This window comes from Bubalus kerabau, chromosome 5 (assembly GCF_029407905.1).
Source record: "Bubalus kerabau isolate K-KA32 ecotype Philippines breed swamp buffalo chromosome 5, PCC_UOA_SB_1v2, whole genome shotgun sequence".
NCBI classification, from domain to species: domain Eukaryota; kingdom Metazoa; phylum Chordata; class Mammalia; order Artiodactyla; family Bovidae; genus Bubalus; species Bubalus kerabau.
In genome coordinates, this window is record NC_073628.1 from 5,900,601 (window position 1) to 6,042,028 (window position 141,428).

General features: G+C 44.7%; 2 protein-coding genes, 2 long non-coding RNA genes and 1 other non-coding gene across 11 annotated transcripts in view; 3 read left to right on the forward strand and 2 right to left on the reverse strand.

Moving 5' to 3' along the window:
• Nucleotides 1–616, reverse strand: part of GRK2 (G protein-coupled receptor kinase 2) — a 17,745-nt gene extending 17,129 nt beyond the window's left edge. The window contains exon 1 of the mRNA XM_055580679.1: nt 256–616. Within this exon, the coding sequence (XP_055436654.1) occupies nt 256–368 (113 nt within the window). The 5' untranslated portion in view covers nt 369–616. The remainder of the gene's footprint in view (nt 1–255) is intronic.
• A 9,988-nt stretch (nt 617–10,604) lies between these two features.
• Nucleotides 10,605–103,961, reverse strand: KDM2A (lysine demethylase 2A). 6 transcript variants are annotated; one of them, XM_055580682.1, is made up of 23 exons: nt 103,825–103,961; nt 102,917–103,001; nt 101,561–101,684; nt 52,713–52,851; nt 52,013–52,091; nt 51,542–51,588; nt 45,853–46,031; nt 43,148–43,216; nt 42,516–42,622; nt 42,082–42,175; nt 40,771–40,924; nt 40,555–40,670; nt 36,876–37,002; nt 34,616–35,010; nt 24,540–24,623; nt 22,848–23,117; nt 22,194–22,325; nt 20,569–20,658; nt 17,666–18,378; nt 15,661–15,824; nt 14,931–15,089; nt 14,155–14,370; nt 10,605–13,712 (listed from the first exon to the last, which is right to left on the reverse strand). In XM_055580682.1, exons 3-23 carry the CDS (start codon nt 101,600–101,602, stop codon nt 13,531–13,533), a joined length of 3,558 nt encoding a protein of 1,185 aa, XP_055436657.1. In that variant the 5' UTR covers nt 101,603–101,684; nt 102,917–103,001; nt 103,825–103,961; the 3' UTR covers nt 10,605–13,530. The 6 variants fall into 6 exon arrangements, with proteins under 6 accessions (XP_055436657.1, XP_055436656.1, XP_055436659.1 ...); XM_055580681.1 differs by having other exon boundaries at nt 102,917–103,097; XM_055580684.1 differs by lacking the exon at nt 103,825–103,961 and adding an exon at nt 96,378–96,400 and having other exon boundaries at nt 102,917–103,782.
• TRNAS-GGA (transfer RNA serine (anticodon GGA)) lies at nt 33,821–33,892 on the forward strand. The gene has a single exon. It is a non-coding gene; the product is annotated as a tRNA-Ser (tRNA).
• LOC129652273 (uncharacterized) lies at nt 78,213–81,760 on the forward strand. Its single transcript, XR_008714513.1, has 3 exons — nt 78,213–78,566; nt 79,101–79,288; nt 80,191–81,760. It is a non-coding gene; the product is annotated as an uncharacterized LOC129652273 (long non-coding RNA).
• Nucleotides 103,962–133,010: 29,049 nt separating the features above from the next.
• LOC129653576 (uncharacterized) lies at nt 133,011–141,086 on the forward strand. Of its 2 annotated transcripts, XR_008715164.1 has the most exons (5): nt 133,011–133,124; nt 133,344–133,481; nt 139,692–139,847; nt 140,406–140,648; nt 140,949–141,086. It is a non-coding gene; the product is annotated as an uncharacterized LOC129653576 (long non-coding RNA). The 2 variants fall into 2 exon arrangements; XR_008715163.1 differs by lacking the exon at nt 133,011–133,124 and having other exon boundaries at nt 133,135–133,481.
• The last annotated feature ends 342 nt before the right edge of the window (nt 141,087–141,428 follow it).

Here is a 141,428-nt window from a genome sequence, read left to right on the forward strand (position 1 = left end):
CCAGGCGGAGTGTGTGAAGCGAAAGGGAGGCAGGCAGAGCCGGCCCGGGGGCACCGGGCGGGTCGGGGAGCCCGCGCAGCCGGAAAGCCCCCGCGCTGGGGCGCCCCGGGTGTTCAGGTGCACAGGGCCGGGGGCGCCGGGGTCCGGCCAGGGCTGCCGAACGCCGGCGCTGCGCGGGGCTGAGGGGATCGCGGGACCAGCGCCCGGGCGGCCGAGGCGCGGGGCCGGCGCGCGGGGCTGCGGCGTCCGCCTCACCTGGGCTCGGGCAGCAGGATCTTCTTGCTGGCGCGCGCCGCCGGCGTGGCCTTGCTCTTCTCCATGGCCATCAGGTAGCTCACGTCGGCCAGCACCGCCTCCAGGTCCGCCATCTTGGCGGCGGCGGCGGCCTCTCCCGCCGCTCGGCTCCGCTCCGCTCCGCTCGGCGCGCTCGGCCCGGCCCGGCCGCTCCGTCGGCCTCGGGCGCCGCCGCCCGCCCGGCCCCGCTCGGCGCCCGCGGCTCCGCTCGGCGCGGCTCACAGGCGGCGCCGCCCCATGGCGCCGGCTTGGGCCCGGCCCCGGCTCGCTCGGCTCCCGCCGGGACTGCAGTCGGGCCGCCGCCGCCGCCCGCCGCCGCCCGCGCCCCGGAGCCGCCGCCGCCGCCGCCGCCTCCGGCCCCGCCTGCCGCGCACAGCGCCAGCGAGCCCGCGAGGGGCCGGCCGGGCGGGCGGCGGCGCCCCCTGGAGGCAGCGGGGCTGGACCGAGCCTGACCCCCGCGGCCACCCCGGCCTCGACTCTCCGCCTACTGCCCCCACCGGCCATGACCTGTCCCCTGACCTGGGACACGACAGGGCCCCTCGCCAGCAGAAGACCCTAGACCTAGACATTGACCACGACTCGGGGCACAATTCGGGTCCCAGACGCCACGATAGACCACTGCCGGGACCCCTGACTTGGCATTGCAGAATGTGACCCCAGGGGCCACCATAGACCATGGCCAGGACCCCAGACTTGGCATTGCAGAATGTGACCCCAGGGGCCACTATAGACCACGGCAAGGACCCCAGACTGGCATTGCAGAATGTGTTCCCAGGGACCTGGATCTCAGACTTTAGCTATAACCCCTGACCCCTGACCTTGGACACAGTCAGAAACCTGACACCAGACCCGATCACATTCCTGACCCCAGACTCCAAACAGGACCCCCAGAACTAGACCTTGGATCATCATCTCAGACTGACCATGACCTCAGGTCACCATTCTGGACCCAACCCCCTTCACACCCAGACCCTGATGCTGACCCTTGACCCCCTACAGGACCCCAGATCCAGATTTGGGGCCAGGACCTCAAACACTGATCCCAACCACAGACCATGACCTTGATCCCAGCTTGGTTGCTGAGCCCAACCTTGATTCCACCCCCGACTTAGACCACTATCATGACTTCAAACCCTGGACTTGGGGGCAGAGCCTGGGCCTGGACTTGGACCAGACCAGGGTTCTGGACCCAAAAATTTGGGACACGGACCCAGGACCAAGACACCCAACCAAGACTCAAACTGGACCTAGAGCCCTTAACAGGTTGTCATGAACCTGGGACCTGATGACTGGCATCAGACTCCAGACTTACCCTAGTCCCAATCCCCAATCCTGCTCCAGACCCAGTCCAGGCCCCAGGACTCCCACTCAGGACTGAGGACCGTGCACCAAAAACCCCCTTCCTGGGTCAGAATCATGATTCCACAAAGCAGGATCTAACTTCTCTCAGCCTTGGGGGGAGGGGAGCAGGTCATGGGGGTCACTGGACTGCCTGGCAAGGGAAATTTACTCTGATGAGACTGCATGGTGGAGGTGGAGAGGATCCATGTATCACAAAGCAGCACCCTTATCTCAGTGTGCTGCTCTTAAGAGCATCTCTGTTTTCCAAGGTGACAAGATTCCCTCCCAGTCCTGGGCCCATGGAGCCAAAGCCTCATGCCAGTTTGTGGGTCAGTAACCAGGACCTTTTTGCAAAGCCTAGGATTCTCCACCACCTTTGTCATGGGCACTTCTGAGCCTATCTTTTGAGATCAGCCTCAGCAGAGCCTGGAACCAGAACGCATCAGTCAGGATGGTGAGGTCCCCTTCTCAGTAGGTGACGCCACCATCCACCCAGACGCTCAAGCCCGAACTCCAGGCATCACCCTTGGCTCCTCTGTCTCCCCATGCCCTAATCTATCACCATACCCTCTCATCTGGCCTCCTGAGAATTTTCTTAAACCTGTCTGCTTCTGAGGATCTCTAGGGCTCCTGCCTGAATACAGGCCTTGACCAGAGATGCCTCCCTCGAATCTCGATCTGATAGATTTACTGTCTACTTAGCACTGAGAAGCAGTGCTCCAGGGCTTCTGGGGATGCTGGGAGTGGGGAATTCAGAGGGGGGGCTCCCCGCCCCGCACTCTGCCGAAAGCAAATCACGTGAGCAAGTTCCTTAACCTGCAAGTCAAACTCTTGGGTGACTGAGTCGTGCTCCCCTCTCAGGCCAGGGTTGCCATCATCCCCTAAGCCCTAGGTACCCCCCGCCATCAGCTGATCCATCAGCTTTTACCCCTGTGCCTTTGTCCCTCCCTCTGTCTCGAAGCCCTCTGCGTGTCCTCTTCCCTGGCTAACTCCAGCTCACCCTTTAAGACCCACCTCCTCCAGGCCACCCTCCCCAATCCCCTTGCTCCCAATTGTGTACATCTCCAGTTCTGCACTTGGTACCTGCTTCCTTGATTTGAAAACATCATCAATTGCAAGATGCACGTCATTCAAGTTTTTTGACGGGGAGGGGTGGGATGTGTGTGTCTGTTGTTGTTCAGTCGCTCAGTCATGTCCAATTCTTTGCGACCCCATGGACTGCAGCACGCCAGGCTTCCCTGTCCTTCAGTATCTCCCAGAGCTTGCTCAAAACTCAGGTCCATTGAATCAGTCCATGAAGCTTTATTCAATATTTGCATCCACTGGGAAATGCCTCCTGACGTTCACACCTCCTATCACTGAAACCAGTGCTCCCAGTTTACTTCTTGCCCCCCAGAGCCCACCATGAGACCTGACACAGAAAGATAAAGTCAACATTTGATGGGTGAATGAGTGACTGAGTGAACGAGCCCCACAGCCCAAGGTGGCACATGGTGTCTGGGGTAGAAGATGGCCAGAGTAATAGGAGGATGTGACGGAAGGCCTCCGACCTCCTCTCCGCCTGCCTCTCCGAAACTCTTCAGCACTCTAACTACAGTCACTCACTGGCCTGGGGTTTCTGGAACAGCGCCTATTTTAAAACTTCTGTCCAGTGAACTCATTAGGCCAGAGTCTCTGTGAATTCTGAAAAGCCCCCCATCCTGCTCCCAGAAGAGGCCCAACCTCCTCCACACCACCTGCAAACCCAGAAAGCCCTTCCCACCCACTGCCCAACCTGCAACCCAAGCAGGCCTGAATTTCAGCCAGGATTCAGAGAGAGAGAGCCGCCAGGGCCCTCTCCTCACTGATTCCTGGGACCCTGGAAAGCAGCTCCTGGAAGCCTTGGCCTGGGGAGGCTGTGTTTTGGATGGTGCTGCCCTCTGGTGGTTGAGGGGAGGTCGATTGTCAACTTGCCTTTTCAGGCTGGCTTCAGTCTTTCTCAACCAGCCTTTGTCTGGTGCCTAGACGGTGCCAGCCGGTGGCTGGGGTGCTGGGAGTGAACGAGGAGTGGAATCCCATCTCCACCCAGCTGGCAGGCCTGCAGATACAGCCATACCTGGCATCTCCCCTGGATGACTAATGTGTGTTGCAAACTTAACATGTCCCACGCTGACCTCTTGCTCCCACCACCCTGCCCAGTCCAACCTGCTCCTCTCCCGGCTCCCCTTCTCAGCCACGGCTCCTTCACTTTTCAAAAGCCCAGGAGTCATCCTCCATTCCTCTCTTCCCTCACCTGCTCCTGTGCCCCCTCTCCCGGCTGTCATCCAGCTTGTCCCATTGACTACTGATGTGTCTGTCTCCAAAGTATTGTTGTTTAGTTGCTGAGTCGTGTCCAACTCTGTGACCCCATGGACTGCAGCACGCCAGGCTCCCCTGTCCTTCTCTATCTCCCCAAGTTTTCTCAGACTCATGTCCTTTGAGTTGGTGATGCCATCCAACCATCTAGTCCTCTGTCGCCCCCTTCTCCTCCTGCCTTCAGTCTTTCCCAGCATCAGTGTCTTTTTCAGTGAGTCAGCTCTTCACATCAAGTGGCCAAAGTATTGGAGCTCCAGCTTCAGCATCAGTCCTTCCAATGAATACTCAGGGTTGATCTCCTTTAGGATTGACTGGTTGGATCTTCTTGCTGTCCAAGGGACTCTCAAGAGTCTTCTCCAGCACGAAGGTATTGATACATCCCAAATCCTTCCACTGTGCCCTGCTAAACCCAATCTGAGTCCCATCACCTCCTGCCTGGCATTGATGCCTGCACCAGCCTCCACCCTACCACTTCTCTAGCCAGAGTCTTTTACAGAGTCTTCACAGGCCTAAATGTAACCCCATCTCCAATGACCACCCCTGCACTTAGGAAACCTACCCCTTTCTGTGGCCCGTGAGACTTACAGTTTGGCCCCTGCCCATCGCTCTAACTCAATCCCCCTGCCCCTCCCTGTGCCCTTTAGTCTCCAGTCTCTCTGATCTTCCTTCTGTCACTACAACTAGCCAAGTTCATTTCTACCTCTGGGGTGCTGACTTTATAATTCCCCTTGCCTGGAATGACTTCCTTTTCACTTCCTTCCCATAAGGCAGATTCCTGCTCACCCTGCATCCCGTGGGTGGAAAGGTTCCTGTTCAGAGGGCTCTCCCTGGTGCCCCTGTTTGGTGTGGTCACTGCTGCATTCCTCACATTGGACGCCAAGTTAGGGCCACAGAAACAGAACTCAGGTCTGGAGAGGAAGAAGGCCCCCTCCAATTAACCTGGCAAGAGGATATGGGAGGAGGTGGCAGGCTCAGGAAAAAAGAGGAAGAGTTGGCGAAGGTCTTGAACTTGACATGGTCTGCACATGAGCAGGAGTGAGGTTGGGGGTGAGGACTGGCATGTGCCAAGGCCCAGGAACGCAGGTTTCCTCTTGCTGGGGCTTCACCTCTGTCTCCATCCTGGGCTTTGAAGAGCCAGGAGGATGAACTTGAGGGTGTCTCAATCCATACAGCTCACCGGGGGTGAGCAGACTTGACTGGGAGAAACTCCTGCTTAATGTGGGCAGCCACCTCTCTGATGTCCCGGGCCCACATGGTGCCAGGCTTTGGCTGGGAGGCTGGGACTTCACCTCGTTTACTCAGTCACTTGTCCAACAGTGTACCTGAGCTCCTACTACATGCCAGGCCCTGGTGCTTGGCCTTGGGCATCCAACATAGGAGAGATGGCAAATCTATGGGCAAAGCATACATAATAATAAACACTGACGCTTCCTGGGTTCTCTCCATGTGCAGGCCACTGTTCCTAGAACCCAGATGATCTCATTTAATACTCAAAACATCCTTATGAGGCAAGTGACAAGTTATCGTTAGGGCCGGGAGCCTGCTCGGGTGAAGTCGGGGAAATCTCTTGAGGACTGGCACTTCCGCCAAGGACACAGGCCTTGTGCTCCCTCCTGCACAGTCCAAGGGCCTTTGATAGCCCACAACTCTGTGCCAGGCTTCCAGGCCGCTGCTCCGCCCGACCAGTCTCCCGGGAGCAGCGCCTCTCCCTGGAACCCTCCGAAAGGTCACAAGTCCCCACGCCACCTGGGGCCGCAGTCTCCCTTTTCCGCCTTGGAGCCTCAGCGCGACATGGCCCCGCCTCTGGATCCAGCCCGCCCCGCCAAGGCTCCGCCCCGCCCCGCCCCCCCCCCCCCCCCACAGGGCCCGCTTGGAGCTGTCCCCAGTGCGCATGCGCCTCGTCTTCCGCGACTCAGGCTTAGTCGTGCTGAGCTCCTACTGCTTGTTTGCGCCTTGACCTTTGAGCGTCTCGGTCGAGGTCTCGTAGGCCCCGCCGGCCCCGCTGTATCCTCTGGTACTTGCCGTGTCAGGGAAAGGGAGGATGAGTGTGGAAAAGCCGCTCGCTGCGTGCTTTAGATAAAGTTACTTGACCTCTCTGAGCCCTGCCTTTCTCTTCTGTACCCCAGCCTGGCCTCACTGAATTGTTTTGAGGGTAAATGAAGATGTGTGTGCAGTGGTGGGTGGGCTGAGGAGATGTCTTTCTGAACGGTCACTGGTACACATCCTGAGGACCTTGGAGCCCACTTGTGTGTCTCCCTCTCAGTGTCCTCCATGGTCTTTCTCTCCTTTCATTTCTCTTCTCCCCTCCCAGCTTCTTTGCCTCTTTCTCTGCCTTCCCTTTTCTGGATCTTTCAGGGTGTTTCTCTCTGGGTCTGGATCTCTCTGACTCTCCACCTGTCTTGCCCTCCTGGCGCTGCCATGGCACAGTCTGGGAGCACAACAGCTGGGCTTTCTGGCCCCTTGTCGCTCTCTGGCGTGGGGCAGGTTTAGGGGACAGAAGGCTAGGCTGAGGGCAACTGCAGGTGCTCCCGGACCTTGGGTGTCTGCTCTATTTCCTGCCCATACATTGGTGTCAGCGCTGAGGGTTCGTTTCTGGTCTGGGCCTCTGGAAGGTGGGGAGGTAGGGTGACTCTCCCCAGCAAGTGCCAGGCCTGCTCTGCTGCTGGCCACCCGAATGGCACTTAGCACAGAACTGACCTGGGAGGGCTGGAGGAGCTGGAATTGGCCATCTCCCCAGGTCTAGCTACCTCATTTGTGGGGTCCACTGCAAATAAAATGCACAGCCCCTTTTTCAAAAATTAAGAATTTCAAGGGACTTCCTTGGTGGCCCAACGGCTAAGACTTCGTGCTCCCAATGCAGGGGGCCTGGGTTTGATCCCTGGTCCGGGAACTAGATCCCACATGCAGCAACTAAGAAAGAGTTGACATGGGACAACTAAAAAAGATCTCACATGTTGCAACAATGATCGAAGAGCCTGAGTGCAGCAACTAGGACTGGCACAGCCAAACTAAAAAAGAGAAAGAATTTCAAGATGGTGACAAGAGCACATTAAACCAAGTGTGGGATCCATCTGAGGGCAGGGCCCCATGGGACTGCATGGGTCACTCACCCATGACATCAGTCCCGCGTCCCTTTCCTATAAATCCACCTTTCATTGTGCTCAGGAGCAGATGGAGGGGAAGCCAAGCTAGCTAAGTCTAGCCCCACCCTCAAGGAGTTCAGAGTGCCATGGGAGGGGCTGTGGGCACACACCCAGCCTGGCTGCTCAGCAGGCATGAGAGACTGGGGGGCGGGGAGGGGAGGCCCAGGTTCCGGAGTCCTTGGCCCAGTGTTCATGCATGTCCCAGCTTTGCCTTCACTTCCTCTCTCTCAGCCTGGGCTGTGTTATCTGTAGAGCGAAGACACCTGCCCACTCCCTTCCTTGGGTGGAGTTTGAGTGTGAAATGCCATTGCTTGTACACAGAGGCTAGGAAGTGAGGTGGATAGGACTGACTCTGCAGCCAGTCTCCAGGTTTTACTAGCCAAGACACTTCAGGCCAATGTCCATAAACTGAAGTTTCTCATCTTTAAAATGAGGGTAGGGCTTCCCTGCTGGTTCAGTGGTAAAGAATCCACCTGCTAATGCAGGAAACAGGTTTGATCCCTGATCTGGGAGGATCCCACATGCCGTGAAGCGACTAAGCTTGAGTGCCCCAAGTATTGAGCCTGTGCTGTGGAGCCCACGTGCTCCACAAGAGAAACCCTCACAATAAGAAGCCTGCACATTGCAACTAAAGAGTAGACCCTGCTCTCTCCAACTAGAGAAAAAGTCCATGCAGCAACGAAGACCCAGCACAGCCGAAAAAAACAAAAACAAGATAATAATAGTAGAGCTGCTGTGTATTTACAGTAGCCAAGACATGGAATCAGTGTAAATGTCCATTGACAGATGAATGGGTAAAGATGTGGTGCACATACACAATGGGATATTACTCAGCCATAAAGAATGAAATAATGCCAGTTGCAGCAACATGGATGAACCTAGAGATTATCACAGTAAATGAAGTCAGAAAAAAAGACAAATACCATGTGCTATCATTTATATATGGAATCGAAAACATGACACAAGGGACTTCCCTGGTGATCCAATGGTTACAATGGGATACTTTCACTGCCATGATTCCAGGTTCAGTCCTTAGTCAAGAAACTAAGATCTCACAAGCTGCATAGCACAGCCTTAATCAATGAAATATGATACAAGTGAACTTATTTAGGAAACAGAAACAGACTCTTAAAAGACATAGGAAACAAACATGGCTGTTTTTGTTGTTCAGTTGTGGTTCTTGAAGGGGAAAGGGGGTTGTTGTTCGGTTGCTCAGTCATGCCCGACTCTTTGTGACCCCATAGACTAAGCACGCCAGGCTTCCCTGTCCTTCATCACCTCCTGGAGTTTGCTCAAACTCATGTCCGTTGAGTCACGAAAGGGTCTAGGGGAGGGATAAATTAGGAGTTTGGGGTTAGCAGGTAAAAACTACTAACTATATAGTAAATACAGCCTGTGCTACTGTATAGCACAGGGAACTATACTCAATATACTGTAATAAACCATAATGGAAAAGAATATGAAAAAGAATATGTATATATATGTGTATAACTGAATCATTTTGCTGTACACCAGAAATTAACCCAACATTCTCAATCAACTATACTTCAAAAAAAAAAAAAAAAAAAATTGGGTTGCTGTAAAGATTAGGAGTTAGCATGTGTAGATACTTAGACCAGTCTGGGTCAACACACAGGCTCAGTAGATGCCCGCTGTTTTTATTTTGTTGCCTGTGAAAGGTATACAGAATGTCCAGGTTAATCCCTTCTGATTGGAGGAGAAACAGGAAGGGCTTCTGGAGGAAGAGGTGGAGGAGGATAGGTTTTCATAGTTGTGGTGAAGTGACACCCACTGAACGCGGCAACCCTGGGGGCTACAGAGGTGCCTGTTCAAGGCCTCTTGGAAGCACCTACCGCCAACCTGGGGCTTCTCCTTTTACAGATGACGGTGGCTAGTGATGCAGAGGTCAGTGGCACATGACCCTGGAGAGTTACACATGACAGCTTAAGATTCCTGTATAAGGAAGGTGTATGGAAGGTGTACCAGCAAAGGCCCAGAGACAGTGGAGTTAGTTATAAGGGTGGAGAGGAGTTGTTAGTTGGTAAGTAATGTCCGACTCTTTTGAAACCCCATGGACTATGCTATAGCCTGCCGGGCTCCTCTGTCCATGGGATTTCTCAGGCAAGAAAACTGGAGTGGGTTGCATTTCCTTCTTCAGGGGAATCTTCTCGACCTAGGGCTCCTCTGTCCATGGGATTTCTCAGGCAAGAAAACTGGAGTGGGTTGCATTTCCTTCTTCAGGGGAATCTTCTCGACCTAGGGATTGAACCCGTGTCCCCTGCACTGGCAGGTAGATTCTTTACCACTGAGCCATCAGGGAAGCCTGGAGAGGAGGGGTAAATGATGAGGGAGCTTGAGAACTTATCCTGAGACAAACACACTGATGGGTTTTAAGTAGAGTAGTCAAATCTAAAAGAAATGTTCTGGCTGCCAACAAGGCAGATGGGGGTTGGACTGCAGGCTGAGAAGTCTCAGGGCTCCTGCTGGAGTCAAGGTTCTGGAAAATGGTAGCTTCAACTAGGGTGGCAGGCATGAAGTTATAAAGAGGTAGATGGGTTTCTGTGATGTTTAGAAGGCATAACGGACACTCTGCCTTCCTTGGCAACATCAAAAACCGCCACAATCGCAGCCATCCTCAGGAAATGGAATCGGCTGACTGTCCAGGATCCCTCTTCCAGAATGTGCAGAATTGGAGATGGTCCTTAACAGCTCAGTGAGGATGGGCAGGAGCCCCCCAGATCCCTTAAGGGAGAGATGCGAGCCTTCTTGGGACCTCCTGGGCGTCACCTCAGCTCTCCTGAGATGGCACAGTCAGGTCTGAGGTCAACAGCCAGCAGCATGCAGGACACTCGTCTAAAGGCTGGAAGCTTGTACTCAACAGGCAGGACCCAGTGGGACAAATGCCGATGGAGCCGGACACAGGCCTTTCTTGGTGGCCTCGAGCAGGCACTGTCCTTGAGAGGCCTGTTCTGTAGCTGCAGTGGGTGGAGGTTGGCCGTGGCCTTGGCTACTGGCTCTCCAGGGATGGCCAGAATAGAAATCCCCAGGCCTATGCATAGGGGAGCACCACAGTCCTTCCAGCTCTCCCCAAGGACTCCACAGCACCTCTCCAGGCACCGCCTTGTGGGGAGGAGTCGGGGTCAGGTAATCCTATGCCTCAATTTCCACAACTATTAAAAAGTTCCCTTTGATGCTGTAAAATTTAAGCAAGTGCTTCTTTCAGACATTAAAAAAAAAGAAGGCAAAGCAAGTCACAGAGGCACACAGCACTTCCGTTGCCACTCAGGGATGGGGGAGGAACTTCGGGGCTGGGGGGCGGGGGGAGAGGCTGCAGCACCTCCAGACTTCCTCTTTCTCATGCACGCACACACACACACCAAGGCAGAAAAGTTTTTGGTATTTTTGTTTTGGTTTTGAAAGCCTTTTTATTTAAAAAAAAAAACAAAAAACAAAAAAAAAAACCCAAATAAAAATATTTCCCACTGGAGGCTATTTCTTTTTTTGTCTTTTAAAAATTTTTATTACACAAATATCTCCCATTCCCATATGTCAGAGGAAAGATGTCCTTGCTCTTTGTAAAACCAATAGTGGAGAACGTTTAGAAAACAAAAGTCCGCCTAGCTTCTCTCCTTTCCCTGGCCCCGAATAACCCCAATGTGTCAACTGAGATAGCGTGACTTGTCCTCTTAATGCTTACATTTTTTTTTTTTTTTTAGCACAACATTGGAGATTGACTCTAAACCAGCAACAAAAAAATATATATTTACAATATTTCTCGGAAAACAAAAACACAACCAAACCCTTTAAACATAGTGACTTTAGGAGTTTTATTTATGGAGCAGTTATTTTTTTTTTAATCACCAAGTGATTTTATATTATATATATATATATATATATATATATATAAATTTTCTTCCTTTCCTTTGTGGTTTTTCGCCCCGGTGCTTGGAAAGATGGAGGCAGGGTGTCTGGTCCTGTGGTCTGCGGAGGGCAGGCTCTCCTGGCAAGGCTTTGTCTACGAGCAGATGGCAGGAAATTCGGTGGAACTCCCAGGTTCCTCTGTCCCCAAAGAGAGACATTTCTGTCCTCCACATGGACCAACCCTCACCTCTAAAAACCATTTTCTCCCTCACAGTCCCAGAGAAAGGGAAGCCCAGCAAGGCCCACTGGCTGCCACTCCTGGGCTCCCTTTTCCTCTGACTTACGTGCGCAGTAAAAATGCTCGTTTTTCCAAACGCAAAACAACAAAAATAAAAGCCAAAGCCCAAAACAAACCATCAGCTTGGAAATCTCTATGGGTGAGATGTCCCAAAGTCAGAGGCACTCTCCCGGAACAATCCCTGCTCTGAGGGGGTCTCTCCACCTCCCCTTTTATAAAAAGACAAGAAAGCAAAACAAAGTCATCTTTTCAGTATTTTCCACAGGAGCAACCGAAAAAAGGCAGGAAGCTTCCAATTATAGGTCATTAACAATAACATTAATAAGGTTTTTGCTCAATACCCAGGGTTCTTGACAGAGAAGTTCCCCTAACTGAGGCACTCTGGAATAAGTCACTGGCATTTCCTCAAGGTTTCAGCCCCAGGTGGCTGAGGCCTGGAGACCAATGGAAGGGGCAGAGGGTCAGGGGAGCAGACTGCTGCTTTTAAGGTGCAGCAAGAGAATCAGCAGATTGGAAGAAACCGACACAATGCCACCCCCTCCCAAGACCCAATTTTCTCTCAGGAGGCCAGTCAATGCCAGGGTCAAAGCTGGGCTAGGTGGCAAAGAGGGAGCCCCTCTGCCTCTATTGCTTTGGAAGTGGCAAGGGGGCACGTGGCGTCTCTCCTTGGGGCGGCTCACACTTCAGACCCCTGGTGCCTGGGCTCCTTCCCCTCCCCCACACGGCTTCAGGAGGAGGGGAGCCTGAGGCTGGGCTGCAGGAAAGGGGCCGGGAGGGGATGGGCTGGGTTCCAGAAGGTGGGGCAAGGTTGTGCTATCGCCTTCCTTTCAGATGGGGAGCGGAGTGCAAACCCGCATCGTTTATCAGCTCTTGCCACAGGCTGCTGCTACTGAGCATCTCCTCACACACTTAAATATTGACCCAAAAGAAATCCCGACCTTTCGTTCCATTTTTTTTTTTTTTTTTTTTTTTTAAAGTGCAAAAAGCTCTCTGCTGCCCTAGAGAGAGGATCTTTGGACAGGCCGTTCAATGCAAAGTAAGAGGGGGCAGCTGATGGGGCTCGACACAGGGCAGTGGAGTGGGAGACGCCAGGCTCCCCTCCTTCCCTCCACATACACGCTTAATACACTCAGCCACACACACAGAGGCACATGCACACCCCCTTCCATGGCTGCAGGCAGAGGGCAGGTGACTGGCTTCTAAGCAGGACTCCCCACCCCTCCGAAGGCGCCGGATCAGTGAGCCGCTGAGGCTAGACACAGGCGTGGGCCCGGATGGCTACAGGACCCAAGGCCTGGAGCCTGCCGGGGGGCAGGTGAGGACTTGGCCTAGTTCTCTGACCCCCCAGCTGGGGGAGACAGGCTGCTCCCTCTGAGGATAGACATCCTGGGAAAGCCCTATTCAGGTGGGAATAAGGAAAGTGTGAAAAAGGGCAGGGCAGGCCAAAGAGGGAAGGGATGGGGAGACGGTGCCTGTCTCAGGATCTGCCTGGGAAGCAGTAAAACTGGGTGTCCCTGGGGTAGACAGTTCCAGCTCCTCTGAAGAGCCTCAACCCCAATAAGTGCAACAAGGACTTCATAGAAACTAGCAGGAAAGTCTGGGGTGGGGGAACCTCATTCTGTGAACTACCATGAGCATCGGAGAGGATCAAGCTACAAGGAGAGGAGGGAGAGCACAGACACGGACAAGAGGTGTGGACACCTCAACAGCACCAGTGTGATCTGCATGGGTCTGGCCTTGCTGGGGCCGCTGGCCCCTCCTGCGTAAGTCGGGAGAGTGTGACGGAGAGACACGCACTGGACACCACGAGGAGAACCTGGCCACGGAGACAGGGCCTCTTTCTTCCCTGGGAGTTTGCTCAGAACCAGGCACTGTTGGGGACCATGGATGGGGAGGAGGGCCCCAGGGCCCAGTGCAGGTGATGGCTGCAGACAACCCAAAGTGAGAACCCGGCCTCCTGGCCGACGAGGGAGTGGGCGGGTGAGCAAGCGAGCAGGCACTGTGACAGCACACAGCCTGCGCTTTCCCCTTGGATCAATTTGCTACTCCCTTCTCCTTAGGAGGGAGAGGGACAGGCCGGTAAGCCTGGGGTCCACCCCTCTCTCTGCCCTGACTGTAAGGGAAGGACTCAAGGGACAGGAGAGCAGAGAGGGAGTGTGACGCTGGCCTCGGAGCCCGTGCAGGGGCGGGGAGAGAGGCTCTCCTGGCTGGGGAGTCAGGGGAAGATCGGTTTCCTGTTCAGTCTGGGCTGGGTGTGTCTTAGCTGATCTTCTGTATCAGCTTCTCGTCAGACAGGCAGTAGAGACTGTTGATGGACAAGTCTGAGATGAAGTGCTCGCAGGCTTTCCGAGTGATCTGCTTGCATCCTCGAAGGTCGATCAAGGTGACATTGGCGATGCGCCGTAGGTAGATCAGGGTCTGGTCGGTCAGTTTATTGCAACCTGTGGGGAAAGTGACCACAAGGACAATGCTGCGCACACACACTCAAAGGAGCCTGCTTCTGACGCTCAATTCCCCAGCTTTCCTCAAAAGGCTAAACAAAAGTTCCTCTTTTCCCCTTAACTACCTGGCTCAGAGACCAAATGTGCCATCAGCACGGCAGCCTCAGAAGGCCCCTGCCACCGTACTCCCTGCACTGCAAAGCTGCCCAACCTGCAGCTGGGTGCTGGCTGTATCCTTAGGCACCTGACAACTGCTCAAGGCCTTGGTCCCCACCAGTTACAAAAGAAAGAGAGTTCCATGTCTCGTCCATATGTGAGGAAACGAATTGACACGGTTTAGTCAACAGCCCATGTTCTTTCTGTTCTACTGGTCAAACTCCAAGAAGGGCTGGGCTTCCAAGGGGCAGGGCACCATCTGTCACAGAACACGGCAGTACCATACCTGCCATGTTGAGCTCTGTGAGGGAGTAACGAGTGGAAGACCCAACAGCGGTGAGCAGATTGGAGGACTGGTCTGTCAGGTGGCTGCAGTGACTGAGGTCGAGTCGAGACAGGAGGGGCATGTGGCGAATGATGAGACGAAGCGTGGCGTCCGTGATGTCAAGGCCCGCCAGCCGGAAGTCGGTCATGTTCCGGAGCTTGCTGCGATTGTCCTGGCCTGCACAGGCAAGAGAAAGGACCTAGATCCAGACTCTTAACTCTAGTTCAGCTCAAGCTGCAGGCAGCTTCAGTCATGGATACTTGCTGGCTGGGCTGTGCAGGGGTTAACCAGCAGAACTGCCCACACCCAGCCCTGCCTTCAGGGAGCGAGCAGTGTGTGGGGGCCGTTTCCAGGAAACCAGACACGTTTTCTTTCTTCCCAGCTGCTGGATTGTGCCTCACTCACACAGCAAAGGGGTATGTGTGGAATGCTCCTCTCCTTCCCACACTCCCACACTTTTCTAGACCATCAGGGAAACAGGCTTCAACGTTCCACCTCAACCATGATGCCTTCCCAGACTTCCTCAGGCTTATACTCTCTAACCCCCAAACTCCACTGACCCACAAAACGGACTCCTTTCTTTGTAGCTGTTTGTAAATAGTTAACTGTACTTGTACATAGTCCATCGTCCTGTTTTCAACTTCCGCTTTTCTACTTTTCAACAGTGTCATTTCTGGGACTACCTGAGCTTCTGGGAATGCTCAAAGGAGCACAGGGAAGTCAGGCCTAGAGCGTACCTGGTTTATCTGCCGGTGGAGTCAGCAAGTCCCGAATTTGAGGGTCCTTGATTCCTACTGCCCACCGAAGATCAAGGGTCCTGAGAAGGGGGCAGCTGGAGGTGCTGAGGGCAGAGACTGCAGACCAGGAGCAGCCTGCTAGGAGGAGGTCTTTCAGTCCTGCAAAGGAAGGAGACAGACATGCAGTAACACACTCTACCAGCTGTCCAAAGCCTCAACTACCAGCTGATCTGACCAAGGTAAACAGATCCCCAGCCGAATTGGAGGGAGGGACCATATCCTAAACTTATTCTAGTAATCCTGCTCAAAAACTTCTTTGCCCTCCTAAATTACATCTAACTCTGGTGGTAAAATGGATTGCTTGGTTTCCAGCAGAGTAACAAGTGTGTGTGACTTCTATGACCTCAAAGTGCTTAAGGGAATCCTTACAAGGGGCTAATCAAGGCGACATCTTACTCAAGAGACTACACCGAGAAGACCTGCAGAGCTGGCGGCAGCACCTGACCCCTCTCTCTCCATCGTCCTTAGCGACTGGCCTGCCGGCCCACAGTAGCACCATGGGGACTGGCAGTTAAGGTGGGACTGGCCAGGTTTCTTGCCAAGCAGAAAGGCAACAATGGCACAGACTGCTGCCCTAAATTGCCCGAAAGCAATTCTAAATAGCGCTGCCAATAATGCAGCTTTCCCTGCCGGCCCTGGGCCCCTGGAAGGACAGCGTGGGGCTGCTCACCTGGCAGCCTATTGACGAGCCATGTCAGCTGTTTTTTGGAGATGTTGGTCCAACTGAGGTCAAGGCTAACTGGCTGCCTCTTGATGATGCCACTGAGAGCCTGGGGTACAATAGCCTTACACCTACTCAAGTCAATTTTTGTCCAAAGTCTCTTGTCGCAGCACCTGTAACAGAAGGAAAGAGAACCAGCTGTCAAGACCTCACATCCCTTGTCAGAGGAACTTCACCACAGGCTGCTGGAGGCTTCTGGGAAAAGCAGAGCCTTGGAGATCTCCTCCCTAGATGCTTCTTCATGCATATAAGGATCATGCCTTGCCATTTTTTGCCTCAGAGAATAGAGATTACTTGACCAGTCCACCCCAATTTACTTTGGCCGGGTTGAGAGCACAGAGCGACTGTCAGGGACACACAGTAAAACAATATACTATAACCCCTCATTTGCATTAAAATGGTATGGCTCCCACCAAAGTGTATACAAAGGAACATTAAAAAAATTTGACTTCTTACTGCTGGAAGCTACTAGGTTTCCCTCTACTCGCCTCAAAGTCTCTCCCAGCCGCCTGAGACACAGAGTGGTGCTACTTGGCACATCCAGCTCATTGTGCCTTGAACTCCAGAAAGGGCCCATTTCATTATCAGGTCGCAAGAGGCTCTTTATTAAAATCAGGCCTGGAGAGTCCTCCACCACCCTTAGGTTTCTGCCTCAGTGCTATCTTTACTTTTTCTAGCCAGTCTACATCAGAACAGAAAGGGAGAGGCCTGCCTTTCCACGACAAATCCACAGGCCACAAATAGCACTGCAACACGCGGCTTCTCTTTAATATTTTACAGCCCAGCCTGGCTCAGCGTCTGGCTGGCAGGGCAAGAGGAGATGGCATATAATGGGAGTCTTATGTGGCTCGGCCTAGAAACTGAGGGACAGAGCCACCACTGAGCCCTACAAAGACAAATTATTAGGAGAATCTGGATGGTCACGTCAATTCAGATTTGGGAAGTAAACTCATGGTTGCAAACAATGGAGTCTTCACTTAAGAGACTGAAAAACTTCACCCAGGGCACATGAAACTTGTATGGCAAAAACAAGAGCCCTGGATCTCAAATTTTTAATGTGTATCAGAATCCTCTGGTGGAGAATTTATTAAAAACAGATTGCCCAGCCCCACCCTCAAGGTCCTGATCAGCAGGTCTGAGATATGCCCTGAAAACCTGCGTTTCTAACAAGGTCCCAGGTATGACACTGGTTTGGGCATCACACTTTGAAAACGACCATAACAGGATTTGACCCAGATATAAAGGATTTATCCTAGGGTTTAGGAAGTTAAGGAAAAACAGTGTCCAGTGGAAATCTTTGTTCATCACCTCGAGGGATGCTCCTTTAGGTCTTAATGTCTAACTTGAGAAGAAATGACAGGTTTCACTAAGAAGGACAACAAAGTCTCAGAAGATTCAAAACTGAACCTTGCTTGCTGGAGAAAGGCATTCTGGTCTAGGTTTAGAGTATGAGAATTAGAACTGTGGAAAACTGTGAGCCTGTGAGCACCTGCAAAGTTTCTGAAAAGCACGTATACCTTTCTCGGGAGACGGAGACATAATGGGGCAGGGGTGTAAGAGCAGTCGTCTGTGTCCCCAGCCCCAGGAGTGACTGGTGTAACAAATGCATGATGCATTCAACTAACTGGGGGCAGGGGGATTATGACTCAGAAGTTTTAGGACACACCGTACCCACCCCCAAGCCCCAAGGTACAAATCCATTCAAAGTCCAGTAAGGAAAGACGGGAAAGTACAGAGCAGGGAGAAGGGGCCAAGGGCCAGATTTCCCTGATGACACCTGCAGGCACGGCGGCCATATCTTTCAAGAGGACCCCCGTGTCCGGGAAACAGACTGGGTGGATTTAATCCTTTATGGCCCAACCAGCCTCCAGGAGCCAAGACACATGCTGTTCTCACATGGAAAGCTGCCACCTACGCCCATACCCCTGTGCCTGATCCCTGTAGCCCTGCTCACCATTTATACCACGTCTTGCACACTCGCATACATTCACAAAGTTCTCTGCGGCTGAGGTAGCGGAAGACAGACATCCAGACCTCCCGCTGCATCCAGCTTTCGTCTCCATCCTGAGCCCAACTGCCCCGGCCATTCAGCCTGGCCGCACCCCCCTCCTCTGCACTGTCATCTTCCTCCTCCTCCTCCTCCTCGTCCTCCTCCTCTCCCCCCAGCCCCTCCTCATCCCCGCGCTGGGGGGTTCGGGCTGGGCAGTGCTGGACCAGCACACGGGGGGAATGGCGAAGGTTGGCAGAGGAGGCCGTGATGGCCTGCAGCTTGGGCACAATGGATGTCCCGTGGAGCTCTTTGGTGGGCCTCTGCAGCGTGACAGTGAGGTACGATCCCCGGATCTTGGCTTTCTCAACTTCAGACAGCTCCTTTTTGCCGCTGGGATTGTTCTCCTTTTCCCGTACCATGGTGCGCTCTGTGGCCTGCAGCCGCAGCAACTGCCGCCGTTTGAAGCGCTCATCGCGGCTGGCACTGTGGTGGTCGCTGGGGCCGGCCCCAGGGGATGACCGAGTCACCACGCCCCGGGGGGAGGCCGGGTCGTGGATGAGCTGCAGCATGGAGGTGGGCGAGTGAGGTGGGGGCGTGAGGGGCTCGTCACAGCTCCGCAGGGGCCGGAGGACTTTGGCTTGCACAGCTTCTTCGTCACTCTCTTCCATTTTCCGCTTCTGCAAAACAGGCCGGCAAACGCCATGTCAGTGTCTCCTTTCTTCAAGACCCTCTGCACTTACCGGGTCAGCCTCTCTGCTGCTCTCGGGGACTAGCAGAGGGCAGGCCACTGCTTTTCTATGGGGGAGGGACCTCTGTGTGCTGCAGGGTGGTCATCTCCTCACTGCCTGCAAACCAGACTGTAACTGAGCTCACATCTGTGATCAAGGCAGCTGATTATAGAGCAAAACCCTCAAAATAAGTTGCTTGGGAAATCTACCTGTGACAGAAAGGCCTGTGTCCAAGTACACAGGAATGGGATCCACATTTGAGCTACATGATTCCAAAGCCTGCCTTACTCATTTCCTGTCCCAACTTTTTGGTTATAATATAATTCTCTGGGTAAAGAAATCCTTTAAAGAGGCTGCAACTCCTACCCCTGCGCAATCTGACCATTTTAAATTCTGCCTCTAATTCAGCTCTTCACCCAAGAGACGCTTCTGCTGGAAGAAAAACAGTCTAAATATACACGTTTGAACTAGGATGCAGATTCTGATAGCAGTAAACCTACTGACTTTTAGCCCTATACAGGGTCTGAGTGTGACCCTGCCAGGCTGCTTATACTCAGCACCCCATGCTGTCCCGAGAGACCAACCACAGGTGAGAGATTAAGCCTAGAATGAGAAGCCACACTGCTCCTGGAGGAATCTCCTCAGGATGAAAATGAGGAATTTGAGTTTGGTGAAGCCAGTATCCCACAATAAAAGCACACCTCACCCTCTGCCACCTGTGCTCTCTGGTCCCCTGTCCCTTCCTGGAGCCCACCTTGGCTATGATGCAATGAAGCCTGACCACCATGTTCCACTGAGTATCAAAGCAGCAGTTCAGACTCCCTTAAGGAGATGTACTATGTCCCTCTGCAACTATTCTGCTTCCTTTTCTCCTTATATTCTTAGATCACTGTGGCTGAAAGAGAACAAGCAACTTTTGGATGCTGGCTTTTATAAGGCATTAGAAGGTACACTGAATGTAGTATCTGCCAGCCTGTCTGCTACAGCAAGCACCCACCACCACCACCACCAGTGAAGACAAAAGTAAAAGTCACTACTAGAAGAACCTGCTGCTAGTTAGAAGAACTTGAAATGATAACTCTGCTGCTGCTAAATCGCTTCAGTTGTATCAGACTCTGTGTGACCGCATAGACGGCAGCCCACCAGGCTCCACCTTCCCTGGGTTTCTCCAGGCAAGAACACTGGAGTGGGTTGCTATTTCCTTCTCCAACACATGAAAGTGAAAAGTGAAAGTGAAGTCGCTCAGTCGTGTCGGACTCTTAGCGACCCCATGGACTGCAGCTACCAGGCTCCTCCGTCCATGGGATTCTTCAGTCAAGAGCACTGGAGTGGGCGCCACTGCCTTCTTCAATGAGAACTCTAGCACTCGTCAACTCCAGAAATCCGTCATCAGACCTATTTAGACTGAGAAGTTCAATGACCTCAGTGCCTGAGTGGGAAGAAATAGGAAAAAAAAAAAACAAGGAAACGTGTCCCTACTCTCCTGTACAGGGTACCTGGAGGAGACTGAGAGCGTGATGACTGGCCTGAGGCCAATGGCTGCCTCTGTGCATGCCCTTAGCAGGTCGTGTCTTCCTGGCCTGAGAGACCAGTCCTTCTGGCCCTCTGACATTACTGGTGGCTACTGACAAGCAACCATAGTAGCTTGGGGCCAAGGTCACAGCACTGGTTTTCTCCGGAAGAGGGACTGCCTCTGTAGGACACAACTGGGCACAAGGGCAGGGTTTTTTGCCACAAAGGTGAAGCAGACAAAAATGTGAACCCGCGCAACTGGAAACTCTAGTGTACGACTGTATGTACCAGCTGACTCAGGTCGCTGCCTCCGCTCAAGTTTCATTCCTCACAGACCACGCTCACCTCATTTCCCTCCTCAAACAGCCTGGCTGTGGCTCCTCTTTTCCAAGGGCCCCAGGGTGTAAAAGAACACTGGGAATTTGCAGAGTCCCGGGAGAACAATATTTAATAATGCAAAAAAAACAAAATTCACAACTCAAAAATAGCTAAACAAAGGGGAAAAAAGATAACAAACAAAACAAAAAATAATCTCCTGGGTCAGGAATAACATGCAAAGGCAAACGTTATTTCTAAACTTGACACTTGCTTCCTTCTCACAGTGCAAGACTGGAAACGTTCCCTTACCTGGGCTTTTTCTGAGCTGTCCTCTTGGTAGCACTTTGGACACTCCCAGCAATTTGGCAATTCCTCGTTAAGCAACCCCTCTCCATCCATCTACAGGCAGAGAGAGGTTATTAAAAATCTGTCTCATTTAAGAAACAGACAAAACCCAATCTGTCTCTTAAGTTTCCTTTATCAAACAGTAACACAGACATACGGTTGGAAAGAGTTACTCACTCCTAAACCCACTGGTCTACAGGGGAGGAAAAAAAAAAACAAATCAAGAGCCATTTGGCCTCACTCTCAGCCAGTGGGATACTGGCCACCCTCACTCTGATCAAATTTAGACTTTAAGAGAAGATTCCCAAGAGTCTGAGCCAATCTGGAGTCTCTTCCCCTGACACATACATTCTCCTGAGGGTCCCATGCCACTCTGTAAAAGGAAGTGAACATACAGGAATGGTGCCAGTATGATCTTGAGTGTGGGGCATAATGGTTATGATGCAGTTATGGCTTTGGTTTGGAGACTAGTAACCAGGTCTGTATGACTCAACTGTTGGGTGAGGATAAATAAAAATATCCACCTTACATGGTACTGGTGAGGATTAAATGGATTAAATATCATATAAAATGCTTAGAAAAATGTGTGGCATGTAGTAAACACTTTGTACTAACCATTGTCATCATTATGATGATAATACCCTATTTTATCAAATCCAAGATACATATTTTTTCACATTTGAATTGTCTGAAACTGGGCTGCTTCTCACAATTAACAGTGTCTTATATAATCATTGTCAGCCAGGTGGCAGTCATGACATAGTTGACACCTTCAGAAAGACCAAGAAAAGTAGCAGCACCAACCAATGTAATTTAGATTTACAGAAAATATAAGACAGACCCCACTTCACAGAGTTGTCTTCAAGATTAAATGAGGAGTCATATAAAACTGTGCTTCTCCGTTCTGGCTGCACATTAGAATCTCTTGGAGAGCTTTTGAACACACCTGAGCCTAAGGTCCATGATAGAAGAGTTGACTCAATATCTGAGGTTAAGGCTTAAACCTCATTACCTTTTTTTTTTTTTTTTGCCGAGCTGTGTTGTGTGGCTTGTGGGATGGTAGTTCCCAACCACGGATAGAACCCGGGCCTTGAGCAGTGTACGCCCATAATTCTAAACACTGGATTCCCACAGAATTCCTATTGTTACCTGGGGTAGTGCACTACCCCAGGTATGCACAGAGCCTGATACAGACTCAACACACACTAAACGTCAGCTGACAGTATTACTCTCACCATCTTTCAGGAACTAATAACCCACAGATACAATGAAGTATGTAACAGAGACGCTTTAAAAATGTGAGGCATTCCAAAACTACGCTATTCCACGATGGCTGGGGACTCCAAACATACCCACCAAGGCCAGCCTGTAAACTCCATGAGAGCAGAAACCAAGACTATTTTGTGTACTAGTTTAGCCTCAGGGTCTAGTACAGTCCCCAACACTGAATACAGACACTGAATCAAGAACAGATGTTAGAACCCTCTGTGACCCTCAGCAGCCTCTTGTGACAGATGTCCCACTCTCCTCTGCTCCGCTCCGAGTCTTGAGACACTGTTACCTCATGGGCCCCTTAGGCCTCTCCTCACCTGGAGGCAGCCAGGATGAACAATCTCATTGCAGATACAGCATTCCATGAGTTTCTTCTCAAAGTCCTGTGTCTCCTCGTTTTGATCCACCTCTCCACAGAGGGAACATGTGACGGAGTGAGGCAGTCTGGGCTATAAGAGGACAAAGACAGAAACCAAGCTTAGATCCTTATCATTCAGCTTCCCTTTAACTGAAGGTGGACAATTTGGTTCCTGCAATTCCCCAGTAAACACTTAAGAGAGCATGGAGATGAGGTGGAGAGAAGAGAGGTTTTGGCAGGAAAATGACTAAGGAAGATAGGAAGAGTCAACTAGCTGAGTAGAGACCAACAGGGATCAGTTTATTTTCAGTTGGCCTATCCTTGGCCTCCCAGGTCCTTCCTTTCTAATCCACTTAAAGAGGGAATGGACTGCAGTGATCTGTCCTTCAAACACTAGTCTCTCATTTGAAAATTAGGCAAAAATCTAATTTGATTATGTTAAATATCAGACACCTTCCTTCTAAATCCAGAGACAAAAGGGACAAAATGAAAAAAGCCACAGACAGCAAAACCTTTTCTTTCCAGCTCTGCGGGTCTATACTATATGTATATTTCAGCCCCACCCCTGGCACCACACCCCTCCCCCATATTCTTTACCCAGCAGATCACTCACTGCCAAGCACTGCCGGAGAACACAGGACTGCTTCATGCGACCAGGCCCCCCAAACTTCTTCATGTCCCTGCAGTAGTGACAAACACCACACTCTCCCTGCACGCAGGCTTTGCATTTTCGACATCGCACTCGTCTCCGTCTGGCTCCAGACACGATGGGAGAAGCAGCGGCTGGGCGCACAGGTGTTAACCGCGGCGCTGGTTTCATAGTGTGAGGCTTTGTAATGGGGATGGTAGGAACCCGCACCTTTGGCCGGGTTGGGAATTTAAGCTGGAAAGAGAAAGCAGTGAGGACTGGAGTGGGTAGATGATGATATGGCCTGGCAAACTATGGCCTGAGGGCAAATCGCCCACAGGCTGTTTTTGTAAACAAAATCTTATTGGCACAAAACCATGCTCATTTTTGTTTTGTCCATGGGTGCTTTCTAGTGAAGTGGGAGAACTGAGAAACTGCAACAGATTGAATAGCCTGCAAAATTTAAAAAATTATCATCTTTATTACATTTATTACCTACACGTTATCTTCACAAAAAAAGTTTGCCAATCCCTTCAGACTACTTCAGCCACGTCCCTCTCACTCGGTTGATCTGCCCTTCCCTGAAGCTTTCTATGTGCCAAAGGCATTGCAGGGGCCCTTCAATATTTCCTTATCCTGAATATTATTACTCAGAATACACTCCTGAAGAAGACAGGAAACTACTTGAAGGAGCAACAAGTCTTATTCTTTATTATTCTAAATTCAACCCTACAATTCTGGCACATAGCAGACACTCCAATAACAGCTGAACATTAATAAATTTCTCAGGTATATGTTTATAATTTTAGCACCTGTATTTTACCTTGCTGGTGATCTTTTTAAGAACAAGGACTGTGTCTTCCACTTCTTTAACTTCCACTGTGCCTTAAACACTTTTTGGACACAAAACACTCAACAGCCAGGGCCAAAAAGGACTAACCTGCTTTGCGGCAGCCCCATGTGGCCAAGCAGAAGCCAAGTGGGACAGAAGCAGTGAGGAAGGAGGAAGTGCTTCTTCAAAGACATATTTTAGACACACACCTTTATATTTTGCCTAAATGTTCCTGGGATGTGATGGCTCTGCAAGTTGTAGCTGGGAAACAAAGAAGGGCCTAATTTATTTGCCAGACTCACGACCAAGATCAGAATTCTATGACTGATCTTGACAAAGGACAACATGGGATAGAATTATATAGGACCTGACTGAAGGGACATGAAAATTCATAAGCGACAATCTATGGGTAGCTGTTTTCGTCCCTTCTCAATTCAATACTGAAAAGTCCAAATCAAGGGGAACCTTGAGAGTGTGGTCTCACTTCAATGAAGAAACGATCTAGCCTTTTAAATGTATATCTAATTATTTTAACTAATTTTACATCAGATCTATAAAAAGAATTGAGTCACTGGGGCAGAAGGATATGAACTGATCCACTCTGGTGAACAAATGTACACGTTGGCATCTGAACTTGGAGGCAGGTCTTCTAGTTTGACAGTCTGTTAAGAGAGTCACCTCCAAAGATAGCTTGACTGAAGAGTCAAAACAGAACTGAATAATGATTTTCTGTCAGTTCACATTAATGCACCAAAACCTGTCTGCCTCTGGTTGTTCTTTTTCTTCCTGGAATGGTAATAGTTAGCCAGCAAAATGTTTCAGCGGCTTGAAGAATGGTTTCTTACCTTATCCCTTTTCGGCCACTGTACTATAGGGACTCCAGTGAGGGCTAACTTGGGATCACTGTTGGCAAGTTCCTCCAGCAAAACCTAAGGGTGAGACATGAGAGAAGAGGGGAAGAAAAGACACAGTGAACAAAGAGTCAACCACTCCTAACAGCATCCAGACAGACTTAGCCTCAGTTCCCCTAAGCACCAAGGGGAAGAGCAGGCTGGCAACTTTCGACATTTTCCCTTCATATAGAGACCCGCTGCGAAACAAACAGAAGATGGAAGAGAACTCAAACTATCAGGACTTTACATTGACCTTTGCTTCCAACCCCGCACTTTGTGTGCTCACTGTAACCAGGCTCCCGTTGTCAAGTGTTGTCACATACTTCTATACATGACAGTAAAACTTTACATCAACTCTTCACTTTTCTATACCAGCTAACGAGTACCATCATATTTTAAAATAATGCCTTCATTCTGTCGACGTTATTACCAAATACCGACTGGCAAAAATAACAAAAAGGATTGGCTAATATGAATAACAGGGTCTTAACATCTTGATTTCAACCCAGGACTCCGTTCTTCGAAGGCTGATTAAAGAAATCTCATTCTCAAATCTCTCTCCCTCACACCCACATGCACACACACATGTACCCATATGCACACATGGTCACTTATTTGCCTTTATTCCTATAGAGGGGGCAGCAACAATCTCAGGGGCAATAGTTCTCATGCCTTTAGCCAATCTAGTTTGAAGCCTCGAGGAACAATTCTACAGTAAGAAACTGCCACTCAAGTGAGTCACACTGGTTATTATTTTGAAACAAATCTTTTATGTTTTAGACAGAAATTTCTCAGTCCCAAACCTTCTAGCACAATGAAATCTCTCCTCATCTGACCTCATGAGCCCTAAAGCAATGGCAACCGCAAAACACCCCCCCCCCCCCACAAATCCAGAAGACAAATCACACAATTCTTTCTGATTGCTTTAGATGTATACAGGATATCAACTGGTTCAAGAAAAAGTAAACTTTAATCCTAGACAGGCCAGCATGCCTGGGCCATTTTAAATAATCATTCTCAGAATCCTGTGGGCTCTATGCCTAGAGACCAGGACTCTTGAAGCATGAAGCATTTCTCTACGAAGGTTTTTCATCCTTAACCTAAGGATCACGCTCCAGATCCAGAGCTGGGACTCAGAAAGACCCTTTAACTAGTACCCACGAAGCTCCTCCAGGATGAGTCCCTCTGCCAAGTCCCCCAGATGCCTCTCTCCCTCCCCCAAACTGATTTCCTCTGCAGACGTTTTATTTACTTCGAGTTGCTATGGCATCCTATTCTGGAGCCTCCTGTTAGCACCACACTGCGTAGGGGTGAAGAGGCGGGGTGCGGTGCCACGTGGGACCAGGCTCCGTCCCACTCCCAATCTCCCTGGGGTGAGAAATTCAGGTCCATTCAAAATGTGTGCTAGGGAGTGCGAGTTCCCCTCCCCCACCTCGCACTGCTGCCGCGGAGTAGGACTCTGCCCATTTCCTCCGCCCCTAGAGCACTGAACTGTCCACAAACAGGGACTTTCCACTTTCAGCAAAACAGACTGCACAGAAAGATCCGCAATTGTTCAAGAGTAGAACAGGGACCTAACTATCACCAAAAGCAGTCTACCTGCTAGATTTCTGTGGGGGACAAGGAAGGGTAGGTGGATAAATTGTGTCTGTGTTGGGGCGGGGGTGGACGGGTGTGGGGTGTGGGGGCAGCTGTTCACAGAGGCACGACTCAGTTACTAGGGTCTGCGTGGGTGTGGAGGGAAATGCAGATTTCCTTCCAAGCCCTATTTCACTGGGGCCATACAACCAAGCACACCCTGCTTTCATCAAAAAAGGCAGACTCCAGCTGAGGCCCTTCAAGAAACCATATAAAGAAGCCACCACCCTTCACCAGAGGGGGTTTGGGACAGGGAGTGGGGGTGGAGTGCGGAAAGGCTTACGCCTATCTAGCCTCCTGGCATGAGAGACTGTTCAAGCGCAAGCCCACACCCGCCACAGCCCAGGAAGGCAACGAGAACCGCGGGCGCCTGGGCGGAGAAGGGGAAGAGACTCCCAAAGGTAAACGACCCATTTCGAAAGCACATCCCACCGGGAGAGGGAACAAGTGCAGTAACGACGGCACCACCGATACCTCAGCACTATCCCGGACTCGCCGGCAGGCAGTTCTCCTGCCTCTCCGCCGCCGAGACCGGTCCCTGCAGTTCCACACACCACACACCCCAGACCAAGAGGGCTCTGCCGCCCGCCCGCCCGTCTGACCTTGTGTTTCCCGTCCTCTGGAGCTGCCGAGGCTCTTGGATGAAGTTTCCCCAGCGTCTTTGTTTTGCTTTCTGTATTGGAAGTTGTGCTGAAGGAGTTAGGTGTTCTGCCTCTAGGAAAAATCCCAGTTTATTGAAAAAAAATCTGAAATCTCCCAGGGCACTTAAGGCAGGGCAGTCGGGCGATCACCTTTCAGGCTACCTGGAGGGAGCGGCGCGCAGCGTCCTGCGCTCCTTCTCGAGCCCCAGAGCTCAGCCGCGGCTTCCTGTGCCTGCGAACAATGCTGCTGCGTCACCCACATGCAGCTCCCAGAAATGCTTTGCAACGGAAGATGGCAGGAGGGGAGCCGAGCTCGAGTGAGCGAGCCAGCAGAGGGCCCAGCGTCCTGCGGCAGAGTCAGGAGGGGGCGTGCTGGGCAGCGCTCCCGGCGCGGCGATTGGAGGAGAGCCCGCCGGGAGGGAGCCGCCGCCCCGCCCTCTCCCTCCCACCGCCCCGTCAGCGCCGGGGCAGAACCCAGGGCCGGCCCCCAGGGCTCTCGCCGGCGACATCGGGAAGGCGCCAGCGGAGGGAAGGGAAGGGAAGGCTTTAACCCATGCAGAGTCGGGTCCCGCGTTCGAAAGTCCTTGCCGCGGTCCACACCCCGGCCCTCAGGGTCACCTCCCTGTCACGGCGGCGCTCCCCAGGGCTGCGCACAGGGCTCTCCCCGTGCCCGAGCAGACAGCGAGTCGCCTGAAGTTCAGCCTCTGCGGCAGAGCCCGGCCCGGAGTCGAGCGCCTCTGGAGTTGCCTGCTCTCCCCACCGCCGGCCAGCCTCACCTGCCCCCGCTGCCCCTCCCCTAGCCCAGAATTCAGAGCCAGCACACGTTTCCAGAAACACCTTGGGCATGACACATACCCACCAATACCGAAAGACCGGATACCATCCGTCTGTTCATCTCAGCTACTTTCACAACTGCGGCGGCCTCTGCCCCAGCCCGCACCGTGAGAGCCGCCCGCAGCTCCCTCGTGACCAAGTCAGACCAGCTGAGGTGCACCCTCAGGAGCTTCACTCCCCTGCTTCGGCATCAGGCACCGGGAACCTAGGGCCAGCACCGCCTCCGACTCCACACCTGCCGCTCTCCTGGGGCCTCAGTTAACAGCGCGGACTCTGCCTCTCACCACTCCATCCTTAGGATATCAGCACCCCCGCACTCTTCCTATTCCTGTCGTTTGACACTGCCTGATGAAGCAACCGGTCTCCCATTCGGTCACACATCTTGGTGCCACTTTTGACAGCCACTCAAGTGACACGTGCCACCTACTCTGCACTCACCGATCCACAGTCAGGGTTAAACTCAGACTGAAGGAGCACTCTTTCCTCAGGCTTCAGCATTCAGTATATTGGGGCCAGATTTATGTAACTTTTAGACTCTAATAAATGTAACTTGACTTTTTGGGAAATTACAGAAGTGGCTTTGAAATAAACACCTCAGGCCACTGAGAACCCAGCTCTTACCACTGGAAACATGCTTATTTATTCTAGCTTATTCCAGGACAGTTGTTTCGGTGAGTTTCTCCTGCAGAGTCAATGGCCGAGTAGGCTCTCTGAGGCCTGGGGCTCTGGTGCCAGGGGCAGTACGTTTACTTCTGACATTAGTTTACCAAGGGAAGGAGAGACTTTTGTACTGTTCTGTGGAGCTCTTCCTGGAAATGTGTGAATGGTCATTCTAATCCTAAACTTGTACTTTTACGATTCAAGGACTCTCTGTAATTAGCCTATTATGTTAGAAAAACCTTCCTTAACATTGTGAGAGGTCCTCTTGGAAAATGCTTATTTAGGTCTTAGTGCTATCTAATCTAGAGGGATGATACAGTATGCTCAAATACTTAAGAGAAACAAGTTACTCCAAAACTAAACACAAGTCCAAGTTGTAGCAAGCACAAATTCTAGAGGCCACCAGGAAAGAACAAAAATCAGGGCACTAGGAAACTCATTTCAAGTAAGTTCCCAAATCACACATTATAAATAAGGCCCATTCTTTTTCTCCTTTTCATTCAGAATAAAAGGTAGGCAACAATGATGAGAATTACTAAGAACATAACATTACATAATACAGGACTATATGAAAACATTTTTAAAGAATTGTCTCTATTTTAATCTAGCTTTATAGGCCTTGTACATGAGTTATTCAAAACTTTTTACTCAGTAATTATTACAAATATCAGTAAAAACTACAAATGAAGTTTTATTTATACAGGTTCTTTTTTTCCCTCCTCATCTGGCTTGATGGATTAAAATCCAATTTTACTGGGCTCTCTATCAGCTCTTCTCTTTGTTAGTGTCAGAATCACTCCCAAAGTGTCAGATGAAGGAACATTTCTGATTCGTGTTTCTGTATTTATTCACAACCATAACTCTGCTTCAGTCCCATCATCCTCCTGAGGAGCTTCATATAAATTTTTAGATCATAGTTATAAAATAAAATGCTAGATAGACTCTTAGATAAGAGCAGCAGTAGCCAACTGTACCACAAAGGAAGAATTTCAAATTTATAAATTTACAGCTTTTATCATTTAGATAATACTGTAGTCATCAGTCTGCATCATCTAACAGGCAAGGGTTTTAACCAGTTAACTAAAAAGAAGGGCGCCTCCTTCCCTCAGGACAGAATCTACCACCAGTCCTCAGGGTCAGGTCCAGCACCTGTAAACCTAGAAGTCAGTCAGTCACTCACTTTCTTAGCCCACTTAAAATGCCTGCTCCTCCACTGGACCTTAGTAGGCCCCCTGAGGTTTGGTCCACAGTATGTTTGCATATTTATACCAACACTAAGCCTGGTTCTTGGCAGAGAGCAGGCAGGGATTACTTACAGTAGTGAAATAAGTGAATTTCAAAGATTTGTAATTTTCACAACATCACCACTGAGGTAGATGTTATTTTTATAGAGGAGAAAACGGGCTCTTATTGATCTAGTATCCTGCCCAACAGTCACATTTCTGCCAAGCCTATCAAAATGTCTTAAAGAAAATAGGAAAGTAGAAAAATATTCAAAAACTCTGAAATTGTTTCATTAACTGAGTTGGGCAGCCAGATGTATTGATATATTAAGTGCCTCTTTTTATACATATATTAAGAGTTGCTTTATTACCAAAATAAACAGAAAACAATAAAGTCTGATTAAAAATTCAGCCTTCTAGCTGATTCCCACCACCTTGCTATGACCCATGGTCAGTAAGGAGTTAACATTCCCACTCCAGGCCCTCTGTAATTTTAGCACATACAAACAAAGATACTTTTTTTTAAACACTAATGGGATTAGACTATACACTATACATACTACTCCAGGTCCTGCCTCTTTACTCAACATCTCTCAAGGACATGGCCTCTCAATTTTAGATCAGGAGTCAAGGTTACTTTATAACCCCTCCCAAATAGGACTTTATATATGCTCATTACTTTCCCCCAACTGCCAATAAATCAACTTTTTTAATGCCCCATATTTCATCTAATCCCCTTGCAACTCTATGATTCTTTCTTCAATACTGTAGAACATTTTTAGAAGCTTCAAAGCCCTTTAACCACATCACTAGATCTGCTTCTCCCAGGGAATATGTAATTATGGGTATCTCATCCCACCAATGTTCCTCTAACCTCTTTTCCTAGTTATTTGTGAGAGCCACATAGGCCACAACAAGAGACCCTTCCTCTCTCTTACAGGAAGGGTGAGCTCTGGCTTGCTTAGCCCTTCGCTGCAGCGCAGCCTCCTGTGCTACCACAGCACCAAGCGCTCTGGCACTGCAGCCTCCAGCTGGGCAGGGATTCGGCACCCACACGATCCAATGCTTTTTTCTTTTTGGTGGTGTTCAGGTTTTTAAAGTATTCAAGTCTGAAACTATTATCTAAAGCTCAAATTAAATATAACAGGTCAAATGTAGGAATAAGTAATCCATTTGATCTTAACTCAAAGTACTTGCAGAGCCGGTCTCTAAATCTTTTGTCTTCTGTCATCAGCTATATTTTGATACGGTATTGGGTAAACAAGGGAGAACTCAAACACTGCCAGTCTGTGCAGTCATCCTACTGGGCCACTCATTCTCTTATGACCTGGTCTCTATGCCACCTCTATCTTACTGAGCAAAGGCACCCACGTTTTCTATGATTCCTGATAAATAGCAAGCTCTCTTAGGGCACTTGTCACAGTGTTAAGAGCTTTAGATGGCTCTTCTTAACTCATTCCCTTTCTTGCTGCCGCCTTTTACTCTGCCTAAAGTTTGACACAAATCTTTCTACATTTTCCCCTACTACTCTACCTCTATAAATATCCTTATTTAACTATATTAGTTTGGAGAAGGAAATGGCAACCCACTCCAGTGTTCTTGCCTGGAGAATCCCAGGGACGGCGGAGCCCGGTGAGCTGCCGTCTATGGGGTTGCATAGAGTCCGACACGACTGAAGCGACTTAGCAGCAACTATATTAGTTAAGAGATGTTGTTCAGTCGCTAAGTTGTGTCCAACTTTTTGTGACCCCAGGCACTCACTATCTCCCGGAGTTTGGTCAAATTAGTTAATAGTTTGTGTATTTCTATCATGACATTTGACCTGTACAACTGATTAGTGAATTATAATATGACTTCCTACAACTGGATTCAATGAAATCAAATCTATCTATAGACATCCCTTAGGATTAAAAAGATATTTCTCTTTTTCATAAATTAAAAATGCAGATCCCCAGGCTAAAAGAATATTAGTGAGAGATAAACTTATAAAACCTTCCTTCTTAGGGTTCCTAAAGGCAATTATACAAGTTAGTAAGTCACCAAAGTCACAATTTAATGTTTTCCACATCCATGGTAGAAGAGCTAGGAAAAAAGAAACTTGTGGACTTTCCTGGTGGTCCAGTGGTTAAGACTCCATGCTCTCAATGCAGGGGGCACAGGTTCGATTCCTGGTCTGGTAATTAAGATCTTGCATGCCACAAAGCACGGCCAATATAAAATTTTAAAAAAAGAAAGAAGAAACTTTGGGGAAGTTCCTTGGTGGCCTGGTGGTTACGATTTCAGACTTTCTCTGCCGTGACCTGGGGTCAGTGCCTGGTTAGGGAACTGAGATCATGCAAACCCTGTGGCCTGGCCAAAAAAAGAGACAACCTTCTGTAGAAAAAAAAAAAAAAGATGCTACACTCAAACTCTCAGGAAAATATGTGTGTCCCACTGCAATGAAAAACAAAAAATATAGTGTCCTTTGTTCACTCAGGGGTGGGAAGTGAGTTTGGGAACTGGCTTGTGAATATGGGAAAGTACGGCTAAGTTTGTTCTGGCGCACTGTACCAATCATCGACACAGGACCACACCTACCTGGAGCTTAGTTATCTCCTCACATAAACAAGGCCACAATACCACCTGCCTTGTCTACAACGTTATAAAACTAAACTGTAAAAACAACTGCCTAGGTTCTATCACTATGGAGAGGACCAACCTCACTAGGTTACCAATCCTTTCAGTCTCTTAAAAGTTTTTATCATCTCAATGATGCATAAATAATAAGATATAGTTAGAATGTCAATTGAAGAAAGAAAAAAATAAAAAAATTAGAAGTCTAGGTCTTAGCCCAGTCTTTGGAGTTCTTTCCTGAGGTATCTGGCAGAAGGTAGGGAGAACCTCGGCTGGTTGTTTAGTGGTAGCCAAGAAACACTTGTATAAGGATCAGGAATAAAAAAGTCATACTATGAGATATTTAGCCCATCTTCCTTAAGGTCACATAAAATTATTCCTTATAAATTCTTCTGTGGCTTAAAACAATATATACAAAAGGTTTTAAAAATAACATGTTACAAATGGTTAACTAGCTTCCTAATACACATACACATGCCCTGCACTGAAGACATAATTCCAAACAGTGATTTAAAGACTTTCGTGTTTGTATTAATGGTCACTTTTTTTTTTTTTGCTACATATGGTGGCATGTGGGATCTTAGTTCTCTGACCAGGGACTGAACCCTTGTCTCCTGCAGTGGAAGCTCAGTCTAAATCACTGGCCCTCTGGGGTAGCCCCCAATGGTTTCATATGAGATACATGAGGAAAGATTTACTAGAACTCTCTCCAGTTCAGACAGTTCAAATCTGGATTCCCTAAAAATAAATTCATTTCTTTGAGACCAATATATGAGGAGTGGGATGGACTTTGAAGATTACTAAGCACTAAAAAGCAGACATATTACTTTGCCAACAAAGGTCCGTCTAGTCAAAGCTATGGTTTTTCCAGTAGTCATGTACGGATGTGAGAGCTGGACTATAAAGAAAGCTGAGTGCTGAAGAACTGACGCTTTTGAACTGTGGTGTTGGAGAAGACTCTTGACAGTCCCCTGGACACCAAGGAGACCCAACCAGTCCATCCTAAAGGAAATCAGTCCTGAATATTCATTGGAAGGACTGATGCTGAAGCTGAGACTTCAATACTTTGGCCACCTGATGTGAAGAACTGACTCATTTGAAAAAGACCCTGATGCTGTAAAAGATTGAAGGTGGGAGGAGTAGGGGATGAGAGAGGATGAGATGGTTGGATGGCATCATGACTCAATGGACATGAGTTTGAGTAAGCTCAGGGAGTTGGTGATGGACAGGGAAGCCTGGTGTGCTGCAAGTCCATGGGGTTGCAAAGAGCCGGACACGACTGAGCGCCTGAACTGAACTGAATGCTGGGAGACTTACAGAGAAAGAAGAAAAATATACAACATGAAGAAACTCGATTTGGCAGTAAGATGAATTACATTTAAAATGACACTTTTCTCAGAAGTTGCCCCAATGTATTTAAGTCTTAATGTAGATAAATTTGAAGCCCAGTTCAGTTTTATGTTAAGAAATGTTACTTAGAACTTAAGTTACACTCTGATAAAGAGGCCTATTTCAGAACAAAAATGGCCAGTAAAATCTCTAGCAGTCTTATCCCAAGCACATTTGTTGTTGTCGTTCAGTTGCTAAGTCGTGTTCAACTCTTTACAACCCCATGGACTGGGCTTCCCTGGTGGCTCAGAGGTTAAAGCATCTGCCTGGAATGCAGGAGACCCGGGTTCGATCCCTGGGTCGGGAAGATCCCCTGGAGAAGGAAATGGAAACCCACTCCAGTACTCCTGCCTGGAGAATCCCATGGAGGGAGGAGGCTGGTAGGCTACAGTCCATGGAGTCGCCAAGAGTCGGACACAACTGAGTGACTTCACTTTCAGTTCAGTTGCTCAGTCGTGTCCGACTCTTGGCAACCCCATGGACTGCAGCACGGCCAGGCCTCCCTGTTGATCACCAACTCCTGGAGTTTACCCAAACTCATGTCCTGGCATGCTGCAGTCCATGGGGTTGTAAAGAGTTGAACACGACTTAGCAACTGAACAACAACAAATGTGCTTGGGATAAGACTGCTAGAGATTTTACCGGCCATTTTTGCTCTGAAATAGGCCTCTTTATCGGAGTGTAACTTAAGTTCTAAGTAACATTTCTTAACATAAACATTTTTCTCAGGTTCACCCTTTTTCTAGGGTCAGCCTGAAATCTGCATTTTTAAGATCGGGTTTAAATCCTAACTGAACATACAAATGTTTACATTTTCCTAATAGGGACCTAACCTCATTTTAGGAACTGAAACACTGTACAGCCCAAGCACGCACACGCGCGTGCGTGCACACACACACACACACACACACACTTAACTTCTTTCTGGTTGAACCAAGATCACCCCAAACTCCCGAATTTTCTCTCAGAATCCAGAAACTGACTGTCCTAGCCAGATTAGCAGCCTTTATGCAACACAACGAACCCTTACCTTCACATCAGCAATGAGAGCATCTTCGTCTTCTATCCCTGTAGGGACGCATTTCTTGTGCAGTGGCAGAGATTCCAATTTATCTACAAGGCAACGAAGGCCTTCAAGCTCAAAGTGGGTCAGATGCACCTGTCGGTCCTTTCGGGGGCTACACTGGGAATCCCACACTTGGCCATTCTGGGAACCCCGGCTAGAGTCAGAGGATGAGTCCCCAGACAAAGTTTTCTTCAGACTTGGAAGACTTCGGCAGGTTTTGCCCAGTCCATCATAATCCAGGTTGACTCCATTGGCCACAGGGCTGGTGAGGACAGAACGTCTACTGCTCAAGCGCCGGGGCTCTCGGTCTACTGCTTCCTCGTCCCCGTTTCCAGACTCCAACCCATTTAACTCCAAATCTGCCAGTATGAAGAGAAAGTGTGGTATGAATGTGCCACTTGGCCATGTGATCAACAAGAGAAATAGGTAGTATGGGAGGGACCCTGAAATTATAAACGACAAAGTCACCCCAGTTTAAAAACAGTCTTCCCTATTCCAACCCATTTGTCTACTGCTGAAAATCAGTTACAGGTAAAAACAGGATCCTGAGTTAGTAGGACAACTGAGGCAACAGTCAATTGGATTTTTAAAAGATTGGGAAGGGTGCAGTCTTTAATAGACAGTGTGCTGAAAATAAGTCACCCATGAAAATAGCTGTAAATGAGTTTCAAGTTCAAACTTAATTTAAGGATTATGATCTCATTATCTTTTAAAAGACTAGTACTAATATGAAGCACACTGGCTTCCCTGGTCGCTCAGTGGTAAAGAATGTGCCTGCCGATGCAGGAGACACGGGTTCGATCCCTGGGTCAGGGAAGATCCCCTGGAGAAGGAAGTGGCAACCCACTCCAGTATTCTTGCCTGGAAAATTCTATTGACAGAGGAGCCTGGCAGGCTACCGTCCATGGAGTTGCAAAGAGTCAGACATGATTTAGTAACGAAACAACAAAAACACGAAGCACATATATTTAAAAACCACCTTTGTTCAAAATTTTGGCCATAAAATTAAGCTTTGGAATCAAAATCTTAGCAACATGGCTAATAAAATAACATGAATATTTTTTAAAGGAAGATTTTGATAGTCAAAACAAAAGAAAGTTTGGAATGAAGAATTTTTAAATGTTAACTAGTCTTTTATTATGAAAGAAATAAATGCTGACTATTAATAATTTAGAAAATACAGGAAGGTGCAAAGAAGTAAGTCATCCTGTATTCTCCACCCTTGGAGAAACTCAAGCGTGTGATGGATTGTCTTTCCATCTTTTTCTATACATATGTGTATAACTACAACTTGACATATTTTCAAACAAAATTAGGATCATGCTGTATATACAATTCTATATCCTGCTTTCACATATTGTTGAGCATGTTTTATTTTCAAATGACAACATCAATTATCCTGAGAGGAAATGCTAAGGCAAAAAGTATTTTGCTTACGTGACCACAGGATATGGCAGTGTTGGCTCCTCTTTATTTTCAAGGCATGGACTAGCCTAAAAATGTATAACTGAAACTACCTTGACATCCAATAAAATATTTCTCCAGTGTAAGTTAGGGAGACATTAAAACTCAGAAGAATACACATTTTAGAATCTTACCAACATGATTTAAGTTGTAACATTCTCATTTATTAACTCTTAGATCATGAGCAAGTTTTTTAATTTCCTTGAACCTTGATGTCACCATTTGTAAAATATGGATGATATACACACCTCACAGGTAATAACAACTTAATGGATACAGACTGCTTAGTTTGGTGCCTGAAATACAGTTAAGAGTAACTCTGATGATGCAATCCTAGTTTTTATTGTGCCAAAGACCATTCTTTACACAATAGAACATGTTAAGACTTTTTTCTGCCCATACAGAGCTGCTTGCAGGATCTTAGTTCCCCAACCAGGAACTGAACCTGGATCACGGCAGTGAAAGCACAGAGTCCTAACCACTGGACCATCAGGGAATTTCCAACTGATTACTTTCTTGAAGAGCAAAGTACTAACACCAGATGAGATCCAGAATATTTCATTTAGCCCTTATAATTCACATCTGGGTAGGAGATCAACTGTAACCATATTAACTTCAATGAATGGATTCGGTACTTCTAAGTAGATAAGTAAAAAGATAAACCATAAAAAAACAACTGGGAAATAGCCTGTGGAATATTCCTGGCCTTACCCTCAGTCCTGTGGAGTATCTTGAAAGTTCCTGTAGGTGGAACACTTACCCATGCTAAGGGACTCTTTCTGAAATTCCTTAGTTAGGTGAGAGCGGTTGGTTATGCAGTACACATAGCGCTCCAACACGTACCAACACATCTCATAGTAGAATGGATAGCGGAACTTATTAGGAACCTAACATGGGAACAAAATAATGAGAAAGTCAAGCTAATAACTATTTTTCAGGAAAGAGAGTAACAAACAATCACTCTAATAACTAGCCCAGGAAAATCTCTCTCTAGTTGACATGTAATCCTAGGTTGCCATGTGAAGCAAGAATTTAAGTGAGTCAACTTAAAAACTATTGGTCTTGGGATATCATCAATAAAGTTAACAGATACTTGCAAAGACCATTCAGAACTATCAAGAAGCTCTCTTGTTGAGTGGGAAAGCATCAAAAAGAAGTTTTGAGGCAGAGAGTAAAATGTTAGTAAGGCACAATATACTTTCTGTATATATCAACCATTCTTGCCTGTACCTGAATCAGAAGGCCATGAAACACAGAATATAATGGTAAATGTTTTTATTATGTCCTTACATACATGAAGGTATGATTAGAGATGCATTCCCAAGCTATACCTCATCTAGGACACTAGACTGAGTATTTCCTCCCACTATTAGCTCTCAGCTTGCCTGCTTCATAATACTCTACCAAGATGGTATGTCCACAAATCAGGTTACTATTCCATGTGGCCTCATCAGCTGCTCTCTTTAGCTTTTTTCCATTCTTCCCCAAAACAGTATGAAATTATTCCAAGTGAATTATAGTAAAAATAATTGCCCTTTAGATTTATCATGGTCAAGGAACCCGCAAATCAGCATGGATCAATCACTGAGCAAGATCAACCATGGAGATTATCTTAAATACAGGCATACTTCATTTTACTGTGCTTTACTTTACCGAGTTTCACAGATATTGTGGCCTTTTTTTTTAAAAAAACAAATTGAAGGTTTGTAGCAACCCTGCATTTGTCAGATGATGACTAGCACTGTTTAGCAATAAAGTGTTTTCTTTTCCTGTTTTAACTCTTGTTTATCTTTATTTTTTTTTGTTTTTTTAATCAATCATTTTTTAATTGAAGGATAACTGCTTTACAGAATTTTGTTGCAATAAAGCATTTTTAAATTAAAGTACATACTTTTTTTTAAAAGCTACTGTACATTATGTACAGTAATGCTACTGTACATTAACAGACAAGTAATATAAAAATAACTAACAGACTATGTATAATGTGAATATAACTTTTATATGCACTGGAAAAAGAAAAATACTGTGATTCAGTTTATGGCAATATTCACTTTATCGCAGTAGTACTGAACCAAACCTGCCAGATCTCTGAGGTATGCTTGTATATTCTGCCTGTCTTCTTTCAGAGAGGGCTTCTTTCAAAAGGATAAGGAAAACAATACTTTTAGGATTGATCTGAATATGTAACTCCTGAGAATGTTCCCACCTACTTTTCAAAGCTCCGTGTCAGGCAATCTTTCCAAATCGAGGAGACTCAGATGGACATCCCTTTTCAAAACCCTTCACTAGGTCACAGGGCATCACTGGGGAATAAGATCACTTTCCTCATTGCAAGGCAGGAGAGACAATGTACTTTTCATTAGCTTTCCAATGCAAAGGCTTTAGGCTCTGAATCTTAGTCTCTGATGCCACTACAGCTTCAACAACTAGAAGAGGTTTCTCCTCCCTTGTTTGAAAATAAAATAAATTTACTTCTAGTACACCAGGAGGGAACACAAGAATTAACAGATACTTGATTCCCCCTAAATTAAACATACATAATACACTGCACGTCTCTGTTTGCCTTTTAAGTTTTAAAAAATAAAATAAAGTAAAATAAAATATAAAATGGGCATTACACTTTTAATTCTTCACTTGGAACTCAAGAGACTGAACTAATAATAGCCAGGACATCATACACCCAAACTACCCCGTTACATTTTACCTATGCTGCTAGACACCCAGAGCACACAATTTCTAAGGCTGGGTTGGAATTCTTGAAAAAAAAAAAAAAAAAAAAAAAGTTTTTAATATTCATTATAAAATTATTGAACCTTTAAGCACTATCAATAGACTTACCAATGCTCAATTCAAATAGTATATTTCTATACCGGCATGGCAAAAGTAACTAACATATTGCATTAAATTTATAACATATTTTATATTTCTTTACTAAAGCATTCTCTACACATTCTCTTTTACGTTAAACTTTGTTAAGTTTAAAGAAGTTGGTAACATAATAAATGTATGTCAGGTTGGTACTGGCAATGTAAAAGCTTGGGTGTGGAAAGCAAAAAAAAAAAAAAAAGCCTCTGTGGACATGTGTAGAGGACCCAGTGAAATTTCATGGAAACACAGAGAGTTCCTTATTTGGAAGGAAAGAATTAAGTCATATTTAGGAAAAATGAAACAGTATGTCAGATACTGAAATTTGACATTTTCTGATAAACAAAGTCTATGAAAATTAGATAGACAAACCAAGATTAGTTGTTACCAGTTTAACAGTCTGCAGGAGACTTTTCCATGCAGAGTTAAGGTGCTCATTTTACCTACAGTATTAAATATATATCCTCCCTTTCTTCCCTCAAACTGAGCAAACAATTAAGTAAAGGACATAATGGCAATTTTTAGCCAAAAAAGGAAATGCTTTTTAAAAATATTTTCAGATTGAATCTTACACCAAGGTAGATGGTATTATTGCAAAATGATTTTGAGTTAAATAAGAGTATTTTACTATGAAATTATGTGATTTTTCTCTTTTAAAACATTTTAACTATTTTTACTGTTACTTTAACTTCAAATTTACTAAACTACTATTATATCTTCTGTAGTTTCACTACTTTTAACAAACAAGCTATAAAATTCTATAAAATTCAAGCACTGTATCCTCTCTTAATTCTAACAGGGCAATCTCTATAACTTCGACAGCAACAATCTTGTCTCTTATGTGTAATATTTATGTAATAGGTAGCTCTAACCAAAATACATGTTTCAAAATAGGCACCAAAATGATTAACTGATCGTTAGTCAGTAACCATTCCTTCTAACAATTATGAATTCATTAATTATTTTTTAATTTTTAATCCTGAAAACTTTCAAATCCACCAAAAAGTTTATAGAGCAGTACCACTAAGACTTTCATAGCTTTTCCAAGATTCATCAATCATTAACATATCACACTTTTAAATGGTAGGGGGTAAGGCAGAATCTAACTAAGAGAGAATTTTGTGACATAAGAAAATTATAAGAAATCAAATTTCGGTGTTCATAAATACAATTGTAATATATTTGAGCTATCCTCACTTGTTTAAATGCTTCTTTCTACAAGGCAGAGTAAGTGCTTGTGACAGATACTGTATGGCCCACAATGCCTAGAATATTTACTATCTGGTTCTTTACAAAAAAGTTTGTCAACTCTTGCCTTAAGGTATCTACTGCATGTAACTTTCCCCCTATTTATCCTGGATGATTATCAGCTATGTAACACCCTGTGAAAAACTGACAAAATAAGACACACAAATCATTTTATGTAAAGTTTAATTCTCTCATGGAACCCCAGTTGAGAAAGGCAATGTACACATTTATATGTTCAAGTACAATAGTTTGAGTGTTACACAGTAAGCAGAGTAAAAACAGATATATGAAACCTCTTCACATTTAATTCTTACATAGTTACTTACCCGTGTTCGATCTTCAATGTTGTATATCTTTAACTGCATGGGGATATTGAAGCTATGCAAAAAATTGCCTCCAAACACCAATGTATCTGTAGGAGTATACACAGCATGAATCCAGCCTAGGAGAAAGGAACGGAGGGCAGAGGCTGTAAGCACTCACTGTAGTGTGGCTCTCTCAGAGGCTAGAGTAGACGACTCACTTTTTTCCATCTTGCTTACCTGAGGGAATGACGAAGGTATAGCCCTGCTTGAGCTCAATGCGTTGGCAATCTGATACCCGGTCACCCAGAAAGATGTCTCCCTGTTTCCCTGACAGCAGCCAATTCTCGTACAGCTCCAGGTTGTGGGCTGTAGGGGGGATGAGCCAGAAGACCTGTGAGTTAAAAAACTTCAGTCTGTTAACAGCCATTGACATGACCCAGTCGTCTCCCTCAACTGATAAAACAGGTACAAAGTTAAGACCAACAGGTAGAAGAGAAGCAAGCAATCCTCCCAGCCTACAGAACTTGACCATTTGGGAAATTCTAGAGGCCTCAGGGAAGTAGACCTTTTCTGTCCTCCACTTGATCAAACAGCATTAGGGCTTCCCTGGGGTTTGATTGTAGAACCCGGAACCTATACAGGACTTGGAGAGAAGGAGGGCATTAAGCTTGTCACCTAGGCAGTCCCTTCCTTGCCCCTAGCTGGCTGGCCTCAGTTAGTTAGGTATACAGTATCTCCAAAAGACAGGCCTGGGTTGCTCGATTCCAAGATCAAAAGGACAAAACTCAGGACACCATCTAAATAGATTTAAAGTAAACAAAGTGACTCTGGATTTGGAGATATAGCTGTTCTAATTCAGCCCTCACATTTTAAAAGCATCATTTGTTTTCATTCCAGTTCTACCTTTCTCTCATAAATGCTTTTACTTCTTAACAAGAAAAAAAGGTACCAATAAGAGTATAATACTATAAACCTCTGATATTAATTCTACATTTCCATTCTCATACAGCATTCAGAAGCACTCTCAGAAGCTGGAATATAAGGCTTTATGAATGAGGATAATCTTTCAAAATCTGTTTATATCCCCATACAGGACTTAAAGGCTTCCTCTGGCTACATTTCAGACCAATGCTGCTATATAGGGAAAAGTGGTATGGAACCCAGTTGACTGATTTCATTGTCAATCTAGCCCCACTTTGTGTTCCCTTCTACTATTTACTATACTTCCACGTAGAGAAGTTATCTTTTCCTCTTAAAACCACTTCCTTGCCTTCATTTGGAGAATTCTGCTTTGGGAATTTGTAAACAGGACTGTTGAAGTTTACTAAGTACTGGTGCCAATATTGGCAAAAGGAAAATGGGCTAGATAGATACCAGTTTCTACTGGAGTCTAGCCAAGAAAGTCAACTTAGTCTACGATTCTCTCCAGATTCGTGTATGTGTATCTCCTAATAGACTAGTTTTCAGGGTATATGAAGCATGCATGAACTGAAGCTAAGTCATATAACAAGCTTCAGATTCCAATCCCCATCACAATTGTGACCATACCTTTCCCCCTTGATGGATATGATACCAAACAGAGGTACCACCGAAGTCCACATGGAAGTCAGTATAGCAGCCTCGAACACTCATCAGACAGTACCTGACCCAAAAAAAGCAGTAGTGTTAGTGCACTGATGAGAAAAAGGAGACTTTTCCCACAACAATGCCACACTCTCCCCTGTGTACTCCCCTCCATCTTCCACCTGATATAAACTCCCAGCTGGTGAGAGGAATGCAATCTCAAGTCATCACAGTATCAGAAGAAAAGTTTGTTTTCCTTTATGTTACCATGGCTATGGGGCTCTTACATACACTCTTCCTTTGGAACTAAACTCGACTGTCTTGGGACATGAAGCAAGGTTGCTAAGGGAGGACCCATTCCTTGCTATCACTCTGGTCTCCCACAGCACACTGAGGAAAATGCAGGGTAAGCCACTTACTTCTGCACTTTAGGATACTGCATCTCCAAGATGGCATTTGTTGATTCAGTCTGACTTTCTTTCAAATGCCTTGGCCACATATTGTCTACCCAGTCAATGAAATCCACCTTTAGAAGGAGGAAGAACATTTAGGTTGGGATTAAAGAGAATGCTCAAGTCAAGAAAAACAGAAATTCTCAAAACACATACTGAAAGACTACAATTTAACTTCCAGCAAGCAAACAATCTTCTGTTAAATTCGGGGTCAACAGGCAAACATTATAGATATAATTATTAAGTGAAAATAAAGACTAATGGTTCCACGAGCATGATCACAAAGATAGCACTAATCAAAACAAAGTCATTAAATGATGCAGTAGTACCCAATAAAACCCTCTCTGTGTGGCAGACTGGCATAACCAGCTATACTGGCGGGGGTGGGGGTTGAAGGGTGGAGATAAAAGGCACTTTCTGGAAGATTCCTGTAAACTTATTGAAAGACAAACTGCTACAAGAGCCAAGATACCAAACATTTAAGAAAAGGAAAGGAGAGGGGAGGAGGAAAGGAGAGGGGAGGAGGAAAGGAGAGGGGAGGAGAAAAGAATTCTATAGGGATTTGCAGCCTTATATGAGCAATGTGCTATAGAACCTACTGGGTTAGGAATCAGAGTTCCAGGTCTATCACGTTTTCTCAAGATCTTTTGTGAGGCTCTGGAACTTATCTGTAAAATGAGGATAATTACCTCAAAGGAATATTGTGAGGATTACACGTAAAAACATGTTAAAATTTTTTGAAATAATGTTATCAGAGTTTAGGAATCTGGTTTTTTCCTTTGGCCACACCATGCAGCATGGGGAACTTCCCCCACTAGGGACTGAACCCATGCCCTCTGCAACGGAAGCATGGAGTCTTAACCACTGGATCACCAGGGAAGTCCAGGAACCTGTTTTAAATAATATGTGCTGAAAGAAATGAGAAATGAAAACAGTATGAACTTATTTAAACACTTTACACTGAATCGTAACATGTCCTATATCTTCCAATGTCTGCACCCAACCACTGAACTCCAAGAAACAGTCTTAAGTAGCTAAGTGTGAGTCAAACAACCATGGATTCAGCAAAGCACTGGTGCTACAGATATCTAACTTATGGCTATAAAAAAGATGTATCTGGCAAGCTTTATAACTTATGTCTGTATATATTTCATCATTTATTTCCTTACAACATATATCTAGATGCTGCTGCGTCACTTCAGTCGTGTCCGACTCTGTGCAACCCCATAGACGGCAGCCCACCAGGCTTCCCCGTCCCTGGGATTCTCCAGGCAAGAACACTGGAGTGGGTTGCCATTTCCTTCTCCAATGCATGAAGGTGAAAAGTGAAAGTGAAGTCGCTCAGTCGTGTCCGACTCTAGCGACCCCATGGACTGCAGCCTACCAGGCTCCTCCGTCCATGGGATTTTCTAGGCAAAATTACTGGAGTGGGGTGCCATTGCCTTCTCCAATATATCTAGATAAATGCATACAATCTGTGTGTAATGATATAGGCGAATATCGAGTGGATACTCAGATGTAAAACGTGAGTTTTTGGAAGGGGTCACTGATGACATCCAAGTTTAAATAAGCAAGTGAGGAACAACTATGAAGATTCACTTTCTGGCCCATTTCAAAGAATTTCCACTCAGGGATCCAACAGCTTTAACCAAGCATCCACTGGGCCTAGGAACACTGACTGAGCTCCAGGTTTCTTTCTTCTCATCAAACAAAACCTAATTTCTGCTCTCTTAGTGTAGTGGCCAGGATCTCTCATCTCCTGGAACTGTCCTTTGGAAAGCCTTTACCAGAATAAAGGATAACTGACTTGTTCAATATACTTACTATAAGTTCTTATGTCTGGACAGGAACAGGAAAAATTAGGAACACATGAGTATTTTTTTGTTAAGTGTTCACTCAGAGATAGTTGGATCTTTCTGGCTAGAATTCTCACCTGCAGCAGTAAGTCATTCTCTGTCCTCTTTCTGTTTGATTTTATTGGGTATCATCTGACTACCAAAAGAATACTGTAGTAAGGTGTTCATACCTCCTTCTTAGGTTACTCTTTAGGCTCTGGATAGGCCTTTTGCTAAATGGTCACATCCGTTTGAGAACAAGTCTCCAGGATGGATAATCACCAGTTTCTACCTGTTCTGTACCAATACAGGGCCAAACTGGGACATAATCAAATCACACACTACAAAAACAGCTCATCACCTTCCATGAACTAATTTCCCCATCACCAAACAAACTTGCACATTATATCTGCTACTTCTTCATCTACTTCTAAGTTACTGCTGGGATGACAGCAGAAGCCATCTCTCTCCTCTAGAGAGAACCTCACTTCATGCTACCACCCAAAATGGACAGTTCAAAGTTGCCCAGCTCACTCTCCTTGCACCTACTTTTGCACATACTATTCCTCCTGCCTGGGATTCTGGTCTTTCTTCTCTGCCTCATTTCTTCTTTCATGTCAAGACTGGAGATCTCTTTACATCACACTGACAGAACATTTTCCCTTGGTCTGTGCATACCAATGTGTTAGTGATAATAATGCAACTATCTAGTAAGTTGAAGGTACGTATGTATATGTATATATAAACATTATTATAACCAATTAACCACATTTTAACTTTGAAAGTCAAAGGGTACAATTAGGATAATTTAAATGAAGATGGGATACAACACTGAGACTTTAAAATAATGTTTAAAATATTAGTACATTCCAAATTCCATTGCTCCAGATGGAATACTTGACTCAAGTGAGTTCTGAGACAGGAATAAAAGTGGTCCAAAAATGACTAAGTATATTTTAAAAGTGAAACCAATCCCCCTCAAGGAAAGGATCTTGTAGACAGCCACTTTCATAAGAGAGAGGTTAAATCAGTATCTACCTCAGGAAAGTTAAGCACCAAAAACTAACTTTCCCCCATGCTGGGTTGTCAGTCTGTTGCTACTAATCATCCAACAGCATCTACTCACCTGCCTCTAAATCATTTTTCTCCCAAGCGTCTCTACAAGTATAAACCTACAGGATAGAAATTTACTAGGCAAACTTCCTATTTACAGTTCTTATCAGAGTGAATTTTAAGACTCTTCCCCATTACATGCAAGTGACAAAGTTCCAAAATTATCAGAATGGCCTCTCCCTATAACATAATCAAGTGATGTTGGAAATGATGAACCCTCAAATAATACAAGTTAAATACAAGTTAAATTTTCTTGTTCATCTTCATCTTCATCCTGGTATGTTTAAGAACTTCTCCCAGTGTATAAACAACCCTCCTGGTGACAAAGACAATGTGGAGACAACGATTAGACTAACCGTGGAGGGCCTCTGCACCATGTTCTCCAGCCTGGTGTGGCTAAACTCTAAGCTGATGACGTTATAGAGTTTTTCTCGCTCGTCCTCTGGGGTCTCATAGTAGCGTGTCCACTGAGCCATGGTCATTTCAATGCCTTTCTGTGTGTTCACATCCATGACATCCACCATACGACGACTCCCTGCCATGAAAGACGCACTCATCATTTCTACTGAGCCACTGATATCCTTAAATATATTAAGAATATAAGATACAAATCAAAGTAAACAAACTATCCTTTTTTCCTTACAGTATTCAGCAATAAACAGACAGGAAATAATTGTCACTTGAAAGAGGTAATCAACAGAAAATCAAATCAGAAAGAATGAAAATGACAATGATTAATACTAAAAACAATAATCACTCCCTATGGCATGTTTACTACATGGTCAGGCGTTGAATCTTTATTCAATATCTCAATCCTAACAATTTTAAGTACTAAGTACCATTCATAGATGATAAATTTCGTACATTCTATAAATATTTACTGAAAGATAAAGACATCTTAATGGACACAAGATTCTCAACCAACTGTAATAACCACAACAGAAGGCAGAATGCCAAAGAGGCAGCATAAAATAGCAGGGGGAGAAAACAACAGCCTCAGAGTCAAAGAGACCTAAGTTTAAATCTCAGCTCTAATATTATTTAGGCAAGTTATTTAATTTTTCTAAACCTTAATATTTTCTTCTCTAACTTGGGAATAATATCACCTTTGTGGGCCAATGTGAGGATTTAGTCAATGAAGTAAAATGTCTGACATAAAATAGACGCTAATTAATTAAACGGTAGTAAAAATGAAAAATCAAAAGAAAAAAATTGTTTTAACTAGACTGATCGGAGAAGGCTTTTAGAAAAAGAGAGGGAAGAGGAGACATTTGAGTTGGGCCTGGAGGACTAAACAGAATTTCTGCAAGATTCAACAGTGTGAATTCCAAGCAGAGGTAATAGCATAAGAGAAGATATGGAGAGGCAGTCCAGCTGAAAAGTTAAGAAAATAGTGATCAAGGAGGTACAGGCCTGGGAGGCCTGGCGTGCTGCGATATTCATGGGGTCGCAAAGAGTTGGACACGACTGAGCGACTGAACTGAACTGAACATATGATTCTGATGCAAGTCATCCGTGGACTATAAACCCATGAGAATGCCTGACCAATAGAGAAAAGCTGTGGTGGCCCATTAACTTATGGATCCAAAGAATTACTTCCTGGAGGTCATTAGGAAAAAAAAGTCAAGTAACAGACCAATAAGTACTCTACTATTAGGTTTTCTGAAGCCCCCTGAGAACCCTGCCTTATGAAGAGTAACTACTAAACAGATTTACTGAGTATCTACTACACCCGAGAGACTGTGCTGAGTAATAGGAAATACACAGTGACAGGAAGAAAAGTGGAATCTAACACAAAAACATGTAGGGGAGTGAAAAATACAGGGATTTAGAGAACCTTCCTCTACCTCGGACATTCACTTCTTGGATAAACAGTTTTTCAGTTGTCTAAAAAAAGCCCTCAAGTGGCCAATAGACAGTACTGCAATACTTCATTTCAAAGAGGAAGCCTGCACTGAAGCTTCAGCACAGAGGACAAGGCACAACGGAAGCCCAAAGCGCCTTTCGTTTCACGTTCTGTTAGAAACATTTCTAAAACATTTTTATCCACTTTACTGACTTATCATGTATATGAGAGTAACCATCTCTGATTTCCTGAGGATCCTGGCATGTCTCAGGGCCACACTGAACACCAATGATGAGCAGATGGTAAAAAATTTGCCTGCAATGTGGGAGACCAGGGTTCGATCCTTGAGTTGGGAAGAGCCCTTGGAGAAGGGAACAGCAACCCACTCCAGTATTCTGGCCTGGAAAATCCCTGGAGCCTGGCAGGCTACAGTCTATGGGGTTGCCAAGAGTCTGACATGACTGAGTGACTTTCATAAGTGACACCAGAAGTTTCCTTCTTTAATTATACTGCTCTAATTTGCCTTTTTCCCCGTACATTTTGAATATAATGAAATACAAATCTGATTAAAGACTTAAGTTAACCAATCACTGATGAAGAGAGATTTTAATGTATTTACTTCGCAGTTTATGAAGTTTCAAACCTTAGCCATGTTACCAAATGTCAGTTAAGTCAGTCAGTTCAGTCGTTCAGTTGTGTCCGACTCTTTGCAACCCCATGAATCGCAGCACGCCAGGCCTCCCTGTCCATCACCAACTCCCGGAGTTCACTCAGACTCACGTCCATCAAGTCAGTGATGCCATCCAGCCATCTCATTCTCTGTCGTCCCCTTCTCCTGCCCCCAATCCCTCCCAGCATCAGAGTCTTTTCCAATGAGTCAGCTCTTCGCATGAGGTGGCCAAAGTACTGGAGTTTCAGCTTTAGCATCATTCCTTCCAAAGAACACCCAGGACTGATCTCCTTTAGAATGGACTGGTTGGATCTCCTCGCAGGCCAAGGGAGTCTCAAGAGTCTTCTCCAACACCACAGTTCAAAAGCATCAATTCTTCGGCGCTCAGCTTTCATCACAGTCCAACTCTCACATCCATACATGACCACAGGAAAAACCATAGCCTTGACTAGACAGACCTTTGTTGGCAAAGTAATGTCTCTGCTTTTCAATATGTTATCTAGGTTGGTCATAACTTTCCTTCCAAGGACTAAGTGTCTTTTAATTTCATGGCTGCAGTCACCATCTGCAGTGATTCTGTAGCCCCCAAAAATAAAGTCTGACACTGTTTCCACTGTTTCCCCATCTATTTGCCATGAAGTGATGGGACCGGATGCCATGATCTTTGTTTTCTGAATGTTGAGCTTTAAGCCAACTTTTTCACTCTCCTCTTTCACTTTCATCAAGAGGCTTTTTAGTTCCTCTTCATTTTCTGCCATAAGGGTGGTGTCATCTGCATATCTGAGGTTAATGATATTTCTCCCGAGAATCTTGATTCCAGCTTGTGCTTCTTCCAGCCCAGCGTTTTTCATGATGTACTCTGCATATAAGTTAAATAAGCAGGGTGACAATATACAGCCTTGACATACTCCTTTTCCTATTTGGAACCAGTCTGTTGTTCCATGTCCAGTTCTAACTGTTGCTTCCTGACCTGCATACAGGTTTCTCAAGAGGCAGGTCAGGTGGCCTGGTATTTCCATCTCTTTCAGAATTTTCCAGTTTATTATGGTCCACACAGTCCAAGGCTTTGGCATAGTCAATAAAGCAGAAATAGATGTTTTTCTGGAATTCTCTTGCTTTTTCCATGATCCAGCGGATGTTGGCAATTTGATCTCTGGTTCCTCTGCTTTTTCTAAAACCAGCTTGAACATCTTTGGAAGTTCACAGTTCACGTACTGCTGATGCCTGGCTTGGAGAATTTTGAGCATCACTTTACTAGTGTGTGAGATGAATGCAATTGTGCAGTAGTTTGAGCATTCTTTGGCATTGCCTTTCTTTGGGATTGGAATGAAAACTGACCTTTTCCAGTCCTGTGGGCACTGCTGAGTTTTCCAAATTTGCTGGCACATTGAGTGCAGCACTTTCACAGCATCATCTTTCAGGATTTGAAATAGCTCACCTGGAATTCCATCACCTCCACTAGCTTTGTTCATAGTGATGCTTTCTAAGGTCCACTTGACTTCACATTCCAGGTGTCTGGCTCTAGATGAGTGATCACATCATCGTGATTCTCTGGGTCATGAAGATGTTTTTTGTACAGTTCTTCTGTGTATTCTTGCCACCTCTTCTTAATATCTTATGCTTCTGTTAGGTCCATACCATTTCTGTCCTTTATCGAGTGAGTCCATCTTTGCATGAAATGTTCCCTTGGTATCTCTAATTTTCTTGAAGAGATCTCTTGTCTTTCCCATTCTGTTGTTTTCCTCTATTTCTTTGCATTGATTGCTGAGGAAGGCTTTCTTATCTCTTCTTGCTATTCTTTGGAACTCTGCATTCAGATGCTTATATCGTTCCTTTTCTCATTTGCTTTTTGCTTCTCTTCTTTTCACAGCTATTTGTAAGGCCTCCCCAGACAGCCATTTTGCTTTTTTGCATTTCTTTTCCATGGGGATGGTCTTTATCGCTGTCTCCTATACAGTGTCAAGAACCTCCGCCCATAGTTCATCAGGCACTCTATCTATCAGATCTAGGCCCTTGAATCTATTTCTCACTTCCACTGTATAATTATAAGGGATGTGATTTAGGTCATACCTGAATGGTCTAGTGGTTTTCCCTACTTTCTTCAATTTCAGTCTGCATTTGGCAATAAGGAGTTCGTGATCTGAGCCACAGTCAGCTCCCGGTCTTGTTTTTGTTGACTGTATAGAGCTTCTCCATCTTTGGCTGCAAAGAATATAATCAACCTGATTTTGGTGTTGACCATCTGGTGATGTCCATGTGTAGAGTCTTCTCTTGTGTTGTTGGAAGAGGGTGTTTGCTATGACCAGTGCATTTTCTTGGCAAAACTCTATTAGTCTTTGCCCTGCTTCATTCCGTATTCCAAGGCCAAATTTGCCTGTTACTCCAGGTGTTTCTTGACTTCCTACTTTTGCATTCCAGTCCCCTATAATGAAAAGGACATCTTTTCTGGGTGTTAGTTCTAGAAGGTCTTCATAGAACCGGTCAACTTCAGCTTCTTCAGCGTTACTGGTTGGGGCATAGACTTGGATTACTGTGATATTGAATGGTTTGCCTTGGAAACGAACAGAGATCATTCTATCGTTTTTGAGATTGCATCCAAGTACTGCATTTCAGACTCTTTTGTTGACCATGATGGCTACTCCATTTCTTCTAAGGGATTCCTGCCCGCAGTAGTAGATATAATGGTCATCTGAGTTAAATTCATCCATTCCACTCCATTTTAGTTCGCTGATTCCTAGAATGTCAACATTCACTCTTGCCATCTCCTGTTTGACCACTTCCAATTTGCCTTGATTCATTGACCTGACATTCCAAGTTCCTATGCAATACTGTTCTTTACAGCATGGGACCTTGCTTCTATCACCAGTCACACCCACAAATGGGTATTGTTTTTGCTTTGGCTCCATTCCTTCATTCTTTCTGGAGTTATTTCTCCACTGATCTCCAGTAGCATATTTGGCACCTACCGACCTGGGTAGTTCCTCTTTCAGTATCCTATCATTTTGCCTTTTCATACTGTTCATGGGGTTCTCAAGGCAAGAATACTGAAATGGTTTGCCATTCCTTTCTCCAGTGGACCACATTCTATAACCAAATGTAGCGTTAGTGAAAATTTTCTGGAAATTTCTCTATGGCTTTTAGGGAAGGATGAGAATCATAAATGAGGTTTCATTCTTGACTCAGAGAAATATAATTCTACTTTTGAAATTTTACCCTGGAAGGTAGGCTCTTCATGGAGAGAAGGAAGGACGCACAGAGATAAAACTGGAAGGTAGGAAAGAGGCAGATGTTCAGATGCTGTGGTCTAATGAGAAGTACTCAATGAAGCAATTTCAGTAACTCCCTTTGAGGAAATTCTCAGTTGCTAAATAGTAGTATCTAATCAAGACAGTATTTCAAGTAGTATATACTTCAAATAAATATATAGTTTAATGCTCCTAAACCTTAAAATCTCAGTAAGAGATTTAAGACTCAGCTGTAAATCTTAGATCTTTGCCTCAAAAACAAAGGCCTTGAGTGTAACACTTACCCACACACATTTTGACATCATTCACAGTGAAGTCTGGATCTGGCATCCTATGAAACAAACACCAGTAAGTATAATGGGAAGCACAACTACTCTAGTCAGGGTGAGTTTTTTTTTAAAGAACTAAGAACTCCCCAGTCAAGCCCCATCAATCTTCAAATTGAGGATTAAAAAAATATACTTTAAATATAAGCATTTATACATATATAAACATGTTTATACATATATAAACAGATGTACATATATATGTAGGAAAAAAGAATATATGAGAAAAGGTTAATAGGGATTATTCAGGGTGATAGATTTCAGGAGATTTATTTTCTTTATAGTTCATCTATATTTTCTCATTTACATATAACAACACACTTCAGATAGTTTCAATGATTTATGCTTTGGATTATCAATACTGCACTGTCTATAGCCCTGTGTGTAATGTGGCCACTTTGCAGCCAAACCCAATCAGTGAACACTTACTTTATTCCAAGTCCATCGGAATTCTTGAAAATCAGAGGATCTCTTAAGCCACCCCGCTGGATATACTCTACATTAAAATCTGTCACCGTAAGAAAACAATTGTTAGAAAGGCCAAAAGGTTTAGCTGGAAAAAGATAAAAGGACCTACATAATAGATAAGAGATTTCCACAATCATTCAGAATTTAACCAACAGGGGATAGTACTATTGAGTCATCTCATAAATCCCAAGCAGAAACCACATCCTATGCCTTAACAGCCTAACACTTAATTCTGACCCCTGCAATACACACCATGACATCCTTGTCAGTTTGCCAAAGAACAAGCTGCATGACACACATGGAGCTCAGTCATGGTGGTGCAGGTACATGCATAAAGGAATTGTTATTGAACTATTCTTAATTAAACCCAAACCAAGGGATAAGAGAAGTTAGAGGCTTTTAGGGGAAAAAATCCCAACATTCCTGTCCTAATAAACGCTTGCTTCTTCCAATATAGCAGAGAATGACTCATGGGGTAGGACTGGGGGACCGGGGGAGGCTGGTGCATGAGTGGCATTGTGTAAGAAGAGAAAATAAAGATAAACAGCATCACAGCATTAACAGGCAGTATTTTGGCTGCAGACATGCTGAGCCCACAGCTCCTGGAGTCTACAACCTCCTACATCAAGCGGCTGCAGGTCTGAATCCAAATGATACTGACCTTTTCCTTCCATAAAAGTAACAAAATTTGCATTATATTTGTTGGTGTGGAGTTTCTCTTCCAAGTCAAAAGTTCTTTTTCCTTCAATTTCATCATCTGAAATGCCATCATCTTCATAGCGTCGTCGCATGGTACCACGCTGGGGAGAGAGGGACAGAAGGATGAAATCATATACCTTTTCAAGATTTTCAGTTGCTACGTTAAGCATCCATTTGCCTTGCTTTGTAGATCTTTTTCTCAAATAAAGGTCAGCTAATATTCTCACAATGTACGAAATTTAAAATGAGTCACTAAGTTCCCCACTTGTAAATTTTACACTGCTAACTCTTTGAGCCTACAGATAAATCTACAACAAAAACCAAATGACCAAATAGGGCCTACTAAACATTTTTTTCTCCTGGCTGCACCACACAGCATATGAGATCTTATTTCCCTGACTAGGGATTGAACCCACACCCCTTGCATTGGGAGCACGAAGTTTTAACCACCAGACCACCAGGATAAGTCCTACGAAACATTTTATTTATCTACCATTGTTTATCAGAGGGTGGACAAACTGTCTTTATAGACTTTACAGACCAGGATACAAAACATAATTTTTTTATGGGGAAGGTTACTTCTGGATTAGCTTTCTAAAACAACCTTTGAGAATAGACTAAAACATTCTAATTAATGAAGCAAAACCTCTTTTACAGCAGATAAAGTTAACCTAAACAACAGCATTCCAAAGAGCAGACCACCAATACTTAGCATTAAAGATAATGTCTTCCCAAAGGAAAATATATGAATGGTCAACAAGCATATAAAAAGTGCTTAGGATCATTGGTCATTAGGGAAAATAGAAATTAATACCACAACAATATACCACTTTACACCCAGCAGGATGGCTATTACCAAAAAGGGCAGACAATAACAAGTGTTGAAGAGAATGTGGAGAGACTGGAACCCTTACACAATGTTGATGGGAATGTAAAACATTGCAGCCATTCTGGAAAAGTTTGGCAGTTTCTCAAAACATTAAACAGTAAATCATGATTCAGCAATTCTCCTCCTAGGTGTACATCCAAAAGAATTAAAAACATATCTAAAGTGCAGATGTTCACAGCAGAACATTATTTGTAACAGCCAAATGGCAGAAACAACCCAAAGGTCAGTCAGTTGATGAACGGATTAACAAAATGTGGTATATTTACACAATGGATTATTATTTGACCACAAAAAAGAACAAAGTACCGTTATGTGCTACACATGGAAGAATCTTGAGAACAACATACTAAGTGAAAGATGCCAAACACAACAGACTGTGTATTACATAATTTCATTTTTTATTTTAATTTTTTGCTGTACACACAACCTTCACTGTGTACAACAGGAAGTGGAAGAGGAGGAGCTGTTAACAGCTCTGGCTCCTGGGGCAGCTGCACACACTCAGTCACTACCCTCAAAAAGCCAGTTTCATTTTCATGAAATGTCCAGAATAGGCAAATCCACAGAGACAGAAAGTAGATTAGTGGATACTAGGGGCTGGGGAGATGGAGAGATAGAAAGTAACTTAACAATGTGGGTTTCTTTGGGGAACAATTAAAAATGTTCCAGAACTAAACAGTGGTGACATCTACACAACCCTGAATATACTAAAAACCACTGAGTTGTACACTTTAAACAGGTGAATTTTATGGTATGTGAATTATCTTGGTAAGCTGCCTGTTTTAATTTTTTTCTTAAGATAACATGTTGCTCATGCTGCAAATTTACCTTTTGGTATAGTTTACTTTAGCCAGTATTAAAATTTGCTGAAATTTCTGTAACACATGGGACAACCTGTGTGAGGCGACGGTAAAGGAGCCCAGCTCCAGGGTGTACAGTGCTTAGTCGCTCCATTGTGTCCAACTCTTTGCAACCCCATGGACTGCAGTCCACCAGGCTCCTCTGTCTAGGGGGGTTCTCCAGGCAAGAACATTGGAGTCGGTTGCCATGCCCTCCTCAAGGGATCTTCCCAACCCAGGTCTCCCACAGTGCAGGCAGATTCTTCACCACCTGAGCCACCAGGGAAGCCCTGTTAACATAAAACCCCAGGGTTCAAGATATTGGGGAAAGATGCGTGTGTCATGGGAGAAAATCAGAAGCTGAATCTCAAAAGGAAGACTAGAAAAAGAAGGATTTTCAGAGAGACATTCCATGGCTTCCTTCCAATCTAACTTGAGCCCCACGTACAGCTAAAGGTTAAGAGCTATGGTCCCACTGGAAGAAGCACAGCAGGGAGGGAGAGAAAGAACACACTCCACTACTTACAAAAGGGCCTGCCTGGCCCAGACCCTACCACCACCTGGTTACACCCAAGTGGAGCTCCTCACTTTACCTTTCCCATATCCCTCTGAGTATTAAAATAGTTTAAATGAAGAAAAAATATCTACCACCCCACTCAGAATACCCCTCTCCCAATCAACACAAACAGAAGAAAACAGGGAGCACAGCATGCCTTGGGTTAAAAAAAAAATAAAACTGGGAATGGAAAAAGAGGCTGGTTTGGATCTTAGATTCCTGGTGAGGTTCCCCGCAGCCTCTGCTGCCCATTCCCACGCCTGCCGCGGTGCTCATCAACTGAGCTTCCAACGGGTAGGAGAGGTCCGGGTGGGAAGGAGTATGGACTTGGGGACTGAGGTGCCAAAGGCCCCCACCCCAGTATGTGCTAAGAACCACCAAACCTAAAATTTAAATACTGATGATCTAGAATCGATTACACAGCACCAGAATTTATATAAACACGTTAAGAAAATGAGACACTGGAGAAAAGTCTCTTAGGGAATGGGACCAGGGGAAGAGCAGAAATAAGAAATTAAAATTAAAGTAAATAAAACTGATGGTTACACACCAGAGGAGAGCGAGATTCAATTTACCAGTTTTAGGTAGAAACACTGATGAATACCTGTTATCTTTTCCAAGTTTGGCAAAAAAAAAAAAAACCTTATAAGACTCTTACCTAGCAGTTTGTTGCCATAAGTCACACCTTAAAGGCCAAAAGATGTATTTTTAGTAGACCTCTTACTCTAAAAATGCCACCAATGCTCAAAAATACTTTTAGGTACTTTTATATTTGAAGGGAGGCTGGTTATTTTCGCTGACAATTTCTTAAATGGGTTTGTGTTTTGAAAGGCATCACTCAGTTCTCTTCCTCACCTTATTTCACATGTGTCTTAGAAAAGAACTCCAAAAGATGAGTTCCAAGCATGTCAAAAAGCAAGAGCAATACCACTGAAATAAATATGGTTTCCCACAACAATCATTTTTAGAAAGCATTCATTTGCACACATAAATAACCTCTTCACATACAAGGTCAATTAATTTATGACAAAGGAGGCAAGAACACATAATAGGGAAAGGACAGTCTCTTCAATACATGGCGTTGGGAAAAGCGGACAGCTACACACGAAAGAACGAAACTGAACCACTACCTTTTACCATACACAAAAATTAACTCAAAATGGTTCAAAGACTTAAATATAAATTTGAAACCATTAAACTTCTAGGCAATAGCTCCTTGACATTAGCCTTAGCAATTTCTTTTTGGATCTGACTCCAAAGGCAAGGGAAAACAAAAACAAAAATAAACGAATGGCAATATATGTGTGTGTGTAGACACACACACACAGTGAAATACTACTTAGCCACAACTACACATAACATTTTGCCATCTACAGCAACATGGATAGACTTGAAGGGCATTACGATTTGTAAAGTAAGTCAGGGAAAGATAAATACTGTATGATATCACTTATATGTGGAATCTAATAAACATAACCAATTAGTGTCTACAACAAAAGAGCAGCAGACTCACAGATACAGAGAACGAACTAGTGGTTACCAGTGAGGGGGCAACATAGGTAGAGGAGCAGGAGATACAAACTACTGAACGTAAGACAGGCTCAAGGATGTATACCCAATATAAAGGGAAAGTAACCTTTAAAAACTATAAAAATTTCAAAAACTAAAAAAGATTTTAAATGGTGCTGGCACCACTGGACAACATGTAAAAGACTGGACGTGTAAAAGAATTAAACCTGATCTCTACCTCATACCTTATAAAAAAAAAACTAACTCAAAATGGATCAGACTTAAATGTAAAGGCTAAGACTATGGAATTCTTAGAAGAAAGCACAGTGCAAATATTCATGATTTTAGACTAGGCAATATTTACTTAAATAAGACACCAAAAACACAAGGAACAACAAAACAGATTAACTGGACTTCTTCAGAATTAAAACTTCAAAAACACTACACCAACAAAAGTAAAAAGCAATTAATTTATAGAATGAGAGAATATATTTGCAAATTATATATCTCATAAGGGCCTAATATCCAGGATATATAAAGAAAGAACTCTTTCAACGTAAAACTGAAAAGACAAGAAATAAAACTAAAATGGACAAAGGTTTGAATGAGTATTTTTCAAAGATATATAACTGGCCAATAAGCACATAAAACATCATTAGTCTTCAGCTCATCAGTCATTAAGAAAATGCAAATCAAAACCACAATGAGAAACTACTTAACACCTACTAGGTAATACATGCTGGTGAGAATGTGAAAAAAGCAAAAGCCTCATACAGCCTCCCATAGCGCCACCAAGGAACCCAGTGGGAATACAGAACAAAACAACTCTATAGAAGAGTCTTGCAGTTCCTCAAACTGGTTGAGAGTTACCATATGACCCAGAAATTTCATTTCTAAGTATCTAATCTATCCAAGAAAATGAAAACATGTCCACACAAAAACACACACACTAATGTTCATAGCAACATTATTCATTATAACCAATGGGTGATAACAAATGGGTGATGACAAATGGGAAAATAAAATATAGTATATATCCATGCACTCTCTTCCAACAACACAACAGATGACTCCACACAGGGACATCACCAGATGGTCAGTATCCAAATCAGACTGATTATATTCTTTGCAGCCGAAGATAGAGAAGCTCTGTACAGTCAGCAAAAACAAGACCTGGAGCTGACTATGGCTCAGATCATCAGCTCTTTATTGCAAAATTCAGGCTCAAATTGAAGAAAGTAGGGGAAATCACTAGGCTATTCATGTATGACCTAAATCAAATCCCTTACAGTACAGTGGAGGTGATGAATAGATTCAAGGGATTAAATCTGGTAGACAAAGTGCCTGAAAAACTATGGATGGAGGTTCGTAACACTGTTCAGGAGGTGGTGACCAAAGCCATCCCCAAGAAAAAGAAATGCAAGAAGGCAAAGTGGTTGTCTGAGGAGGCCTTACAAATACCTGAGAAAAGAAAAGTGAAAGGCAAAGGAGAAAGGGAAAGATATATCTAATTGAATGCAGAGTTCCAGAAACAGCAAGGAGAGATAAGAAAGCCTTCTTAAGTGGAAAATGCAAAGAAACAGAGGAAAAAAACAGAATGGGAAAGACTAGAGATCTCTTTAAGAAAACTAGAGATACCAAGGGAACATTTCATGCAAAGACGGGCATAATAAAGGACAAAATTGGCAAGGACCTAACAGAAGCAGAAGAGATTAAGAAAAGGTGGCAAATATACATGGAAGAACTGTACAAGAAAGCTCTTAAGGATTCAGACAACCATGATGGTGTGGTCACTCACCCAGAGTTAGACATCTTGGAGTGTGAAGTCAAGTGGGCCTTAGGAAGCATTACTACGAACAAAGCTAGTGGAAGTGATGGAGTTTCAGCTGAGCTATTTCAAATCTTAAAAGATGATGCTGTTTAAGTGCTGCACTCAACATGCCAGCAAATTTGGAAAACTCAGCAGTGGCTACAGGACTGGAAAAGTCAGTTTTCATCCCAATCCCAAAGAAAAGCAATACCAAAGAAAGCTCAAATTATCACACAATTGCACTTCTTTTACATGCCAGCAAGGTTATGCTCAAAATCCTTCAAGCTAGGCTTCAGCAGTACATGACCCAAGAACTTCCAGCTGTACAAGCTGGATTTAGAATAGGCAGAGGAATCAGAGATCAAATTACCAGCATCTGTCAGAATCATAAAAAAAGCAAGGGAATTCCAAAAAAACATCTACTTCTGGTTCACTGACTATGGTAATGCCTATGATTGTGTGGATCAAAACAAACTGTGGAATATTCTTAATAAGATGGGAGTGCCAGACCACATTACCTGCCTCCTGAGAAACCTATATGCAGGACAAGCAGCAACAGTTACAACTGGACATGGAACAATGGACTGGTTCAAAATTGGGAAAGGAGTACTTGAAGGCTGTATATTGTCACGCTGCTTATTTAACTTATATGCAGAGTATATCATGAGAAATGCTGGGCTGGATGAAGCACAAGCTGGAATCAAGATTGTGGGGAGAAATATCAATAACCTCAAATATGCAAATGATACCACTTTATGGCAGAAAGTGAAGAGGTACTGAAGAGCCTTTTGATGAAGGTGAAAGAGGAGAGTGAAAAAGCTGGTTTAAAACTCAACTTTCAAAAAGTGAAGATCATGGCGTCTGGTCCTATAACTACATGGCAAATAGATGGGGAAAATGTGGAAACTGTCAGATTTCATTTTCTTGGGCTCCAAAATCAATGCAGACGGTGACTGCAGCCACACTTGAAATTAAACGATGCTTGGCTCCCTGGAAGAATAGCTATGACAAACCTAGACAGTGTATTAAAAAGTAGAGATATCATTTTGCCAACAAAAGTCTGTGTAGTCAAAGCTATGGTTTTTCCAGCAGTCATGTATGGATGTGAGAGGTAGATCATAAAGGAGGCTGAGAGCTGAAAAAACTGATGATTTTGAACTGTGTGGTAAGTCAACCCTGAATATTCACTGGAAGAACTGGTGCTGAAGCTGGAGCTCCAATACTTTGGCCACGTGATGCAAAGAGCTGACTCACTGGAAAAGACCCTGATGCTGGGGAAGACTGAGGGCAAGAGAAGAGGGCGAGAGAGGATGAGATGGTTGAATGACATTACTGACTCAATGGAAGTAAGTTTGAGCAAACTCAGGGAGATGGTGAAGGACAGGGAAGCCTGGAGTGCTGCAGTCCATGGGGTGGCAAAGAGTTGGACACAACTTAGGGACTGAGCAATATATCCATACAATGGAATATAGTTAATCAATAATAGAAGGGAGTGAAGTACTGAGAAATGCTGCAACCACAGATGAACTTCAACAAAAACACTAAGTGAAATAAGCTAATTACAAAGGACCATATATTTTATGATTGCCTTTATCTGATGTACAGAATAGGCAAATCTATAAAGACATAGGCTGGAGAGAAGAGAGATGGGGAGTAACTGCTAATGTGTACTGGGGTCATGAAAATATTTTAGAATTAGATACTAGTAATGTTTTCACACAGGACTTCCCTGGTGGCTCAGACAGTAAAGAAAGCATCTGCCTACAACGCGGGAGACCTGGGTTCGATCCCTGGGTTGGGAAGATCCCCTGGAGAAGGAAATGGCAACCCACTCCAGTACTCTTGCCTGGAAAATTCCATGGATGGAGGAGCCTGGTAGGCTTCAGTCCATGGGGTTGCAAAGAGTTGGACACGACTGATCGACTTCACTTGAATGTTTTCACAACTTTGTAGATCTACTAAAAACTACTGAATTGTGCACTTTATTATTATTTAAAAAATATTTATTTGGCTGTGTTGGGTCTGAATTGCAGTATGTGGCATCTTCACTCTTTGTTGCGGTATGCGAGCTCTTAGTGGTGGCATGTGGATCTAGTTCCCTGAACAAGACTGAACCCAGGCCCCCTGTGCTGGGAATGTGGAGTCTTAGCCACTGGACCACCAGGGAAGTCCCTGAGTTGTACACTTTAAAAGGGTGAGTTGAATAGCATATGAATTCTATCTCAATATAAAATAATGATGGGCAGTCTATAACAGAAAAAAGGTTAATACAATGCACATATTTAAGTAAAGCAATGTATTTTTATGATATAAGAATAAAGTTTGACACAGACCAAATCTTGAGTAATAACATTTTTTGAGAAAGCACAATTTTTTTCTGAATTTTCATCGCCATTTCAGTTGACTTGATACGAAAGGACACATAGATAAGTGACTAAAAAAAGCTCTTAAGTATCAGGAACCACCATGCTGTGCCAGAAACGCAAAAGCAGTCTGTTTGTTCTGAGAATTTCCACTCCATCGACTAATGTTTTTCACCACATTAACAGATTAAAGGAGAAAAATTAAACAATCAGCTAGATCTGAGCTGTCCAAAATGTTAGCTGCTAGCCACACGTAGCTTTAAGACTTGAGTTTATTAAGATTAAAAACATTTTCAACAAACGATGCAAGGGAAACTAGGTATCTGCCTGCAAGAGAATGTGTTAGACCTTTACCTTAAACCATTTCATTTAGTACAAAAAATTAACTCAAAACACATCAAAGACCTCAACGTAACAACTAAAACTATAAAATTCTTAGAAGTAAACAAGGGAAAATCTTCACAGCATTAGCTTTAAAGAGGATTTTTTTTTAATGACATCAAAAGCAAAAGGGAAAAAAACAGGTAAACTGGACTTCATCAAAATTTTTAAAATTTGTACAAAAAATACTATCAACAGAGTGAAAAGAAACCATAGGAGAAAATATCTGCAAACCATACATCTGATATGGGATCTAGCATATATAAAGGACTCTTACAATTCAACAACAAAAGAAACAACCCAATTCAAAAATGAGCAAAGGACTTAAATAGGAATTTCTCCAAAGAAGACACCCAAATGGTCAATATGCATTGGAAAAGATGCCAAACATCACCACAAATCAAACCCACAGTGAGATACTACTTCACATCCATTGAGATTCCTATCACCAAAAAAGAAAAAACAAAAAAACAAAAAACCCACAAAATAACAAGAGTTATCAAGGAAGTGGGGAACTAGAACGCTTATGCATTGCTGGTTGCAGCTTGTGTGAAAAAAAAGTACAGCAATTCCTCAAAAAATTTAACACAGAATTGCCATATGACTCAGTAATTCTACTTCTAGAACCAAAAGAAAACAACCAAAAGCAGGGACTCGGACACTACACCACCAGTGTTCATAATGCCAAAATTATTATTTTTTTTGACGGTCAAAAAAAAAAAAAAAGATGGAAACAGCCCCAAATTTCCATTGACAGATAAAATGTAGTATTTATATATACAACGAAATATTATTCAGCTATAAAATGAAATGAAGATCTGACACATGCAGCAACATGAGTAAACCCTGAAGACATTATGCTAAGTGAAACAGGTCAGACAAAAAGATATTGTATGATTCCACTTATGAGGTACCTAAAATAGACAAATTCATAGAGACAGAAAGAGATTAGAGATTATCAGGGGCTGGGAGGAGGAGGAATGGGAAGTTACAATTTTATGATTATGCAATTTCTATCTGGGGTAATTTTGTTTTGGAAACAGTAATGATGGCAGCACAATACTCTGAATTAACACCACTGAATTAATTTGCTTAAAATGGTTAGAATGGCAAGTTTTGTTGCAAATATCTTACAGTTTCTAAAAATAATGCAATATATCAAAAATCTCCCTTTAAGAGTCACTGTATAATTCCTTCATTTTATATCAAATAGGTTTTGCCTATGGTAACTTCGGAGAATCAGGAAATATGATGGAATTATTTTACAAAGAAGAAAGGTAAAACTGACCTAAGTTTACCCTTTTAGAAAACAGAAAAACAAGAAAGCCGAACTACCTAAAGGGAGAGCTTATCCCTTGTCAATTCTACTACAGACACTTTACTGTGTGATCTTAGGCAGTTAAGTGAATCATTTAACCTCTCTAGATCCTAATTTTCCCTTGGAGGTAAATAATACAAGGTCCCTTTGTGCTCTACAATAAAGTCCTCAGCACCTGATTCTCAGCCTTGCTCTCTCTCACCTTATACTGTGTTCACATTTTGCTGACCCATAGCCCTCCCTCTGTCCTGACCAGGGACACTGAGAGGCATGAGTGGTGGGTTGGCAGGACAGCCCTCCAAGGGACTTCCACATCATCCTCCTGTTCTCCCCACGCTCCGCCCCCCCATATTAAACAAATCTCCATGTATCTCAATCAACCAGATGTTAAGGCAGTTATTTCTGGAGAGCGTAGGCAATTACCATTCCCCAAGGGATCAAAGGAGTCAGAGAATGAAGAAATTGTATCAAGTATGAAAAGGCAGTTGCTTTTTAATTAATGACACCCAGAAGGGCTACTGCTTTGAAGGTGAACTATGATGCCAGGACAAAGTAACAGTAGTAACAGCAGTTAACATTCCAGTGTTGACTATGTGCCAAGTACTGTAACAAGCATTCTGCATGTATTAACACATTTAAGGATACTATCCTCTCTTCTGTATGACAAAAGGCAAATGAAGGACAGAAGTAACCTGCCCAAGTTACAAAGCTATTAAGTGGTACAGCTGGGACTGGAACCCAATTCTAGAACCTGTGGTCTTAACCACTACTCTCTCTACTACTGAAATCACTAAGCAACGAACTCTGGCCAGACCAGGGGCTTGGGGCAGCTGAAGTAACTGTCACAGGAGATCCCAGACAACTGAGATGGCTCCGGCAGAGCAAGGAGGTGAAGTGGTGGGGCTGTTGGCAACGAAGCAGTCTATAAACCAGAACACCATGCCTGGTACAAAGATCAGCAAAATATCTTCCCAAGGGAGGGAGGTTTCTGATACGTGCTAAGGGATACAACATTTCCTTTAAATGTTACTTAACATTTCACCAATCCTGACTTCTAATTCTAGCTTTTACTTAACTTCCTGGACATTCAGTTATTTTGGCTGAAATAAAAATATTGCAATTTCTAACCACAGACCACTTTACATCAAAGAGTGCTTTGAACCTAGTACGTTTATTATATATGTTAATTAAAATTTGTTTTCATTCTCTATATTTGTAGTCAGGGACATTTATCACACACTTTCTGTAAAGATGACGCTGCCAACATTTTTTTTTTAAACCAAGATTCACATTTCCTACTGTCTCTAAGTTCTGATCTGAGGCAGATCTACCTCACAACCTTAGAGAAAAGTTTTAATTACACAGCCTCTTTGCTGGTGATGGTATAAGAAGCCAAGTAACAACTATATTTTCATGTCCCACATCATGATACTGCTTTAAAGAAAAAGTTTGGGGGCATCTTTTTATCAATTTATAAAGCGATACAGATTACATCTGAACCTTTCCAACACACACCAAATCCCTACTTGATAAGTGCTTAATAAGCTCTTATACATCTTCAAAGAAAGAAGCAAGCTCGGGTTCTCAACTGGTCCCCTTCACAAAAGTATGAATACATATATATCCAAAAAATCAACTAAACTTGAAGGTGTTGTTCTCATTTTCTTTCTTTCCATATTTTTGAAAACCCGATATTACTGTAAGATCACACAATGGGGCAGGTACATATGTAGATGAATCACTGCCTACCACCTTTCTATGTGTGTACGTGTGTTTGCGATATAAAAATTATTTGAACACTTACTCATTCATAAAACAGGGCACTCATTATAGAGTTAAAGCCAGATGCTCTGCATACAAAGATAAAAGGCACAGTCTAGCGCTAAGATTTCTGGCCAGTAGGGGGAGACAGACATGTAAGTAAATTACAGTATTACCATTAATGTGATATGTATTAAGACAGGTAGGTACAGAATTTATTAAAGTCCAAGAGGAAGGAGTAGTAGAATGGTTGGTGAAGGCTCGACTTAAGAGAAGAAATGTTTTCTCATTCAATATAACTTTACTGAACATCTACTAAGTGCCAAGGACTATGGATCTAGATTCTATATTGCTCCTCTGTAGCAGTGATCTCTGTAGCTTTTGAACTGCAGTGCTGGAGAAGACTCTTGAGAGTCCTTTGGACTGAAAGGAGATTAAACCAGTCAATCCTAAAGGAAATCAACCTTGAATATTTATTAGAAGGACTGATGCTGAAACCGAAGCAGCAAGACACTGGCCATCTGATGCAAAGGGCCAACTCATTAGAAAAGACCCTAATGCTGGCAAAGATTGAAGCCAGGAGAAAGGGACAACAGAGGATGAGATGGATGGATGGCATTACTGACTCAATGGACATGAATTTGAGCAAGCTCCAGGAGATGGTGAAGGACAGGGAAGCCTGGCGTGCTGCAGTCCATGGAGTCGCAAAGAGTCGGACATGACTGAGCAACTGAACTGAACTAAACTCGTCCCCACTGGATTACTGAGGCTCTCTCTCCTTAACAGAGGGTGAATAACATTTTTCAAAAATAAAAGTTGTTTGTTTAGAAAAATGTGGTAACTTCATTACATCTCATGAGATTTTAATGGCAACATCCTAAGGTAGTACAGAAATAGGAGGAATCACTGCCTTACAGTGACTAACCCTTGGGCCCGTTTCTACCTTTAGATGACACACCTGCTGCCCCTAAAATAGTAAGAGGCTTGAGGACAAGGATAAAGGAAGACACATGCTTAATTTTAACACAACTGTGTTACTGTATTACAAAGAACGTGTACTTATCAACTACATAGCTGAAAAGCTTGCATTTCTTTTGTTGACAGTTCAGCCTCCAAATATTTCTGAGCTAACTGAAGATCAACTTATGCAGAGACCAACAGCACAAAGAACACTTTCTATATATACAAAACATTAGCAGATCACAGTAATTCCAACAAGACAGAGTAATCCATAAATAGAAATTTTGCAAGAAGCTTATTCACATCTAAGTCTCTGATTTTAAAAAAAGAAAAAAAGACAGCTGAGAAGGCAGAATGCTCAAAAGCAGAGGGATATACAACACAAAGTGAACTTCTCCCCTAAAAGTTCCCTCAGAACTAATGTCAAATACTTAGTATGTACAGAATGATCCTAAAATCCTGAGTCAGGATACACTTACTCAACCACAAATATGTCCTCCAAAAAACCAACTGGCTGAGAAATGAGTTACAGTGCTGGATCTCTTCCATCAACACCCCCTGCTTTTCTGCATACTGTTTGGAATAATCAACTGTTCAGTGTGCTTGCTGCACAACTAATCATGATGGTGCCACAATTCTATAAGAGAAAAAACTGGTGTAAGCAGCAAAATCACTCTGTGACATTCAGGATGAAGACAGGCATCCCAACACCATCCTGAAGAGAAATAATCTGAGTTCAGCCATTATAGAAAAAGCACATTTTCATTCCCCTAAAGGTTTTTACTAGAATATACATACATACACTTACTTTTCTTCTTGGATACTGGCAAAAGCAGTACTCAGCAATATTACATGTTCTATCAACATGCAAATTTTCGATCAGTTTATCCTCCAAAAGAAGCCCAGTCAAACCATCAGAGAAACTGGAAATAACAGCATTTGTCAATGTCCAAGTCACCTTGGGGGTTTTACTTCTTAAGTAGCTGGGAAAAAAAGATGTGTAATTCCTCACTCTACTTTCTGTCCCACTCTCAAATCTTCACCTCCTTTTTGTAACCACAGAATGCTTCTTAAACTTAGCACTCTTACTACCTGACATTCAAAAGTTACTCTGAGTTAAGTGAAATCATTATCTAAAAGGAATATAAAATGTTTGCTTTTTCTAATTTTTATCTCCCAGAGCAGAAAAGGGAATTTTGGAAGGACTGATCACTAGGAAATAATCTTCAAATTACTCACACATAAAGAAAATGGAAAATACCACCCACTAAAAATGGAAACAATAATGAACTCAGAAATATTCAGTTTGTCCTTCAACTCAACAAATGTCTTAACTTATTTTCATTAGCCAATGAACATCCTCTGAGATTCAAATAGTCCCTGAACACCTATGTTTACTGCCTGGTTTGTTTCTATAGCAACAGACACCTAGAATGCAGAAACAAAGATAATGCCTAATTTCTTCACCATCTTCTGTAAGTGATGCAACTGTAAGTCATTAGTATGATAGATGGTACAAGCAGAGCATTTCCAGTTCCTGGAAGGTAAAGATTAGTGTATCTGTTGGGCAAAACAATTTATAGAAAAAGATAAAGCCCCTAAAAGTTTACCTCAAATTTAAAAGGGAAGTAATAACAATCTGCCAGTCACTAAGAAAGGTACAGTGAACCTGAAAGGACAGTTGATTTTGGAAAACATTAACTCTACTTACTCAGTAAATGATATGAACCATTAAAGGTGTCACACACACTGCTTCTCCTACATTTTAGGTGAGTTAGGGGAGACAGCAAGCAGTCACTTGAAGCCAGAAGATAGTCCATAAACGCACCTATTTCCAGTCTTGCTATATTCCTCTAATCAACATGTGTTTCTCTATGGCCCTCCTCTCTAGAGCTCTGACTAATGCTTTGATTCATAGACAAAGGTCAATCTCTTAACCAACACATGACTTCTTTCAAACTGTCAAACCTGAGATTTAGAGGAGTCATGAAATTCCATGTTAAGGAGCAAAAGTTCTGGAAGGAACAGGCAAACAATCAAAAGCTGGTATTTTACAATATCCCCCCCAGACACATATACTCTTCCTCTCCCCACTGCCATGGCCGCATTAGAATCCTGGCAAGACCACTTCCCATCTTTCAGTCATTCATTCGTGTCGACTAAGGTTAAGGCACAGAAAATTGAGTCTTCACTTCTGAATTGACCTAGGAATGTAGAAGAGTGGCAAAGTAACCCACTGCACTAAGAAGCCCAACAGCAAAAGGAAAACTCAATAAAGCAGTTATACTCAAGCTAAGAGAGAAACCAATAATGCAAGTTAATGACCAGGTTTGCTAAATTCCTCCAGACATTTAAAACATTGCCAATCACTTCCCAACCAAGCGAACATTCTGAGAAAAATTCACCTGCAGGTATGACCCCATTTATTACTTATTATCTTCAGCAAAACTACATAAGGAGAACAAAGCAACCGGAGTTGGAGTAGGTGTCGGCCTGGGTCTAGATACTGGTACTCTGAGCTTTGAATTCCCTAAGCTTTCATTTTCTTGTGTGAATATGTCAATAATTTCACTTAATTCTTGACACCACAGGATTGTGGTGAGGTTTAAATGTACATATGCAAAAACACTGCAAACTGTAAAGTGCCCTATCAGTTCAGTTCAATCGCTCAGTTGTGTACAACTCTTTGCGACCCCATGGACTGCAGCACACCAGGATTCCCTGTCCATCACCAACTCCCCAAGCTTGCTCAAACTCATGTCCATTGAGTCAGTGAAGCCATCCAACCATCTAATCCTCTATCTTCCCCCTCTCCTCCTGCCTTCAATCTTTCCCAGCATCAGGGTCTTTTCCAATGAGTGCCCTATAAAAAGAGGCTAAATGGAGTAGTGGCAGAGTCTAGGGTTCAAATAACAGTTCTGCCTCTCACTGTGTAAGAGCCACTTAACTAACAATTAAAATAGAAGCCATGGCACAGGACTGGATGAGGAGTAAGTGAGATAAAAGACATAAAATAGGTGGCATGAGCTCAAAAAGTATTAAGAATTGTGGTTTTCAACAGGAATCAACACTGGATTGGGAAATAACCATCTTTCCCAAAAAGAATGATTTGGTTTACGTGGCTAGAGACAAGTCCTACTTGACATGCCTTTTCTCATATAGCATTAAACAATGGATAAGGTTTTCTCCTTCTTTATCATGCCAGGTGGCAGACTTCTAGTAAGTTTTCTAAGCCTAACCCTCTCAGGAGCTCTTTCATGGTTCCCCCATCTCTGAATCTTCTTATACCAAATACCTAATCCTAGGGATAAAATTTCACGAACTCCAACAACTGTACCCTGTTCATCCCCACACTGCCAGCTCTTTTAATTTAATATAAGTGGTCATTCCTGGAAGGTGTTATTTAGGAGAAGCCTAAGTGGTAGAGTTGGTTCTACTGTTGTTGTTTTCTGGGTAGAAGGAACCCAGAAATCAACATTTCAGGAATAATATGACCATTAAAGGAACGATCACATGTGAACAGAAGTGCAGAGCCAGAACAGAGGAGCTACGTGCTTATACAAGAAGTTTTTGGACATCAAGACAGACTAGAACAGAAGACTGAAGATAAGACTAAAGGAAAAAAGAGAAGTGACCAAAAAGGAGAAGGTTTAGAACACAGTTGACATAAAATAAATTTCACACCTGCCTGCCTGTGTTGCTCTAAAATCTCAGAAGGTGTTACAGGAGTAATAATTATATACATTTATAGAAAATAAAAATTAAATCATGCCAATCTGAATTATTTGGCATCTACTGCTATGATTCTCTTGTATTGTTGGGATGTAATGAGAGAAAACCCTAGTGAAAAGTAAATTATGTTAAATTTTATATTGCCAAGAGAAAGGGGAATAGACAAAGAAATTGAAGGGATTTGAAAAACCATACTTCATCCTTCACTATACTTGTTAGAAAGCTTGTTCAGTACTGAAAGAAAGTTTCTAAGAGAGACAGAGTAAAGACTTAGAACAGAGACCTAAAAGCTCTTTCCCCACCATCATCCTCATAGAGATTCTAAGCTGGTGAGTCCCATGGCTTTTGTACCAGAATTTACATGTCCTGAGTACTTACTGTAGGCTGAGTTCTGTCCAAGACAGGAAAGAAAAAATAGAAGTGAGTGGCTGTTTTCCAGAAGCTCATAATTTGTTTAAAAAACAAAACTCACTTAATTAAGAAAAGACTAGAGGCATAGGCAAGAGCAGAATGCAAACAAGAACTTAGAACAGGTTTAGATAATCCACTTTCACACCGGTGAGTGTTGCTATAAAATGCTACAGCTAAATATCAATGTGACTAGATGTTACTACATTTTCTATCATAATAATAGTTAACATATGAATGCCTCCTTGTGTTAAGCATTTTCAAACCCATTTTTATAGCTTATTTATAATCCTTACAATAATCCAATGAAGACAGTAAAATGTCAATTTTAGTTATGAAGAAAGAATTAAAAAGGTTAGGTAACAAACCAGAATTACTTAACAAGTAGCTATTCTTAATCCCTACAACAGAAGTTCTAGAATTTTTTGGTCTCAATCCCTTACACTCTTAAAAATTACTGAGGACCCCGTCAAACAGCTTTTGTATATATGGGTTATACAGGCCAATATTTAGTGATTACAAATTAAAATGGAAGAATTTCTAAACATGTAATTGCAAAACAAGCCTTGTATTTCCACAAAGGCTCAAGAAAAACTTCAAGATTTCAAAGTAATGTTTCACTGGACCATGATGAAGTTACAAAGATTAGAGCAGGTGTAATCCCCAGATGTTCAAGCTGGTTTTAGAAAAGGCAGAGGAACCAGAGATCAAATTGCCAACATCCACTTGATCACTGAAAAAGCAAGAGTCCCAGAAAAACATCTATTTCTGCTTTATTGACTATGCCAAAGCCTTGGACTGTGTGGATCACAATAAACTGTGGAAAATTCTTAAAGAGATGGGAATACCAGGCCACCTGACCTGCCTCTTGAGAAACCTATATGCAGGTCAGGAAGCAACATTTAGAACTGGCCATGGAAAAACAGACTGGTTCCAAATAGGAAAGGGAGTACGTCAAGGCTGTATATTGTCACCCTGCTTATTTAACATATATGCAGAGTACACCATGAGAAACGCTGGGCTGGAGGAAGCACAAGCTGGAATCAAGACTGCCGGGAGAAATATCAATAACTTCAGATATGCAGATAACACTACCCTTATGGCAGAAAGTGAAGAGGAACTAAAAAGCCTCTTGATGAAAGTGAAAGAGGAGAGTGAAAAAGTTGGCTTAAAGCTCAACATTCAGAAAACGAAGATCATGGCATCCGCTCCCATCACTTCATGGCAAATAGATGGGGAAAACAGTGGAAACACTGTCAGACTTTATTTTTGGGGGCTCCAAAATCACTGCAGATGGTGACTGCAGCCATGAAATTAAAAGATGCTTACTCCTTGGAAGGAAAGTTATGACCAACCTAGACAGCATATTAAAAAGCAGAGATATTACTTTGCCAACAAAGGTCCGTCTAGTCAAGGCTATGGTTTTTCCAGTGGTCATGTATGGATGTGAGAGCTGGACTGTGAAGAAAGCTGAGTGCCGAAGAATTGATGCTTTTGAACTGTGGTGTTGGAGAAGACTCTTGAGAGACCCTTGGACTGCAAGGAGATCCAACCAGTCCATCCTAAAGGAGACCAGTCCTGGGTGTTCATTGAAGGACTGATGCTGAAGCTGAAACTCCAATACTCTGGCCATCTCAAGTGAAGAGTTGACTCATTGGAAAAGACTCTGATGCTGGGAGGGATTGGGGGCAGGAGGAGAAGGGGACAACAGAGGATGAGACGGCTGGATGGCATCACTCGATGCACATGAGTTTGGGTAAACTCCGGGAGTTGGTGATGGGCAGGGAAGCCTGGCGTGCTGCGATTCATGGGGTCGCAATGAGTTGGACACAACTGAGCGAATGAACTGCACTGAACTGAATTGAATCAAAAGCAGCTAGTTAAGAGTGCAATGAGTACCTAAAACTGAGTTAATCTCTGAAAAAAACATATATAAATCCTACTACTTTGCAAAATTTTAGAAAACACAGGAATACACAAATACACATTCAATTAATCCTGAGTGATATCATCACACATCAAATAGTTCTAGAAAACTCCACTGTATTTCTAGAAAATCTTCACTTTAGAGAATGAGACAGAAAAAGGCAAATAACATCTTCGTATTACTACAAAGATAGTTTTGACTTCACAGATTCCTATACATAAAAGAATCCTGAGTATGTACCATACTGTGGGAACCACTGTTTCATACCAATCCTGTTTAAATCCTGGGTCATAAAAATTAATTGAGGTCATTTTTGCATTTTTTAAATGAAATAATAGGAATAGAATGAAGTGGAGAGTATCAGAAAACACAATATTGGTTACCATTTCCTGAAACATTTGTTACAATTATGTATACCCCAGTGTATGAGTGTACTGGCTCCTAACTGAAAAAGGTGTTTCCTACTGCAGTCAAAAACTGAAAAACACCCTCCCACACTTTCATTTCCCTACACTACTGCCAAGCCAAAGGCTGTATGCACATAACCTATTATCTGTATGCTGAAAACTGAGAATCTGTGATATTCTGATACATTCTGAGAATCTAGATATTCTCCAACATGAAGGCAACTAAAGGTTTCAGATGGACAAAATGTCTACAGAATAGTTACAAGTTACCTCACCATGGTGTCCTGCTGTTGCCACAGCCGTCTCTAATGCTCTTCTACCACCTCCTCTTCCACAGTCAGTTCAGGTAAATAGGAAGGCAAGAGGGGTTATCCAAGCTACAGTGCCACAAACAAAGGTGCTCTTTCCTTCCCTCTAAACAGAGCTCCTGCTCTTAATAACAGGTTTACTTCCTAAATGAAGGGCCTGCCTTCACAGCAAACTGGTCAACAATCACTTGGCTGCTGGCATTATGGTTGCTGCTCTCATCCTGAATCTATAGGATTTCCTGGGTCAAAAGAGCAGCATTCAGACAATGGTTCAAGCTGTAGATGTCTCTCCTTATCCTGGCAAAAGCAGGCCTGCATCTGGCGAACTGCAACAAATGCAAACAGCAGAGAGTGAAAGACAGAGCCTGTCTGCACCAACAGCTGAAGCTCCACCCACAGCCTGGGCACAATCCAGGATACCCAGAGATCTCAACAGTGGACTCCCTGAGAGGCTACAAAGACAAACTCTACTGGAGGCAGTGAATGAAACATGACATCACTGCCTCTTCCTCTCTACCAGAACTGAACGACAGAATTTTATTTCAGGAGGTGTTTCTCAGTGAGTCCAAACAGACCAATAAGAAGCCTGAGGAAAATTATCAGAAAAAAGGCAGGGAGGCAGGGCTAAGTTCAATGATGCATCATAATGGCATATATTTTTTAAAAATTGTAGTAACCTACACATAATGTAAGATTTTTAACCATTTTTACATGTACAGTTCAGTAGCATTCACACTGGTATACAACCAACATGACTACCCTTCTCCAGAAGTTTTACATCATCCCATACTGAAAGTCTGTCCTTACTGGTTGATACTTTTTCAATGATCTTATTTTTCTGGTATGAGCCTACCCTAAATTGCAAGTGCACCCCTCTCCTAGGATAGACCCAATCCCACTACTATCTTCAAACCTGGAGGGGAAAGGGCAAATTCCGTGAGGGCAGAAATCTTTTTACTACTGCCTTCCAAGAATCTAGCACATGTCTGACATATACAGATTCAAATATTCATTTATTACATGGCCAAAGTACTATTCCAAGAGAACTTACTAACTGCAAAGGGCAAACATACCTTTACAATGAAGAGTTCTGCTGTTTACCACCTTAACCAGTGATGGTTACATCACTACCAGGGGGGCAACTGAGCAATGCCCCTTCTGACTTGATCCAATTTGAAGTTCTCAATCACCCAGGAAGCATCCTTGCCAAATGTTTAACATGAATCTAATCTTCTAGACTCAAGTTCTAGTTTACAAGGAATACAGTTTAGAAAAACAAAGTACACAAGGAGGGAAGAGACAAATCCAGAATGTGTGACATTTTAAAAAACAATGTCATTCACATGAGTACAGTCAACCGATTTCTGACAGAGGACCAAGGGCAATTCAACACCTTCCTGTGGAACAAATGCACAGTCTTTTCAACAACTGGTGCTGAAACAACTAGATTATCATGGAATAAAAAAATCCAAGCAATAAACTTTATATATTTCACAAATTAACTCAAAATGGACCATAGACCTAAATAGACAACAGAAAGCTTCTAGAAGATAACAGGAAAAAACTGAAATGACTCCAGGTTTAGAGTTTTTAAGACACAGTAGTACCAAAAACACAATCCACAAAAGAAAAATTTGGTATATTAGTCTTCATTAGAATAAAAAAACCTCTGCTCTGTGAAAGACATTCTTTAAGAGAATAAAAAGAGAAATCACAGACTGGGACATGATATTCACAAAAGGAGCTGAAAACTTATGTCCACACACCAAAGTCTGTATACAAACACTTACAGCAGTTTTACTCAGAAGTGTCAAAACCTGGAAGCAACCAATATGCCCTTCACTAGGTGAGTGGATAAACAAACTATGGCACAGCCATATAATGGAATGTCGCTGCTGTTTAGTCGCCAAGTTGTATCAGATTCTCTTGTGACTCCACAGACTATAGTCCAGCAGGCTCCTGTGTCCATGGGATTTTCCAGGCAAGAATACTGGAGTGAATACTGGCGCCTTTTCCTTCTCCAGAGGCTCTTCCTCACCCAGAGATCGAACCCACATCTCCTGCACTGGCAGGCAGACTCTTTACCACTGAGCCACCAGGGACACCCCACAATGGAGTATTATTCATCAATGAAAAGAATTATCAAGACACAGAGAGATACAGGAAACTTAAATGCATATTACGAAGTGAAAAAAACTAGTCTGTAAAGGCTACAATACTGTATTTGGATTCCAACTATCTGACATTCTAGTAAAGGCAAAACTATGGATATAATAACCCAAATAACTATAAATACAAAGAGGGAACCCTAATATAAACTATAGACTTTGGGTGATAATGTTTTATCACTTTGAAGTGAAGTGAAGTTGCTCAGTCGTGTCCAACTCTTTGCAACCCCATGGACTGTAGCCTACCATGTTCTTCCATCCATGGGATTTTCCAGGCAACAGTACTGGAGTGGGTTGCCATTTCCTTCTCCAGGGCATCTTCCTGACCCAGGGATTGAACCCGGATCTCCCGCATTGTAGACAGACGCTTTACCGTCTGAGCTACCAGGGAAGTCCTTTTATCACTGTACGTTCATCAATTATAACAAATGTACCACGCTAATGCAAGATGTTAATAATAGGGGAAACTGGGAGGCAAGGTGGGGGTATGTGGAAACTCTACTTTCTGCTCAATTTTTCTGCAAATCTAAAACTGCTTTAAAAATAAAAACAGTAGTTGGAAAAAAAAAAATCTATGTCACAAAACAAAGAAGATAGAGGGACTGTTCAGAATCAGCAAACGTTTACTGTAAGGGGCCAGAGAGTAAATATTTTAGGTTTTGTGGGACATAAGATCTCTATCACGACTATTTCAACTCTGCCACAGTAGCACGAAAACAGCCAGAGACAACACAAATGCATACACTTGGCTTCACCTACAGACACTGAAATCCGAATTTCATATAGTTTCTATATATCATAAAATGCCGTTCTTTGGATTGTTTTCAACCATTAAAAAATGTAAAAGCCAAAGAACTGAAAACACGTATTTAAACACATACTTGTACACAAATGTTCACAGCAGCACTATTCAAAACAGCCAAAAGGTAGAAACAACCCAAATATCCATCACTGGGCAGATAAAGTGTGGTATACCTATATCTAGCAAATATTATTCAGTCATAAAAAAGAATGAAATATCGATACAGTTCATTCACATGAATGAACCTCAAAAACATGCCGAGTGGAAGAAGCCTGACACAAAAGGTCATATATTATTCCAACTATATGAAACATCCAGAATAGGCTCATCTATAGGAATGGATAGTCAACTAGTGCTTCCCTGGAGCTGAAGGGAGGGGCTGATGGGGACATTGCTTAACAGTAGAGGGTTTCCTTTTTGGGTGTTTAAAATGTCTTGAAACTAGACAGAATGCATTGAATGTATTAAATGTCAATACACTGCACACTTTAAAAGTGGTTAATGGTTAATTTATTTATGTGAATTTTACCTCAATTAAAAAAAATACAGGGGAAAATGTAAAAGCTATTCTTACTTTGGGGGCTGTATAGAAACAGGTGGCTAGTCAGACTTGACACATGAGTTATATTATGTCAATCTCTATCCTAGATTAAAAGAGACTGAAGAGCTATTATTAAACGGAATGCATAAACTTGGAATGAATCCAGAGTTTTAAAAAGCCAGAAAAGAGCCATTTAGGCAAATGTGAATATTAGGTAACAGGGAACTGCTGTTATTTTCTTAGGTTATGACAACAGATTTGTGATCAGGTTCATACCCGTATTTAGGAAAGACATGCTGAAATATTTAGGGGCTTCCAAGTGGGCTTCCCTGGTGGTTCAGCTGGTAAAGAACCCATCTGCCAATGCAGGAGATACAAGAGACACAGGTTCCACCCCTGGGTTGGGAAGATCCCTTGCAGGAGCAAACGGCAACCCACTCCAGTATTCTTGCCTGGAAAATTCCACAGAGAAGCCAAGTGGGCTACAGTCCGTGGGGTCGCAAAGAGTCGGACATGACTGAGCACACACACACAAATATGTCATGATGTGCATATTACTTTCAAATAATTCAGCCTTGAGAAAGTATATACAGAAATAATGTGGCAATTTTTAGAAAACACTCAGGACTCTAGGTGAAGAATATACAGATGATCGTTATACTACTCTTTCAACTTTTCTGTGTTAAGAGTTTTTCCAAACTACAAAGGTTTGGGGGTGACTGCATTTTGGGAAGGTAGACAGCTGCCTTCAGTTCGAGAAAGCTGAACACAAAGGTCGACAACAGGCAGCTTCCTTACCACTGAGCCACCCGGGAAGCTCATACACTTGGATTACTGAGACTATAAAATATAAATTCTAATAACTAGTACTCATAATATTTACAAAACTACTAAATACTATCTTTTTATACTGGGTCTATGAAGTAGAAAATACATTTACCTGTGTATTATCTGTATACATGCGGGCATGTGTGCATGTATAAAGGCAAAGAAGACAACACGGTAGGATACATGTACTGATAAAATAGTTCCTTTGGGGGAAGGGATCAGGGCCAAAGCCATTAGGGGCTCTTTAGCCTTATCTATAATACTTTAACTTTACATAATAATGTATTCTTTATCTATAATACTTTATATAACAACATTCCTACTCTATTTGTATAATTAAAAAGCAGTCATATCTGAAATATATAGAACCAGCTGGTTATATAACTTAAGTTTTGAAAACTATAATAGATACCATTTATTGAAACTTCATTGTTTGCAAAGCAGTCTATATTCATTATCCTATTAAATCCTCAAACAACTCTAAAAAGGCAAGTATTATTATTACCCCTAATTTAGAAATGACTAAACTGGCCTAAAGCTCAACGTTCAGAAAACTAAGACCATGGCATCTGGTCCCATCACTTCATGGGAAATAGATGGGGAAACAGTGGAAACAGTGTCAGACTTTATTTTTTTGGGCTCCAAAATCACTGCAGATGCTGACTGCAGCCATGAAATTAAAAGACGCTTACTTCTTGGAAGGAAAGTTATGACCAACCTAGATAGCATATTCAAAAGCAGAGACATTACTTTGCCAATAAAGGTCCATCTAGTCAAGATTATGGTTTTTCCTGTGGTCATGTATGGATGTGAGAGTTGGACTGTGAAGAAAGCTGAGCGTCAAAGAATTGATGCTTTTGAACTCTGGTGTTGGAGAAGACTCTTGAAGAGTCCCTTGGACTGCAAGGAGATCCAACCAGTCCAATCTGAAGGAGGTAAGTCCTGGGTGTTCTTTGGAAGGAATGATGCTAAAGCTGAAACTCCAGTACTTGGGCCACCTCATGCGAAGAGTTGACTCATTGGAAAAGACTCTGATGCTGGGAGGGATTGGGGGCAGGAGGAGAAGGGGATGACAGAGGATGAGATGGCTGGATGGCATCACCGATTCGATGGACATGAGTTTGAGTGCTGCAATTCATGGGGTCGCAAAGAGTCGGACATGACTGAGTGACTGAACTGAAACAAAGACTCTGAGAGGTTAAGAAGTGCCCTATTTAAGGTCGCACCATGTCAGCATCTGGAAGGGATGCCAAACCACACTAAAGCAAATTCACACAGAAATTGACAGATTAGTTACAGCCTTGCTAAGGGAATATTCAGTTAATGTAGGAGTAAAGAGAAAACACTCCTTAAATTTTGCCATTGCTAAAGAAAAATATTGGCTTATTTATCTGCCAGACTCAATAAAGGAAACTTTAAAAGCTAGCAATTATAGTTCGCCTCCCTCACAATGTCAGGCCAACCCTTTGCTCTCTATCCTACTCTAATTATCAAAGTAACTTCTCACCCTCTCATTGGGTCTCAGTTAATTTCACTCAAATCTCAAGACAACTAAGTTCTAAAACGTGCATTTGGCACTTTACTTTCTAAAATTATTTCTCTGGCTCTCTGTCCTCAATAGTTTAAGATCCAGCATTTCCAGAGAAGCTATTATTTAATTCTGATTCTTGAATATCAGATATTCTTGAATATCAGAATATCAAGTATCAAGAATACTGATATTCTTAAATATCAGTCTCCCAACAACATAGTTCAATTTCAGGTACCATGGTATATGAACCGTGGGTAGCTGCCTAAGTACAAATTTTACTGGTCGAAAAAGCAGCTATGAAAATGACAGATGTGTATTGTGTCCAATGACCAATCACACCCCTTTCAAAGTCTGCTGATGAGTCACTGGGCATGTTATTCAGTTCATACACAAATAGCACAGTGTGTAACTGTGTTGATGCCCAGTCTCCAGTAATAAACCCACATGAAATTTTACAAAAATAGATAATCAAAAGAGGGAACTGGCCTTCAGAGATAAAAATGAAGAAAGAGATAAAAAATAGTAATGCTGGAAGTGAAACCTGAGTAGAAAACAGAGTTACACGCATCAGATGAAGTTAGTGCAGGCAAACTTCTCAACACAGACATTAAGGAAAGTGATGATGGTGATGATGAGGCTGTCCCAGAGAAAGCGACACCAGCAAAAAAGGAACGCTCAGTGATATTCATGACATTGAAAGTACAAAGGATAAAATGCTGGAAGCCAAGGCATCCAGAAGATGTTTGCTCCATATCTAAAGTTACACAACAAGAAGCAGGTAAGCATCTTTCAAGCTACGGTAAGTTTTTATTTTTAACAAAGATACAGAACACTTTAATATTCAATGTTTCTAATGCTTTAAATTATAGTGTATCAAATAAACACCTCCCAGACCCAGGGATCAAACCCAGGTCTCCTGCATTGCAGGCAAATTCTTTACTGTCTGAGCCACCAGGGAAGCCCCCCAGAAACATATGTTTACTATTGTTTTCACTTTTTCATACATTTATAACCAATGATGAAATCATTTTTAATTTTGACAAAAATTTTAAAGTGCACATCATTTTTCCCGTTGACAAGGATCTTACAAGTATGCAGGGTCATTTTTATAGTCCCATGCTACCAAGTGGGGGGGGGTGGATATATACAAGTGTGTGTGTGTGTGTGTGTGTGTATACAGGTATGGAATTTATTTACTGAAGCATGGTTGATTTACAATGTGTTAGTTTCTGGTGTACAGCAAAGTGACTCAGTTACACATATATATACACATATTCTTTTTCATATTCTTTTCCATTATTGTTTACTATAGGATATCTGAAGATCAGCCCTGGGATTTCTTTGGAAGGAATGATGCTAAAGCTGAAACTCCAGTACTTTGGCCACCTCATGCGAAGAGCTGACTCATTGGAAAAGACTCTGATGCTGGGAGGGATTGGGGGCAAGAGAAGGGGACGACAGAGGATCAGATGGATGGATGGCATCACTGACTCGATGCACGTGAGTCTCAGTGAACTCTGGGAGTTGGTGATGGACAGGGAGGCCTGGCGTGCTGCGATTCATGGGGTCAAAGAGTCAGACACGACTGAGCGACTGATCTGATCTGATAGGATATTGAGTACAGTTTCCGGTGCTAAACAGTAGGACCTTGTTGTTTATATATTTTATATATAATAGCTTGTATCTGCCTAATATATCCCCCCCCACCACCACCTTTCACTTTTGGTAACCATGTCTGTTTTCTGTGTCTGTGAGTCTGCTTCCATTTCGTAGATAAGTTCATTTATTCCATATTTTAGATTCCACATATAAGTGACAGGGCTTCCCTTGTGGCTCAGCTGGTAAAGAATCCACCTGCAAGGCGGGAGACCTGGGTTCAATCCCTGGGTTGGGAAGATCCCCTGGAGAAGGGAAAGGCTATCCACTCCAGTATTCTGGCCTGGAGAATTCCATGGACTGTATAGTCCATGCAGTTGCAAAGAGTTGGACACAACTGAGCGACTTTCACTTTCACTATAAGTGGTATCATATGGTATCTCTTATTTCACTTTGTTTAATAATCTCTAGGTCCATCTGCTGCTGCCGCTAAGGCACTTCAGTCGTGTCCAACTCTGTGCAACCCCATAGACGGCAGCCCACCAGGCTCCCCCGTCCCCGGGATTCTCCAGGCAAGAACACTGGAGTGGGTTGCCATTTCCTTCTCCAATGCATGAAAGTGAAAAGTAACAGTGAAGTCGCTCAGTCGTGTCCGACTCTTGGCGACCCCATGGACTGCAGCCTACCAAGTTCCTCCATCCATGGGATTTTCCAGGCAAGAGTACTGGAGTGGGGTGCCATTCCCTTCTCCGCTAGGTCCATCTATATTGCTGTAAATAGCATTATTTCATTCTTTTTTTGGCCAGGCCAAGCAGCTTGTGGGATCTCAGTTCCCCAACCAAGGACTGAACCTGCAATACAACAGTGAAAATGCTGAATCCTGATCACAAGAGCTAGAGAAGGCAATGGCACCCCACTCCAGTACTCCTGCCTGGAAAATCCCATGGACGGAGGAGCCTGGTAGGCTGCAGTCCATGGGGTTGCCAAGAGTCAGACACGACTGAGCGACTTCACTTTCACGCATTGGAGAAGGAAATGGGAACCCATTCCGGTGTTCTTGCCTGGAGAATCCCGGGGACGGGGGAGCCTGGTGGGCTGCCATCTATGGGGTCACACAGAGTCAGACACGACTGAAGCGACTTCACTGTTACTTTTCACTTTCATGCATTGGAATTTCATGCATTAGCAGCAGCAGCAGCATCACAAGAGTTCCCTATTATGTCAGTCTTTTTATGGCTGAGTAGTGCTCCATTGCATACACGCACCACATCTTCTTTAGGCATTCAGCAGGATGTTTAGGTTGTTTCCCTGTCTTGGTTACCATGGATAGTGCTGCTGTGAACACTGGGGTACATTTATCTTTTTGAATTACAATTTTCTCTGGATATATTCCCAGGAGTGAGGCTGCTGGATTACATGGCAACTCTATTTTTAGTTTGTTAAGGAACCACCGTATTGTTTTCCAAAGTAGGTGTACCAATTTACACTCCGCAGGTGTGTATTTTGTTGCCCACTTACTCGCAAACCATCTGAGAATAAGTTGTATATATGATGTCCCTTTACTCCTAAATACTTAAGCATGTATTTCCTAAGAATTTCCTAAGAATAAGGATTTTTTTCTACCGAACCATAGAACAGCTGTCAGAGATTACTTTTTAAGAACCTATCTACTCTTAAGGAATAAAAGATGGAATCAATGCCTGCTGTTCAATGTCAAAGATAGCAGCTGTGAAATGTATAAATTAGTTTTTCAGATGTAGTATCTTTCAGGCAATTATATAGTTTAAACTTTCTGTTTAAGACACTGTCAACAGTAAAAGTAAATGAATAAAAATAAAGTAAATGGATAAAGAAAACTCCCTAAAGCTAGTCAAATATTCAATTAAGTTTTAATACTCCCTAGTATGTAGGAAATAAAAATAAATTTTCATAATCTTCCCTTTAACAGGTGTCAGTCCTTCAGGTACTCAGCAATCACAAGTGGAGCATCGTAACACTACACAAAAATGCTAAATTAAATACACTATAGGGTTAAGTATACAGTAAAAAAAAAATAAATAAAACCAGTCAGTAGTAGATAAGGAGAGAATTATATATAATCAAATTCATTATATTTTTAATCATCTCCCATGTGCCAAACATTAATATTCTGATAAATAAAACTGTAATGGTTCCTGCCCTCAGAATCTAGAGTAAGTGGAAAGACAATCAGGGTATTATTTGCTATGACAGCAAAAAAATCTACTGTTAAAGAAACAGGGAGAAGAGGTACCTTACCTGCAGGAAAAGGAGATGTCAAAATTTTCCCAAAGGATGAAACATAGAAGCTGAAATCTGAATGATAAATTAAATTCAAGAGAGGAAGAAAAGTGTTCAACTCAGAATTACATATGCAAAGGCCCCAAAGTGAAAGAGGACACAGAGCTTTAAGAAAAAGAATGTAGCTGAGTACAGTATCATTTTCAGGTAACGGGAAAGAGAAACGGAGAATACGGTGTGACGGAAAGAAATTCAACCTGAAAGAAAAAGACCTGGTTTCCAAGCTTGCTCCATTAGTTGTATAACTTTAGGACAAGTCATTTTACCTCTCTGGGCCTCTACTTCCTAATGAGCAAAATGAGGACACTACCATATTCCTCTTCAAAGAGTCATCTCAAAAATCAAGTTTTACAAAGCATGTTACAAATAAAAAAAGAAAGAAAAAAAAAGATTTAAAAAATTCTGTTTACCAAAATATACCATTAAGAAAATTAAATGATTAAGTCAAAAACTTTTGGAAAAAATATTTGCAGCACATTAAGTCTAACAAAGGACTTGCATCCAAATATATGTTGTTTTATTGTTGTTTAGCCATTTAGGTAACTGTGTCCAACTCTCTGTGACTCAATGCACTGCAGCCTGCCAGGCTCCTCTGTCCATGGGATTTCCCAGGTGAGAATACTTGAGTGGGTTGCCATTTCCTTCTCCAGGGGATCTTCCCAACCCAGGGATCGAACCCAGGTCTCCTGAACTGGCAGGGCAGGTGGATTCTCTACCAATGAGCCACCAGGGAAGCCCCATCCAAACACAAGAAGAACTACAAATCAACAATTAAAAGATGAACAAACCAATAAAAAAGGGGGGGGCCGGGTAAAAGACTCAACACTTTTTTCAAAGAAAATACACAAATGCTTAATAAATAAGCACATGAGAAGGTGCTCAACAAGATTAGTTATCAGAAAAATACAAATTGTAATCATGAGATACTCCTTCACACTCATTAGAATGGCTAATGTCAAAAATGCTGGCTAAGGGACTTTCCTGGTGGTCCAGTGTTTAAGGCTGTGCTCTCAACGCAGAGGACAAAGGTTCAATTCCTAGTAGGGGAACTAAGATCCCGAAAGCTGCAGGCATGAACAACAGTGTTGGCAAAGATATGGACCAAAGTGAAGATCTCATACACTGTTGGCAGAAGCACAAAATGCAACAGCACTTTAAAGGTACACATACATTTACCATATGACCCAGCAACTACTCCTTTGTATTTTCTCAAGAAAAAATGAAAACATGTGCATATCAAGACTTACAAGAATATTCACCACAGCCTTATTTGCAATAGCCGAAAACAAAACCACCTAAATGTCCAATCAAAAGAAGAATAAACAAATTATGGTATGTAAGGACAATGGAATATATTCAGCAATAAAAAGGAAAAAATTGTGGAAACACATGGACAAATCTCAAAAACAAAATGTTAAGTGAAAGAAACCCCTTGGAGAAAAGCAAAGGCTATGATTCTATATTTATGAAGACTGGCAAGTTTAGTCTATGGTGACAGAAGTCAGATACAGGGATGGAAGAGGACACTAAAGACAAAGGGACACAAGGGAATTTTCCATGAAGACAGAAATGTTACACTCAACAAACCCAACGTAAGACCTGTATATTTTATTGTATTTTAAATATTTATATATCTCAATTTAAAAAATAACATGGGTATGAAATCAGCACAATCCAGAAAGTAGGAAATTCTATAGGACAAGTAACCAGATCTTTCTACAAGAAAAGGTAGAAACAGTGACTTACAGGTGAAGAGAGACTTTAAACACATCAACCATACACAACATGTGGACGGACCTTATCTGACTCCTGATTCCAACAAACCAATCATTAAAAAAAAAAGTGAGAGACAGTCATTAGGAAAATCTGAACAATGAAGATATTAAGAAGCTGTTCATTTACTGAGACACCAATAATATGCTTTTAAAGCCTCCATATTACACAGCAACATAGATACATCTCCAAATGTTGGGTCCAACAAGCCAGACACAAAATACACATTCCAAAGTTCAAAATCGAGTAAAACTAAATGAAAGTCCTAGAAGTCTCCACTGGAAAAGAAAAGCGAGTTAGTGTTTGGGAGGGGAATGAGCACACTTCTGAGGTGACAGCAACTCCAAATCTTGATGAGTGATAGTTACAAGAGGATTCATTCTGCGATCATGCACTGGACTAGAAGTTAATACATTTTATGTTCTTTTCTATAGGTGCTTTATACGTCACAAATAGTAAGTTTTACTAAAAATTCAGATATACATAATTTACATATGTTACGGATGAAATAAATTACTCAAATAAAAGTATCTGGGATTTAATTTAAAATAATTGTGAGGGAGCAGAGGATATGGATGAGAGAGTTCCATATGCTGATAATTGCTGTAGCTGGGGATGGGTATAGGGGAATATATCCACTATTATTTATTTTGTGTATGTTTAAATTTTTTCACAGTTTTTTTTTAAATGTTCATAACCTTAACTATTGTATTTCTAGAAATGATAAGGATATACCCAGAAACATTAAAAAAAAATTAAGTTCACCACTTTTTCTTTTTGGCCGCATTGTAGAGCATGCAGGATCTTAGTTCCCTGACTAGGGATTGAACCCGCAGCCCTAGTAAGTGGAAGCACAGATTCTTAACCACTGGGCTGCCAGAGAAGTCCCTGCACTTTTATTTTCAATGTTCCCCAAATGTTCGGTAACAGAGAAATGGGCAAATAAACCACAGGAAATCACAGTATACCTTTAGTCAATGAAAACTTTAATAAGAATTTTTAGTGACAGGAAAATGATTATGATAAAGTTAAAAAGCAAGATATAAAATGGTATCAAGCATAATCCCAGCTACACAGAAATACTTTTATGCATGGGGAAAAAAAACTGGAAGGAGATATGTTAAAATGGTAATGATGGCTACGTTTTTAAGATTATGAATGATTTCCCTGTATTTTTCACAGCCAGCATGTGTAACTTTTATCAGTCAACAAGGTAAAATCCTTTAAACATGTTCCTCATTCACTCACCCAAAATATGGATTCTATCAATGCTGAGGGAAGAAAGCAAAAACACTAATAAATTGTGGAGGAGTCATCAGTTATTACATTCCAAAAGACTGATCAATATGGGAAAAGGTAAAACAAAATTTTACCCATGGGAAAATCTTATTTGAATTTTTCTCAAGTTTTTGTATTATTTCTGTATTTAATTGTAATGTTAATAGGAATCTTTTATTATCAAATTAGTCCCACAGTACAACTAATCAATAAACTATTTTTAGGATTTAATAGTATACAAAAAAGCACTGTCCCAAAAGAACAAAAAAGTATGCAAAAAAGCATTGTCCCTTTTCAGAAATTGAACAGAGCCTATTTCACAGGTAAGCAAGCCACTATGTCTAGTTTCAAGTCCTGTGGCAATGAACCTTTCAGACACTTGTGAAATGAACAGACAGGTTTTGATTCAAATGGTCAGCTTGCCATTCTTTTGCCATTAGTGCTTTCACAGAAGTCAATCACTTTGATTAATATGAGTGTGCATATGTAAGTCATTTCAATAGTTATGATCACAGAACAAGATTTGAGAAATTTTAGCCAATAGTTTTTAGTTTTCAGATAGATCTTAGAACTAAGTCATCAAATTAAGGAGCTGTGTACAGGTGATTGGGCTTCCCAGGTGGCCAACGCAAGAGGCATAAGAGACATGGGTTCGATCCCTGTGTCGGGAAGATCCCCTGGAGGAGGAAATGGCAACCCACTCCAGTATTCTCGCCTGGAGAATCCCATGGACAGAGGAGCCTGGCAGGCTACAGTCCATGGGATTGCACAGAGAGTAACTTAGCATGCATGCATCCAGGTGATCAGAAAACTCTCAGTCTATAAAAAATGAGAGAAGGCTGTTCTTACACAGGAAAGACCAAAAGGCCTAGAGATGTGATGCCTTCCCAGATCTAAAACTACCACCACCACCCACTTGACATCTGATCATAGCACTATAAATTCCTTTTACCCAGTGAAAGTAGAGCTTGTTGGCTCATGGCTGGTAACTGAGAGTTCCTCATACCTCCAACCTGACTTAAGATGGCCAAGTATCAACAAAGCTTTTCCCACATGTGCTGTTAGAATGGCCACACGGATTCCATGAAGGGAGAAACTCAAGAAATATAATTTAGTTAGAATTACAAAAATTTTTAATAAAGTCTCTCTATAGAATTTAAAAACAGAATTTGAAATAATTTTGTATCATATATGGAGAACTGGTTTAAAAAATTAAATAAGAACAAGAAGTTGGATGTTTCCATATGTTTTCCACAATAAAATGTTTGGGACAGTTCCTAATACTTTCATAAATGACACAGAATACAGAGTAATATTTCAAACAGAGTGGGATAAACTGAGAAAAGGGCTTAAGCCATGTAAATGAGCATAATACTATTAACCTTTGATTTAGGCAAGTTAAAAGCAGAAAGCCTACAGGAAAATTAAGTAATCCACATAGTAATTAAAATATAATGGTTGTAGACTAGTTTCACCTAATAAAAAGTCATCCCAATACATGTTGATACCTCATGACACTAGCCCAGAATCTCTGATAGGGTTCTTTACAGAAGAGACCCAATAAATAATCGATTATTTAAATATGCTACTGTAGACATAAAGACTAACAGATTAGTCACTCAAGCACATCTGACTCTGCGACCCCATGGGCTGTAATCCATCAGGCTCCTCTGTCCATGGAATACTCCAGGCAAGAATATTGGAGTGGGTGGCCATTCCCTTCTCCAGGGGATCTTCCCAACCCAGGGATCAAACCCAGGTCTCCTGCACTGCCAGCAGATTCTTTACCACTTGAGCCACCAGGGAAGAAGCCCAAGGACTAATACAAACATACCAAAATTACATTCTTACCTTTGCAAAAAACCATGGTATTCTATTTCAATGAGTGACACACCCAACAACTGGGAACAAGAACAAGCCAAGAACTCAGGAGTCGTCTTCCTCTCCAAGGACATCTAATAGGATCATCAAGTTCCACCAACTCTGTCCTAAAACTATCTTGACTCAGTCACTTCTCCATGTCCATTCTTGGTACCAAGGCTTGGTTATCACTTCTAAGCTATTATAGTAAATTCTTATCTGATTTACTTTCCACTGCAATTCCTCCCTCACTAGTCTATCCACCACGACACCCTCCCAGGCGGTCTTTCTAAAGCAGATACCATCAAGTATTCCCATGTTTCTAGTTTCTGTCAGGTCTCCTCACTGCCTATTGCAGTACAAACAACTTAACGGGATTCAGACTCTTCTGATCTCAGATCCTCTCCAGTCTGCGTCTACTAGCTAACACTGAAGTACTAGCAATGCTGTAGTGCTGTTTCCTATTTCTATGCCTATCAACATGCTGGTTCCTCTGCTTGGAATTTCCTTCCTCATCCTCTGGCTTCTTGAACAACCTTAATGTCCCAATATCCAGTTAGTTTACCTCCACTTTTAAGACTTTCCTTCCTCAGTCATACCCTCCTTTCTCGTCTCTTTACTTTATACCTCCTAAATTTCATTTATCACAGCAGAGCACAATTCCGTGTCCTCCTGACTACGAGGACAGGATACAGATACTAGTTTCTGTATCCCCAACACATGCGTTAAACATCAGCAGTACACCCAACAATGTTTGCTGAACAAATAAATAAATGAGCAAAAGACCAAAAAGAACAAAACTTCTGAACCTATGACAATTCTTACAGTTTTGGTAACCACACTAAGAAGCAGTTAAATAGGTAGAGAAGATTTAGAGAACGGCAATTACAAAAAGTAAAGAAAGAAAGAAAGAAAAAAAAAAAGCAACTTCCATGTAAGGAAAGATGAAAGAAAACAAGCTTCTTCAATTTACAGAGTATGAGATGGGTAATAACTACAGGTAAAGTTACTATGTATAAAATAAATAAGCAACAAAGATATATTGAACAGCACAGGGAAATACAGCCATTGTTTTGTAATAAACTTAAATGGAGTATAATCTATAAAAATATTGACTCTCACACACACAAAAAGCACAAAAGATAAATGGAACAAACATGATATTGTTTACTAAATCCTGGAAGTGTGCAACCAGGCATACTAAAAGGAGTTCTTTTTAGGAACTCTATTATTTAATTTAACAGTGAGTAAATTTAAACTCAAGGCAGTAAGCCAAAACAACAATGGTGGAAGTGGACCACATGGAAAAGCACTTAGCATAGTGCCAAGCACAAAATATGCATCTGACATATGCTATTATTATGGTTTCCAATAGTAAAGTGTGCAACTCCCTCTATAGGAAGCAAATGAGAATCAACAATAATCAGTACCTTTCAGTCCACAGCAACAACTCACTGCAGGTAACACAACATCTATTACTATTACAGAGGCAAACATCTATTACTAAGAGAGCTCCTTGTTACAGGAAGTAGATACAGTCCCTCAGCATCCACATGGATTTCATTTTAGGAATTCCGCTTACCCTCTACCCCTGCCACTGGAAACCAAATTCCACAGATACTCAAGCTCCTTACAAAATCGTGTAGTATTTGCATATAATCTATGCACATCCTCCCATGTACTTTGAACCACCTCTAGATTACCTATTACAACGCTATACAAATGATTATAAATATGATGTAAATGCTACGTTAAGCAGGTGCCAGCATAGCAAATTCAAGTTTTGCTTTTTAAAACTTTCAATTTCCCCCCTGGATATTTTCAATTCATGGTTGGTTGAATCCATGTATGCAGGCTGCGGGAACACAGTGGGCTGACTGTATGTGTATCTACTACTGCACAAAAAGCACCTTCACTTTCTGATACTTCTTACTCTGCCGTACCACCCATTAGAGTCCACCTAAGAGATGCCAGTACTGTATCTTTCCCTCCTTTTAACCACTCTTTTAAGGAGAATCTTCCACTGATAGGAAAACATGTATGTATGCTAGATGCATATACACAGATATAAGCACATATATGTACTCATTCTTTGTTTTGGGCAAGCACCCGTCTTCAAATACTTCTCAATCTACTGCCTCTGATTCAAAAACCTCACTATCTAGCTACTAGTTTAGAAAAATGTCCTCAAAGTCAACTGGTAGGAAACACATATGATGAAAAGTTTTAAAAATAACTTTAAGTTCACCAGGCTCCCCCATCCCTGGGATTCTCTAGGCAAGAACACTGGAGTAGGTTGCCATTTCCTTCTCCAAAATTAAGGTAATTAACTCTAATTTCTTTTTGAATGAAGAGAAAAAAAGACTGCTAAAATAACTCTTGCACTTCTCTTTACCATCTATCAGAATCACTTGGCAGACTTGTCGAAACAAGTCTGGGTCCATTCCAGTTTCTGATTCAGTTAAGTTTGGGTTTAGGACCTGGGAATCTGCATTTCTAATAATCTCCCAGAATGGTCATCTGGGTCACACTTTGAAAATACCCGCTTTAAACTATTTGAAATGAGAAAGACCTTGCAGGTGAATAAAATAAAGCTGAGATAACTGATACAGACTTCCTGATGACCAAGCTAAGGTTTTTTAATTGTTAGCGTTCAGTTATTATGTTATATAAGCTTTATGTACTCTCAAGGATGTGCACGACACATTTCTGCTCATTTCAATAGACATCTAATCATATCTTGGAGATTCATGTATATAAGTTATGTTTATATTAAGTTATGTCTCCTATGTGTGCAAAAATATTGTCTAAAAAAAATGAATATACCTTAATTTCAAAATATTGCTAAAAACAATGCTAACCATCATTTGACAATGGAGAGTTGTTATAAATCTTTAATCTGTAAAAACTGTAGTATTTGCAAAACGCAATAAAATGAAGAAGAAATCCAGGCAGTCTTTAGCAACTGATTAAATATGGAGAGTAACAGAGAAAGGAGTAACAGTTGATAATGTCATTAACAAAAAATGCAGTGGTCTCTTCCATCTTAAAACATAACAAACATTCAAGAGAACATCCTCTGGACCCTACACTTGTAGCTAATGACTTGCTCCCCTTCTCTCTTCACAACCAAACTTCTCCAAACTTCTCTTCATTCACTCACTGTCTGTTTCATCTCACATCTATTTTGAAGAATGTCTTTTGCCCTCAAATGCCAGCGAAACTCCTGTTTTAAAGTCTCCAGGAACCTCTATGTTGCCAAATCCAACAGAAATCTCAGTCTTCAGTATACTCAGCCTCTAAGGAGCAACCACTTCAGCTTACCATTCCCTCCTCTTTGAAACACTATCAGTGTGAAGAATAGAAACTGGAGTCAGACAAACCTGAATTCAAAAACCAACTTCTCCGGCGGCTACTCAGTGGTCTTGAGCAAATTATATAGTCCCTTCTTGGGTCATTTCCCTGATCTATAAAATAGAGATAATAAAAGCACCTACTTCATACATTTGCAAGCATTAAATGAGTAAAAATACACTAATGCTTAGAACAGTGCCTGATAATCACAGGGCACCACTACTTTTGATTTTCCTCATATCGCTCTGGTCCCTCTTTCTCTCCCTCTTTGCAAGTCAGTCCCAGTCTGAAGTGAAGTGAAAGTGAAAATTGCTTAGTCTTGTCCAACATTTTGCGACTCCATGGACTATACAGTCCATGAAATTCTCCAGGCCAGAATACTGGAGTGGGTAGCCTTTCCCTTCTTCAAAGGATCTTCCCAACCCAGGGATCAAACCCAGGTCTCCCGCATTGCAGGCGGATTCTTTACCAGCTGAGCCAGGAGGGAAGTTCATGTGTGAACTACCACACATGTGCCAATGAGACCCTGCTATATGCTAATAAGCTCTTCCTAAAGCCCAGAATGGGCCTTTCTTTGTGGCTCAGATGGTGAAAAATCTGTCTGCAATGCAGGAGACCTGGGTTCAATCCCTGGGTGGGGAAGATCCCCTGAAGAAGGAAATGGCAACCCATTCCAGTATCCTTGCCTGGAAAATCCCATGGAATGAGAGCTTGGCAGGCTACATATAGTCCATGGGGTCGCAAAGAGTCAGACACGAGCAACTAACACTAACTAAAGCCTAGAACCATAGTCAGTTACCTGCTCAACGGTTCTACCATGATGTCTCACGGATACTTCACCCTTAACCTATCCAAACTTACTCAAAACTGAATGTAAGCTCTTCCCTTCTATCTCCAAACCTGCTCTTCTTTCAGAGTGACTTGTATCTATCTCAGTAAAAGGACTCCAGCACAAACCATTCACACGAGAAAAACTTGGGGAGTATATGCTTGTATATACCCATTAACCTTGCCCTTCATACAACCAATGAACCAAAGTCCTTTGACTCTATTTCCTAAATGTTTGTGAAGACCTCTATAACTCCACTGTCAGCTTCTCAAGCATACTAGCATTTTATCTTATCTGAACTGTTTTCATTCCAATCCCAAAGAAAGGCAATGCCAAAGAATGTTCAAACTACCGCACAATTGCACTCATCTCACACACTAGCAAAGTAATGCCCAAAATTCTCCAAGTCAGGCTTCAACAGTAAGTGAACCGTGAACTTCCAGATGCTCAAGCTGGGTTTAGAAAAGGCAGAGGAACCAGAGATCAAATTGCCAATATCCGCTGGATCATCGAAAAAGCAACAGAGTTCCAGAAAAACATCTACTTCTGCTTTATTGACTATGCCAAAGCCTTTGACCGTGTGGATCACAACAAACTGTGGAAAATTCTTCAAGAGATGGGGAATACCAGACCACCTGACCTGCCTCCTGAGAAATCTGTATGCAGGTCAAGAAGCAACAATTAGAACTGGACATGGAAAAACAGACTGGTTCCAAATTGGGAAAGGAGTATGTCAAGACTGTATACTGTCATTCTGCTTATTTAATTTATATGCAGAGTACATCATGAGAAATGCTGGGCTAGCTGAAGCACAAGCTGGAGTCAAGATGGCCCGGAAACATATCAATAACCTCAGATATGCAGATGACACTACCCTTATGGCAGAAAGTAAAGAAGAACTAAAGAGCCTCTTGATGAAAGTGAAAGAGGAGAGTGAAAAAGTGGATGGTTGGATGGCATCACTGACTCGATGGACATGAGTTTGGGTAAGCTCCGGGAGTTGGTGATGGACAGGGAGCCTGGTGTGCTGCAGTCCGTGGGGTCGCAAAGAGTCAGACACGTCTGAGTGGCTGAACCGAACCACAGTAGCTTCCATCGGTCTCACCAAATCCATTCTTGTCTCTCCCCATCCTTTTTCTACACAGCAGCTACTGATACTAGTCTACTGATACTAGCATGTTACACTCCTCTGCTGAACTTCTGTATTCCCACTGCATTCACAATAAAGCCCTACTTGACCGATAACCTTGTCGAGATTTTAATTGTCTCCACCACTCACTTCTCTCCAGTTACACTGTTCTTTCTGGTTTTATTCAGTTGGTAGGTTCCTCAAACATGTCAGATTCCTTTTAGAGGGGGGCAGAGTGGGGGGCTTTGCTTATGATAATCACTTCTCCCTTTTGCCTGGTTACCTCATGGTCACCCTTCAGGTGTCGGGTTTAAAGGCTTTCTCAAGAAAAGGTGTTCTCTAATGCCTGCTGACACTCCTGAAGCTTAGATTACATCATCCTATTATACACCTTCAGTGCATCCTCTATTTATCTTTACAGTCCTTTGTGTAACTGTAACTAACATTACTAGCATTAAGTATTTAATATCTGACTTCCCTAACACTGTAATCTTGTGACAGAGGGGCCATGCCTCTCTGGCTCATCACTGTATCCCAAGTGCTCTGCCTGGTGTGTGACATGTGGTTAAGTGCTTCAAACATTTTCTAATTCCTACCTCCGGGCTTTGCATTAACTGGTCCGTCAGCCTAGAGCTCTGCTGACCCAGATCTGGTCACTCAAGCCCTTGAACTTCACAAGACTGGCTCTGCATCACTCAGGTCTCAGTTACAAAACACCCTCTTCTCAGGGAGCCTTTTCCAATGACCCAAGCTCAAGGAGTGATCCCCACACTACAAGTATTTCATCCCCCCTCTTAATTTCTTCAAAATATCCAGCACTACCTGAAACTATAGTTATTTGGAAGTTCTAAAAAAGCAAGGCCCAAGTTAAGTGCCTGATACAGATTAAGCATTCAGCAAGCATTTAAGTGAATGAATCTCCTGAATGAGAAAAGATGACTTGGAGAACATCCTAAATAGCAAAACATTCACAAGCTCTACTCCAACGAAGTTGAAGAAGAGGCAGTATATCTCAGACTGCCTACTATGAATCCTGGCTCTTTCCCTACTTAACTGTATGCATGCTTAGTCGCTCAGTAGTCTCCGACTCTCTGCGACCCCATGGGCTGTGGCCTGCCAGGTTCCTCTGTCCACAGGATTCTTTAGGCAAGAATACTGTAGTGGGTTGCCATTCCCTTCTCCAGGATCTTTCTGACCCAGGGATTGAACCCGGGTCTCCTGTACTGCAGGCGGATTCTTTACTGTCTGAGCCATTGGCTCAGCTTACTTAGCTTTATAACCTCTGGTAAGCTACTTAACTGCACTATGCCTCAGTTTCCAAACCAGAAAATGGGAATCATAGAACCTACTTCAAGGGGTTGCTGAAAATTAAATTAGTTAATATATGTAAAATGCCAGTACTAAGCACACAATACACACTCAATTAATGTGTACTAGATAACTATCTCTCAGACAGGACTTTCTCCCTCTGTTTCAAATATACAAGGTAACTTTTCCTTTATCTCATCCACCCAAAAAGCGCCCCTTTGGGTTTTTTTTTTCTTTTGCACATTGTGCAACTCCAATGGCATCTTTCACAAAATTTAAGAAATGTGAATGATAACCTCTGGAATTGTGTAACAAGGTAGCACCATCCCCATTTCCTAGCAACTCCCAGCATTGTGATTTTCAAAAAAGTAAGATGACCAAAAGTCAAAAAATAGAAACGTACTTTGGAAATGATTAAAATACTATAAAACAAGCACTATATTTACAAATCTACATTCTCTCGAAGTTACTGTCAAAAAAAAAGGAAGGGCTGGCTAGATGATACAAAAGAGTTTTGACACAAAAGCATTTGTAACTTCTGTGATCCAGGGATATAAGGAAATGAATAAGGTTGGGGCTACCTTAAATTCACACTGAGGGCCACAACCAGTTCATCAGATTGTTTCTCAGGAAGGGCCATGGGTTTTTCAGCCACAGGGTAATAAACAATATTTCAATATTTGCTCGTGTTAATACCACATCTTTTATCTTTTTTTTCTATTCTTCAAAGAGAGTGTCAAAATATTTATTGTAACTTTATTATTGATCTCAAGACACTGAGTATTTACTTTGGTTACCCACATTAGTTGATCTTAGAATAAATAAGTGATGTGAAAGTCGCTCAGTCATGTCCAACTCTTTGTGATCCCACGGGCTGTAGCCTGTCAGGCTCCTCTGTCCATGGAATTCTCCAGGTAAGAATACTAGAGTGGGTAGCCATTCCCTTCTCCAGGGGAATCTTCCTAACCCAGGTCTCCCACATTGCAAGGTGGATTCTTTACCATCTGAGCCACCAGGGAATAAGTTAAAAGTAGTAATAAAGAAATCTGCAACTGGGTTGAGGACTTGTCATGACCATGAAGCTACTTCTGTGAAAATCCAACAACAAAAAAACCATTTCATGCTTATTTGGGCAAAGCCCTAAAAAACGCAATCTGAGATGATTTCAAGATGTTCCGCGTTGGACTTAAACCTCTAAGATTAACAGAAGATATTCAGGATGGAGACCCAGAACCCACTGACTGAATCTCTCCCTTTAAATCTGAATTTTCAAACTCCCACTATTAACACTGGATAATTCTCTGTTGTAGGAAATGTTTAATGGAATGTTTTAACAGCATCTGTAGTCTCTACTCACTAAAATACCAGCAGTACACCCCTAGTCTGACAATCAAAAATGTCTCCAGATATTGCCAAATGTCCCCATTGACAGGGCAAAAATCACCCTGAGCTGAGAATCTCTGCTTTAAATAAATCTGTTCCAACTGTCTAAAATATCCACCAATATTCTCACCACCCTCTTTTAAAAACCCTCCCACTGATCTTCCTGATAATCGAGATCATCCCAGAGTCCACCTTAATTCGTCTTTGCCTCCAGAATCCTCAGAATTCACTTAGCAGTACAACTCCCTCAATAACAGGTCAGTTCTCTTGTTTAAAACTAGAGTTGGTAATGCAGTTTGTACGAAGACTCTGGGCTCATGATCCCCAGTCAAGCATTCTTTTCCATCAAAATACACTGCCATCCATCAGACAGCAAGTTTTGTCGGTCCTTCATTGCCCAAGTGTCTTGCTTCTATCCTTCCTTTTCATTTCTACTATCTACACCCAAGAGTGGTGGTTCTGAAACTTCTGCATGCATCGAAACCACCTGGCTTGTTAAAAACACAGGTCGCTGGGCCCCAACCCCAGAGTTTCTGATCCAGCAAGAATGAGGCAGGGTCCAAAAATAAGCATTTCTAAGCAGCTCCCAGATTTGCAGATAAGGTCTACCTTATTGGTAAAGGAACCACAGTTTGAGAACCACTGCACTTGAGTACAGGTACCTATCACCTCAGTTCAGTTCAGTTCAGTCGCTCAGTCATGTCTGACTCTTTGCAACCCCATGAATCGCAGCACGCCAGGCCTCCCTGTCCATCACCAACTCCCGGAGTTCACTCAAACTCATGTCCATCGAGGCAGTGATGGCATCCAGCCATCTCATCCTCTGTCGTCCCCTTCTCCTCCTGCCCCCAATCCCTCCCAGCATCAAAGTCTTTTCCAATGAGTCAACTCTTCACATGAGGTGGCCAACGTACTGGAGTTTCAGCTTTAGCATCATTCCTTCCAAAGAACACCCAGGGCTGATCTCCTTTAGAATGGACTGGTTGGATCTCCTTGCAGTCCAAGGGTCTCTCAAGAGTCTTCTCCAACACCACAGTTCAAAAGCATCAATTCTTCAGCACTCAGCTTTCTTCACAGTCCAACTCTCACATCCATACGTGACCACAGGAAAAACCATAGCCTTGACTAGACGGACCTTTGCTGACAAAGTAATGTCTCTGCTTTTCAATATGCTATCTAGGTTGGTCATAACTTTTCTTCCAAGGACTAAGCATCTTTTAATTTCATGGCTGCAGTCACCATCTGCAGTGATTTTGGAGCCCAAAAAAATAAAGTCTGACACTGTTTCCACTGTTTCCCCATCTATTTCCCATGAAGTGATGGGACCAGATGCCATGATCTTCTCAAGAGGTAATCTATTTTAATCTTCTTTCAGACACCTTCCTGACATAAAACTACAAAAATATTACTTCTAAAATACCACTCTGATCAAATTAGTGTACAATTAAAAACAAACCATAACTTTAGTGGCTCTCTACTTTTCATACCGGGCTTTCATAATTGTTTAAAATGTGTTCCCTACATTATCAACACTACCTCCCAAAACAAATCTTCTACTTCCTATTAACTTAACAACTTATCAGACCCCCCACTCCACAGTAAGACTTGTGCTATCTTTACCTTCTGCAAGGCCACCCTCTTCCCTCCTCCTCTCTACCTACCTGAAGGAGGCCTTCACCACTGTATCTGTCAAAACCACTGGTTTGGTCACTATCTGCTGCCTTTTATCTTTATGCTTTAAGTTTTTACCAAGTACTCACAGATAGAGAAAACCCCCAAGAACCTAAAATTTAAAACAGAAAACAATGATATGAGTGACATGCATAAATAAAAGGCTTGACATATATGCAAACTACACAAATATTGCTGTTTTAGTAGACCAAGTGCAATAAGTTCAGAATTGACAAAAAATGAAAGAGCACACTAACTTTTAAAAGACATGATCATATTTTGGCTGTCAAGTATTTGTAGCCATCTCATTTAGGATGTTAAGTAGTTATATTAACTACTTAAAAGAAATTGCAAAAGTAGCCTCAAAAAAAGATAAACTACTCAGTTTACAACTTCCTACCACAGGAGTACCTATTTGTTTTCTGTTTGAAATACAATGCAGGAGAGATGATAAGGAATGAAAGGAGAAACAGGGTTCAAGGTCAAGCTCCACCCCTTATCAACTTTGTGATCCTGGTCAAGTCAAGGCAGCTCCATAGGCCTCTAGTCCCATAATAAAAACATTAAGGTTTAAAATTATACCATCTACCTTACAGGGTTGTTTTGAGGATTAAACAGGGTAATGTGTTTGAAAGAACCTGGCCTAGTACCTAACACATGATAAATGTTTACTGAATTTTAACCTCTGTTTGCACAATGCAAAAACACAGTATTATCCCAAAAGTGAGACCAAGAGAGCAAATTAATAAAACTTGACTAAGGACGTCCATTCCCCAAGAGGAAAAATAAAGAGAGACATAAAATAAGTGTTATGTCCCTCTGCATGGTATATACCAAATGTATCCATTCCCCAACTTAATAGTCAAAACCAAGACTTGAGATTAACACAACCATCACTTTCAACTTCACAACCGTAAGCCTGTCTTAAAAGTCAGCAAAAACCTTAACATAGAAGGTTTAACAGGATTTGAGGAAGAACTTAAAATTCAGACAGCTTTTACAGTTAACTAATATTTTCTTATTTTAGTGGCCTAAATACTATAATTGTGTTCATGTGGTATGTGTGCTGAACGTTTTTCATTTGTTAGAGCTTAGGCATTCTGGTTCTTATGTATACACTACAGAACCCAAAACCCCAACAGTGTGTTCATCCCTGTACACCAAACTCTCCTCCATTCTTGATCTATTCCTAGCAGTCAAGAAAACTCATAGAAAAGAAAAGTATTTATGAGGGGTTTCCACAATATCAACAAATACTTATTGAGCATTTTCTATATACTGCAGATTGAGAGTACTTTCTTTTCCCTTTTTAAGGCTACTTTATTAAGCACTTTCTATGTGTCAGGCACTATTCAAAGCATCTAGTAGATACCACAAACAAAAACAAAGTCCCAAATCTCAAGGAGCTTATACTCTAATGGAGATATATGCACAAACAAACAAGTATGATAGTGCTGAGTGCTCAGCAAAATAAGACAAGTAACAGGGCTTAAATACATCCCTCATTCTGTATTTGGGTCCCCAAAATACAGGTTACTGTGGAAGACTGATGCTTAAGTATAAAAAATTAGCTCCCTCATCATCTGCATGTTGAATACCAAAAACAGGCAATAAGATTTTCCTATATTACTAGGAAAGAGACTGCGAAAATGTACTCTTTCACCAATACAGACTGACAGTTAAGTCTAATGGAATAATCATAAATAAGCAAAGTCATCAATTTAGACCATGCTGTAATTTTTTTAATTGTTAAGCTATGGAAAAAAATGGCTTAAAATTAGGTTTTTGTGTTGCCTGGTCTATTCCTGGCCAGAAAAACCTTACAGAGGGTACATTCAAAGTGGGACTGTTTGTAAAAGGGTGAATCTGTTCATTCATTGCTCCTGAATCGGGGGATACAATTTTAAGGATAACCCAAAGAAAGGTGAGAACATTATAAGGGCTTGGGGCCCTCAGTTTACTGCAACAGATAAATGATTCAGCTACTTCAGAGAGAATCATATATAAGGCACATTAACAGGATTGAACATCCAATAGTGTAATAACATCCTTTAGAAAATCTCTTAATTTCATCATCAAGATTGACAAGCAAGCTGAACTCGCAAGTAAATCAGCATCTCTCCCTTCAGATAACAGTACTAGCTTAAGTCAAGAGAAAAAAGTATTCAGAAACATGAAAGAGAAAAAAGTGTAACTTCTTTTACCCTGAAGCATACTGTCTGAAGTATACTGTCTTCGCTTTCTTTTTACGCTAATTTAGTCATTCATTTGTTTCTACAATTGCCTTTGGCAGGGGCTAGTGAATTTTTTCCATACCAAATGTAACTACACTTTACTCATTTACTTTAAGGCACATTATTTTGCCCTTGACTTTCTATGCAATAGCAAGAACCGCTCAGAATTGGTTTGACTTCAAAAACCTAAAAGATCATCAACTACAACTGCTAAGGATTTAACTAATATTTTAGACTAAGAAACTCTAAAATACTATGTAGAACATTCCCTGTAAATGAACACTTAAATATACATAGCTGTGACAAGCATTCAAAACTGCTCCAACACTTTGGCTCCTGAAACCAAATTAAGGAAGAAAAGTTCCATAATTAGTACCTGACAATGTTTCTCAGTAAGGTCCTACATCCAAATTACTAGAAATACAGAAATAAATCATCTTTACCTCAGGACAACCAAATAACCACCCATCACCAAAACTGAAAGTTCTATTCCTCTCACTGTAATACCTCCTTAGGGATGCCAACTTGCCATGGAGAGTATGTGGCTTTCTTCTAGAAATCTATACACAAAACTACTAATATTTTCATTAAAAACAAAATATTTTCATTAAAAACATACATACCATCTTCAAAAGTGTAATTCCCCTCCACAAACACTAGTTTGACAAAAGAAAAGCCCATTTTTAAAAACCATTTCTGATTTTTTAAAAGATGACTTGTCACAAAGATGATATAAACATCATAATTTATCTCACCAAATCCAAGTCAGTTAAAAGCATTAAAGAGGATCTATTCAATCATGAATAATACACATTCTTATTAGTAAGGATACAACTTTTTTTTTTTTAAGATACGTGAAAGGTTCTCAATATAAAGAAGTCTTGTTCCAACATGAGTCTGGACTCAGACTGTTAATACTGGTACTATTTTCTTCCCAAGAAGCTATTTTGAAGATATGTCACAGAGGGACTACCATTTAGATTCTGTCCTCTAAAACAATATGGAAGTAAAAGCCGGTTAACACCATAATCAATATACTAGGTGATTCAATTCAATTTGACAAACATATAGCATAAAACCAAACTTTAATCATAAAGCCAAGTTAGTATACCTGTCATTTATTCTCTTTCAAACTTTATGTTCCATGGCCAGTAACTGCAAAGCAAAACTAAAGTCTATACTCTGACCTACCGTAAAGAGACACAGTGCTATAACTACTATAAAAATTAGCCTTTATGTCTTGTTAGTCTTAAAATTCCTCAAATAACTAACTTAATACAGAATGCTGTAATGTAAGTGTTTGACACAGAGCCATTAAGAGCTCAGTAGGCACACTGCCATTCAAATAAGCCACCAATATCATATCAAAAGTTACGTTATGGAAGGGATTTACACTTCAGATATAATTTTGTCATGTAATTTTAAAAAGGAAAACAAACATCAGTCACTCTAAACTCCAAGATTATTACCCAAAATTATAAGGTTCTCCCAAAATTTGTGCTTTATCCTCTTACACAACACTTTTACAAAATCACAAACCAGAAGGAAAAATATGCTAAAGAAAGGTTAAGGTGTGCAACAGGTAGCAATCATTTTATAATTAAAAAAAAAACAAAAACAAACTTACCAGGACAAAAATCACACTTACCACTACCTTTCTACCTTGTTAAAAAATGTGAAAACTTGTTTTGAACGACTAAATCCCAAAGATCTCTTATTTACAAAACAGCTCAGCAATCCTACCAGCTGACATGATAAAAACGAATTTCAAATAGCAGTTATCTAACTGGTAAAGAGTTTTGCAGCATCTTCTTTCTTTTTCCAAAGAAAAATCGAACTCAAGAAATGTCAAAACAAAAAATAAATCCTAAATGTACAAAATTCCACTAATGATATACTTTATTTATAGAAGTTGGAGATAAAGAATTATAATCTCAACACAGATTGGGAGACAAGAAGTAAACCTCTGAAATAAGGTTTACCAGAACATTATTGCCTACTGGACATATTAATACTTGCCAACATACACCACACCTTTTCAACAGTCACATTAAGGGGGTGGGGGGGGGGGTGGGAAAAACAGCCTATTCTCAAAGAGTCTGGAGATCAACAGAAAAAGCTTTAGAGAATCATTCTTTTTTCCTCCAAATTCAGTCTAATATGCAGAGCCAAGTAAAACCAGCATAAATTCCTTTAGTTAATCTTCTAAGTCTTTCAGTTCACCAAATTTACATAATACAGACAGTTCTGTGGCTTTCCTCATTCCCCACTCTACAAACATAAATTCAAAATTCTGAAATGAATATATGGTGAGTATTAATAAAGCTCTCTTTGACAAAGAAAAACAAAAATCAAATTCTTTTAACTCCAGCAGGGAAACCCTGAGAGGAAAACAGGGCCTAAAGGACAAAGTATCCACATGCAGACACAAGTCAATTCCCTCCAGATCATTACTAAGTAGAAATTTATTTCCATAAGAGAGGTCATATACATCCCTCCCAAAATACAAAATACAGAACTTTATCAGCATCCAGTATTCTACCTTCTCTCAATCAATACCCTTCAACACTATCAATGTTGATTTGTGTTTAAAAAAAAAAAAAAAACAAACCTTAGTTCTACTCCCCAGCTCAAAGCCACAGATCTTGGTACACCATAATCTAAGAAAAAAATTATACAGAACTATCCTTTCTCAAATAGCTTTGCTCCTAAAATTTACATTCTAATCTAAATCAATTAGATTACAATTTCAGTATTTTGAAATTAGGAATCCTTGTCACGCTGTAATTCACAAAATCGTCTGATTTACAATCGTTTTGGCAGAAGGCTCCCTATACATTCATTTCCAAATAGGATGACTATTATGGCTGTAACTACTTGGCCTAAAACCCACATGAGATATTATCTTCCCTCCTCCTCTGGGGCAGAGAAAAGCCACCTGAAAAGTTTTAATCACAGTATGTTCACAAATGGAAACAAAATAGTTATTCTGCTTCAAAACTGAAGGAAAAAAAAAAAAAAGGCAAGTAAATACTAACCAATCTCTGGCTGTAACGAATCCTTTCTTCTTCGGGTTCCATCTCTCACTCTTCTGTTGAAATTACAGAAAGAAACCACTCCAGGGCTGCCTTCCTCTTCCTCCTTAGGAACCAGATTGCAACACTAAAGAATAATGATAGGAGCAGAGATGAGAACTCATCCTCGAACTCAAGCTTTTTTCCCTTGGAATGAAGTATTTACGATATGTGTAAGTTTAAAGTTTTCCTAAGAAACCGGGTTCCTCTTCATCAGTTTGGGAACTCTCAGCTTTGGGGCAAGTGGTGCCAAACCAAGATCAACAATCACATTACAACTGTCTGAGGCCTATAGGCAAAAGATGGTTTCAGTTCCTTACAGTCGGGCTACACCACTTGTTTCTCCCCACAGGATTACCATAGGCAAGGCTCCCCTTCACGGCAACATTAGCAAAAAAAAAAAAAAAAAAGCCGCAGCGGGGGGGGGGGGGGGAGGGGGTGGGGCGGGGGCGGGTAGGACTTTTCTCTCCTGGAGCCGACCAGGTAAAGCAGACACTGAACGAATCCAGATCCTAACCAAAATAGTTCTTTCACCCGTAATTAGAAACTAGAGAAAAGGACAGACTAATACATAAAGAGAACAAGAAATGAGGATTGAAATGAAGCCTCGAAAACCATTTCCTATACACCTCTAGTAAAATCCGTACACAATCGTCGCCGTCCTTCCTAAACTCCCCGGATCTTTTCATTTCCAAACCAACCCTCCACCCCAACACAAGACTCGTACAACTCTGAAACAAATTCAAGAGTTGCAAATCAGGAACAAAAACTGATCAGATCTTTCTGTTTAAAGTAATAAGATATTTTACTTAAACATATAAGTCAAATTCATCTCTTCCAAGTATTAAAGACCGGTTTGCGCGACGGTCGATTCCTAATACCAAGGTTTTTCTTTTTCCTAAATAATTCTCAGGGATAATGGCTTCCACAGAGAATGCAGATTTTTTTTCGTTTTGTAACTACATTATGGCCACGTTAAGTGCATCCTTTCAAAACTGCTACGAGACCCGAGGACCCGAGGACACAGTTTGCAATAGCAGTTCGTGGCAGAGCCCTCCTGGAGGAAGCCGTCGCCCCAAGTCGGGAGGCAAACCGTGTTTGCACCCCCTGGACGAGGACAGCCCGGGCTTGGGAACAGTCAGGGCCAGAGAAGAAAAAAATGGCAAATCTCGCCGGGTTCCCCCCGGGAAAGGCGTTTCAGTGGTTCATTCACCCATCAGAAAAAGAAATAGAAACTTTACATTAAGTCTTTAGATAACACAACGAACCAAAACTTCCAAAGGGGGAGGGGGGATAAACGATAGGAGGGGGAAATCTCACCGGGGATTTTGCTCGTGAGTTCTTGTCCAAGTGAGAAGTGAAAGATTCCAAAAACTGAGAGGAAAAATTAAATCCCAGACGTCGTCTTCGGTTTTTTTCCGTGGATCAATCCAGTATCCAGAGGGTCAGAGCGACCCGGAAAAGAGAGGAAACAGTTGCTTAGTCAAACCTCCTCTTCTGGCTTTGGAAATCGGGAGTCGGAGGCGTCACGAGAGGGGAGCGCGACCCCTCGGCGCCGAGCCCGGGGCGCCCCCGCCTCCCCCGAGCGAGCGGTCAGCAGCCCGAGCGCAAGCCCCGGACCAGCCCCGGCCGCGGGGAGCGCCCTCTTCGCCGTGCCCTCGGCGAGCAGCCGCTCGGCCGCCTCCAGAGCCCGGGAGCGACGGCCGATCAGCTGAGACCGGCCGACCCGAGGCTGCCCGCGCCGCCCCGGCCCCCCGGAACGCGGGCCCCGGCCCCGGGGGGCGGAGAGGGCGGGAGCGGCGCGGCGCGCCGGGCTGGGGGCCCCGGGTCCCCTCGCGTCTCCCCCTCAGCCCGAGCTCCGCGCTGCGGGACGAGCCCCCGGCTACTCCCCAGTCGCAGAGGAAGGATTCCGGGGGATGGGCCCCCTTGGCGTTGCCCCTCCTCCCGGAGCGCCCCCTGCCCAGGATAGACAGAGCGGCGACAGGCCCAGCCGCTGGGAAGGTGCTCTGCGAGCCGCAGCCGCCGCCGCCGCCGCCGCTGCCGGGGAGGGGTGTTGTTTCCCTCACACAGGAGGAGCCGCTGGAGCAGCCGCCGCCATTTTGAACCCGTCAGACTCTCACATACACACAGCTCCTCCGCGGCGCACTGCGCAGGCGCCGCCTCCCCACCCCTGCTTCAGCTCGCCTCTTCAGCCCCCACCCCCCTTCAAGCCTCTCTCCGCTCCTTACCGCTCTCCGGGGTGCACGTGAACGCGCACGCGTCACTCCCCTCTAACGCGGACACTTTGCCGGCGCGCGCACGCGCGGATGCGTCGGCCTCGAATCGCCCGCGCCCCGCGACGCCGACGCGGCTCCCCGCCCCGCCTCGCGTCAGCCCGCCCGCCCGCCCTCCCGCCGGCCCACCGCCCCCGCTCCCCGTCGGCCTTCTTCCAGGGCTCCGGCTCGGCCCGCTGCTCGCGCCTGCGCGCAGGCCACGGATCCGCCTCCGCGCGCGCCCTGCCCCCCACACGCCCTCGCTCGAACACACACTTCAACTCTGTGACCCCGCCCCTCACCGGCCAGCTGCGCCGGGGGCCCTCCCCCACCTCGCCTGGGAGGGTGGTGACCCCCGACCCCCCACAAAGCACAACACCCCCCCAAACAGTGGGGAGAAGCGCCCCGGTCCCCTTCAACCGCCCTCTGCCCCAGTCAGCCCGTCACAGTCACACAACCTGAGGGCCGGGCGGCCTGGGCGAGGGCAGCCGTTGCCCGCCTCAAAGCGGGGGTCTCCCGGGGTCAGGCCTCTGGGCCGGGTCGGCCAGACTGCCCAGGGCGAGGGGGCGCAGGGAAGGGGCGCCTTCCCGCCGGCTGCCCTCCCCTCGCGCGCCCGCCGCTGGGCCGAGGCCGGCCTGCCCGCCATCCCCGGGCAGGCCCTTGGCGCCCCCGCCGCGGGGCCCGTCCGCCCTCGGCTCGGGGGGCTGCTTGGTGCAGCAGCCCGGCCCCGCCTCACCCACTCCTCGCCGCTCCAAAGGGGCAGGAAACGGGAGTAGCATGTCTGTCCTGGGCTCGGCTCCCCTGGGGGGAGCTCCGGGCGCTTGACAAGGGCGTCCACAGGTACCAGGCTCGGGAATGGTCGCCGCGACGGCCCGGGGGCGTTGGCGGCCGGCGCGCCCACCGCGGGCCCGAGGCGCCCGGGGAGGTGGCCCTGGAAGCCCCCGCTCCTCGGCCACGCTCAGGTTTCCGCAGCGCCCGTGCCCCCGGCGGCCCGGGTGGGACGTGACCCCGCCCCCGGCGAGTCGGGGCGCCCCCCATGGAGGGGTGTGCGAGCCGTCCTCGGCCCCCGGGCCGACCCCGCCGCCCCGGGCCGCGGCGGGCGCGGGAGGCCCGGCCGGGAAGATGTCGTCTCTCGGTGCGCGCAGCTTCACGCGAGGGTCAGCGACGGGGCAGCGGCCGCCGAGCCGTGCCAGCCCTGCCCACGAACGGGCTCCCGCGGCTCGACAGCTGCCCGACGGGCTTGCAGGCTGGGGACGTCGTCGGAGCCCGGCCGGAGGTATCTGAGCAACGCCATGCGAGCAGCCCAACCGCGATCAGGGCATTTCCCCAGCCAATCTCGTGCTTTGGGGCCCGTTTAAATTATAAATCCCGTAAAGGACCGTGGCTTGGGCGTTACGCACCCGGGTCAGCTCTACTGGCTTCATTACACTCTTGCTGAGAGGTGTCACACATATCTTTTTTTCTCCCTGTCATGGTTTCCTACCGTTTAAACTCTTGATTCCTGGAATCTGGGGATGGAGAGAGGAAGGCATGCAGTGAATCATACAACTGTCATAAACAACCTCAAACTCTTTTAGGAAAACATTAGAGGAAGGCAATAATTGAAATAATGATTTCGAGTTCGGTTTGAACTCTAGAGTAAAGGCAGTATGTAAACTCAAGATATTATAATTTATTAGCACATGAGGTTTTTCTACATGCAAACTTGGAGAGCTTTACAGATATTCTTTGCTTTGTCTCAGGACATCTTTGGAAATAAGCTAAAGTGCCCGGTAGCATTATACTCATTTCAAAGATAAGACACTTGAAGTACAGAAAGGTTAAACAGCTTGCGTGACTACTCTAATAGAGGGGAGTTCAGCTCTGCCATACCAGACCTCAGCACCTCACAAACAACAAAAGGTTTGTTAATATGGTATTGCCCTCTTGCATTCCAGTCACTGGGAAATGTTCTTTATTCTAATACCAGCTTTGTTCAGATGTCTTAGATTTCCAGAGTAAATGAAGGGCTTCACCCAAAATTATCAGGCCTAAAGCCTAAGTGTTTCCTACTATAGTAAAATATATTTAAAAGGCAGCAGTCTTTAACACTGGCACTACCAGATGGGATCCCTTAGGCATCTGGATCTCCGCAGGTAGAGGAAAAGGCAGCAGCTTGCTTGTTTTGTCTTTAAGGAGAGATTTTGCCATTGTCAGATTAAGTGTCAGGCCTCATTGCTATTTGCAAAATAAATGGCTTTATTTCCTTCCCACATATCCCTATAAATTCATGAAATATTTACTTGGGGACAGAGAGAGAGAAGGAGGTCTCTAGCAGAAGTTCATCTTGGTCTTGCCCTTTGTCTTAAGATCCAGGACTCCTTAAAGTGATTAACTGTCTCACCTTCAGATAACAGGTGCCTCCTGCAGGTTTAACTAAGGTGCCTATGCTGGGAGGAAACCCACGGCAGCTCCAAGAACAATAATAGTAATACTTAATTTGAACGGGACTTCGAGTAAAGGTTTGTCAGATTGCAGCCAGCTCCTTTCCAGTTGAAAACCATTTGTTAACTAGTCTGCACTGGGGGACATGACGTTTAAGCAGATACCCACAATGGTTTCTCCACAGGCTGGCTTTGTTAATATTCCAAGGCAGATGTGCAGGGTGAGATAAGAGATAGGCAGATGGCTAGTGATTCCCCCTACAATCACAGTGGCTCTGGTTGGCAAGGGCATATCACGAGGCTCACTGCTTTGCCCCAAAAGAGCCATTTTCAAGGAGAACAGAGCTTGGGGATTCCCCAGGAAGGCCGCTAGACCTGTGAACAGCTAGCTATATGTATTCGGCTGCAGGGAGTAGTAGATGGAGAGAAAGAAAGAAAAAGTCCTTCTAGAGGCATTAAGAAGAGACTCTCTGACTGGAATAAACTGGTGTCTTGGTAAGATATTAACAAATATCTGCTTTCTTAAGCAAAGCTGGTGGTTTAGTCGCTAAGTCATGTCCAACTTGTTACCCCATGGACTGTAGCCTGCTGCGTTCCTCTATCCATGGGATTCTCCAGGCAAGAATATTGGAGTGGTTTGCCATTTCCTTCATCCAGGGCATCTTCCCAACCCAGGGACTGAACCTGAGTCTCCTGCACTGCAGGCAGACTCTCTACCAAGTGAGCTACCAGGTTATATTAAGCAAAGCTAAGACCCAACAAATACTGAGAACCAAAATCTGTATCACCTTCAAAAAGAGAACCCTGTAATCTGATCAACTAAGTTAAGCTATTTCCAATGTCATTTCACTCCCTAAATATTAAGAAGGAAGTAGGGATAAGGAAATGGCAACCCACTCCAGTATTCTTGCCTAGAGAATCCCAGGGACAGAGGAGCCTGGTGGGCTGTCGTCTATGGGATCGCATAGAGTCGGACACGACTGAAGTGACTTAGCAGCAGTAGGGATGTCCTAAACAGTATAGGTCTAAACCAAAATAGAAAAGTTGGTCTTGAAGATCTCCTAAGAGTTAGCATGCATGTGTTCTCAGTTGTGTCCATGGACCGTAGCCCACTAAGCTCCTCTGTCCGTGGGGTTCTCCAGGCAAGAATACTGGAGTGGGTTGCTATTTTCTCCTCCAGGGGATCTTCCTGACCCAGGGATCAAACTCAAGTCCTGAATTGATAGGCAGAGTCTTTTCCGCTGAGCCACCTGATAAGCCCACAGGAGGTAGTGTAGCCAGTGATTGAAAAGCTTTAGCATCAGAGACTGAAGTTGTTCTCTTCGGACTACCAGCTACTTGGTCCTGATGAACGCCTCAAAGCATAGGTTTTTCTTCTATACAGTGGGGAAAAAACCTAACACTCAGGGTGAAATGAATAGTGTCTTAAAACCCAATGTCTGGCACATAATAGCCACAGATAATGAGCATTTACAATGTTTCTGACCTCCAGTTTTAAGGAGAGATGGCTTCAGTGTTTAAGCAGATTTATGTATCATGTAAGGAGTGACTTATTCATAGGTTTTCCTCTTTCCTTTCCTGAATCCTAGTCTCTCCTCTTCAACCCCTGACTCTGATCTCTATTTTTCTATCATCCCTGACTCTGCCTCTCCCTGATCATCACTCAAGCATCCTAAAGTCTCTTTCTTTTCATCTTTCTCTCCATCAGTCTTCCACTAATCACCTATTGTGTTCATTCCTCTCTCCAGGCATGCCCATGTTATCTACTCTCTCATCATCAGAGTAGACCTTGCTTGCCCATTTCCCTCTACTCCTTTTTGGTGTGCCCTAACCATGTGTGCTCTCTGGTTTTTTAACAATCACTTCCTGAACATCTTCCTCCACCCCCTCTATTGGACTGTAAGTTCCTTGAAGGCAGGGGCCAGGCCCCATCTGTATCCCTCAAAAGACCTTCCAAAGTTAGTATCAGGTACTTACTGTGTCACCCTTCAGTTCAGTTCAGTTCAGTCACTCAGTCGTGTCTGACTCTTTGCAACCCCATGGATTGCAGCACGCCAGGCCTTCTTGTCCATCACCAACTCCTGGAGTTTACTCAGATTGATGTCCATTGAGTTGGTGATGCCATCCAACCATCTCATCCTCTGTCATCCCCTTCTCCTCTCACCTTCAATCTTTCCCAGCTTCAGGATCTTTTCCAATGAGTAGTCAGCTCTTCGCATCAGGTGGCCAAAGTATTGGAGTTTCAGCTTCAACATCAGTCCTTCCAATGAACAGTCAGGACTGATTTCCTTTAGGATAGACTGGTTGGATCTCCTTTCAGTCCAAGGAACTCGCAAGAGTCTTCTCCAACACCACAGTTCAAAAGCATCAGTTCTTCAGTGCTCAGCTTTCTTTATAGTCCAACTCTACTTAGGAAGGATAAAAATTAGGTGTTAGGTGATTATGGATCTTAAGGGATAGAAAGTTTTCTTTTCAGTCTGAAAGTGGAAAAAGAAAAAAAGGAAAAAAAAAAAAAGAAGAAAAAAAATGAAAAAAAGAAAAAAGAGAAAAAAAAGAAAGGAAGACAGAAATGCCCTGCAAATTTTTGTATCATTGAACATTGATAATGTGAGATTCTTTTAAGTTTCATGGAACATGGTTGACCCTTTCCTTGGGACTATGGGACCAAAACCCTCCCTGGCCCAGTCTCTCCTTGCTGCCATTTTCCCCAGGCATTTGGCCTGCCTTTGCATAGACCCACCTCTCGTGAATGGTGGGGTTGACTTCGGCTGTGGGACAGCTGCAGCAGCATCTGGGATCCACCTGCTCTTTTAGCGGTCTTAGCTTTGCCTGGGGGCCAGGCCACCCTCACTTCCACATCTGAAAGGGAGAGACTTCCTGCTCTTCCTGAGTGGGGCTGAAAGAGGCTGAGCCCTATGTCTCATGACACCTATGTTTAGTAGGGGGAAGTTTGTGTCACCCTAGGGTTCTGTTTGCAACCCTATGCTTGTTGGCTGGCTCAGCTGGTGATGGCTTAGATAGCTGTGGGGTGCCCCAGCCACATCCCCAAAGGGCTAGTTGCCTAAAACCTGGGCCTGTTCCTGGATCCTCCCAGAGGGTCTACTCTTTGCACGTCTTCTTCAAGCCATTCACTGCCTTTTGTCAGCTTCAGAGTCTGGTGCTCTTTCAGCTGTTTTGTGAGGGGCCTTACCCGCTGTGTGCTGTTAGCCCAGTCCCTTAGCCTATGAGAAACTTCTCTCTTTTATAAAACAGAGATCACGACTCCTTGCTCTGTTTCCTCCTAGGATGGTTGTGGAGTCAAATGGACTAATCAACAATGTCCTATGGAAGCTGGAAGACAATATATTTAGAAAGGATTGCTGGTTCTCTTATTTCTCTTTATTTATTTTCCTATAAGAAAGATTTGTTTTGTTACCGAGTACCTTGTGCTTAACACTAAATTAAGTGCTTGGATGGAAAAAGGAGATTTGAAAAATTAGAAAGCATGGCTTTTACTCTTGAAGACTTTGCATCATGGAAGAGATGCCAGGAAGATGTGACATACTAAGATAATGGTGGTCATGACAATGAATTGCTGGAAAATAATGTAGGCAAGAAGAACTGGATACAGAATTCCACTTGGCTGTAGACCCCATGGGACAGGAAGTTTTGTTCCTTTTGTTTATGTTTGCTGATGCCATGCTGGGAGCCTAGAACAGTGCCAGGTGGAGTTGGCCCTCACACACTCATTGGTATTTATTGAACCAATGAAGATCAGTGATGCTTTGAAGGACAAAGAAGCATGAAGGCTGGAGGGCTTTGAACGCTTGCAAAGTTTGATTTTGACAGAGTAAGAAAGGCACATATGTTCTGCAGCAAAGGTTTGATATAATAGCGATTTTTCCAGGTAAAGTATTCTTGCAGCTGTCACTTCAGCTAGAGTAGAGGTGATAGAAACTAAAGTCCTTACTACTGCAAACCATACCGTGAGGTAAGTTTGCAAATTTTAGGCCAAGTACATCATTCTATTGTAGCTTCTCTTGTGATCTGGTCTTTCTGCTCCACTTGTCTCTGCCGTCTGCAGTTTCTGGGTGTCGTCCGTAGAGTCCATATCAGAGCACAGCTTTTGAGATAACATTATAAAGTTAATATCACCAGCCAACTTTTTTCCAAAATGCCTCTTTAATTATACTAATGTTCATTATCTTTGGAGTGTTTAATTTTAAAATGACAGTCTCCTTTTTTCCCCAAATGCTTGCTAAATATTTAAACTCTGAAATGTATTCAGTCTTCTTTTTCTTCCTGGCTAAATCTATTTTTGTACCCTCTGGGGGACTGCAAAAAAATATTGACTGCAATTAAGGTGAGATTTCCACATTATGTTTTTTTGTTTTTTTTTAAATATACTTGATTTGCCACAACTTGCAGTTCATGTTTTGATTTGGTTGTAATTACTCGATCTGCTTCTATTGTTGATCTAATTATCTTCTTATTGGTAAACTACGTATCCTTAGTTAACTTTCAATTCTTCTATAATTTTATTGGTATAAGGAATATGAGAGATATAAGATCTATACCTTAGTCCTTTATTATTGAAACTGCTTACAAGATGTACACATCTATTGGGAATTCCTAGGTCATCCCCTGGTTAGGACTCTGAGTTTCCACTACAGGGATGTGGGTTCAGTCCCTTCTGGGGGAACTAAGATCCCACATACTGAGAGGTACAGCCAAAAACAAAGATTGACACATCGATGTTTTTAATGCATATTTTATACCGGTGAAGGCTTATGTTTTGTATATATGTTAATATTTTTATGATATATTTAAATTTTTTCTATTTCATTTTAGTATTTAGTGCTTATTTACTATTTCCTATATTTTGTGTGTTATAGTAGACAAATGCAGAAAAGTGGGCAAATTGATTTCTCAGTTCTGGATTGCTGGAAGATAAATATGGACTTGGCAGAAGTCTGCTTATTCTGAATTCACATTATTCCTCTTGAAGGGACCATATTCATTTCTATATGCATTTAAGTTGCTCCTTAATACACAGGCCTGTAATTCTGAAAGCTGTTGATAGTAAAACAATATACTACTAATTTCCAGTGCTTTCTCTTCATTCTCTGGTGTATTTCTGATTGTCTGCAAACGTCTGTCTCACACTTGACTGGATCTCTCTATGACCATTATCCTCATCAACCACAAAATGCATGCCAATTTCTGACTGCTGGCTGGGTCTTCAAGATTTAAAGTATAAGACTTGGACCCTGCCCTCAAAGAGCTTACTATTTAGAGAAGAAAAAAAAATGCCACTTTGAAAATGCCAACCTTCATAGACAAGCAGCAGCATGGCAGAGTTGGGAAGGGAGAAGTAAAGAGAATTCCCACGGAGCCCCAGGGGAGGTAGGAGTACCCCACCTCTCTTCATGCTGCGTTTCTCAGTGTCACATTAACTTTCTCCGTACAGTGCCTACTAGGTCCTCCTCTATTTAAAGGGGATATTAGTGTGAATTACAGAGTCTTAGAGTTGGTTGGATGGAACTCAGAGGTTATTTACCCCGACCTGCTCAGTTAAAACCTGGCAGTCTGAGTCCCAGAGATGTTAAGCAGTTTGGCTGAGGTCATGCAACTAGTTTAGTAATGAAATTGGAACCATGTCTTCTCATAGCTGCTTTTCCTGCTGCTCCTCAAACTGATGACATTTTTCACCATCAGATCAAATGTTTGCTCTTTCATTCCTTCCTCCAAGAGAGCACCTGCCTGTTTGAGACAGTGTGCTTGGCACGGGTTGCAAGGTGAGTGCCAGTGAGACGTCATTGGGGTGGGGCAGCTGACTGTATAAATTAGCCTCCAAACTGAGACCCTTTGAAACAACGAAAGGGTCTAATAATAACTATACGCACATCAAGTGTAAACCAAGACAAGCGTTGCAATGGACACCAGGTCTATGCAGGATAGATAGGAGGTCTGTATGGGATACTGTGGAGGGCTTCCATAGTGGCTCAGCGGGAAAGAATCTGCAATGCAGGTGACACAGATTTGATCCCTGGGTCAGGAAAGTCCCCTGGAGAAGGAAACGGCAGCCAACTCCAGTATTCTTGCCTGGGAAATCCCATGAACAGAGGAGCCTGATGGTCTGTGGTCCATGGGGGGGTCACAAAAAGAGTTGGACAGGACTTAGCGGCTAAACAACAGCAAGGACAGGATACTATGAGGACACAAAGGTGGGAGGGGCCAATTCTGCCGGGGGGAGGGGTGTCCAGGCAGGGAAGGTGTCATGGAGGAGGTGATGCTTAAAGTTACTGAGGTTTTGAGGTTCACCAAGAAGATGGTGGAGGAAGGGTGCTTCCCATACCTGGTGTGCTCTAGACACAGCAGGACAGCTGACAAGGACTCAGCCTACAGAGGTAACCCTAGCCTAGAGGACCTCTCCCACCATATTCAGCAAGTGGATGGGGATTTGTCCTTTGTAAGGGAATGGGTGTTTGGTTATCCAGGTAGAAAATACCAAATACCTACTAGGTAGCAGGCACTGCTGTAGGCACTGCGAACGCTGTGAACAAGACAGATGCTTTGGGAGGCAACATGGTGTAAGGGTCCAGCCGGGACCCTCGCAGTGAGCTTGGCACCCTGCTCGAGCCATAGAGCTCCAGTTTCAGATTCCTCATTTGTAAAAAGGATTAAGAATTCCTCCTCATGGCCATTGTTATAGGATCTGACTTCGAGTTTAACATTCACAGGGTTAGAACAGCACCTGGAACATAGTAGATGCTTATAGACAAGTTTGTGAAATAAACTGAGCTTGCAGTCAGTTGGGAGCCCCATAGCAAATTTATTACATAAAGTCTAAAAAGAAAATAGGAAAGCTTCTGTGAGAAGGTGACATTGGAGTTGATACTGTATGACAAAAAAGGAACATTCCAGGGAGAGACGACAACTTGACCAGAGCCCTCAGTGGGAATGGGCATCGGTATATTCAAAAAGCAGGCCAGAGTGGCTGAGGTGGCGAGGCCGGTCAGACAAAGCTGAGAGTGTCCTCCCAAGGCAGGGGCAACCCACGATGGTCATGGAAGCAGGACAATGACAAGGTGAAATTTAGGTTTCAGAAAGAACTCTGAAGTGGGAAATCCAGGTGGATCAAGAGATGGGGTCAAGGCTGAGAGGCTCTGTAAGGACTGTGGTGGAGAGCAGTCTGCACCCAATTTGGAGATCCAAGAATCAGCAGCACCAGGTTAATCCCATGAAAGGAACAAGATGGCCCATGGAAAGTGTAGAAGGAGTCTGGAACTCCAGGGACAGCTCCATCTGGGAGGAATGTGCCTGGCCCGTTGTGGGTGCTCAGTTACTGCTCGAAGAATGAATGGGTGTAGGACGCAGCACTCGGGAAGAGGAGCCCGTGGAAACAGCTGAGAAGGAAAGACCAGAGAGGTAGGACAGAGGATGAAAGCAGCGTGGAGAGCTTCAGCCGGAGGGAGGAGTTGAGGGGTGAAATGAGACGGGAGGACCAGCCCTGGATGAGGAGCCACTGTGATGTCACTGGCAACCTTTGCCAGCAGTGGCAGCGCAGCTGGGAGCGGCAGAGTCACAACGCAACCAGCCAAGAATGACTGGAAAGTTAGAAAAGAGGGGGCGCCTACACCCTTCTTTCAAGAAACAGGCTGTGAAGAGAAGAGCAGAAGGAAAGAAACATGCTTGTGTGTAGCCTACAAGAAGATGCCAGGAGAGAGAAAGGGCTTGAAAATGGAACCTGGAAATAGGGATAAGGGAGTGGGGGACAGTCAGGGTGGCCGACTGGCCCCCAGATGAGTGCCAGCTGAGAGAAGACACTCCTTCCTCTGACCCCGGAGAGAGGTCGTCAGGGAGATCATTGGCGGGTATGGCAGCAAGAGGCAGGATGAGTTTACACTTGAAAACCGGGGTGAAGGAGGCAGTTGCTGTCGGCTTTGAATTTCAACCCCTTCCTGCCTAACAGAAGCCACGCCTTAGTGCTCTTCGCTTCCCTGGAGAGAGAAGCAGTGCCAGTGATAGAGGGAAGCCCACTTCCTGTGACCGCAAGTCGAGACAGAGGTCAGTGAGGACCCAGGCAGGTGCCCTGCACAAAAACGGAGAGCCTCGAGTCGGGAGCAGGGCACGATGCCCCAGCTGACAGATAAACAGAGCCTCTGCCGGCACCACCTGGCCAGCAGCTTCCCCGTCAGAGCTTCCCCTGGACTCCCCTGTGAGGGTGAGGTCGCCTACCTGATCCTCCTCTCCAGTCAGGCTTTGCTATGCTCCTCCTGCCCCCTGCTCTGCCCCCAAACCTGGGCACCAGGTCTTCCCTGCTGCCCCCTGGGAATTCCCACAGCACCCACCCACCTGGACGGGCATATTTTTACTGCATGCCCTCTTGGCGCTAAAAGTCTCCAGTGTGTCTGATTCTTCCCTCCAGGGGAGGAAACCCCCTGAAGGCTGCATGTACTCGTTTCCTCCGCTGTGTCTGGAATCAGGCCTGGAAAATAGCCATTTTTGATACATGTATACTGAGTATGGCCGAGTCCTTTCACTGTTCAGCTGATGTTATCACAACATTGCTGATCGGCTATACCCCAATACAAAATAAAAAGTTAAAAAAAAAAAAGGTGAAAAAATAAACAAAGCCATTTTCTCACTCACTCAATGTTAGTGAAGATAATGTGAGAGCAGGACCCCAGTAGATGAGAAGGATTGCCAGGAAAGAGGTGGAATTGGCAAGAGTAACCATCAACTATTAAAAGTAACTCAAAGGAGGTGGGGGATGTTGAGTTACTTTGGAAGGACCCAGCCAAGTGGGTGGGGTTAGAAGCAAGAGGGCCTGAGGAGAAGGAGTTGGTGGCAAGTTTAGCTCTGGGTGGGAATGGGTTAGTCACTGATAGGCACAAAAGATTTAGAGAGAACTTTATCCTGTGCTCCAGGCAAGAGCTGGGAAAAGCAGCTTTGGCAACAGCACCAGGCAGGCAGCAGGCCATTCATTGCTGGAGGCTAGATTCCTGCAGCAAAACTCACATAGTCAGTGCTTTGCCCTGTGAGCGGGAGAGAAGGAACAAGGAGAACCTGGGGAAGGGATTTCCACTGGACAGTGGCTAGGACTCCACACTCCCGAGGCAGGGGGCTCGGGTTTGATCCCTGGTCAGGGAACCAGATCTAAGAGTTTGTATGCTACAACTAAAGATTCTGATGGCTGAAACTAAGACTCGGCACAACCAAATAAAATTTGAAAAAAGCAAAGCTGGTGAACATTGCATTTCCTAGTGGTCCCCCTCCAACCCTATTCAAAGACATTGTTCTTAAAGGTACCCCAGGCTCTCTATCTTGGAGACCCCTCGTTGGTGGTCTCCCCTCTGCGGAAACTGAAGGGGCCAGGCCCTCGGCCCCTCACCTCGTGCAGCTAGGGGTGGCTTGTGTCGTAGGTTTGACCCAGCAGACCCTCTCTTGCATGATGTTGACACCCAAGCAGGAGACTTTAGGATGTGGGGGAAAGCGGAGATTATTCCTACTAAGTCACTGGCAGTGGGGTCACAGAGCTCCAGAGCTTCCTACCAACCCAAACCTGGTCCCTCAGCCCCCAGTCCGTTCTGGGAGCCACGGCTACCACCACCTCCATTACCCTTGCACATGCTCACAGCTATTAAATTCCTCTCTGCTTTGGTTAGCTGGAGTCAATCTCTATGGTTTGCACCCAGGAACTCTGACAAGCTGAGGCTTTCATCCTGTTAATTAAAGGCTGAGAACGCTGTCAGGCTCCCGTGCAGATGCGGAATCCGTGGAAGAATTTGGAAGGATTGCACTACGGTTCTTAGTGCCAGGTGCTGTAGTGAGCATTGGGCATAGAAAGACAAGCACAGCCGGCCCTGGTCTTCATGTAAGCAACTGTGTCTGTCTTAGTTTGAGTTCATGCTAAGTCAATTGATTCATATCTGACTCTTTGTGACCCTATGGTCGCCAGGCTCCTCTGTCCATGGGATTTTCCAGGCAAAACTACTGGAGTGGGTTGCCATTCCCTTCTCCAGGGGATCTTCCTGACCCAGGTATCAAACTCATGTCTCTTACGTCTCCTGCATTGGCAGGCGGGTTTTTTACCACTAGCAACACCTGAGTTCGAGTTCATCTGGAAGCACACCTTGAGACAAAGATTCAAGTATAAGTTTATTTGGGAAGTGGTCCTGGGGAGCCCAGACAGGGGAGGAGGATGAATAGACAAGGAAGGGAAGAAGGCCCTTAATAGAGGGCCTGTCATCAAAACCACCACACAGGGGATGTCTCTAGTGGCCCAGTGGTTAAGAATCTGCCTGCCAATGTAGGGGACATGGGTTCAATCCCTGGTCTGGGAAGATTCCATATCCCATGGGGTTACTGGCTGCATGGTGCTGGAGCGACTGTGAGGAGATACCCCACGTCCAAGGGCAAAGGAGAAGCCCCAGCAAGATGGTAGGAGGGGCGAAATCATGTTTAGAATCAAACCCCATACCCGCCAGAGACGCTCAGAGGGCTCAAACAAACCTTGTGCACACCAGGACCCAGAGACCCCACAGAGACTGAGGCAGAACTGTGTTTGAGTATCTCCTATGGAGGTAGGGGTCAGCAGTGAACTGCTCCAGAGGCAGGGGCTCTGGGCACAGCAGACTTGGGTATGGCATAAGCCCTCTTGGAGGAGGTCGCCATTAACCCCACCGTAGAGCTGCCAGAACTTACCCAGGACTGGGGAAATAGACTGTTGGAGGGCACAAACAGAACTTTGTGTGCATCAGGGCCCAGGAGAGGATCAGTGATCCCACAAGAGACTGACCCAGACTTGCCCATGAGTGTCCGGGAGTCTCCAGCGGGGGCGTGGGTCCGTGGTGGCCTGCTGCAGGGTCGGGGGCACTGAGTGTAGCAGTGCTTGCATGGGACCTTTTGAAGGAGGTCACCATTATCTTCATTACCTCCATCATAGTTTGGCCCCAGGTAAATAAGAGGGAGGGAACACAGCCCCACTCATCAACAGAAAATTGGGTTAAAGATTTACTGAGCATGGCCCCATCCATCACAACTAGACCCAGTTTCCCCCTCAGTTAGTCTCTGCCATCAGGAAGCTTCCATAAGCCTCCTATCCTTCTCCATAGAGTGCAGACAGACTGAAAACCACAATCACAGAAAACTAACCATTCTGATCACATGGACCACAGCCTTGTCTAACTAGATGAAACTATGAGCCACGCCATGTAGGGCCACCCAAGATGGACAGGTCATGGTGGACAGTTTTGACAAAATAGGATCCACTGGAGAAGGGAATGGCCAACCACTTCAGTATTCTTGCCTTGAGAACCCCATGAACAGTATGAAAAGGCAAAAAGATAGGACACTGAAAGATGAACTCCCCAGGTTGGTAGGTGCCCAATATGCTACTGGAGGTCAGTGGAGAAATAACTCTAGAAAGACTGAAGAGACGGAGCCAAAGCAAAACCAATCCCCAGTTGTAGATGTATCTGGTGATAGAAGTAAAGTGTGATGCTGTAAAGAGCAATACTGTATAGGAACCTGGAATGTCAGTTCCATGAATCAAGGCAAATTGGAAGTGCTCAGACAGGAGATGGCAAGAGTGAACACTGACATTTTAGGAGTCAACAAACTAAAATGCAATGGAATGGACGAATTTAACTCAGAGACCATTATATCTACTACTCTGGGCAAGAATCCCTTAGAAGAAATGGAGTAGCCATCATGGTCAACAAAAGAGTTCAAAATGCAGTACTTGGATGCAATCTCAAAAATGACAGAATGGTCTCTGTTCATTTCCAAGGCAAACCATTCAATATTACAGTAATCCAAGTCTATGCCCTGACCAGTAATGCTGAAGAAGCTGAAGTTGAACGGTTCTATGAAGACCTATAAGACCTTCTAGAACTAACACCCAAAAAAGATGTCCTTTTCATTATAGGGGACTGGAATGCAAAAGTAGGAAGTCAAGAAATACCTGGAGTGACAGGCAAACTTGGCCTTGGAGTACAGAATGAAGCAGGGCAAAGACTAATAGAGTTTTGCCAAGAGAACACACTGGTCATAGCAAACACCCTCTTCCAACAACACAAGAGAAGACTCTACACATGGATATTACCAGATGGTCAATACCGAAACAGATCAATTATATTCTTTGCAGCCAAAGATGGAGAAGCTCTATACAGTTAGCAAAAACAAGACCGGGAGCTGACTGTGGCTCAGATCATGAACTTCTTAATGCCAAATTCAGATTTAAATTGGAAAAAGTAGGGAAAACCACTAGACCATTCAGGTATGACCTTAAGCAAATGCCTTAGGATTATACAGTGGAAGTGAGAAATAGATTCAAGGAATTAGATCTGATAGACAGAGTGCCCGAGGAACTATGGATGGAGATTCCTGACATTGTACTGGAGGCGGGGATCAAGACCATCCCCAAGAAAAAGAAATGCAAAAAGGCAAAACAGTTGTCTGAGGAGATCTTACAAATAGCTGTGAAAACAAAAGAAGTGAAAGGCAAAGGAGAAAAGGAAAGATATACCCATTTGAATGCAGATTTACAAAGAATGGCAAGAAGAGATAAGAAAGACTTCCTCAGTGATTAATGCAAAGAAATAGAGGAAAGCAATAGAATGGGAAAGACTAGAGATCTCTTCAAGAAAATTAAATTTATATGCAGAGTACATCATGAGAAATGCTGGACTGGAAGAAACACAAGCTGGAATCAAGATTGCCGGGAGAAATATCAATAACCTCAGATATGCAGATGACACCACCCTTATGGCAGAAAGTGAAGAGGAACTAAAAAGCCTCTTGATGAAAGTGAAAGAGGAAAGTGAAAAAGTTGGCTTAAAGCTCAACATTCAGAAAACGAAGATCATGGCATCTGGTCCCATCACTTCATGGGAAATAGATGGGGAAACAGTGGAAACAGTGTCAGACTTTATTTTGGGGGCTCCAAAATCACTGCAGATGGTGACTGCAGCCATGAAATTAAAAGACGCCTATTCCTTGGAAGGAAAGTTATGACTAACCTAGATAGCCTATTGAAAAGCAGAGACATTACTTTGCCAACAAATGTCCGTCTAGTCAAGGCTATGGTTTTTCCTGTGGTCATGTATGGATGTGAGAGTTGGACTGTGAAGAAGGCTGAGCGCTGAAGAATTGATGCTTTTGAACTGTGGTGTTGGAGAAGACTCTTGAAGAGTCCCTTGGACTGCAAGGAGATCCAACCAGTCCATTCTGAAAGAGATCAGCCCTGGGATTTCTTTGGAAGGAAAGAAAAAGCTAAAACTGAAAACTGAAAAACTGAAAAGCTGAAACTCCAGTACTTTGGCCACCTCATGCGAAGAGTTGACTCATTGGAAAAGACCCTGATGCTGGGAGAGATTGGGGGCAGGAGGAGAAGGGGACGACAGAGGATGAGATGGAGGGATGGCATCACTGACTCGATGGACGTGCGTTTGAGTGAACTCCGGGAGTTGGTGATGGACAGGGAAGCCTGGCGTGCTGCGATTCATGGGGTCACAAAGAGTCGGACATGACAGAGCGACTGAACTGAACTGAACTGAGGGAGCATTTCATGCAAAGATGGGCAAAATAAAGGACAGAAATGGCATGGACCTAACAGAAGCAGAAGATATTAAGAGGAAGTGGAAAGAATACACAGAAGAACTATGGAAAAAAGATCTTCATGACCCAGATAATCACAATGGTATGATCACTCACCTAGAGCCAGACATCCTGGAATGCGAAGTCAAGTGGGCCTTAGGAAGCATCACTATGAACAAAGCTAGTGGAGGTGATGGAATTCCAGGTGAGCTATTTCAAATCCTAAAAGATTTGTGAAAGTGCTGCACTCAATATGCCAGCAAATTTGGAAAACTCAGAAGTGCCCACAGGACTGGAAAAGGTCCGTTTTCATTCCAATCCCAAAGAAAGGCAATGCCAAAGAATGCTCAAACTACCGCACAATTGCACTCATCTCACACGCTAGCAAAGTAATGCTCAAAATTCTCCAAGCCAGGCTTTAACAGTACATGAACTGTGAACTTCCAAATGTTCAAGTTGGTTTTAGAAAAGGCAGAGGAACCAGAGATCAAGTTGCCAGCATCTGTTGGATCATTGAAAAAGCAAGAGAGTTCCAGAAGAACATCTACTTATGCTTTATTGACTATGCCAAAGCCTTTGACTGTGTGGATCACAACAAACTGGAAAATTCTGAGAGAGATGGGAATACCAGACCACCTGACCTGCCTCTTGAGAAATCTGTATGCAACAGATTAGAACTGGACATGGAACAACAGACTGGTTCCTAATCAGGAAAGGAGTACGTCAAGGCTGTATATTGTCACCCTGCTTATTTAACTTATATACAGAGTACATCATGAGAAATGCTGGCCTGGATGAAGCACAAGCTGGAATCAAGATTGCTGGGAGAAATATCAAAACCTCAAATATGCAGATGACACCACCCTTATGGCAGAAAGTGAAGAACTAAAGAGTCTCTTGATGAAAGTGAAAGAGGAGAGTGAAAAAGCTGGCTTAAAACTCAACGTGCAGAAAACTAAGATCATGGCATCCGGTCCCATCACTTCATGGCAAATAGATGGGGAGTCAGTAGAAACAGTGACAGATTTTATTTTGGGGGGCTCCAAAATCACTGCAGATGGTGACTGCAGCCATGAAATTAAAAGACGCTTGGTCCTTGGAAAAAAAGTTATGACCAACCTAGACAGCATATTAAAAAGCATAGACATTGCTTTGCCAACAAAGGTCTGTTTAGTCAAAGCTATGGTTTTTCCAGTAGTTATGTATGGATGTGAGAGTTGGACTATAAATAAAGCTGAGCACTTAAGAATAGATACTTTTGAACTGTGGTGCTGGAGAAGACTCTTGAGAGTCCCTTGGACTGCAAGGAGATCCAACCAGTCCATCCTAAAGAAAATCAGTCCTGAATATTCATTGGAAGGACTGATGCTGAAGCTGCAGCTCCAATACTTTGGCCACCTGATGTGAAGAGCTAACTCTTTTGAAAAGACTCTAATGCTAGGAAAGATTGAAGGCAGGAGGAGAAGGGGATGACCGAGGATGAGATGGTTGAATGGCATCACCGACACAATGGACATGAGTGAGTAAACTCCAGGAGTTGGTGATGGATAGTGAGGCCTGGCATGCTGCAGTCCATGGGGTCACAGAGTCGGACACAACTGAGTGAATGGAACTTGGGGCTGCTGAGGCAGCATGCCCTAGAGCCTGTGCTCTGTAACAAGAGAAAGTACGGCAAGAGAAGCCCACACATCGCAACGAAGAGTAGCCCCTACTGTTGCAACTGGAGAGAACACATGTGCAGCCACGGAGGCCCAGTGCAGCCACGAATAAATTAAAAAACAACAGCAACAAAAAAACTACCACAGAGTGCCACGGAGCTTAGCCTGGCTGTGGCCTGTGGGAGATGGTAGCCCAGGCCTCGTAATGTCACCTACCCACCAGCTGCCCCCTGTCATTGGCTGAGCGCTGCCTCCAGGGGCGGTGGGCCCCCGGCACCTTCACTGCCCTCTCGTGTGCAGTTCGCAGCCTGGGCAGCCCCCCAGGCAGATGTACGGAATGGGGACTGCCCAGGGGCTGTGGGCGGGTGCCCTGTCCAGGGCTGCAGAATGCAGTGGAGAGAAAGTTCTAGGAGAGAGAGAACTAGGGCAGGTGGCACCTGAGGAGAGCTGTCAGTTCCCAAAAGATAGTGTCATCAGACAAGCAATGTCCTTCGCTAAGGCTTTCTAGGCATGAGGGGCTGCAGGGGTCTGCAGGTGTGTCAAGGCATGTCCTCTGGAGAGAAAACCCGCGCCAGGGTCCCACCCCAAGAGGAACCAGCCTGGCTGGAGGCACCCGCTGAGCTCTGACGGAGAGTGAGTGGAGGCCCGAGGGCGGCAGCATCTCACCAGACCCTCTGTTCCCAGAGGACCCCCCGCTGCCACCATCTGGTCCCCACCAGCTGCTAGAGATGCTCTCTAAACCATTCACATGTACTGAGGGCCCAGCCCTGTTCCGGTCTTCACTCTGATCCTAAACTCCCCGTGAGGAGGTGTGACGTTTACTCTGCTTCAGAGACTGAAGGACAAGCACTTGGTCTTACCTAAGGTCCCATGGTTTGAACAGACAGAACTAGGGTTTGAACCCAGATAACAGCGTTCCCGGGCCCGTGTTCCCCAGGCCAGCCTTCCCAGAAGGATGTACCGACCAGGCGGCATAGTGGTAAAGACCGCCTGCCAATGCAGGAGACATGGGTTCAATCCCTGGGTCAGGAAGTTCTCTTGGAGAAGAGAATGGCAGCCCACTCCAGTATTCTTGCCTGGGAAATCCCATGGACAGAGGAGACTGGTGGGCTACAGTCTATGGGGTTGCAAAGAGTCGGACACAACTTAGCAACTAACACAACACTTTCCAGAAGGATTATTTAAACATACAACCAGGGCTTCCCTGGTGTCCAGTGGTTCAGAGTCCAGGCTCCCAGTGCAGGGGGCCCAGGTGCGGTCTCTGGTCAGGGAACGAGATCCCACGTGCTGCAACTGAAAAAAGATCCTACATGCCTCAACTAAAGGTTCTATGTGTTTCAACTAAAAGCCAGTGCAGCGAAAACAACGAAAAACATAAGTGAGCATGCTTCCGCTCTGTTAACACACAGATGGCTGAGTGTGCGGTGAAGGACAAGTGAGGTAAAATGAAGTTCTCAGAGGGCGGGTGGCTGCTTCGATGGCTACAGAGCGATGGCCAGGCATGGGTGGAGTGTGGGGCATTGTGAGGAGCATTGCCTGGGTGCCGGGCACGGCCACAGGCTGGGGGATGAGACATGTCACGTGACGTGACTGAGGAGGCCAACTGGGGGTCACCGTCAGACCCCGAGCATGCACGAAGTTTGCAAAGGCCAAGGAAGGCCCTGCCTGGCCTCTCTCTTAAACAGAACCACAGACCAGTGGAGGAGATCCAAAAGGCCACAACAAATGCCAGAGGGAGGTGACAGCTGCCACGCAGGGTGTGACCGCAGCCTGGGAGGGGAGGAGGACCCAGGGAGCAGAGGGCGGTGTGGTCTGAGTCCTCCTCCGGAAAAGCAGGCCCTGCTCCCCGTCCTCCCCCTCCATATACTCCGTCCGTCCTGCCTGCCAGCTTCCATCCACCCAGCCCGCAGGCTAAAGCCACCTGCCCCCTCCAGGCCCAGTAAGCACAGTTGCCTGCCACCCACCCACTCCGTGCAAGTTTCAGCAGGCGGCAGTTGGCACAGTGCACTACAGTTAGCAGCTGGAAAATGCCCCATGCCCCACCACCCGGATGTCCTCTGATCAATGCTGTGCATGGGGATGTTGAGTTTCAGGCAAGGGGCCAGCAGCAACATGCTCTCGGGGGCCTAGCCGCGACCTCAAAGCTCATAGTTTTGTGACAAGTCTGAGGACACCAATCCCTGGGATGAAGTCCTGAGCCTTTGCAGCTTAGCTGTGCCTGGGGTGACGCTGTGGCTCTGTGGGTGCTGAGGTGACGCACTTACAAAGCTGAGCCTGGTGGGGCAATCTTCTGGAGCTACTTCCAACTGCCCAGCTCAAGCTTACTTTCCTCTTGAGGTTCTCCAGGGTAGGCATGAGGCAATGCTGCTAAACTGAAGTTCTGCTTCCTTCTGAGAGAGAGAACGAGAGCTCAGCCAGGGGACCAAGGTACCTTGAGCTCCTGCAGCAATTGTGGTGGGATGGGTGGTGGGTTTGCAGGGGCTGCAGCCACAGGCCCGCAGCAGAAGGGGGCCTCCGCTGTGAGAAGCTGCTCCTTGCCTAGGACATGAGACCCTCTGCAGTGGCCCCTGCACCTGGGGGACTGGAGCGGAAGCTGCCTCTAAGGGAGGAGAGGAAGGAGGTGGGGCAACAGGGCAGGCTTGTCTTCGAGTCTCAGGCAGCTTATGTGACTGGAGCAGATGCCCCAAAGGGGGTTCAGGGAGTTCCCTTTGGTCCAGTGGTTAAAAATCCACCTTCCAATGCAGGCAACGCAGGTTCAATCTCTGGTCAGAGAGCTGAGATCCCACGTGCTGCGGGGCAACAAACCTGCGCCCTGGAACTAAGCCTGTGTGCTCTGGAGCCCACACGCAGCAACTAGAGAGAAGCCAGAGCACCGCAACAAAAGATCCCGCAAGCCGCAACAAAGATCTGATGCAACCAAATCCATAGATGTATCATCATCATTGTTCAGTCGCTAAGTCATGTCTGACTCTTGTCGTGCCCATGGACTGCAGCGAGCCACAGGCTTCTCTGTCCTTCACTATCTCCTGGAGCTTGCTCAAATTCATGTCCACTGAGTCGCTGGTGCTTTCTAACTCTCTCATCCTCTGCTGCCCCCTTTTCCTGTTGCCTTCCATCTTTCCCAGCAACAGGGCTCATTTCCCATGAGTCAGCTCTTTGCATCAGATGACCAAAGTAATGGAGCTTCAGCTTCAATATCAGTTAAAGATATATATATATTATTTAAATTAATCAAAGTAGACACCTGGATAAATCCTCAGAGTTGGCTGCTGCTGCCTTGTTGATTCAGTCATGGACTGAAGCGTAGACTGCAGTCCGCCAGGCTCCTCTGTCCATGGAATTGTTCAGGCAAGAATACTGGAGTGGATTAGCCATTTCCTTTTCCAGGGGATCTTCCCCACCCAGGGATCAAACCTGAGTCTCCTGCATTGCAGGCAGATTCTTTACCGTGTGAGCCACTAGGGAAGCCCTGGACTTGCTGGATACTCTATTACCTATGCCAGGGCGGGGGAGCCATATTCTTTCAGCTGAGAGCCCCTAAAGACTAACCATCAGGATCTGAGCAAACCCCCCCTCCAACCTAGATGGCAAAATGGCTGAGGGCAGGTCCCAGAGGCTTGGTGACACCCCTGGTGACATCCCTCAGTACAAACAATATTTGTTGAATGCCTGTGGACTGTCTAAAGCCCGAACTGCTCTATGCTATGCTATGTTAAGTCACTTCAGTCGTGTCCGATTCTGTGTGACCCCACAGACGGTAGCCTACCAGGCTCCCCCGTCCTGGGATTCTCCAGGCAAGAACACTGGAGTGGGTTGCCATTTCCTTCTCCAATGCATGAAAGTGAAAAGTGAAAGTGAAGTCGCTCAGTCGTGTCCGACTCTTAGCGATCCCATGGACTGTAGCCTACCAGGCTCCTCCGTCCATGGGATTTTCCAGGCAAGAGTACTGGAGTAGGGTGCCATTGCCTTCTCAGAACTGCTCTACTTTCAGGCAAAACAGATAAGATGGGTGTAATTCACACATACTTGTGAAATTCAAGTTCTCAACTGCAGCAGAGACCCAAATGAACCTGCAAGAGATCTCCTGAAGTTTAAACAAACAGACACTGGCTTCAGACAATGGAGAGGTAAACAACCCCTGATGGGTTTGCTCACACATTCTCACTCTCGCTGTGCCAGGTCTGCCAGAGCCCAAGTTCCCTTGGCCCAGGAGTCAGGGTCAGTCAGTTATCAAAACACAGTTTGGAATCACATCTAAGCCCTTGGTCTGAGTGAACTCAATTCGGAGTCCCAGGGCACGGCCCTGCCCCTGGGCTGACGGCCTGCCTGAGTGACCCTGGTTTTTGAGGGCCCAGGACACCAGTTCACTCCTCCCAGGGTCTCTGGGTGTCCAGCGGAGCTGTTCCCAAGGCCTCTTCCAGCTCACCGGCCCCTCTTCACACCCCATAGCTGGCCTCCTCAGCAAAAAGGATTATGCAGGTTTCAAAGGCCTGCCAGGGCAGGACACAAACTGTAGGGCTCCTGTCAGGGAGGCCAGGGCATCTGCTGGGGACAAGACAATAAGACACAGCTGTCCACCGGCCAGAAGCAGCCCTGATCCCCGGACCACCTGGCTACAGCCTCCCTATTTGTTGTTCAGTCACTAAGTTGTGTCCAACTCTTTGCAACCCCCACGGACTGACACCAGGCTTCCCTGTCCTTCACTATATCCCAGAGTTTCCTAAAACTCATGTCCTTCAAGTCAGTGATGCCATCCAACTGTCTTATCTTCTGCCACTCCCTTCTCATGCCTTCAATCTTTCCCAGCACCAGGGTCTTTTCTAATGAATTGGCTCTTCATATCAGGTGGCCAAAGTATTAGAGCTTCAGCTTCAGCATCAGTTCTACCAATGAATATTCAGGGTTGATTTCCTTTAGGATTGACTGGTTAGATCTCCTTGCTATCCAAGGGGCTCTCAAGAGTCTTCTCCAGAACCACAATTAGCCTCCTTCTGCCTCTGGCCAAAATTCTATCCAGATCAGCCTTACGGGGCAGTGGTCTCTGGTCACCTGTGCATGAGGCTGGGCCCTGGCATGGGGCATTGTGGTGGAGGTGAGAGAAGAATTTCAGGCAAAGCCAGGTCGGATGGGGGAACCCTGGAGAATTTCTGCAGCTGGGCTGAGGACGGAGCGGGGCAATGCAAGAGCCACCAGTGGGATGGTCTCTGTTGCGGCATGCGGGATCTTCGCTGTAGCAAGTGGGCTTCTCTCCAGTTGTGGTGAGCAGGCTCCAGAGTGTCGGGGCTCAGTAGTTGTGCCACTTGGGCCTAGTTGCCCCATGGCATGAGGAATCTTAGTTCCCCAACCACTGATTGAACCCACATCCCCTGCATTAGAAGGCGGATTCTTAACCACTGGACCATCAGGGACGTCCTGGACTAATTTTTAAGTAACCTTTTTATTTTAGAAACTGTATGTTATGTTAACAAAGAATAAGATCATACAGAGAATTTTATTTATACTTGCATCTTGTTTTCCCCCGTTAGCACCTTATATTTGTCTGTACAAATATAAGGTGCATTTGTTACATTTGGTGGCTCAGACGGTAAAGCGTCTGTCTGCAATGCAGGAGACCTGGGTTCGATCCCTGGGTTGGGAAGATCCCCTGGAGAAGGAAATGGCAGCCCACTCCAGTATTCTTGCCTGGAAAATCCCATGGATGGCGTAGCCTGGTAGGCTACAGCCCATGGGGTCGCAAAGAGTCGAACACGACTGAGCGACTTCACTTCACTTCAATGAACCAACACTGATACATTAGCAGATTTCCTTAGTTTTACCTAATATCTAATACCTAATATAGGAGACGGAGAAGGCAATGGCAACCCACTCCAGTACTCTTGCCTGGAAAATCCCATGGACGGAGGAGCTTGGTAGGTTGCAGTCCATGGGGTTGCTAAAAGTCAGACATGACTGAGTGACTTCACTTTCACTTTTCACTTTCATGCATTGGAGAAGGAAATGGCAACCCACTCCAGTATTCTTGCTTGGAGAATCCCAGGGACAGAGGAGCCTGGTGGGCTGCCGTCTATGGGGTCGCACAGAGTCAGACACAACTGAAGTGACTTAGCAGCAATATAGGAGAAGGTAATGGCACCCCACTCCAGTACTCTTGCCTGGAAAATCCCATGGACGGAGGAGCCTGGTGGGCTGCAGTCCATGGGGCTGCTAAGAGTTGGACACGACTGAGCAACTTCACTTTCACTTTTCACTTTCCTGCATTGGAGAAGGAAATGGCAACCCACTCCAGAGCTCTTGCCTGGAGAATCCCAGGGACGGGGGAGCCTGGTGGGCTGCCGTCTATGGGGTCGCACAGAGTCGGACACGACTGAAGCGATTTAGCAGCAGCAGCAGCAATACCTAATATATCAGTTTTTACCTTTTCTTTTCATCTTTTTCTATCCCAGGATCTCATCCAGCACACCACACGTTTGGCTTGCCTTTTTTTTTTTTTTGGCCACGCTGTGCACTTTGCAGTTTATGAGATCTTAGTTCCCCAACCAGGGACTGAACCTGGGTCCTTGGCAGTAAAAGTGTGGAGTCCTAACCACTGGATTGCCAGGGAATTCTTGGTTTTCCTATCTCCCTGGGCTCCTCTGTGCTGCAGTTTCTCAGCGTTTCCTCATTTTTGATGACCTTGGCAGTTTTGAGGACGACCTCTCAGAAGCTTATGAAATATCTGTCCACTGGGGTTCTTTCTCATGATTAGGTTAGGGAAGGAAGATCATGGAGGTAAAGTGCTTTGATTAATTTTTGTTATAAAAATAAAATTATTTCTCAAATTGTTCATTCTCTCTCCCCTCCCTCCCTTCCTTCCCTCTTTCCTTCCTTTCCTATTTCTCCGTGGTGCATCTGCTTTGCTGCCCCCGCCCCCTCCCCCACCTACCCCCGAGTGCTTCCTCTGTTAGTCAGTGAGCCCTGAACCTGGCAGCAGAGCTCAGATGTTGAGAGGCGGGGCACTCAGTGGGACCAGAGAGCCCCAGGAAGGCTGCTGGGGGCAGAAAGGGTGTTGGTGTTTTGCAGCAGTTGAGATCATGGAATTCCTGGAGATTTGAATCCCAAGGAGCTTTGCATTCCTCACTTCTCTGTTGAGAGTACCCTTGAAAAGTGAAAGTGAAATTTGCTCAGTCCTGTCTGACTCTGAGACCCCATGGACTATATAGCCTGGCAGGTTCCTCTGTCCATGGAATTCTCCAGGCCAGAATACTGAAGTAGGTAGCCATTCCCTTCTCCAGGGATCTTCCCAACCCAGGGATTGAACCTAGCACTACTGCATTGCAGGTGGATTCTTTACCATTTGAGCCACCAGGGAAGCCCAAATATGGAATTCTTTAAGCAAGAATACTGGAGTGGGTTGCCATTCCCTCCTCCAGGGGATCTTCCCAACCCAGGGATCGAACCCAGGGCTCCCACATTGCAGACGGGTTCTTAACTCTCTGAGCCATTAGGGTTGTGGGGAGCACTGGGAGCTGGTAGAGAGTGGCCCCCCAAAGTGGGTGCTCAAGGTGAGCCCTATACAGTCCTGGGTGACTGGAGTGGTGGGAGACATGGAGCAGCACTCCCACCCCCAAAGACCCTCAGTAGCTGGTGTTAAGTGATGCTAAGCTCAGCTTCTCTGTGCACCCGTGCTGAATCAAATCTCAGGGACAGGGTTTTGGGTGAAGTAGAAAAGGATAACTTTATTGCATTGACAGGCAAAGGATGACACAGTGGGCTCATGCCCTTTAAATGTCCCCACTTGGGGAAGATAGTGACAAGTTTTATAGAAATTGTTCAAAGAAGGTGTGATCAGCCCCTGGACACCCTTCTGATGGGTTGGTGGTGAGGTCAGCAGGAGTCCGCATTATCAACCTTCAGATCCACCTGGTTGGGGTCTACATCCTTGTGGGCAGTTAGTCAGTTCAGTCGCTCAGTCGTGTCCGACTCTTTGGAACCCCATGGACAGCAGCACGCCAGGCTTCCCTGTTGTTCACCAACTCCTGGAGCTTGCTCAAACTCATGTCCATTGAATCAGTGATGCCATCCAACCATCTCATCTTCTGTCATCCCCTTCTGCTCCCGCCTTCAATCCTTCCCAGCATCAGGGTCTTTTCCAATGAGTCAGTTCTCCGCATCAGGTGGCCAAAGTATTGGAGCTTTAGTTTGAGCATCAGTCCTTCCAATGAATATTCAGGACTGATTTCCTTTAGGATTGACCGGTTGGATCTCCTTGCAGTCCAAGGGACTCTCAAGGGTATTCTCTAACACCATAGTTCAAAAGCATCAGTTCTTTGGCACTCAGCTTTCTTTATGGTCCAGCTCTCAAATCCATACATGATTACTGGAAAAAACAGCTTTGACTAGATGGACTTTGTCAGCAAAGTAATGTCTCTGCTTTTTAATATGCTGTCTAGGTTGATCATAGCTTTTCTTCCAAAGAACAAGCGTCTTTTAATTTCATGGCTGCAGTCACCATCTGCAGTGATTTTGGAGCCCAAGAAAATGAAGTCTTTCACTATTTTCCATTGTTTCCCCATCTATTTGCCATAATGTGATGGGACCGGATGCCGTGATCTTCATTTTTTAAATGTTGAGTTTTAAGCCAGCTTTTTCACTTTCCTCTTTCACTTTCATCAAGAGGCTTTTTAGTTCCTCTTCCCTTCCTGCCTTAAGGGTGTTGTCATCTACATACTTGTGGGCAGTATATCATCATTAATCATTAACTTCTCCCATCCCTTCTTGACCTTTTGGCTAAGATCAAGTGTAGTATGAAGGCTTTCCAGGTGGCACAGTGGTAAAGAATCCGCCTGCCAATGCAGGAGATGCAAGAAATGCAGGTTTGGTCTCTGGATTGGGATGATTCCCCTGGAGTGGGGAATGGGAACCTACTTCAGTATTCTTGCCTGAAAAATTTCAAGGACAGAGAAGCCTGGTGGGCTACAGTCCTTGGGGTGGAAAAGACTTGGACTTCACTGAGCATACACATACCTGGAGGGGGTTTCAGTATCTGCAAAATAGCTCAAAGACATTGTTGTGTGTATCCTTTGATGGGGAAACAGGATCTTACCCCAAGGCTGCTCTTGACTGTTTCTACCCCATCCCCTCCCTTCCCTGATTAACAACTGCTTGAATCTGCCCATCAGAACTCAGGAAGGTCATGGAGGCTGAATGAAGGCTGTTTCCTATAATCAAAGACATGGGGGACACAGAAAGGTCCTGTGCCCAGGAGCCCCACAGGGCCCTCCACGGTGTCATAAGCTCTGCAGCAGAGCTGCCCTCTGGGCTGGCTCTGGCCTGCAAGATGCCAATAATGATGTCACTAATCACAGCCACTGGGCTCTCATCTGCTGGACACTCACTAGGCTGCGAGTAATGACCCCTTCCAACCTGTGAGCCAGCAATGGCATTACCACTGCCCCTTCACAGGAGAGGAAGCCCAGGCATCACCGATTTGGTTAGTCACTGTTACTAATCTTGATCTGACAATGAATCAATGTATCTGAAACCAAGAGTGTCATAGAATAATCCAGAAAGAGTTCATTTACTGATTCCTGGATCCCCTTTAACAATTCTGAATAAAAACCTCGCTAGCACTTTGATGGAACAGAGCTTCAGTTTGAGGAGTCACCCCAGTCCTTCAGGAAGACCTGTGTCCTGTTGGTACTGTGTGACCTTGGGCAGGTGTCCTAACTTCTCTTCCTTATTAGCACACTGGGGTGTGTGCATGGGTGTGTGGGGAGTGGTTCAGAGCCCTTGATTGATTAACTGTTGTCATTCAGTCGATCAGTCATGTCCAACTCTTTGCGACCCCATGGACTGCAGCAGGCCAGGCTTCCCTGTCCTTCACCATCTCTTTGAGCTTGCTCAAACTCATGCCCATTGAGTCAGTGATGCCATCCAACCATCTCATCCTCTGTCTTCCCCTTCTCCTCCTGCCTTCAATCTTTCCCAGCATCAGGTCTTTTCTCATGAGCTGGCTCTTGGCCACATCAGGTGGCCAAAGTATTGGAGCTTCAGTTTCAGTATCAGTCCTTCCAATGAATATTCAGGGTTGGTTTCCTTTAGGATTGATTGGTTTGATCTCCTTGCTGTCCAAGGGACTCTCAAGAGTCTTCTCCAACACCACAGTTCAAAAGCATCAATTCTTCAGCCCTCAGCCTTCTTTTCGGTCCAACTCTCACATCCATACATGACTACTGGAAAAGCTGTGGCTTTGACTATACAGACTTTGATTGGCAAAGTGATGTCTCTGTTTTTTAATATGCTATCTAGGTTTGTCATAGCTTTTCTTTCAAGGAGCAAATGTCTTTTAATTATGTGGCTGCAGTCACTATTCACAGTGATTTTGTAGCCCAAGAAAATAAAATCGGTCACTGCTTTCATTTCTTCCCCTTCTATTTGCCATTAAGTGATAGAACTGGATGCCATGACCTTAGTTTTCTGATTGTTGAGTTTTAAGCCAGCTTTTTCATGCTCCTCTTTCACTTTCATCAAGAGGCTCTTTGGTTCCTCTTCACTTTCTGCCATTAGAGTGGTAGCATCTGCCTATCTGAGGTTGTTGATGTTTTTCCCGGCAGTCTTGGTTCCAGCTTGTGATTCATCCAGCTTGGCGTTTAGCATGGTGTACCCTGCATAAAATAAGCAGGGTGACAATATACAGCCTTGACGTACTCATTTCCCAATTTTGAACCAGTCCTTCACATGACTTAGCGCCTTCAGCTAGGAGGAGGTCGGGAAGAAGAGAGTCAGCAACTCCACTGTCTTTCCTCAGCACTGTCCCACCCCCTCACAGGGTCTGGGTCTCCTTGTGGGCTGGTTCTCCAGCAGGAAGGACCCCAGGAGGACCCCAGGTCCTCTGGATCCTCCCCTTCCCTCCTCCTCCAGGCAGCCCCCAGGCTGGTTCTGACTGCAGAGGTGGAGAGGGCATGCCCCCACCTACTGACTCACAGCACCTTTCTGGCAGCACTCCCTTGTGGTACCTTGACATTCTTAAGGATTTTTAAAAGATATTTATTTATCGATTTGGTTGCTCTGGGTCTTGGTTGCAGAATGCCAGATCTTCGATCTTCATTTCAGCATGAGGGATCTAGTTCCCTGATCAGAGGATCAAACCTGTTCTCCCTGCTTTGGGAGTGTGGAGTCTTAGTCACTGTACCAACAGGGAAGTCCCAACATTCTTAGTTATTTTAATCATCTCCTGAACTATAAATTCTGGGTTGGGATCATGGGTGAGGAGGACAGACAGGAGACCCCTCAGTTCCAAGCCGCCTCCCCAGGGGTATCACAGAGGAGATTAAATGGGGCTGGGTTACATGTCCCCACGGGAAACACGTTGCCTCGATCTCACTCCAGCCCATGCACTCAACTATAATCCTGTGAGCAGGATTGGGATTTGAATCCTAGCTTCCGACCCTAGAACCATGACAGACTCTAGACAGCATCACTTTCATTCTAGTTCTGCTCAGACTGGCCAAGTGCTCAAGTCACATGGCCTGTCTGAGCTTATCTTTTCTTCACTGAAATGTTTGGATCCATCCTGTTTGGTGGGCGGTGGCTGGAGGGAGCGGTGTGTCCCGAGGCAGGAGCGGGTGAAAAGGTAGCTCTCCGCACCTGGCCTGCCCTGCGGACCAGTCTCTTCTTCTTGGGCCTTGCTGCCCTCTGCTGGTCGAGGTCCAGCTGCCTGGCCGGTGCCCAAGGGGCGGTCAGGAGCCAGGGCTGGGAGTTCCCGTTCTATCCTGCCCCGTGTCCAAGTGCCCAGCTCTGCCACTCACTGCTGTGGGTCCCTCTTTCCAACTTCCTGAAACTGTTTCCTCAGCTGCAAAGCGTGGGCTTGGAAGTGCTGACTGGGGGAGGACGTGCGGTATGTCACGTACAGCACCTGGCCAGACAGGACTCTGTGATGTTGATCTGGTGGGCAGAAAGGAGCAGGAGTTCCAGAACAACAGTGCAAGAGGTAAGCTCTAGTGTCTTTCGTTCATTGATGTCCCACCCCCGCCCTGGAATCCCCAGCTCCCTTCCTGTTCATCTCAATGGCAGGAGCACCCTGCTCCGCGAACTTGAGACACTCCCCTCCCCTGCTGCTTGTGTCCACACTAGAGCTCCCATATCCCGCTCACTCCCTCACCCTCCTCTTGGTGTGCAATGGCTGGAACAGGGCCGCACGTGGTAGACAACCAATATTTCCTAATCCAGAAAAGCTATGACAAACCTAGACAGCGTATTCAAAAGCAGAGACATCCATTTGCTGACAAAGGTCCATAGAGTCAAAACTATGGTTTTTCCAGTAATGTATGAATGTGAGAGTTGGACCATATGGAAGGCTGAGTGCCAAAGAATTGATGCTTTTGTATTGTGGTACTAGAGAAGACTCTTGAGAGTCCCTTGGACTGCAAGGAGATCAAACCAGTTCATCCTAAAGGAAATCAACCCTGAATATTCATTGGAAGGACTGATACTGATGCTGAAGCTCCAGTACTTTGAGTACCTGATGCGAAGAGCTGACTCATTGGAAAAGACCATGATGCTGGGAAAGATTGAGGGCAAGAGAAAGGGGCGGCAGAGGATGAGATGGTTGGATGGATGGCATCACCAACTACTCAACAGACATAAGTTCGAGCCAACTCTGTGAGATAGTGAAGGAGAGGGAAGCCTGGTGTGCCGCAGGTCGCAAAGATGGAACATGACTTTGCAACTGAACAGCAACAGTCCAACACATGGAGCGTGTGCCCTGCCCTCAGTCCTGGACCAGGCTCAGTGTCCCCTCAGCAAACAGGAGCCGAGGAGGAAATTCTAACCTATCTTCGGGGCTCCCCTCCGAGGGTCCAGCCTGCCCTGCCGAGAGCCGTCTGCCGCGTACACCACGTCCACTCCCCTCTGAGGCTGCCCGTCCTTGGCATCGGGATCCCTCTCAGGCCTGGGATCACATTGAGAAGAGGGGACAGACACCCATCTAACACTTCCATCCTTGCCCCTGCTTTACAGCCTCTGCAACAATGTTGCGTAGCAAATAACCCCCATGGGTGCGTGCTAAGTTGCTTCAGTTGTGTCCGACTCTTCGCGACGTCATGGATGGTAGCCCACCAGGCTCCTCTGTCCATGGGTGGGTTTTCATTTCTTTCTCCAGGGGATCTTCCCAACCCAGGGGTTGAGCCCATGTCTGTCACGTCCCCTGCTTTGGCAGGCAGATTCTTTACCACTAGTGCCACCGATCACTCTAGTTAGTAGTTAACACTGACTACTGAGTGAATAGGCAACAGCTGAGCGACTTCACTTTCACTTTTCACTTTCCTGCATTGGAGAAGGAAATGGCAACCCACTCCAGTGTTCTTGCCTGGAGAATCCCAGGGACAGAGGAGCCTAGTGGGCTGCCGTCTATGGGGTCGCACAGAGTCGGACACTACTGAAGCGACTTAGCAGCAGCAGCAGCAGCATTAATTCATATAATCCACCTCCCAGAGGGAGGACCTCCTCTGCCCTTCATTTTGTTCTTCAGTTGTCTAGTCGTGTCTGACTCTTTGGGACCCCATGGACTGCAGATGCCAGCTGTCCCTGTCCTTCACTATCTCCTGGAGTTTGCATAAACTCCTTTTACAGATAAGGAAACTGACACAGAGACAGCCCTGGTGACTCCTCCAAGGTCACAGAACCAGTAAATCACAGAATCAGAATTGAAAACAAGGGAAATCCCTGGCTTTCCACAATCTGACCGATTTATCAGAGGCATGGAGCTTGGAGATAAAGCCCAGGAATGTAGGGTGGGTGGTCAGCTCTTCCACTCTGCTTTGGATCTCTCTGCCCCTCTGTCTGGTCTCAGGCTCTGTTGGAGCCCTAGCTAGTGGCTTCGGGGTGACTCCCGGGGAACTGTGAGTTTTCGATCCTCCAAAGGAGGGGCCCCCAAGAGCAGGAGGCAGGAGAGAGCAAAGAGGGTGGCCCGAAGTGGCTGATCAGCCAGCCAGCAACCCCCTCCCACGCCCAGATGTGGGGCCCCGGGGGCGTGTCTTGGGGGGAGTGGAGAGTAAAGCTACGTGACTCAGAGAGAGTGTGCCCCACCCTCCCTGCCCAGGGATGACAGGGAGTGGCCCCTCCTGGGGAATATGACTTGGGGTCCCCACCCCTTCCCCTCGCCTTCCCGGCAGACACCCCCAAGGCTGGGCGGAGGCAGGGTAGAAAAATGAAGACACTTGCTTGTCTGTGGCTCCTGGCCCCAGCTGGCCTCCGGGCTGCACCTTCCCCAGGCTCCCACTCGTCTGGCCGCGCCCACCCTGCCAGGCGGGTTGGGAGGAATTGAAAGCCTGGCTTGATGGGTGAGGAGGAGAAAGAGGCGGACAACCCACAACAACAACCCCGGCTCCAGGGATGCCCCGCACCCTGTCCCCACCCCGGGACCCCTGCAATGGCTGGCAGGCTGAAGCTAGAAACCAGCCGCCCGATGGTTCCCACCTCTGGTGGTTCCCACCTCTGGCAGCCACGCAGGAGTCTCGGGCTGAGGGTGAGGCCTGCATTCTTCCCTAGCTCTCAGCATCCCCACCCTCCCCGTGGTCCACCCTCCTGGCAGCCACGGCTTCCCAGCCCAGAAGTCCCCCGGCCTTGACTTGTGGTGGCTTGTTCCTCGTGTCTGGGTGTCTGCAGCTGCCCAACTGGGTCCTGCTCCCGCCTCCGCCCTCCCGGCCACCCTGCCTGGTCCCACCACCAACTGTGGGATCCTAAGGCATCCAATCTGGCCTCTCCCACTGCACGGGGAACGAAGACCCAGTTCCTTCACCCAGGGGCCCACGCACAGACAACACACGTTCTGGTGTGCAGGCGGGTTCGCTTGAGTGCGGTGAAGCGGGAGCCGGGAAGCCAGAAGGTCCACCGGTGTTCTGCAGAAGGTGGCCTCTGAGCCGGACTCTGAAGGATCTGGGGGTAGAGGGGGCCTTGGAACAAGCAGTGACCGGGAAGAAGGGTGGGCCAGGGTGGGGAAAGCGCTCCAGCAGGAGACTTCGAGGCTGGGCCAGCTATCGGGGTGCGACTGGAGCATCAGGTGTGCTAGGCGTAAGGTGGGGAGGGTGGGCTTCGGTCGGGTGCAAGCGACCTCCCACGTCCCCACCTGGGAAGTTAGACCTCCTCTGGGCAGAGGTGTGCAGAAGGCTCAAGCGACTGGATCCGTGCTTTGGAAGGTGTATGGTGGTGAGGAGGATGAAGGAGGCTGAGAGCCTCGAGGCTGGGAGACGGGAGAGGTCCAGGCAGGAGCAGCTGAGGTCCCAAAGTGGGGCATTGCTTCATGGCATCCATCCATTCATTCATCTTAGATTTCTTCAGTGCTTCCTCTATGTGAGGTGCTGGTATTTAATTTTTTTGAAGTTTCTTGGCTGTTGCTGGGTCTTTGTTGCCACGGGAGGGCTTCTTGGGGGTTTCTCATTGCAGGGTGCAGGCTTAGTTACAGGCTTAGGATCTTGAGGGCTTCCGAGGTGGTGCTAGTGGTAAAGAACCTGCCTGCCAAGGGAGGAGACAAGAGACGTGGATTTGATCCTTGGGTGGGGAAGATCCCCTGGAGGAGGGCATGGCAACCCACTCCAATATTTGCGCCTGGAAAATCCCCATGGGCAGAGGAGCCTGGTAGGCTCACAGTCCATGGGGTTGAAGAGATTTGGACATGACTGAAGTGACTTAACACACACACTAACACGTGGGATCTTAGTTCACTGACCAGGGATGGAATTCACGTCCCCTGCACTGGAAGGTGGATTCTTAACCACCTGACCACCAGCAAAGTCTCCTTGTGAGGCATTGTTTGAGGCACTGTATTGTGCTTAGTCGTTCAGTCGCGTCCAACTCTTTGTGACACCATGGATTGTAACCTGCCAGGCTCCTCTGTGAACCATGAACTTCCTGATGTGCAAGCTGGTTTTAGAAAAGGCAGAGGAACCAGAGATCAAATTGCCAACATCCGCTGGATCATGGAAAAAGCAAGAGAGTTCCAGAAAAACATCTATTTCTGCTTTATTGACTATGCCAAAGCCTTTGACTGTATGGATCACAATAAACAGTGGAAAATTCTGAAAGGGATGGGAAAACCAAACCACCTGACCTGCGTCTTGAGAAACCTATATGCAGGGCAGGAAGCAACAATTAGAACTGGACATGGAACAGACTGGTTCCAAATAGGAAAAGGAGTACGTCGAGGCTGTATATTGTCACCCTGCTTATTTAACTTATATGCAGAGTACATCATGAGAAACACTGGGCTGGAAGAAACACAAGCTGTAATCAAGATTGCTAGGACAAATATCAATAACCTCAGATATGCAGATGACACCACCCTTAATGGCAGAAAGTGAAGAGGAACTAAAGAGCCTTTTAATGAAAGTAAAAGAGGAGAGTGAAGTTGGCTTAAAGCTCAACATTCAGAAAACTAAGATCATGGTATCTGGTCCCATCACTACATGGGAAATAGATGGGGAAACAATGGAAACAGTGTCAGACTTTATTTTTGGGGGCTCCAAAATCACTGCAGATGGTGACTGCAGCCATGAAATTAAAAGACGCTTACTCCTTGGAAGGAAAGTTATGACCAACCTAGATAGCATATTCAAAAGCAGAGACATTACTTTGCCAACCAAGGTCCGTCTAGTCAAGGCTATGGTTTTTCCTGTGGTCACGTATGGATGTGAGAGTTGGACTGTGAAGAAGGCAGAGTGCAGAAGAATTGATGCTTTTGAACTGTGGTGTTGGAGAAGACTCTTGAAGAGTCCCTTGGACTGCAAGGAGATCCAACCAGTCCATTCTGAAGGAGATCAGCCCTGGGATTTCTTTGGAAGGAATGATGCTAAAGCTGAAACTCCAATACTTTGGCCACCTCATGCAAAGAGTTGACTCATTGGAAAAGACTCTGATGCTGGGAGGGATTGGGGGCAAGAGGAGAAGGGGATGACAGAGAAAGAGACGGCTGGATGGTATCACTGACTCGATGGACATGAGTCTCAGTGAACTCCGGGAGTTGGTGTTGGACAGGGAGGCCTGGCGTGCTGCGATTCATGGGGTTGCAAAGAGTCGGACACAACTGAGTGACTGATCTGATCTGAGGCTCCTCTGTCCATGGAGTTCTCCAGGCAAGAATACTGGAGTGGGTTGCCATGCCCTCCTCCAGGGGATCTTCCCAACCCAGGGATTGAGCCCATGCATTGCAGGTAGATTCGGTACCATCTGAGTCAGTAGGGAAGCCCATTGGAGGCACAGAGGATCCCAACAAATCCAGCCTGCGCTCTCAAGGAGCTGGCAATTCAGTGAGAGACCCAATTGCATCAGTGACGAGCTCTCCAAGAACACAAGGGAGTGCAACCCAGGGTAGGGGGCTGGGGTCTGGCTGGAGAGAAGTGGGTATATGAGCTCTGGACCAAACTGCTCCCTTGCAGGGACCCTCCTCCCCAGTGGCCCCATCAGGCCAGGCACGTGCCCGCATCCCCCTCTCATCAGGCCAGGAACATGCCCACTCCCCCCTCTCATCAGGCCAGGAACGTGCCTGTTCCCCCCCCTCATCAGGCCAGGCACGTGCCCACTCCCCACTCTCATCAGGCCAGGCACGTGCCCGCTCCCCACTCTGTGTGGTGTGGCCCCAGGAGCCCTTCCCTTGCCTCTGCACACCTGTAGCTCTCCCACCTCCTTGACCCCATTCTGCTTCCACTCTGCCTACGGAAAGCAGTTCTTCCCAGACCTTGGCCTCCCAGACCATGTCCTGGGCGAAGTGCAGCAATGGTCTGAGATGAACTTCAGTCCTCTTCTGGCCATGTGACCCTTTTCTTCAGGAAACCTCAATGTTTGAAGGCCTTCCACTGATTGGATGAGGCCCACACAGGTTATACAAAGTAATCTATTTTACTCAAAATCTACTAATTGAAAAGTAGTCACATTGAATAAATACCTTCACAGCCTCTAGACTGGCATTTGACCCAACAACTGAGCCCTGTTAACCTCATCAAGTAGACATTTAAACTTTTTTCTTCTGGGTGCACCAAGCAACATGTGAGACCTTCATCCCCTGACAAGGGGTCACAGCCGGGGCCACGGCAGTGAAAGCACCAAGTCCTAACCACTGGACTGCCAGGGAAGTCCCAACATTGATTATTTAAAACATTTTTTAAATTGTATTAATTTTTGACTGTGCTGGGTGTTCGTTGTTGCTCAGAGTGAATCTCTACACTGGATCTTAGTTGTGGCCTGAGGGGTCTATTCTCCTGACCAGAGATTGAACCCAGGCCCCTGCATTGCGAGCGCTGAGTCTTATCCACTGGGCCACCAAGGACGTCCTAACAAGGCAGAATTTATTCTTCCTATTTATCAGGTGAGAAGGTTAACTCTCCAGAACCAAGCCCATCAGTCCATCATCTTCTTGTTAATACTCTCAGCCTCCTTGTCTCTTGTCTGCCTTGTAAAACTTCACACAGCATCTGATGGACTCTCAAGGGACCACGAGGCACTCATTGCCCCCATGCTCACTGGGCAGTCTCTCTTTCCAGGGAAGTGCCTTCTCTCTCTTGGTAGCTTCCCAACCACCCTGCATGCTGGAGTTAAGATCCCGTCCTCCATGGCATTGCACACAGACTTGGCTTTAAGGGCACAAACTGTGGGTTCCCTGTTACACCCGTAGTTCTTGTCATGGTGCTGGGTACCTCATAGAGCTCCCTGGACACCAGGCTGTTGAAGGCATGGATGATGGAGCCTCTGGTTATCCGAGGGAGGGAGCCTGATCCAGATATCTTGTTCAGTATCTCGCCCTCCCGTAAAGAATATACTGGGCAGCCCCGCCCTACTCCACATCAGTCCATGCTTCCTCATTCCTCCATTATTCCTGGCGCTGTGCTAGGCATCTCACAAGCATTTTGCCACTTCACCCCCACAGCAACCCTCTAGGGTGGGCAGGATGCTCTCTGGCTGCCAGATGGAATTGTTAAGGCTGGAGGAGTGTCACGCTTATAAAATCACCTGGCTCTGGAAAATGACAGGACTAGGATTTGAACCCAGATCTGAGACTGACTCCAGAGACAGAGCACTCTGCAATGCCAAGGGGCCAAGCCACATCCCCAACAAAGGGACGAGGGAGACAGACAGCCTTCTTCAGGGATGCCCAGGTCTGGTGCAAAAAGTCAGTGTGACAAGCTTCTTTGCCAAATAACTACCAAGGGTTCCAGGGACTCACATTTCGGGAAATCAGAAATGTGTGAGCTGGGCTTAGCTCACTGGGTTGGGGAGGGCAGGAAGGGGAGAAGAGAAAGAACATTGTGGGTGTGGAGTGGGCTTGGGGGAGGAGCAACCAGGCCAGAAATCTAGGCCAGGAACAGTTGTTTCCCACCCCTGAGCAGCTTATGTTAAGACCCTGGAGTAGAGCCTGTAATCCAGGTGGGGTTTTCTGAGCAGATCCCTAACATCACTCCCTCTGTCTCAGCTCAGCTCTGTAACCTGAGCCAGGAGCCCTCACCTGGAGGAAGCAGTCCCAACCCTGGAGCTGTTTCTAATGAAACTGAGCTGGTGGGTGTTAGTGGCTGGTTCTGTGTGGGTGGACCGCACACAATCAGTTGAAGGTCTTAGAAGGTCTTAAGAGAAGAGACAGGTTTCCCAAGGAAGAAGGAATTCTGCCTCAGGTCAGCAACACAGAAACCCCGCCTGAAATTTCCAGCCTGCTGCCCTTCAGAATTCAGACTCAGGACAGCAACATCCAACATCGACCTCCAACCTGTCTTACAGGTTTCAGACCTGTCAGTCCTCAAAATTGTGTTTTTAAGCCTATTCCTTAAAATCACCCTCTGAATATATATCCTATCAGTTCTGTTTCTCTGGAGAACTCTGTACAATATTATAGACTGTACTATGTACATTACACCCATGGAATATTATCTATTGTATTTATCATAAATAAAAGCGATAC

Excerpts from the sequence above, each read along its gene's own strand:
- KDM2A (XM_055580682.1), bottom strand. The coding sequence starts at position 101,602 with ATGGAACCCGAAGAAGAAAGGATTCGTTACAGCCAGAGATTG. Across the intron at positions 35,011-36,875 it reads GAAAGAGTCCCTTAGCATGG|ATTTGGAGTTAAATGGGTTG; the intron begins GTAAGTGTTCCA and ends TCATACTGGCAG. Across the intron at positions 18,379-20,568 it reads ACAGCTCAGAAAAAGCCCAG|AAGCGGAAAATGGAAGAGAG; the intron begins GTAAGGGAACGT and ends CCTGTTTTGCAG.